The sequence below is a fragment of the Onychomys torridus genome, chromosome 7, assembly GCF_903995425.1.
Source record: "Onychomys torridus chromosome 7, mOncTor1.1, whole genome shotgun sequence".
In the NCBI taxonomy this organism is placed as follows: Eukaryota; Metazoa; Chordata; class Mammalia; order Rodentia; family Cricetidae; genus Onychomys; species Onychomys torridus.
The window spans coordinates 48,233,033-48,368,694 of NC_050449.1; the positions used below are offsets into that span (position 1 = coordinate 48,233,033).

The following is a 135,662-nucleotide window of genomic DNA, read 5'->3' on the forward strand; positions in this document are numbered from 1 at the left end:
AAGAATAAATTCACAAGTCTTATCGGTCAATGACATCCATTTTTCATATAATCTCTCTTATCTTAGCAACATAGCTGAGACAAATACAGGTTATTTTATTCCAGTTTTTCAAAAAATGTATTTATTTTGACTTTATGTGTATGAGTGTTTGCCTACATGTGTGTATGTGTACTACATATGCTCCTGGTGCACACAGGCCAGGAAAGGACATCAGATCTCCTGAAACTAAAAATACAGATGGTTGTGAGCTACCACATAGGTGCTGAGAACTGAACCCAGGTCCTCAGCAAGAGCTCTGAACCACGAAGCCATCTCTCCAGGGTTTTCTTTTTCCATTCAAAACTTAATTACTGCTACTTAGTCATACCACACAGCACACAGTAACTGTATCTGTATGCATGATACAGAACAAACAAAGAGGCTGCAGTGGAGTCCAAGAGGCTTGAGGAGCTGATAAGGCCCACTGCCTGGAGGGAGCTGCTGGGGTCAGGGTTTGAGAGCAAAGCTGTTCCAGCTGTGAGTCAAAGGCCCATTGTAGCAACGCCCGCGTTACTACCCATTCACCATGTCCAAGCGAGGGGCTGAGGATTAAAACAGAGACGAGACAGCGGGTCATTCGTCTCAGTAGAATGCCCTTTATTGAAGGAGGGAGGAGGCCTTAAATACAGGCTCACAGCACAGTGGAAGGTCCTGGGAGAGCAAAAGTTCGCTACAGATGTTTTACATTCTAGCTTTGCATCAATATGCAGGATACACAAACAAGGAACCTCTGGTAAGCTGTTAGGAGGAATGAAACCAGCAGGGAATTAGCATAGGGAGGACATCGGATCAAGGTCAGCAAGCAAGGCAACAGCTCCCCCAAAATGGGGGCCAGGGCCCAACAGCCCATCCTGGATGGATCCAGTGCCTGAGTGCAAGAAACAGATCCAGAGTGAGAGACAGGGGCTCAGATCCAGATGGGTGAACAGACGGATGGCAAACAGTCAAGGAGGCCACATCAACAGGGAGATCAAAGCTCCAAGGATGGGTGAGGGTATGGGCCTTGATCACACTCGACAGGTATCCGATGATTGGTTGGTATGGTGCTATGCCGGCACAGTGTTGGGTGTCCATCACTTTATGAGGCCCAAGTGGGTGAGTTTCATCTTTCTTTGGCTAGGCCTGGATCCCCTGAGATGATTCTCATGTACCCATGTGTCCCTATAGTTTCAACTCACCCCAATACATTTATAGGGTGGTCCCCTTTCTATTCCCAGTAAGAAGTCTATGTGCTCCTTGGATAGTGCGGTTTCTGAGTTCACACCAAGGCTACAAAATGGAGCCAGAAGATGACTGTAAAATGGAGTCTCCTAGAGCAAGGCATAGCCTGAAAACAGTCAGAGTAGCTTAGAGTAGGGTGGGGCCTGGTCTCAACAGCCCTGGAGGAGCTGCCGTGTACGAAGCAGCCCTTAGATTGCTTGAGAACAATAGCAGAAGGCGCTGTCTATGAACTAGAATGCAGGCCCCACCATTTTCCCTCTCCCCAGCACCTTTCAGTTGGGGCCAACACACCATACGTCATACCACATGTAAACACAAACCAGGTGACAGGGGACCCAGGACAGGAGACATCTTTGCTTACTGAGCCTTTCTTTCTCTCTTTCCTTCCTTTCCCTCCCTCCTCCCTTGTCTGGGCTCCAAATGCCTAGTACACTGAGTTCAGTAGATCCTGCCTTAGACTTCTGGATGTCCCTCATGTCCCTACCTGCTCCCAGCTCTGCAGGGTGTTCAGGCTCAGCTTCAACCTCCGCTGTTCTCCTCCTTTGATTCCAGCTTCTGGAACTTTCCCACCCCATATGGTATAGGGGGCGATGATTCAGACATTGCCTGTACTAGTCGTACAAATAACAACATCCTTTTTAAAGGTTTGGTGGAGTTTTTTGGTTTTTTGGTTTTGTTTTGGTTTTGGTTTTGGTTTGGTTTGGTTTTTCGAGACAGGGTTTCTCTGTGTAGCTTTACGCCTTTCCTGGATCTCACTCTGTAGCCCAGGCTGGCCTCGAACTCACAGAGATCTGCCTGGCTCTGCCTCCCGAGTGCTGGGATTAAAGGTGTGCGCCACCACCGCCCAGCTAAAGGTTTGTTTTGAAATAATAAGCTCACAAAAAGTAGCAAGATGTGGAGAGGTGCGGGTCGGGGTGTACCAGCATGTAGAGGAAAGCTAGGGACAGAGCAGGAGGCAGGACAGAGAGACTCCAGCAGGGTACCCCACCAGAGAAAGAGACTCCTTCATGTCTGTGTTCGAGCCTCTGCCATCCCTTATGAGACGCTTCCAACATCACCCCAGCCAGAAATGGTCCTATCTTCCTCTAGCCCACCCCTCTTTATAGTTCACAATACTCACCCAAGATAGGAGACCAAGAAATATGTGAATAAATAAATCCTGTATCTGGGAGTCATTTAACTTTTTAATCAAGTTATTTGACCTTCAAACATAACCACAATGGGGACAAAATTGCCTCATCTGATTGCATTTTAACTCTCCTTAACATGCGTGTCAAACCGGTCAGTAAGTGAATTGGGTGTTTGAAAACACTGACAAGCTTTTAAGAACGCCATGCACTTACAATAATAATCTCAGAAGGTTTTAATTGCCATGATATGAAGAAGTCACTTGACCTCTTTTTAAAAGTGGCATAATGAAACTGGCCACCTGCCCAGCTGTCTGAGTCCCTGTGCATTAATTATTAAGGGTGGTGGTGGGGTACTGGGAACCTTCCCATGAGGAGAGGAAAAAGCTCTTTAAAGGCAAACTCTTGTGATGGTTGTAACCAACAATGCCATTATATATAGACTGCCTCTGGTGACTAATTAAATACACTGTATGAAATACATTTTTAATTAATTGGCTTTTATAGCTTCTCAGTTGTCTGGGGATTGTACATTAGCTGTGGTTTTTGCCTTTGTCAAGGCTCCATCTCTCTCTCTCTCTCTCCCTCCCTCTCTCTTTTTCCAAGACAGGGTCTCACTTGTAGACCTCAGACTCACAGAGGTCTCTGTCTCTGCCTCCTGTGCTGGGATTAAAGGTTTGCATCACCACACATAGCCTAAAAGGTTTATTTTAGTTTTATGTGTGCATGAGTGCATGTACCCCTTGTGTGCAGATTCCCACAGAGGCCAGAAGAGGACATTGAATCCTTTGGAACTGGAGTTATAGGTGCTTGTGAGCCACCCAACTTAGGTGCTGGGAACTGAACTTAGGTCCTCAGCAAGAACAATATGTGTTCTTAACCATGAAGCTACATCTCCAGCCCCTTGTCTTCTTCTCTCAGTGAGAGACAGTGACCAGATGTTCCAATATCTCTTTAACCCTGGGCTCTCTGGCTCTCTCTCACTTGTGTGTGGTTGCTTGGCTGACTGTCCTTAGGGGCTTTTAATAGAAAGCTAAGGTTCTCAGGGCTGCTGAGCAGTTTTAGTAACATGTCGGACACCATTCTCTGATCTCTGAAGTGTGTTTAGATGAGAACAGCACTGGACTCTTTCAGTTTGGTTCCAGAAAGGTAAACTGGGCCAGGTGAGAGCCAGATGAACACAGCTTCAGGTCCAAGTGAAAGAACACTTCTCCATAAACGGCCATCCACTGGAATAGGTCCCATCTGGAGGTGGTGAGCATCTTGTCAGAAGAACCTGTGTTCGTCAGAGCTACGAGTTTGTACTCATCTGAATCTTCTCTAGTCAATTGTAAAAGACATGAATGTGTAATGCTGGTGTTACTGGAACTCTTAGAGCAAAAGCCAGGGCTCTGACAATCCCAGAAGGCTAGACTCGGCCACCAGTCCCTAACATGCTGATTAAAGGCATTGGTAATGTAGAAAAAGAAAATAGACAGAGACAGAGAGGGAGAGGGAGGGATGGAGAGAGGGACAGAGAGGTTGATTTGGTGTGCCTCCTTGGTAAGAGGAACAGATAGAGAGGTACAGTTACCCCAGGTCCACCTTCAGGGGACTGGAGTGAGTGATGATTTTTTTTAGTGGAGAAAGAATTGGGCCAACAGGAAGTTTTTACATCATCAGCCTTGGTCTAGGTGCACTGCTGATTGTTACCTCAGCTTTGAGCCTACACGGAGTCTACAGAGGTTCTCATTGATTAAAGGGACAACTCGGCTCTCAGGAGATGTTGTTTCTGCTCCAGTGTCTGGCTTCACCCCCGTGGATAACTGCTCTCCCCTGAGACTTCTTCCTGGAACCCGAAGTGAATGCAGATTTAGGTCAGTAACTTGTCTATGTGCCTTCAACCTGGAAGGGAGTTGAGTAGGTTTGGTAGACCAAGCAAACAGAGGTCTGAGCTAAATGTAAAGCAGACAGGTTCAGAATGAGGACAGATACCAGGCTTTCTTTTACCTTGTGAGGAGTCTATGCCTTGTAGCAAAAGCGGCATGATGGCTGTTCTTGGCTGTCAATTTGACTATATCTGGAATTAACTAAGATCCAAAAAGAAAAAAAGTGACTGGGAACATCTGTGAGGGATTTCTTGCTAAATTAAATCATCTGAAGTGGGAAGTCCCACTTTTAATCCAGATCTTTTGAGTGGGAAGACCCACCTTTGATCTAGACCATACCTTTGGCTGGCAGCCTGAATAAAAGACATGAGAGAAGGAGGTGCTCTCTCTGCCTGCTTGCTGCCACTCTCTCTGGCAGGTCACTTCTCTCACTGCCGTTAGAGCCTAGTTCTTGGGGATTCTGGCATGTACTGAAGACCAGCTGAGACATCCAGCATCGAGGGCTGAACAACTACTGGATTCTGGGCCTTCTGTTGATAGACAGCCGTCATGGGACTAGCTGGACCACAGCCTGTAAGCTATTCTAATAAAGCCCTTTAGATGATAGATAGATAGATAGACAGATAGATAGATAACTTGTTCTGTAAATTCTGTTCCTCTAAAGAACCCTAATACAAGCAGCTTCAAAGTTATCAACTTAACCATAGTGCCCAATCACTAGGTATCTGAAGAAGAGGAGGAGGAGGAGGAGGAGGAGGAGGAGGAGGAGGAGGAGGAAGAAGAAGAAGAAGAAGAAGAAGAAGAAGAAGAAGAAGAAGAAGAAGAAGAAGACGACCATGAAGCTTTAATTGCTCTAGACAGTAGCAGACTTGGGCTTAGGTTGTGCAATATATGAAAAATAGAAAATAGCCGGGCGGTGGTGGCACACGCCTTTAATCCCAGCACTCGGGAGGCAGAGGTTGGCAGATTTCTGAGTTCAAGGCCAACATGGTCTACAGAACAAGTTCTGGAACAGCCAGGACTACACAGAAATCCTGTCTCAAAAAAAAAAAAAAAAAAAAAAAAACAAGGAGGAGAAGGAAAAGATAATAGAAAAATTTCAGTGCACAGTCATACCCGGTGTTCCAAGCCAATGCTCACACTATGAAAAACTCTGCTAAAAGGGGAGGGGCCCAGAGGCAAAACTAAGGGGAGGGTGTCAACCAACCGTGACACCAAGGACAGATGGGATGAGTGGGCTGGAGCTCCAGCTGGTCAAAGGTGAGTGGGAAGGGGCTCCGAAACGGGGACTGGCGCGAAGCAGGGCTGCTGAAGGGTCCTTGGAGCCCAGGTGAGTCCTTCTAACCCAGCTTCCCCACTCGGGCTTCACTTGAGCCGCAAGGGCTGCGGACAGGAAGACTCCAAGAACGATGCCGTCTTCCCGCAGAGAGACAGTGCTGTGGAGGTGTGCGGAAGACTTGCGAGCTAGCAGGGTTCCGGGTGACGGAGGGGCAGGTTTGCAGAGCTGGTTGGAGTGGGAGTGGCCTCTGTCATCTACTCTGGGAGCTCAGGACCTGTTGGACGACTAAGTTAGATGACACAAAGGACCCGGGGGGGGGGGGGGGGGGGGGGGCTGAGAAGCCAAGGAGAATGGAAATCAGAAATCCAAAGTAGGGTGCCAGGAGGCTCAAATATCAGGCTAGAGAGTTTGGACTTTGGCCTTGTGTGCAGGAAAGTGACTGGAATTATGGTTGGTGTAGCCAGAAACTAGCTGACAGTGGAATGCAGAGGGAGTGCCAGTCAGGAGAAAAGGAGCAGTCTAGCCTGCTCTAAGCCTCGGGCTCGGGGAAGTAAACTTCAGTTCCTTCTACGAAACGTGGTGTGAAACCTCCCAGAGTTCTCTCTGCATGTCAGGATTGGCATCACATCTCAGAGATGATGCTTCCTGCTTTAACAGTGCGCAAAGACACTCCGAGTTGAGAAAGTAACGAGGTTATGTGGCATCTGGCCTCAGGATGAGATGTCATCCCTGGAGCCACAGAGCTCTCTGCTTTGGGCATTTGAAGACCTGCAGCTCTCTGGCTGCCACTCTTGCTCTGCCTAAACTGTTTCCGTCATCACTGCTGCCAGTGGCGCAGTCACGGCCGCACCCAGGGAAGACTTCCGCTGTGGACACTTTATGGACACCACTGCCAATGTGGCCAGAAGCAACAGCGATCTCCTTGCCCGTGATGCAAAGAGACAAGTTAAATCTCTTTTAGAGCATGTCTTTGAGGGACTTGACCCACACCAAACAACCACCATGTGCTAATTCTCAACACTGGAGATACAGCTGTGAACAATGCAACCAAGCCTTCACCCTTGCAGCCCCCATTGCAACAAGACATAGACATCTGACAGGCAAGGCAGCTGTGTGCTGCACTCGATCGTGGTTAAGTGGTGTCAGGAAGAAGGAAGCAGGAATGTGCAAGAGAGCTGGGCTGTGCCATGCATGCCAGCTATGTTGAAAAGGTATCCCTGGGCAGGGCAAATCGGAGCACAAATCTAGGCCGAGTGAAGGAGGAAGTCCTCGTATTGCTGGGATAAATGTTCCAGGCAGACTGCTGCATGTGCAAAGACCAAGAGAACAGACTGTGTTTATTGTTCAAGGAGCTGCAAAGGGCAGAGTGAGGCTGGTCCAGAGCAAGGAGGACCTGGAGAGGAGCATGGCTGTTAACTGAGTGTGGCTTTCTAAGCAGAGGACTGTGCTGGCTTGCACCCTAACAGGATCCCTCTGGTGGCTGTGTTGAGACTAGTGAGAGGCTGCTTTCATTCAAGACAAAATTGATGGTGGCTCCAGCCAGGATTTTTTTTGACCTGTCATTCTCACTGTGTTGCTCATGTTGAATGCTTTCAGACTCCAGGGATCTTTTTTCCTCCTCCCCAGACTTCTGGGACTAGAGGACAGTATCACTGTGCTAGCCTAGAATGGTATGTCTTGTTAGTTTTAGCAGATAAGCTCAGGGTACCAGGGAGAGTCAGATTCTAATCTCTTTGGCTTTCAATGAACAGACTCCCAAAGCTGGGGCTTCCACTAAGTGTGACCCCTCTAGTACATGAATTTATTACCTTAATTATTTGTGTGTGTATGTGTGTATGTTTATACACATGTGTGTGTACATGTGTACAAGCATGTGCAGGTGCCATGGTACACATGTGGAGGTCAGAGAACAACTTTCAGGAGTTGGGTCTCTCTTACCATGTGGGTCCTGGGAATTGAACTCAGGTCATCAGGCTTGGCAGTAGGCACTTTAACAAAGCCATCTGCTGTTTAACAGTTTCCTTCAGGATTGAACCATTCCTTCCTGAAGGGAAGCTCCTAAACAGAAAGATAAACAACTCAAAATGGCTTCAGGAAGTCCCTGAAACTGACCAGATTTACTAGGCCCCTCCTCTATTGAGTAAGCCATACAAGCTGAGAGTTCCTCTCAGATGAGCAGGGCTGCAAAGACCATTAAATAAGCCAGGCTGTAAAGAAAACTCTCAGAGAGCCAAGCTGAAAAGAAGACTCTGCAAGCAGACCAGCTGAGCTTCCTAGAAGAGGTTTAATTCCAACCAAGAGTGGGAAAGACACCCTCCAACCCTTTGAACTGCCTGCAGGCTGTGCGGTGTGCTCAGGTTCCCAGCTTCTGTGAGCTGTCACCCACACTGGGGTGGGCTTCGGTGATGCAGCTGTCTTTCAGTCGTTTCTGCTCCTGTAAGTGACCCCTCACCCATACTCCTATAAGTAACTCCAATAAAACTCATTGGCTCACCAAATTGGAAAATTTTTGTCACACAACACTGTCTCACTGACCCTCTTACAGTGTTTTGAGCAAGGGAAGCTCGTTTGTGATATGGCTGCTTTGCTTTTTTGTTGTTGTTTGTATTTTTATATTTGATGTTTTGAGACAAGGTCCTATTTCTCAGGCCTGCCTCCACCTCCCAAATTCTGGGATTACAGGCATGCATCACCATGCTGGGTCTGGGGAAATATCCTTGAAAGGACTATTAGAATTTCTTGCAATTCTAGAAGGTACAGCTGAGAATTTAATGCGAGTATTATTCCACGTTTCCTTTAAACACTGATGTCAAGGCTAGACACAACACCTACAGTCTGTAGCTCTCCAAAGACAAATGCTTCATGCTGCTGCCCCCTAGAGGCCATTGTGCCTAATAGCAGCCCACCCTGTAACGCCTGCAGAAACCATAGGGAAGCCAGGAGAGAATTGAGACAACTCAGTTTCTGCCTAATCTGGATACTGGACAATCCAGCCTTCCCCTTCCTGCTCTGCCATCATCCGTGGGGGTAACTGGGACTTCTGGGGTCGGGGAGCAGACCAATATACAGAGCATTCGGGGAGCTGTCTCTCTCCACTCTCTCTTCTTTTTCAGGCATGCTCTTACTCTGTAGTTAGAATTAGCTGGGTGTTGGCCGCGCGGTGGTGGTGCACACCTGTAATCCCAGCACTCGGGAGGCAGAGCCAGGTAGATCTCTGTGAGTTGGAGGCCAGCCTGGTCTACCAAGTGAGTTCCAGGAAAGGCACAAAGCTACACACGGAAACCCTGTCTCTGGGAAAAAAAAAAAAAAAAAGAATTAGCTGGGTGTTCCCTACATAAGTCAGGCTGGTTTCAAACTCACAGCTCACAGCAATCCTTTCTCCACCAGCTCTCTGGTGTGGGAATCACAGGCATGTCCCACCGTTCCTGACGTCACTGTCTCTTCACTCTGACATTTCAGTCTTTATGAAATCTGTAAATTAAATTGAGCACAGCTTCCATGTCACCCCAATCCCCTCCAGACATCTCTTGTTCTCACCAAACACCCTGCCTTGGTGCCTGGGCACCGTCTTCCGACCATTCTGAAAAACCGTAATTTGAGGCCTTTCCTGGGTGTCCTGCGCCTTCAGGGGCTGACTTGGGGGGGTTCTAGTCTTCTTCATATTTATGAAGGCTCACTCCTAGATGTAAAAACAAAAAAATAAATAAACACATTCATACAAAAAGAAAAAGACTTACTTCTAGTTCTACCATCTGATGAGTGCCAGTGGAGGCTAGCTGTATATCTTGGCTAATAATCACATTTGTCTTTAAGGTTATTTCAGGGACACAAATAGTTTGCCCGAACCATCTAGAAAGGTGGTTCTCAACCTGTGGGTCAACACCCCTAGACAAACCTCTATCTCCCCCCCAAAAAAATTACATTATAATTCATAGCAGTAGCAAAATTACAGTTATGAAGTAGCAACAAAAATAATTTTATGGATGAGGTAACCATAACATGGGGAACTGTATTAAATGGTCAAAGCATTAGGAAGGTTAAGAACCCCTGCTCTAGACAGTGTCTGAGCTACTTAATATTATTAAATTATTATTTAATTATTAAATTACTATTAAAAGTATCAGCATTAATGACTAAAAGTATCATTTACATTCTTTTAAATTTTTTTTATGTGTATAGGTGGTTTGCCTGCATATAAATCTGTGCATCACATGCATGTAGTGCCCACAGAGGCCAGAAGAGGGTGTTGGATCACCAGCGTCTGGAATTACAAATGGTTGTAAACCACCACATGTAGATGCTGGGAATTGAACCTGGGTCCTCTGTGAGAGCAGCCAGTGCTCTTAACCACTGAGCCATCCCTCCAGCCCTCATGAGTTAGTCTTTTGATGCAAATTACAACAAACAAACAAAACACTCACACTGAAAACACACACTCATGCATGCACACACACTCATACACACACTCTCATATACACACATGCATGCACACACACTCATATACACACATGCATGCACACACATTCATACACACACATTCATGCACACACACATACTTTCAAACTGAGCCCACACTGTGGCATAAGTCTGTAACCCCAGCATTTGAAAGGTGGAGGCAGGAGGACTACTGTAATTTCATGGCCAACATAAGCTATAAGAAAAGAAGGCCGGGGCTGGAGAGAAGGCTCAGTGGTTAAGAACACTGGCTGCTCTTCCAGAAGTCCTGAGTTCAATTCCCAGCAACCATGTGTGGCTCATGAACATCTATAATGAGATCTGGTGTCTTCTGGCCTTCAGGCAGACATGCAGGCAGAACACTGTATACATAATAGATAAATAAATGGTTTCTTAAAAAAGAAAGAAAAGAAGGAAGGGAGCTGGGTGTGGTGGCCCACACCTTTGATCCCAACACCTGGGAAGCAGAGGCAGGCAGATCTCTGTGAATTCGAGGCCAGACTGGTCTACAGAGCGAGTTACAGGACAGCCAGGGCCACACAGAGAAACCCTGACTTGGGAAAAAAAAAAAAAAAAAAAGCAGGCCACAAATTGGCTTACCGTTGTCAAAACATAATTGCAGCACTTTTAAAGCCCTAAATGACTTTCCTGTAATAACTTTGTTTGCAATCCTCGCATAAATTTGGCAATACCTCTTTCATTAAAAACAAAATGAGCCAGGTGTGGTAGTGAATGCCTCTAATCCCAGTACTCAGGAGGCAAGGCAGGTGAATTCCAGGCTAGCCTGGTCTACATAGTGAGTTTCAGGACAGCCAAGGCTATGTAGAGAGACCCTGTCTCAAAAACAAACAACAACAATAATAATATAATGATAATAGACAATAAAAAAAACAAATGAGTGTTTTGATGACTTAAACAGAGCCTGTGGCTTTATAGATAGAGCAACTAAAGAAAACAGAGAAAAAGTGGTTGTTTGTATCAAAATTGCTTTCCTTATAAACTTGAAGCTGAGGGGCCACTTCTCACCATGACAACCAAAACTGGCCTTTGGGTGTTTTCTCACCTCTCCCATAGCCTGGTTTCTTGGATGGTCAAACGCTTCAGTTTTGGTACAGTGGTCTGGAGCTTCAGTGTGTGTAACGCCGCTTTGGTTTGGTCTGTTAAGCATAGTCCAGAGCCTGAACCAGTGGCCTCATGTAGTTTATTATCATGTATTTATGTATGTGTGTGCGGACGCAAAAGCACACCACAGCCCACAGGTGGAGGTCAGAGAACAACTTACAGGAGTTGATTCTCCCCTTCCACCATGTGGGTCCTGGGGATCAACCTCAGGTCATTGGGCTTGGCAGCAAGTGCCTGTACCTGCTGAGCCATCTCAAGGTAGACTGACTGCTTTTATTAAACACTACAAAGAGAGGTCGTTGGCTCATATACCAAGAAGCAGCTCTTAGAGAGGACAGGCAAGGCTGGATTCAGAAGCCAAAAGCTGATACCTGAGAGCCAGTGTTTCTCTGGCTTATCTGCCTCCTATGGTCTCCACTGTTCCATGGGTATGGGGGCCCCCCACTGCTCCAGGCTCAGCACTGTGGTCTAACTCAAGGGCCTCAGGTTCCAGTTGCAGGTTGCAGAGAAAGGAGGCATGGATCCTTTTCCCAGCAGCCTCAGTGAGCTTTGTCACAACTTGTTGAGTTTGTTTAGGTTATACACCCAGTTCCTGAGCCAAAGCCTGTGTCCAGTAGTGGACCTGTGAGTGAGAACTGGGGAAAGGTTTTGAATTCGAAATACAAAGTAGTTTGGGCAGGAGACACAGGGAATTGGATATCAAACATTCATAAACATGCTGATATACAAATAATAATGATAAGAGAAAATGTAATTTCTAACACAAATGTAGTTTTTCCTCCAATAATTTCAGTCCCTAGGAATGGAGGCTGACTATACTTCAGTTAGCAGACCAATGGCTTGAATTAGGCTAGGCAAGTAAGTACTCTGTCACTCAGCCAGATCCCTAGCCCTGCTCTCTTTCACTTTTCCCCGCCTTGACTTTTTAAAGACAAGGTCTCACTAAGTTGCTTAGGCTGCTCTTGAACTTAGTCCTTGATAGAGGCGATCCTTGAACTTGCCTCAGCCTCCCAGGTCCCTGGAATTACAGTCCTGAGCCACCATGCCCAAGGTTGCATGTTTATTGGTGGTGGTGGTGGTGGTGGTTTTTCTGCATGTCCATACATTACATGCATGTCTGGGGCCTGCAGAGGACAGAAGCTGGATGGCTTTGGATTCCCCCGGAACCCGAGTTGCCGATAGCTGTGGATGCTGGGAACTGAACCAGCTGCAAGAACATCAAGTGCTCTTCCTCAGGAAGCCATCTCTCCAGTACCGTAATTGCATGTGTTTGCTGTTGTTTATTTGTTTTGTTTTTGTAGCTGACCACATCCTAACTGGGTATGATTCCTTATAAAAGCAAGACTTTAAGTGAGGCAATGTGTGTAAAGTACTTAATGAGCTTTAACAGGTATTTGCTATTATGTTGATTATCACATACACTAGCCTTGTCTACTTCGGAAGCCCCCCGAGGGCTTCAACGGTTCTCCCCACTGTTCTAGAATGTTGTTGAGATCATGCCGCCCTAAAGTGCTCCACACTGAGTAAAACGGTGAGTCTTCAGACTGTGCTGTGCCCTGAGAGAGGGCTTTTTACAGAAGCTTTTTCTTCCATTTTGAGAATGCCCCGCGGTGGATATGTAACAACCTCATTTACCTGTCACTACCCACAGGGCACAGACTATTAATGGATTCCTAAAAGTAGGATGGACACCGCCCAAGTAAACTGGGACTGTAGGAGCTCATGGAAGTACTAAAATCATCTCAGGACAACCAGGCCAAAAACCGATCTGACGCAGCAGACTGGGGGAAAAAGGACTGCTTCCCTTGGACCTCATAGAGAAGGGGACACCTAGCCCTGGGATGCTGAGGGCCCCTTCTGACACCTGGTGGATGTGTAAGGAGACTGACAGAGAACTCTTGACTGTCCCAGGGCCTGACTGGCTCAGTCTCCGCTGTTGACGCAGCCTATCAAAGTACCGTCCATCTAGCCACCTGTTGGTCCCTCTGGACCTGCTGTCCATCCATCAGCCCTTTTGTTTGCCTGGACCCAGTCCTGTTCTCTGCTGCTACAGACTTCACCTTGCTTCTGCAGCTGAACTCTGTGCCTGGACAATGGCCTGACCTACTACCTGGAGCTCCAGCAGACCTCCAGCTGAGGATTCTTTTTACATTTCTATCAGCTTCCCAGCTTCTAGAATTTGAAATGCCTTGACCTGTGCTGTGGCCTCTTTAACCCTTTGTGGCCATTTGATAACCTACACATGTACATATAGAGAGCCATATGGAGCTATTTACTATGTGGTGTGTAAGACAGCTCAGAGTTAATATTAGTAATCAAGATTGGAATAAAAAAAAATTGTGTGTTTGCTTCACTCACTGTCAAAGAAAGAGGTACTACCGGGCAAATTGCTGCCAGCAAAGCCTTTGTACTTTATGAATTTGTTATTATTCAATAAATTCTGACATTATGGGAGAGCACAATCTGTTTCTGACATGGGATGTTCATGACAGTTGTAGATAATAAATGGAATAAACCCCAAATGTGAAGATTATCACTTCACAAGAGTCAAGTATCCATCAGCTGAATTTAATTTTGTTTTATTTGAGACATGCTCTCTTGTCGCCAGAACTCACTTATGTAGCCAGGGTTGGCCTCCTGCCCCTGCCCTGCCAGCCTGTGCCCTCCCGAGCACTGAGACTACAAGCACACAGCGCCATGCTTGGCTTAGACCCGAGTTTATTAAAGCAGCTTCCCAAGTGTGGGGATTACACAAAGGACCTACCATGACAGCCCTGTCGGCTGAATTTTTAAAATTCAAGACAGTTTCAAATTCACAAGTGCCAGAAAGGAATAGTTCCTGTGTTGCACAAACATGTGAATAAAGCAAAAGTGACTTGGTGAGACAATGTACTCACTCCTGTGCAGGAGGGTGTGCCGCTGTCCAAAGTAATAAAGCACACTGGGGCAGAAAGTTCACTCAGTTTTTATTCGAACACGCTGGTGACTATGTCTCATCTCTTTGGTGGGGATGGGCCTCACAATCTGACACAATTGGTTAATTCATAATCTGTGCAAAGCATTAGGGTGTGATAGAGTCAAGCTTCAGGAATGTTCAGAGTTGCACAAGATTCATGGAATATTGATCAAAAGGGTGTGCTTGGCAAGAGGGACAGACCAAGACAGGAAGTGCCTTTGGCTTTGATTATCATTCAGGTGCTGGCTGTGTCTTTCCCTGCTGGCTGGGGTCTCACCTCATAATCTTATTCAGTTGGCTAGTCTGAAAATATTTGGTGCACAGGAAATAAAGGAGGAAGTGGGAGAGGTTACTGCTCCTAGAGGAAAAGGGTCACTGTTCCATCAAATTCCTAGAATAGAACACTAGGCCTTTGTGTACAAAAAGGTTTTACTGAGTGGGGAGATTCAAACATTTACATAAAAATCTCACAAGGTGAGGGAGATAAAATGATTCCAAGTCTTTGTCCTAAAACACAAGCTTTATAGTATTTGATAGAGAAGACTCATAGTTGATATTTTTGATACCTTCCCAAGTTCTCTCTGAGGTCCTCACATGAGGCTTAGGTTTAAATAGAGGGCAAAAAGTATGCACAACTAAACAGTGCTGGTTAAAGTGTGGTCCCACCCCTCACTGTGCTTAAGGGATCTATAAAACAAAAAACACCCCTAACCTGTAAACCCACTTGCCCAAGGACAGATAACTTCCTAGAATGCTGGGGGCTGCTGGTCATGTAAGATAACAAGCCACTTGTTTTTGCTTCTGTAAACAAGCTTGCTTGCCCCAGCTGCTCAGGCTGAACTTAATCACATGTAGACAAGAGGTTCCTAGGCAGGAAGTACATTAGGAGGTATGCGTGCCCCTGATTGGACAAAGGCAGGCAGGAAGTACATAGCATTGTGGAGTTTGCCCTGGCTAATGTAATCCAGTGCCATGAACTAGGAACCTGGTCAGTGCCAGTCATCTTGGCCTGTGTTCAATAAAGCTTCAAATTTGGCCCAAAACTTGTGGCAGTGGTCTTATTCTCACCCAGTAGGATTAACATTTTTCTGGAGGCCCCCAAGGAGATCAGACCACTCACCCAAATTCTAAAGCTGGACCTTCTCTCCGGGACTCTGGGCCTGCTTCAGGAGGTGCATACCTTAAGGGCTGCCTCAGGTTCTGGCTATTACAAATAGTGCTGCTATGAACATAGTTGAGCATGTACCTTTGTGGTATGATTGAGCATTCCTTGGGTATATGCCCAAGAGTGGTATGGCTGGGTCTTGAGGTAGTTGGATTGCCAATTTTCTGAGAAACTGCCATACTGATTTCCACAGTGGTTGTATAAGTTTCCACTCCCACCAACAGTGGAGGAGTGTTCCCTTTGCTCTGAATCCTCTCCAACATTGACTATAATTAGTGTTTTTGATCATAGCCATTCTGACAGGTATAAGATGGTATCTCAGAGTTGTTTTGATTTGCATTTCTCTGATGATTAAGGATGTTGAACATTAAATGTCAATTAAAAATCCCATTTTTAATTGGATTGTTCAGTGTTTTGATGTCTAGTTTCCTGAGTTCTTTATATACTTTGAAGATCAGTCGTCTGTCAGATATGGGTTGGTGAAGGTCTTTTCCCATTCTGTAGGCTGTCTTTTTGTCTTATTGACTGTTACTTTTGCCCTACAAAAGCTTCTCAGTTTCAAGAGGTCCCAATTATTAATTGTTGTGCTCAGTGTCTGTGCTGCTGGTGTTATATTTAGGAAGTGTTCTCCTGTGCCAATGTGTTCAAGAGTACTTCCTACTTTCTCTTCTATTAAGTTTAGTGTAACTGGATTTATGTTGAGGTCTTTGATTCACTTGGACTTGAGTTTTGTGTATAGTGACAGATATGGATCTATTTGTAATCTTTTACATATTGACATCCAGTTATGCCTGTCAACTGAAGAATGGATTAAGAAAATGTGGTACATACACACAATGGAGTACTTACTACTCAGCAGAGAAAAACAATGACAGCATGAAGTTTGCAGGCAAATGGATGGAACTAGAAAATATCATCCTGAGTGAGGTAACCCAAACCCAGAAGGACAAACATGGTATGTACTCACTCATAAGTGGATTCTAGATATAAAGCAAAGAACAATCAGACTGCAACCCATAGAACCAGAGAGGCTATATATATAGCAGGGGGGACCCTAGGACGGCTTATAATAAGTTTTGGTTTTACTCAATTACTGAACAAGCCTCAATGAAACATTTCATTTTTAAGATAAGAATTTATGCTAGGCAGTGGTGGCACATGCCTTTAATCCCAGCACTCTGGAGGCAGAGCCAGGCAGATCTCTGTGAGTTTGAGGCCAGCCTGGTGTGCTCTCAGTTTTGTGGACTATCAGAATGAATTGCCGGGCTGAAAAAAAAGCAACAAACATCTACAGAAGTCTCTCCTTGTAAATCATAGTAATTTTCCTTGACATCTGGTCCGTTGGGATCACAATCTGGGCCGATCTGGGACATGGAGGGGTTCAAAAATTCTTGCAAGCTTCAAGGAGTCACAACTTGAATTCATTCATCACAGGGCAAATGGACTCCAGATAAGTATTCCTATCCTGTTGTTAAACAGCCTAAGCTTCTCCAAACAAATGTTCCACGGAAGCTCTCCTAATACATTCTACAATAGCTCCATTTGTTCCCGATACATCTGCCAAAAGGCCTTTTAGATGCTGTAGAAAAGCTGGCTAAAGGGGCCTTCATCCCTTTTACCCCAGACCAGATACAATTTTTTAAAAAGATTTACTTACTTATTATGTATATAGTGTTCTGCCTGCAGGCCAGAAGAGGGCATCAGATCTCATTACAGGTGGTTGTGAGCAACCTTGTGGTTGCTGGGAATTGAACTCTAGACCTCTGGAAGAGCAGTCAGCGCTCTTAACCGCTGAGCCATCTCTCCAGCCCCAGATACAGTTTTTACATTAGCCCTGTTTTCCTCTGCCCCGTCCTGTGATGCTCTGATGCTCCCTGCTACTCTGCTAGCTCGACCAACTCTAGGCCCACTTCCTCTCACTGGCTCCTCACCTCTGCTGCTCTCCATCTCTCAACCCTCCTGAAGAGTCTCTCAGTTTTTACTCTGTAATCAAATCATCGGCTTACAGCCCTCTAGTGATTATTTTCCAAGTCTTCTTCTTCAGAAATACAGGAAGGCAATCACCTGATCCACTGCAGCCGATCAAGGTAAGACTCTCTCCCTGCTTTGTGACTAGAGGACCCCTCTTCAACGGACCCAGAATTACCCCATCTGACAAAGACTCTCCCCAGCAGAAGCAGCTATCACACCCCTGAGTTTAAAAAAAAGAAAAGAAAAGAAAAGAAAGAAAGAGAGAGAGACAGAGACAGAGACAGAGAGACAGAGACAGAGAGAGAGAGACAGAGACAGAGACAGAGAGAGACAGAGAGAGAGAGGGGGAGGGAGGGAGGGAGGGAGGGAGGGAGGGAGGGAGAGAGAGAGAGAGAGAGAGAGAGAGAGAGAGAGAGAGAGAGAGAGAGAATTCCTGCTAAAAGACTACACTTCCCAGCTTTCCTTGCGGCCAGGCAAGGCGGCTCCGGAAGGGAGGGACTACAGGAATGAACGTAATGTAGTGTATTAGTAATTTCCGTTTTTCTGTGGGCGTTTTGCTCATTCACACGGATGGATAACGACGTGTCCCCTTGCGGTGAATAAACATGGCCTTGCCTAAGATCAGACAAAGGGTTCTCTTTCTATCCTCCTCAGAACATCTGGTGTTCCTGCTTGTTGGAGTCATACTTCCTTCATCTTCATCAGGATAAGGTGGGGACTTCCCTCCTTTGGGTTTAGACCATGGAATGTCCTGTTCCTTTTCATGTACAACTTCCTTGACTATGGGATCTCCTTTATTTTCGGAATCATATGCTGAGGTCACTTCCTCTTGCTCCTCTTGTATACGCCCATCTCCTGCCACACCCATCCCTGCTAACCTAACCCGGGGGTGGGGAGGGGTGGGGGTGGGGTCTTTCTCAGAAGGAAGGTGCCTATGTTCATGTAATTTTTTTCATGTATCCCTCTTGCCCTGTGATAAAGTGTTTCTTGAGTTAGTTTAAAGGGGTTAACAGTACTACCCTTTAACCCACCTCAAGAGGTATGTTTGCAAGCAGTGGCAAGGACAGACACACAACTCCCCAGTGTCACCCACAGCAGCCTGGAGAGTTCCCGTTCTCCTTAAGGACTGCCATTAAGGCAAGACCGGGATTCTTGGCTTTCAGGGAACCCAGTGTGTAGCCGAGCCAGAGTTTATGAACAGCCACTTTAGCGTGCATCTTAAACAGAAGGGTTAATAGAAAGATGCTCAGGGAGAGAATAAGACAAACCCACACATAGGTATGGGCTTCCTAAGAGAAAACTGTGCCTTATTATCTTTATAATGGCAGTATGTGATTCTGTGGCACCTTCCTCAGAGGCTGTAACTTACAACAGGGCATAATGGTTAAAGACTTCTCCTTTGCAATGCTGTGGAGAGGGCTCCGTGGGTGACGGGCAAAGTACGCAGAACTGAGTGTGGATCCAGTGCAATGAGGGCTTGTCCTTTCAGTGTGGGGAGGGGAAAACAGGAGGACTCTTGGAGCTCTCTAGCTAGGCAGCCTGCCAAGCAGTGAGCATCAGGTGCCATGAGAGGCCCTTTCTTAGAACAGCAACCTTAATGTGAAAAGGAAACTTAACTCCTGGCCTCCACAGGTGCATTGTATAATGTGTGTGGGTCCCATCCCCTCACACCCACACCCACACAAATTTTACTTTACAATGTTATCAAGTGGATTTACAAAATGTGTGGTTTAGTTTGAAGAATAAGAGATGAGTACTAAAAACTCAAGGTTAAAGATCATTTTGGCCCTAAGCAAGCACAGTTCATTTATTGTCTTTAAAAAAATCTTTTGTTGAGCCGGGCGGTGGTGGTGCACGCCTGTAATCCCAGCACTCGGGAGGCAGAGCCAGGTGGATCTTTGTGAGTTAGAGGCCAGCCTGGTCTACAGAGCGAGATCCAGGAAAGGCTCAAAGCTATGCAGAGAAACCCTGTGTCAAATAACAAAAAACAACAACAAAATCTTTTGTTGAGATGCCTATAGGAAAACATGTATCATCTCAATAGGCAACTTTGGCCTCATCTGTGTGTCTGAGATCATTTTAATGATTTAAAGGGAGGTAATATACAAGTTACACATGATAGAGCCTGAGTAGCCCATAGCAGATTTCCCACGATAGGCTTATCACACCTAGTATCCCCAGTACCCAGAAATGCCTTCATTTCAATTTCTGTGAGCTTGAGGGACTGAAGTACAGCTTGTGAGCCATGCCAATCTGGGCCACTATTGACCAGGGGCCTAATAAACATCCTACTGCCTTTCCATAGCAACTAGAGGTCATACAAATGTCCACTCTTCCTGATTCCTTTATTTTAGAGGTACAGTTTTCTAGGACAAATGATCACTCAATTTGTTCCTGGCATCAGGAAGAAGTTGCAAAAACTGTCACTGGGACCTGAGACTCCCATCAATGACCTACAACATAGAGCAAAATCAGTTTCCTAACAGGAAGCTAGGGGTAGGGTGGGGGGTGGGGAGCCACCACATCTGGCTATGACCTCTACTCATAGTTGAGATGGGTGGATCCTATTAGTCTTTGAACTTTATGTACTCAGCTGAGTAGGAGGGTAGAAGGCAGCTTAACTCCATCTGTCTTGGTCCCTTTGATCATCATCTGAGGCCTGAAAATTAGCAAGAATGAAGACCCTAAATCCTTCTCCACCTCACTTCATCCAGAAACAATCAGATTGACTCAACACCTGTCTCCTATTAGGTAGGATGTGGGTTGGACATGCCTGAAAATTGATCAAAGAGTCTCGGTTCTTGAAGGGTGATTGTTAGGTAGCTATTTAGATATTAGCAGGGTTGAAGGTCCTGGGGATGGACCCCTCCCTCATTATCAACAGTTTATGAAGTCAGGAAGTCACACTACAGGACTCTGATGACTGGTCTGAATTAAGTATGTTTGGCTCTGCATGGAGACTTGGCATTCTAAACTGCTGAGAAGGCAGTGATAAGATTATTGTCCAGCCAGAGGCTTCCTAATGAAGAACAAAGACATACCATTGTCTTCCCCAAAGGTTGATCCCAGTGAACTAGTCAATCACCTGGACAGGAAAATGCTGCTCTGGTTCAGAGGCTTTGGAAATAATAACACGTATGTCACACAATGTTCTCTTCAGCCATTTGGTCTCACCTGGACTGGAAAGTGCTTCCATTCATTCTGTAATAAGCAATCTTCTACCCTGCTTTCTTACATGCCTCATCTCCAGTTCTTTCAATTGTGATCACCAAGACTGGGGAACCAAGCCAAGTCCAGATCAAGACCATGATGGCACAGTGACCCTAAGTTCATCTTTAAGACACTGACATGAGTTTTGGAGGATGAATTGGAGCATGGAGCAAGACCTATGGATAATTAAGCAGTTCTGGTCAAGGTGTGGTCACATGCCTCTTTGGTGGCCTCAGCTCTCACCCCAGAAGGTGGTCCTAAGAAGTTCTTTGTGCTTGAAGGACAAGGTGGCTCTCAAGAAGGGATTGCTTCTGCTCCAGAGGGCATCCTCCTTCTCCAGGATAATGACCCTCTTTGGGGAATGAGAGGTGGCCTGTTCTGATGGGCTTTGCTCTTCCTGGCACCCAAAGTGACTGTTGATTTAGGACAATTATTTATCTCCATGCCTTCAATCAAAATAAAGGAGGTACAGGTTGGGGATTTAGCACAGTGGTAGAGCGCTTGCCTAGCAAGCACAAGGCCCTGGGTTTGGTCCTCAGCTCTGGAAAAAAAACAAAAAACAAAGAAACAAAATAAAGGAGGTACAAATGAAGGCAGAAACATCACTTTCCCTTCAGCTGCTTTCTGGGTTCCAGCTAGGAGACAATGCCTTTTAGCTGAAGCAACTTTTAAAAGTACCTGTTTCAAAAGTGGCTGAAAGTCTGTTGCTTCTGCCTTCATTTTGTATCTGTCTTCTCTGGTCATCGAAAGACCCTAGATGCCCAAATAAACCAGTCTGGGCCACCCACCCATAAACAGGCAAATATGCAGACATGTAATGGTAAAAAAGTATGTGACCACATGGAGAAGAACAAATAAAGAGGTCCAGTGGTCCCCTTGTCTTAGTTACTTTACCTGCTGTTATGATAAAATACCCTGAGAAAAGCAGCTCAGAGGACAAAGGGTGTATTTCAGCTTGTTGTTGAGAGGACACACTCACAATGGCTGGGAAGTTGAGGCAGCAGGGCTTGAAGCAGCTGGAACACTGCATCCACAACTGGGAAGTGGAAGGCAGGGAATGTTTATGCTTAGCTCACTTTCTCCCTTTTACGAAGTCCGGGATCCCATCCCTGGGGATGGTGCCACTCACAGTGAATGAGTATTCCCGTCACAGTGAGCCTAATCAAGGTCGTCCCTACAGGCATGCTCTTACAGATGTGCCCAGAGGCTAGGTAATTCCAGCTCCTCTTTAGGTGATAATACTAATCACCACATTTCTCAGGTCTGTCTTTGGTCCTGATGAGAAGTTTAGGCTTTAAATAGAGGACGAGAGGGTCGAGTTATAGTCTCAGCCACCACTGACCCATCCCTGTAACTGTTTCAGTCTCTCCGGCAAGTGGTCTGACAGGAGAGAACTGTAAGCTCTCTTTCCTAGAGACCATGCCTCCCCTGGCTGGCATCAGACTTCGGCCTTTTCATTCTCTCAGCATGAGACTCCTGGGGAAATGTCCACTGTTTCCAAAGTCTGGTAATCCAAGGGAGCTATAGGAATCTCTTCAGCATCTCTATCCCTGCCTGGACATCACTGTCAGCCTTCACACTGCCTCTTCTAGACTTCCAAAAAGGAACCTAAATGTCCTAGACCTGCATTCACCTTAAATCCCAAGAACAGGGCCAATAGGCACCTCTGATAAGGGTTGGAACTACCACCCAAGCAGTGAATGGCTCCCAAGTGAGGGCATCAATCTATGATGGCAAGGCTCCAGCCTGGAGCAGGAGTGATGTTCGTTGTGAGAATTAACCTGCTTTCCCTCAAGCCAAGCAGAACCAGAACTTTGACAACCAGACCCCACACAGCTTGACCAAGCCTGTTTAATTAGCTATAGCTCTCCCCCTGCACAATTACTCCCGCTATCTAGACCTAAAGCTTGTATCAGTGCTCTAAATATGGAGGACCCAGGGCCACTGAATCTCTTTATCTTTCCTGCCCAGTGTGTCCACAGTGATTAATTAGATGTTCTTTCTCTGCTTTTATCAGTATTGAGGTATCAAACCAAAAACTCAGACCTTATCTCAAAAGGAATACTCAGCCAAATATGACAAAGTGACCATGGCCTGAGAGCACAGATCCAGGGTGTCCTGAATGATGTGTTCCCATGAGAAGTGGTTTCATGAACTTTTTTTTTTTTTTTTTTTTTTGGTTTTGGTTTTTTGAGACAGGGTTTCTCTGTGTAATTTTGGTGCCTGTCCTGGATCTCACTCTGTAGACCAGGCTGGCTTGAACTCACAGAGATCTGCCTAGCTCTGCCTCCCGAGTGCTGGGATTAAAGGCATATGCCACCACCATCTGGCTCATGAACTTTTTATAGAATGAAGGAGTTTTAAATAAGGCACTTACCAAATACAGTGACAGGGTGTCAGGTGGGTGGGTCCCTGCAGAGCAGGGAGACTCCTTACCTTTGGAAGCTGATAGTCTGTTGAGAATGTATTCCAGAGATTTCATCTGACAGTCAGAGGGACGTAGAGGAGGCAATGGGTAGTTATTAAAGGACTAAAACTAGCCCAGATAGTTAGGCTCTGGATCTACAACAGCATTCTAGCTTTGTATCATCAGGACGTTTGGCCCAGTCAATCGAATTGGCCTTGTAGACACTTTCACCTAGGTGTGGCTTTTTTTCTGGAAACTTCAGTTTACTGTTTAACAGGTCCATTGGGATATTGGCTAGAAGAGTCTTTTGGGACTCCTGAAGCCAGAGACTAGATCTGAAACTCTGTCACAGTACCAGGTAAGAATAGGCTTGTAGCTGATCGTAATTATGGCATGTGCCTATAGTCCCAGCACTCTGAAGGTTGAAGCAGGAGGATTATTATGAGTTAGAGAGCAGCCTGGGTTACAGACCTTGTCAACAACAGAAGAAAGAAGCTGAGGGGGTTGGGGGAGAGACAGAGGCAGAGGAAGGAAAAGAGGCTTCTGTCCACAGTAAGCCCGAAGAAATTGAGCATAGTGACACATGTCTGTAATCCCAACAACTAGGAGACAGAGGCAGAGGATCAGAAGTTCAAGGTTATCCTCAGCTACATAGCAGGTTGGAGGCCAGTTTGGGATATATGAAACCCTGTCTCAAACACACACACACACACACACACACACACACACACACACACACACACACAGATGCATGCTAAAAAAAAAAAAAAAAAAAAAAAAAAAAGACTCTTGGCCCAAGAGGACCTCAGACTTTGAGCTGGGAAGTCTGATCTAGTTAGGCACATGGAGAAACTGAAGGATTTTAAGCAAACATGATCAGATTTGTCTCTAAAGGTGGAGTTGGGAGAGTGTATGGAGCAATGGTGGATGAAGATGGGTGAAACAGGGAGACTTGTTAGAAAATTGGGGTTGGGGATTTAGCTCAGTGGTAGAGCGCTTGCCTAGCAAGCACAAGGACCAGGGTTCGATCCTCAGCTCAAAAAAAAAAAAAAAAAAAAATAGCCGGGCAGTGGTGGCACACGCCTTTAATCCCAGCACTTGGGAGGCAGAGACAGGCGGATCTTTGTGAGTTTGAGAAACCCTGTCTTGAAAAACAAAAAACAAAAAACAAGAAAATTAGTAAGCCGAATTATATAAAATCACCACTTTTAGGTTATAGATTTTGTGTGTGTGTATGTGTGTGTGATTGTGCATGTGCACACGATGTGTGAAAATACAAGTGCCACAGCATGTGTGCAGAGATCAGAGGATAAGTTTGTGGAGTTGGTTCTCTCCTTCCATCCTTCCATGGACTCCGGGGATCAAATTTAGGCCACTAGGCTTGCATGGCCAGTGTCTTTATCCACTGAGGCATGCAACGAGCCTGGAGTGGTCAATTTGATGTGGCTCAACAGAATGCCAGGTAAGAAATGACCAGAACCTAAACTACAGTACTGTGGATGAGGTCAAGCAACATTCGGGAATTCCAGTTTGACGCTGCCGTATCTTTGATGAAAGGGACAAACATCAGGTCCATGTCAGGAAGTGGAAACACAATTATAGGCCACAGGAAATCGTTCCTGAACCTAGACATTTTACTTCTGTTTAGATTGAGGAATTTCACAGCAGGAGGCCTGATAGATCCATTTGGATGTGATTATAGCCACATTCAGAGCTAAGCTGGCATTAACCCCAGGTCTCTTGACTATATTGTCTTTACTATACCCCAGGCAATCAAAGAAGGCATTGGTGTAAGTTTCCTGGGGCTTCTGTACTACAAAGTGGGTGGCCAAAACAACAGAAGTTCCCACAGTTCTGGAGTTGGCAGGGCTGGTTCCCTGTGAGGGCTGCGGGGAAGGATTTAGTCAGGCCTGCCCTTGCCTGTAGCCTGATCCCCTCCCATGCTCATGTCTCATTCTGGACCATGGTTTCTTCACAGGGCAACGTTCCCGCTGTGCTTCTCCTCCTCTTCTCCCCATCTTTGTTTTGATTTTGAGACGGGGATTGATACTAGACCAGTCTGGTCTTGAACTCAAAATCCTCCCTCCCCTGCCTCCACTTTTGAGTACAGGTATTACAACTGACATGGATCATTTCATTGCGTTATGATCAATCCTGTCCCAGTAGGTTCTCAACCTGCCACAACCTGAGGGGTTGGGATGGACTAGGGTGGGGCAATGATATCCATAAGGGTGGGGTTTGCTGCTTTTTTTCTTACAGAGCCCCATGTATTCCAGGTCTGTGGCAGCAGATGGCCCTGAATATTTTTTTAAAAGATTGGTATTATTTGAGCCGGGTAGTGGTGGCGCACGCCTTTAATCCCAGCACTCGGGAGGCAGAGCCAGGTAAATCTCTGTGAGTTCGAGGCCAGCCTGGGCTACAGAGTGAGTTCTAGGAAAGGCGCAAAGCTACACAGAGAAACCCTGTCTCGAAAAAAAACAAAAGAAAAAAAAGAAAGAAAGAAAGAAAGAGAGAAAGAAAGAAAAAAGAAAAGCATTATTTTCATCCCTGTGTTAATGGCTCGAAGTCACTTTTAACATCCCATAGCCTACCTTTAGGGGAGTGTTCTGCACTTTTCACTCATGCTCTTTGGGTAGGTATTGAAACTGCTTCAGATTTTAGTATAAGCAGGAATCTAGTGCTTTTCCTGCATATATCCTCATACACAGAGTCAGCAGTGACGATGCTGAGACACACTTCGTAGGTGTCGTTCCAGTGGCCTAACTGCTGGTGCCAGTTTACATCTTTTGCCATTAAAAGTCTTAAAGACTGTAAATAAATGAAGCGTGGTTTTTTTGTTGTTGTTGTTGTTGTTTTTTTTTTTTTTTTTTTCTAACTTGATTGCATAAACTTTCGTGAACTTTGTAATGACAACATCATGATGCAATGTCAAAAGGTTGGACTCACCTAAGAAACCTTATCAGGAAGAAACAACTGGGCAAGCAACCTCCAACTAATGAACGTTTTGCAAAAGAACTGACTGGTGTACTTTGAAAAATACCAATAGCTCCAAGGAAAATAAACACCTAAGAAACTAAGTTACAGACTAGATAGGATTGGATTTTGAGGTGAAAAAAAGTATATAGAAAAGCAGTATTAGTTAGGCGAGGTGGCACATGTCTGTAATCCCTGTATGTGGGAGGTTGAGGCAAACTGCCATGAGTTTGAAGCTGGCTTGGGCTAAGTGGTGAATACCAGATCAGCTTGTGCAATATAGCGAGATTGTATTTCAAAACAAATAAAATAAAAATGAGACAATTGAAACAATTGGCAAAATTTGAGTAATGGCTGAAAACTATGTCAGTGTTTGATTATAGAATATTAATAAGGCTTAATTATTCAAATATGTAAAATGTAAATATACATAGTACTGTGTCAATGCTAAATTTCTTGAATTTAATTGTTGTAGTATAATTGTATAAGAAAGAGACTGTCTTGGGCCTGGAGAGATGGTTCATCAGTTAAGAGCACTTTCTGCTCTTATAGAAGACCTCAGTTCAATCGTCAGGACCACAACAATTTTTCAAAAGCCCAAACTAAATAATAAAAACCATGAGATTTGAGAGATGGATGAGCATTTGCCTCACAGCTGTCTACAACTCCTGTTCCAGATGACCCGACATAGATAGATCAAGTGGACGCCTAATGGAAGAGGGAGCAGTCAAGGACAACGTACTGGGGGTGCTCGGGTAGTGCCATTTACTGGTACAGGCAGCGCGAAAGGAATCACTGGCTTGGGTGGTGGTGATTGTTTTGGAGAGGTTTTGTACACGAGGTGCTTGTGGTAACAAGTATTAGGATATTCTCCTCTAAGCTTAGTTGATTGTGTGTTCCATCAGCCTGGCCATCTTCTCTGGAGAACCCGCGAGTGGGCGCCCCATACATCACGGCTTAACACGAGGGTTTACCATGGGGTGGGCGACTGGTTCTGCTTAAGCTGTCTTTCCTAAGAGTTCCAATCTTGACTCTTTCCCCCAAAAGACACCCTGAAGACGTCGCTGGACCTCCAATCCTCACTGGACACTTCGGGCTGCCACAAAGTAACGGACCCTATAGCTCCCTGCAGCTAAACCCACTACCTCCCAAGGCTCCGCCCCCTCACCGCTCACTCCCGCTTAGGAGAACAACGGAGACTGCGCAGGGACCCGCCTACTGTCTGGCTCCGCCTTTCTCTTTCTTTGTTTCACCCGGTCCTAAGATCTCGCGAGAGTTAGCCGGCAAATCCCGCGAGCGCAGACCCCGGGCCAGCTCTGCGGCTCTCGCGGTGTTTGCGCGAGACTGCTTCCTTCCTCCTTCCCCTGCCAGTCCGCTTGCCTTCTTCCCTATCTTCCCGGCCTGGCCTCCCCCTCCTTCCCCCGCCGGCCCCCTCCCCGCAGGGATAATATGGTCTCCGGCGATGGACTCCCCAAGTGCAGGTCAGTTCCTGGCCGCCGCTGTAGCGCTGGCGGCCGGAGGCGTGCGCTGCCGTCCGCCGTGGCCCTTGCTTTGCTTTTCTTACGGTCACCCGGGGGGCTCCCCAGGTCCCCCTTCGGGGCCGAGGCCGCGAACGCCAGGCCTCCCCGCCCGCGTCTCGCTCTTGAACGGGGCGGTAATTCCGCCGCTGGCCAGGGTCCGCTGCTTGACGTCGGCAGCCTCCAGGCCCCCGGGAGTAACACCTGGGGCACGGACAAGCCCACGTCTTCCTCCACCCGCCCCCGTTTTGTGAGCGTGGAGGTGGGGAGACCTGGGTCCCCGCGTTTGGGTTTCACACTGCTGGGTTGTTCATTGCACTCAGCAGCCTGGAGTCCCTCTCTCTTTCTTTGCTTCTGGACGTGGAGTGAGGGGCTGTCGAGGCTGAACGTTAGTCAACCGGTTCCCAGATTATTGCCAGCGCGGAGTCTCCTCCCCCAGCCACCTCCCTCCACAAAAGAACAACACTATCCATTCCAAGTGGATTGTGCTTATCTTGTCTCCTTTTGGGAGAAGATATTAGCAGTGTTTAGGGGTCCCGCCCGTCCACGTAATAAGTCTGCACAATGAATCTTTTCAACCCCAAGGCTGCCTCACCCTTTCCCCACGACACTGAGAGTGGGGGCATATTCAATTAGTGCATAACCATAAGGACATATCTCCTAGGAGAATGTAATGTACCAATTTATCTAGATATTTCGATGGTCACTTTTTTTTAAAAAAAATCTTGTTTAGTGTTCTATTGTTGGATTGTTAATTGTCTTTTGATCCTTTTGAAAATCTAACATAATGGTTTTCTCAAAGCATTCTGCCTGTACTTAAGCAGTACTTCAGGGCATGTTTTCTGAATGCTTGCACACCATTTGAACCATCTTTATTGTCTCCTCCCGGACATTTAACATATTTTTTAAGATTGAGAAGCCACTAAGTGGGCATGGTGGCTCATGCCTGTAATTCCGGCATTCAGGAGACAGAGAAAGGATGATTACCTCTAGTTGGAGGCACTCATGGATTGCCCAGTGAGCTTAAGTCCAGCCTGGGCTACAGTGGTATACCCTGTCTCAGTGGACAAACTAGTCAATTATCTTACCAGTTTTCTGCTTGACAAGAGTCACAATTTAGAATTATACAACTCTGTGTGTTGGAGACCAGCCTTGTGTGTGTAATGTGCTCAGCACCACACCACCACCATCCACTGCAGTCATAGTTAAAGCCCCTTGTACCTCATACCTGCCTTACTGGGTAATGCACATATAACTACATTCCCATCACTGTGCAAAGTTCTCCTGAGCAAATTTTTTGGGTGTTTTCTATTTGAATAAGATACCTGCTTGCCGGGCAGAGGCAGGCAAATCTTTGTGAGTTCGAGGCCAGCCTGGTCTACAGAGTGAGTTCCAGGAAAGACGCAAAGCTACAGTGAAACCCTGTCTTGGGGGAAAAAAAGCCTGCTAACTGTATTTGATGAAAAGCTTGCTCTTTTTTTTCCTCTTCTTTCAGGATACACCTTTGAGTACCTTATTGAAACATTAAGTGGCAATTCACATAAGAAGTTCTTCAATGTACCTAAACTTGGAGGCACCAAGTATGGTAATGTTGCTTTACATTTTTCTTGGGCTTTAGTTTCTAGTAATTATAATGCATTCGTCAAGCAGAGCTGAAGACATTTTAAATTTATTTCCACCATGTGGTAACAGGTACACCTACCCATATTTCTTATTGACAAAAGTTCTCTTTGGACTTCTAGGTGAGGAAAATGGAAACCTATACCTTAATTTCTCCTTTAAAACTTTTTAAAAGAAAACAACAATATTTTATAGTGACTTAATGTGTATGTTAACTTTTTCAAGTGGTCAGTGCTTCGGGTTTTTCATTGGTTGGTTGGTTGGTTGGTTGGTTTTCCGAGACAGGGTTTCTCTGTAGAACTTAGCTGTTTTGAAACTTACTTTGTAGACAAGGCTGACCTTGAACCAGAGATCCACCTGCCTCTGCCTCTCAAGTGATGAGCACAAAGGCACATGCCACCATCACCTAGAGCTTCATTATTCTTTATGCCATCTTTCAATAGGGTTATCAATTAGTCCACTGGTTTGAATTGTCCACTACTAAGCGTGGTTCTCTGACTCTTTGGTAAACATTTGCACATTCCTAATCAGGGTCAAACCTTTCATCAGGTTCTCAGAAGAATGAATGTGATTAACCTCTTGGCCATTGCATAGATGGACTCTTGACTTTGATTTTTAGTTGTGTTTTGTTTTGAGACAGAGTCTCATAAGTGGCCCAAGTTAGCTTTGAACTGTCTGTCATTCCTGTCTTGGCCTCCCAAGTGCTGGAATTGAAAGAATGCTCTACCAAGCCCAGCTTTTGACTTAGTTGAAAGTTGAGTAACTTTTCAACCAGACCAAAGACCTGTTAGGAAGAATGGTTGCTGGTGAGCTTTTTTGTTAAAGCTTTATGTAAAAATACATGAGCAGCCTTACAGTTTGGAGAGAGATTTTCTTTAATCCTGTTTAGTCCTCCTTTATAAGTAATGTAGGTTTTTGTGACTATAAGTAGTCTAGATTTTCATGTACAGTGTTTTTAGGTGCATTGTGAGACAAGTCTTCTAAGATTTTTTTTTAATATCTTGGAAGATCCCTGTCTTAGAATTAGATTGCTCTTCAAAAATAGCTAACCCCCAGAATGACAGCAATAGCCTTTATACCTTCTGTTGCAGTAATTTGTAGAGAAGAGAGGCTGGTTATTTTCTTGTATTTTGTGTCTTTCATTTAGTTTATCTCTTAACTGATGATTTTGCATTGGTTTTAGAAAATTGTTTGCTAAAAAGGGAGAGGAGTCTTTGGCCATGGAGTGATGGCTCAGTGGATAAAGTGCTTGCCACCTAAGCCTGAAGACTTGAGTTCAGATCTCCAGAACCCATGTATGAAGCTCAGCATTGTCATGTGTATCTGTAGTTCCAGCTCTGGGGATGCAGACAGGCAGGTCCTTGGGGCTCACTTTCCCAGCCAAAATGGCCAGCTCTAGGTGAGAGAACCTATCTCTCTCTGAAAAAAAAGGTGGAAAGCAATAGTGAAAAACACCCAGCATTGTTGTATACACATGCATAGACAGGTGTATATCATCCGTACACATATCATACACATATACACAATAGGTTTTTTTTCCAATTTATTTATCTTTATTTTATGTGCATTGGTCTATGCATGTATGATCTTAGAGTTACAGACAGTTGTTAGCTGTCATGTGGGAATTGAACCCAGGTCCTCTGGTAGGGCAGTTGGTCCTCTTAATCACTGAGCCCCTTGTTTTTTCAAGACAGGGTTTCTCTCTGTAGCTTTGGAGACTGTCCTGGAACTTACTCTGTAGACCAGGGTGGCCTTGAACTCACAGAGATCTATCTGCCTCTACCTCTCAAGTGCTGGGATTGAAGGTGTGTGCCACCACCACCGGGCACAATAGGTTTCTTTATAAACTCTTTTCTCCAAAATACCTGATTCTGTCTGTCTAATTACTTTTCTGTTGCTCTGATAAGACATCATGACCAAGGCAACTTACAGAAAAAAAAAAAATGTATTTGGGGCTTACAGTTTCAGCAGTTTAGTCTTCATAAACATCATGGCAGGGAGCATGACAGCAGGCAGTCAAGCAGGCACAGTATTGGTCAGTAGCTGAGAAGCTCACACATCTTGAGACACAACCCCAACTCAGAAAGAGCACCGGGACTGGTTCTGCTCTCTTGAAACTGGGAAGCCTGCCCCCACTGACAGGCCACCCAACAAAGCCACAGCTCCTAATTCTTCCCAAACAGTTCACTGGCTGGGGATCAAGTACTAAAGTACAGAAGCCGATGGGGGCCATTCTCACCCAAGCCACCACACTGGCCTCAAAGGGTTTTTGGTTTTGTTGTGTTTTGTTTATAAGATAGAATCTTATGTAGCCCAGCATATTCTGGAACTCACTATGTAGCTCAGGCTGGCCTCAAAATTCTGATTCTCCTGCTTCATCTCCCAAGTACTGAGATTACAGGTATGTGTTACTACACATGGTTTGGGTAGTGCTGGGGTCAAGTCTAGGGCCTCTTGCAAACCAAGCAAGCACTTTACCAACCAACCAAACTGCATCTTCATCCATACAAAAGTTTTTTTAAAACCCATTTTGAGCAATTTATAAAAGAGCATTTATAGGCATAATTTTTGTACTTGAGAATAAATAATCTCTATGGATTATTTTTGGAAATGTGCCCACTTGAAGATGACCTATAAACATAGAGTCAGTAGGGAATCAAAAGCAATTATAATGAAAGGGATTATTAATAATATAAAAATTAATTTATCTGATGGAAGATAAGCTGTTATGGGCATCTATATGTACCATTTTCTCAGAATTACCAGGGTTATATTTATTACAATTGTAATAAATTAAATACCTTCAAAAACAGTTTTAAGATTTCTTGATAAAGAAAAAAGATAGAACTGGTTGAGAATGAAGGATAGCAAGGCAGCCTATACCATCTGTTTCACCAACCTAATGCCCTTTCTTACTCCTTAGATGGGGGCAACACAAATTTATTTATTTTTCATGTCATTTTCTCTTAGCATCTCTCTACATAGTTATAGCTGTCCTGTAACTCACTCTGTAGACCACGGAAGCCTCAGTTACCGAGATGAGCCTGCCTCTGGCCATTTTATCTTTTGCTTCTCATTTTTATTCAGGGTATGGAAGTGGACACTCATGAGATGTTGACTACATTTTGATCTGACACAATTTCCCTCCTGGAAAACTGTTTTTTTAAAGTTCTGAATTGCCTCTTTGGTACTTTTTAGTATACTGACTAGAAACTTAAGAGATCTTGGTGACTGTCTTCTCTGAATTTAAGAACATACGTATTCCTAAGGCAGAACAAAGGACATGTGGAGGGCAGTCAACCTCAGAATTAAAGTGAGCAGCATTATAGAAGCATGAATGAAGTTGCTAGTAATGGGGAAGGCAGTGAAGAGACTGGCTAGGGTGGAGTTTACAGTTTTAGCTTGTATGAAGCCTCAGACCCTTCATTTTAGGTCATTTTATCTTTTCTTTTTTCCTTCCTTCCCGACTACTTACTTTCTTAAACATAGTAAATAGAAATATAGCCTGCACTATGTTCATATCTTACCTTGTAGCCTGGCTGGTGGCACATGTTTGTCAATTCATCGTGTCGAGATCACGGGTTCAAGGCCAACCTGTACTACGTAGATTGTATCTCCAAATACCAAAGGTGAGGATGTAGCTCTGGTAGGGCATGCACAAAGCTCTGATTGGATCTCTAGCACTACAAAAAAACAAAACAAAAACCAACTCCTACATTGCAATCTCTGAAAGAAAATCAGTATTTAACATTTTAGGAGAGTCTTTGTGATTTATAAGTTGCAAGCATGATAAGGCCTTCACAGATAAAATAGAAAGTCACATTTTTATGTACATATATGAAACATGAATATTTTTACAATGAAAATACAATGTGTATTGTTTTGTGAGCTTTTCTTTACCTAATATATTATGCACATTTTTCCATGTCATTCAATACAAGATTTCCTGCTATATGAATCTGCTTGGTTTCTGAGTCAGGGAGCATGAGTTTCCAGTAGAAAGGGCTATCTGTACTTTGCTACAGCTTTTAATGGCTACACAGTAAAGTTGTTACTAGCTTTTCCCTGTATGGTTACTCTATCCCCACTTCCCTTGCAATGGAACTCAGGGTTTTAATACATGCTAGGCTAATGTGATAGCACTGGTCTACATCCCTGGCTTCTAACACACACACACACACACACACACACACACACACACACACACACACGTTTTTTAATTCAAGCTGTTGCTACATATTGTTAGGTTGCAAGTAAAGCTGTCCCTTCCACCTTCATCACACACTTCTATTTTTACATTCTTAGTATATGCTGCCTTCCCATTCTCTATCATGAGCTGTAAAGAACAAATATTTTCGTAGAAAATACAATACAGTTTCCAGACAGGCAAACATAGTGGAGGAAAAATAGTCTTTTCAAAACCAGGCAGAGGCTGTTTACTGTTTGAAGGCTGGCTGAGATCGCCATTTCTCTTTGTTTTTTCCTGTCTACCCGAGTCTTCTGTCTGTAAAACTCACTGTACTCACTTTGAATAATTTCCAGTTTTTGTGTGTTGTGAATGGCTTGCCATCCAGCTAAGGTGATATCTCTGGGTGATTTTTTTTTTCACCTATTGCTTTAACTGGACTTGTTGGTTTTCCTTTGCTGATCCAGTTACCCTGCTGAAAGGGTAAGCATGTCTTCTCTGATCTTGTATCTTCCTTGGACTCTGGAAAGGCCTGTGGGTTGGGTAAGCAGTGAAACAGTTTACTTATGGAATGTACACATTGTACATACATTTCTAAAGATCACTTAATGTGATTCTGTAGATACCAAGCACAATTGCACATTTAACCTGGAACATTATGTTCGAGTTTGACTTTAGCTTCGCTTTTTGTTTTCTGTTTCTGGTTAGACTCTTTGATTATAAGAAAGCGACTCTTACAGCTCAGCCAAAGTAGAATTTGTTGTGATGGTATATAACTCCCAGGCCAGTTCAGTCTAGCTGACTGTCAAGAAAATAGGCAGCGGGCCACTACTGTTAGCATTCTTTGTTTTTTCTCTTGGGTACTTCATATTTCTATCCTTTCTACTCAAATCACTTGATTGAAGACAAGCCTTCTGTGTGTGCTTGTCCCTAAATCCCAAATAAGAAATCTCAACCCTTAGCTTGGGTTTTTGTTGTTTTCCTTCCTAGGATGGATCTCGCTCAGTCCAAGATGGCCTTGAACTCTTTATTTAGCTGAAGATGACTTTGAACTTCTGATCCTCCTGCCTCCACTTCTGAGTGCTAGGATTATAGGCATGCTGTTGATGTGGCACTGGAGGTCAAGCCCAAGATGTATGCATGCCAGGCAAGCATTCTGTCAGCTACAGCTGAGCCACATCCTCAACCCTGTGTTGCCCAGTCTTGGAGCAGCCATTTAGCCTTGTCCTGGGAACCTGGGTTTGTCTTTCATCAACTTCCTCTCCTCTACAATCGTAGACTTTCAGAACTAGACCTGAAGTTACTGCTCGCAAGGATATTTATGGTTCCTGAGTTTATTTCAAAAGAATAAATTAACATACTTTCTCAGCTTAAATTACCAATATCTTTAAAAGTTTCTAGATTCATAAAATTTAGAAATTCCCACTGAGAAGCAGTCTGTCTCTTAAATACCCTGTTTCATTCATCTCGCTTACATTTATTGAGTACTCACGTTTTTCTGGCAAATGATAGCCAAGACAGCATCTTTGTGCTAAGGAAAGCACAGTTTTCCATGGAATATACATGGAAATTATGTGCAAAGGGTACTCTGAGGGCTTTAGTGTAACAGTCTGGGTCCAGTCAGGAGGTACAAAGCACCACCAGAGGTTTAGTTTTTAAAAGATTGTTGACTATGTAACTGTAATTTTAAGAAACCAGAAAACTGTATGGTAATCTAGGGTTAAGAGGAAATACCCAACTTGGAAGAGGCTCAGAATTCTTTAAAAAAAGATGTGGTTCTGTATATTTGATTGCCAAGAAGTTTGCTGGTTTGAACTAGCTGATGCATGTCTGGAGGTGCTATCCCAGTGGCTCTTAACTTGTGGGTCAAGACCCCTTTGGGAGTCAAATGACTTTCTTGCAGGGGTTACCTAAGACAATCGGAAAAGACAGATATTTACATTATAATTCATGATGTAGCAAAATTACAGTTATGAAGCAGCAAAGAATAATTTTATGGTGGGGTCCCCACAACCTGAGGGATTATATTCAAGGGTTCCAGCATTGGGAGGGCTGAGAACCATTTTGCTAGACTGTAGTCCACCCACTGAAGTGCATAGCCAAGCAGTCAGTAGTTAGTGATGTGGATGTGCTTTAGGAGGGCAGGTGCTGGTAGAGCAAGAGTCCTTTCAGAGCTCATGGGCCACATAGGGGTTTGGAGAACAATGGGACTTAACATGGAACATCTCCGGGCAGCCTCCAGGTGGAGTCTAGTCTCTAGCATAGGAACAAGAGCTTTCTTTATAAGGATGCCTTGGCCCAGGTGCTGGCACAACGTTGAGGCTCTTAAGTGGCACTGAGAGACACCAGTTCCCGTGTTGAGAAAGCCATGGTGAAATTGACAACTATGTTTGTTGTTGTTTAGTAAGTTGTGTAATACATTTGGAAGACCTTTGTCTCAGTCACTGTTCCACTGCTGTGAAGAGATACCACGACCAAGGCAACTCTTACAATTGTGGGCTGGCTTACAGCTTCAGAGTCCATTATCTTCCTAGTGGGGAGCATGGCAGCATACAGGCAGACATTGCTGGAGAAGTAGCTGTGAGTTCTATATCCTGGACCATAGGCAAAGACCAACAGAAACTGGGCCTGGCATGGGCCTTTGAAATTTAAATCTCTCTCTCAGTGATTTCCTTCAAGGCCAAACCTCTTAATTCTTCTCATTCTTTCAAATAGTGCCACTCCCTAGTGAATAAGTCTTCAAATACATGAACCTATGGGGCCATTCTTATTCACCCTCCACAATCTGCATAACTCATTACAACCTTACCATCTCAAAGATGAATAAATGCTATGACCAGACAGAGTAGCACTAGATAAGTAACAGTTACGTTTATTTTGTTTTTGAGATAGGGTCTTACTGTGTAGCTCTGGCTATCCTGAAACTCATGGTATAGACTAGGTTGTCCTTGAACTCACAGAGATCCACCTGCTTCTGCCTCCCAAGTGCTAGAACTAAAGGCGTAGCCACTATGTCTAGCACTTACTTTGCTTTTGAGAAATGTCCACTAAATACTCACATTTGAATAGCCATGGTTTATGAGTTGTTCTTCAAGTGAAAACTTCTTGGGAAAAAAAGTGGGTAATTATTTAACTTGAACACCCACCCCCACCACACCACCCCGGTTTTTTCGAGACAGGGTTTCTCTGTGTAGCTTTGCTCCTTTCCTGGAATTGTGTAGCTTTGGAGCCTGTCCTAGAACTCCCTCTGTAGCCCAGGCTGGCCTCGAACTCACAGAGATCTGCATGGCTCTGCCTCCCGAGTGCTGAGATTAAAGGCGTGTGCCACCACCGCCTGTCTCCTTACAGCTTTTTCATCTATCACAGTCATTGTACTTTGATGTTAAGCAGAAAAGCTCTGTATGTACTTCGTCACACAGAATTAAAAAGATTTTAGCAGCTAAATTTTAAGAAATCAACACTCAGCTTCAATGACATTCTTAAATGAAGTTGGTCTTTGTGTGATAAAGCACACAAACACTAGTACACTACACTAGCTGCCTTGGCTCATCAGGCACTCATTTTTGGCTTTTGTTCTGTTGCTGTTTTGAGAAGGGGTCTCACTCTAGTCCAGGCCAGCTTTGAACTCAAGGAAATCCTACTTCAATTTTCTGAGTGCTGGGATGATAGGCATGAGCTGTTAAGGAGGGCAGGCAAAATATCTGAGTGTTAAGGTACCTGCTGCCAAGCCTAATGACCTGGATTTGATCCCTGGGCCCTACATGGTAGAAAGAGAGAAACCGCTCCAGCAAGTTGTCCTCTGTTCTCCATGATCATACTGTGGCACATAAACCCCACCACTGCCACAAGAATTAAAAAAAATCACCGGAAAGGTCAGAATGTTAAGGAAAAAAGAAAACAAGGTCTCAGTTGACCTCATAGGTTGTTTGAAAGGATTTCAAAATCCTAGGAGCCCTGGACCATATTTTGAAAATACTAGTGTGGATTAGGCATGGAGGTTGACAGTTTATTTGTAATGGGAGTTTGGACTGAGTGGTGATAGTAGACAAAAAAGATGTGTCAGGAACATTGTTTCAAAGCCAGGTATGGTGGCGCACACCTTTGATCCCAGCACTCAGAAGGCAGGGGCAGGTGAATCTCTCGGAGTTTGAGGTCAGAGGTCTACAAAGTGAGTTCCTGGACAGCCAGGGCTGTTACACAGAGAAACCCTGTCTTGAAAAACCAAGAAGAAAAGAAAAGTACAATACTTTTTTTAAAAACTCCTTGTACTGAGAATTGAACGTAAGACCTTGAGCATGCTAGGTAAGCACTCACTGAACTCTTATCTTCAACCTTTCATTTTTCATTTTGAGATAGTGTCTCAATAAGTTGACCACACTGGCCTTGAACTTAACTCTAACCCAGGCAAGCCTTGAACTTCTGATCTTGCCTTGGCCTCCTGAGTAGCTGAGTTTACAGAACTGTGCCCAAGCCCACCTGTGATGCTTGTGTTGACATAGATGTCTGAATGGATGATAGTGACAGGAAGTAAAAGTGGAGTTATGAATCATAATGTAAATGTTTTTGGAAGTACAGGTTTGCCAAAGGGGTCTCAACCTTCATGTTGAAAACAAAGGCAATTTAGTGCCCTTTGGCACGTCATTTGCAAGACCTAGAACAGTCTTTAAATGACATGCTAGGGAGAAAACTGCAGAGAGCTGTTGTGTGAGTCTGTAGAAAAAAGAGTTGTTCAAAGAGGAAAACGTTAACTGTGGACTTGCTCAGAGACTATTAGAACTCTTAACTAGGTGTGGTGGGTGTGATGTCAGAGACAAATGAGTATTAGGGAAGATATGGAGAGAATGAATCCTCATTCATTGCTGGTGGGAATGTAAAAGGATACCACCACTTTGGAAGGTAGGTGGGCTGTTTCTTAAAAGTTACGGGTCTGGGAATGTAGCTCAGTGGTAGCATGCTTGCCTAGCACATACAATTTCTAGGTTTCAACCCTTCCTTCTTTTTTTTTAAATTTATTTATTTTTTAAATTTTATTTGCATTGGTGTTTTGCCTTCGTGAATGTTAGTGTGAGGGTGTCAGATCTTGGAGTTACAGACAGTTGTTAGCTGCCATGTGGGAATTGAACCCAGGTCCTCTGGAAGAGCAGTCAGTGCTCTTAACCACTGAGCCATCTCTGCAGCCCCTCAACCTTTCTCATTAGCACCAGTGAATGAATGAACAAATGGTTATTATATGACCTAGCTATTATATGCACACAATATTCTTTTTTAAAAGACTTATGTGTAGTTATGATTTTATTATTATTTTATGTATATAGGTATTTTTCTGCATGTATGTCTGCACCATGTATGTGCCTGGTGCCTGTGAAGACCAGAGGAGGGTGTTGAATCCCCTGGAGTTACAGTCACAATTGGTTGTGAGCCACAGTCTGTGAAGATTAACAGTAAATGAGCATAGGGAAAATGTTGAGCTTATGGAAATGTTCTAAAATGTACTCATGATGCTAATTACAAAACGTGTCATATTTAACTAAAACAATTTTAAGTTGCTCACTTGGAAAGGTTAAAATATAAGATATGCAAAATATGTCTCAATTTATTGTTATTATTATTATTTTTTATTTTTTTTATTTGTTTGTTTGTTTTCAAGACAGGGTTTCTCTGTAGCTTTGGAGCCTGTTCTGGAACTCGCTCTGTAGACCAGGCTGGCCTCGAACTCAGAGATCCACCTCCCGAGTGCTGGGATTACAGGCGTGCGCCACCACCGCCTGGCTCAATTTAATTGTTTTGTTTAAAAAACAGTTCTTGAATTAGGGGAGATATACAGACTAACTGAAAATGCAGAAAAGCTAAGTATTGTGTGACTTTTCTTGGGGAAATTTGAACAAATGCTTCTTCACTTCAGACAGGGCACTGATAATAGACCAAAGAGACTACTCCAGTCATATTTGGTGAACCAGGGAGGTTATTGAGTTACTTACGGGGACCCGGGATGTTCATAAATGCTGACATACTGAAGAGTTTCCTCTCTCCTAGCAATTGTTTACTGCTTATAGTGAGGTCTTGTGACTCTGGTAAGTTGGGTTCCCTGCCTGAGTCTTCTCAGCCTCCTTTCTCTTCACAGGAGAGAATGTTTCAGTATGAAAGATATAGCACATAACACCTCATCTCCTGCTGCTCTTGGATTTCTTCTACACCTCTGTAGCACTATTCCCTGAGCCTTGGATAGAAATGGAGGGTGTAATAGGGACATCTCATTTTCTCCCATTTATAGCTTAGCCTTGGGCCATTATACTCTAGGAATGGTCTCTTACTCTGGGTGTGTGACTGGTTGAGTCTCTACAGGAACTAGCACTCACTGCAGAAGTTAAAAGGACTCCCTCTACAGCTGACAGCAGTAGTCAGTACAGGAGTAAATATAAATGTCTAGAAGGCAGTTTGACAGGCTCATAACATCTTTCACAAAACAGTAGCAGCAGCCTCCCTCCAGGGCAGATGGCCTCCTCAGCCACAGGTCTTCACCCCGCCTCACAAACCAAACATAGATCCTCTCTTCTGGAGTGGGCTTTAAATCAAATCAGAAATGAGTGACAGTCAGTGCCACTGTTTACTAGTGACATGTTGGTTGTACAGTCACTCAAGCAGGTATGTCAGTGAGTTTCCACAGCATCCTGCACAGTGCCAGAGGCAGGGAAGGAACATTTGTTTCAGTTCCAGCTTTATTTCTTCATGTCCTGCAGTTAAGGCAGCCACAGGACTCACTGTCTATTTCTGGCATGTAACCAACAGTAGTGGTTATAGTTTTATGACTTAGGCCTGTCTGACTGGCAGCTTATAGGAGGTAATCTGCCCATGGCATTTTTTTTATTTTTTATTTTTTTCCTTTTCAAGACAGGGTTTCTCTGTGTAGTTTTGCGCCTTTCCTGGAACTCACTCTGTAGACCAGGCTTGCCTTGAATACAGAGATCTGCCTGCGTCTGCCTCCCGAGTGCTGGGATTAAAGGCGTGTGCCACCACCGCCCGGCTATTACTCCACTTCTTTGCTTGTGATACTTGGATTCCTAGCCACATCCATGTCCCACAGCTTCACAAGCCAGGCTGTGAGGAATTCTTTCATTGGCTTAAAAGGTCTTTCTTATTCACTGAAACATCTCTCCAGCTTCTAAAAAATCTGTCTTAATTCAAGCAGTTCAGAGGCGAAGTATTCCCTGATTACCATAGTTTCTTCTGCAGTGGCCATTATTAAGGCCATTGTCTGCACATTGAGTCATGGATTTTCCTTTTTCAACGTTGAAGTCAGACCTGAGGACTGACTTATATTAATTTCTGTCTGATTCTCTCCTTCCTCACTGACTGATTCTTCCCATGGCTTCCAGGTTTTGGGATCCCAGAAAGAGTCCTTTTTAGCACAGATCTTAATTGTATTATACTTTCCTTGTGCCACTTACTTGCCAGCTGTAAGAAATGGCATGCCAACACTCCCATCTCATCCTCCATTTTTTTTTTTTTTCATTTTCCTGTTAAATCTTGCTAGTGTGGAGAATAATATCTATATGTCTTTTTTCTACAAAAATTCCTCTTGTAAATGGTCAAGTTCTTTCATGGCAGATAGTTGAACTTGAGGTGCTAAGGCCTATTACTCCTGTAACAATCTGCTTATGATCCCATCTCAATGTGAGCTATTTTCAGGGACTGAATTGTGTTTAGTAGTTGGTCAGCCTTTTAAGTGTGTCCCTGTACTTTTTCAGATCATATTTATCAAGGAGGCATACTCTCCCACACCATGTAGAGAAAGCCAAAAATCTTGGAATTTTCTCCAAGTGTGCCTCTGGCTCAGCCTGCTTAGCTTTGGTTGCATGCCTCATCATTCGTAGTAGAGAACATGCAACTGCCAGTACAGTGGGGAGCATATTGTACCATGTAGAGAAAGAAAGAGCCATATTGGAATTGCAGATTCAGTTTAGAAAGCCAGAAATGCTAGTCTCTGTTGCCTTCCTTAACTTAAACTCAGGAGCCATGCAGCAGCTCCTTCCCAACTTATCTTTGGTTCTGTCAGTCCCAGGGCCCAGTATGACACCAATAGAATGTGTGATTTTTTTTTTTTTTTTCCTGAGGATACATGAAAAACATGTCTTTGCCCAGACAGGGCAGCCAACAGACTTGGTGTTTTTGATAGGATTAAAGAAAAAAGAGGTCTGGGAAGGTATTCTTCCTGGAATTAATGATTTCCTTTTTTAGTTTTTCTAAGTTTTCTGTGTCCTTACCCATGTAAGGTCTCCAAATGTCTGTCTATGCTCCTGATGGGATAATCAAGTGATCTGCTATAATCCCCGCTCTGCTTTTCTCAGCAGCACACATCTAGACATCATCTTCCTCCCCAGTTGAGTGATACTGGTTGTACTGTTTCTATCAACCATTGTCCTGTGTCTCTTTACCATCCTTCCTGTGTTGGAGACTATTTCCTAGATTTTATGGTTTTTTAATTTTTGTTTATATTTGTTTCATGGAACCTGTCTTCCACAAGCTACTTAAGAAAGGAAGATAACTCAGAAATAAAATGACTTTATTGATTGTTTACCTGTTTATAAATTTCAGGGCTGAAAATAACTTTGACTTGGAATTTTGAAGTATTGCTACGTAGTTGTCCAGCTTCTGCTGTGCCCACTGAGAAGCCCCGGGCAGTCCTGATTGCGGATGTATTTCAGGCGCTTGGTCTGCTTAGCCTGTGACCAGGCATTCGTATGCATGTCATACTGTTCAAAATTATGTTGATTTGGCTCCTTCCTCTTGGCTCTTGAGAATTATAAACATTGTAATTAAAAAAAGTGTGTCCATGTATTTATGTGTGTGGTGGCAGTTTGAATGAGAAATGTCTCCTATAGTCTCAGGTTATTTGGACACTTGGTTTTCAGTTTTATTACTGTTTAGGAAGGTGACTCAGTCTTGGTGGAGTCACTGGAGGTGTCAGTGGAGTAGACTTTGAGAGTATGTAGCCTCACTCTTCTCCCCATTCACTCTTTCTGCTTGGTGCCTGCATTGAAGGTGTAATTGTTCTAATTTTCTGTTGCTGCAACAAATGTCACGCCTGAGAGTATCTTAGGGAGGAAAGGGTTATTTCATCTACACTTCCAGCCCATATTTGAGGGAAGACAGAGTGGGAACCCAAGTAGGAGCTTGAATCACAAACCATGGAGGGAAGCTGCTTTCTGGCCTGTACTCTGGCTCACTTTCTTCTCCAAGCCAAGACTGCCTACCTGGACCTCGTACTGCCCACAGTGGTCTAGGCCCTCCTACATCAGTGGATAATCCAGACAGTCCCCTGCATGTATACCACCAGGCTAATTTGATCTAGGCAATTTCTGTTGATTACTCCAGGCAGGCTATGTCAAGTTCACAGTTAGGTCTAACTAGGACAACAAGGGTGTCTTCATGATTGTATTTAGTTGATACTCCGTCCTTTTCAATATTTATACTGGAGGTTTTGCTGTTGTAATTTTTGCAATGTATAGATATGGCTGTTCTCTTGGTTATAGTAATATTTTTGTCTTGAATCAGATATTCTGCCTTATTCAATACGGGTCCTGTTGGAAGCTGCTGTACGAAATTGTGATGGCTTTTTAATGAAAAAGGAAGATGTTATGAACATTTTGGACTGGAAAACTAAACAAAGCAATGTTGAAGTGCCCTTTTTCCCTGCCCGTGTTGTTCTTCAAGATTTTACGTAAGTGACAGCCTCATTTTTATATTACTTGTATCACAAGTACAGTTGTCTCTAACTTGATGGCCTTGCTCCCATATGTGGATCCTTGAAGGCTACATATATGGAGCAATGAATGATATGACTTAAGAATTTTAAGCCATCTCAGAATAAAATAGAGATTCTTTACAGTAGCCGGGAAGACTGACCCTTCCTGTTCTGACTGTTAATGGAATATACATTGGAAGTGTGAATATTGAACTAAATGTTGGATGACATCCAACATTTCCACTCACATAAGCCTAGTTTATGTGCCACTGATGTGCAGTATCTCCAATATGTTGTTGCTTAATGCGTATGTTACTGTTCTGTAATCATCAATGTGTTATGTTTGCCTTGTATCTTTGGTATGAAGAATAGTGTAGTCATTTGGTACGTGTTTGTTTTACACACACACACACACACATAAATGCAGATGGATGACTATAAAATGGTAAAGGCTATTATGAATAGCGTTGAGATAATGCGAGGGCTGTGGAGGAAGGCCTGGAGGAGACAGGTGCACAGCCAGTTCTGGTCTTCACTTACACCTCAGTCATCTCTTCTGTGTTTGGCAGTTGTACTCCTGAGCACCAAAGTTCACAGATACTATTAGTGTTAACTCTCATTAAACCAGGGAGTTCATCTAACTTTAGATCATAAGTACATTATCAAAAATAAACACAAACTGAAAAGAGATTTTTAAAAGTCAAAACAAGTGAGTATTAAGCAGTTAGACCTGTAATTTGATTGTTCTTTATTTTTTAGCGGAATACCGGCAATGGTGGATTTTGCTGCTATGAGGGAGGCAGTGAAGAGTCTTGGAGGTGATCCTAAGAAAGTCCACCCTGCCTGTCCAACAGATCTCACAGTTGACCATTCTTTACAGATCGACTTCAGTAAATGGTACTGCAATACAGACATGTGAAGACCAGTCACTAGTTAACTGGAAGTGGGTGGGGGGAGGTAGAAGAACAGCGGCTCTGGCACAGAGGAAAGCCTGCTGTGGTCAGGACTGACTAGTACATTAAAGGAAAAAAAAGTGGGGCTCACATTGGTATAATTTTTGTACTTATTCTGAGTTTAAAGCTATTTTCATATTTGTGTGCTTCTGTTACCATGTTTGAACTTGCTTTTTGGAATGGATATCTGAATTGTTTGTCTCCTTTTTTGTTTTTGAGTCAGGATCTTGCTCTCTAGCTCTGATGGGCCTTGAACCCTCTTTATAAACCAGGCTGGCCTCAGACTCCCGCCTCTTCTTCTCCCAGGCGGTAGGTCACAGGCATGCTCCACAGCCAGTCTAAGTTCCGTGTTGATTTTAGTGTACTTACCTTAGAGAGGCTAAAGGTTTGCCTGTAACTGGTGAGGGAAATTCTGAGTCCATTGAAGCTGTTTTCCCTCCATTGAAGAAGCATCGTGGATTTCTAAGGCAGCTTTGACCAAGAGAAGAAAGACTAGAGAAGCTTTCTGGTCTCTGCCTTCAGTCTTCCTTTACATTCCTTAGAGTAGTAGAACAATGCCAAAATTTGCTCTAACTCATGAGAGACTCAATACCGTGTATTAAAACTGTATGTTCTTGGAGTTGTTATATTGTACTAGCTCAGTTACTCTCATTAGTATAGAACATAAAAAAATGAGTATGCCAGATGTGCTTTAATCACAGCACTCTTGAGGCAGAGACAAGTGGATCTCTGAGTTCAAGGCCAACCTGGTCTTCATAGGGAGTTCCAGGACAGCCAAAGCTACATGTCAAATTAGAAGAAATTTCTGGCTACTCCTCCTCTCTTTCCCTTATCTAGGGCAGTGGGAGGTGTGTGGTTATATGAGGTATTTAAGAATTTTTTTTTTTTTTTTCAAGACACGGTTTCTCTGTGTAGCTTTGCGCCTTTCCTGGATCTCGCTCTGTAGACCAGGCTGGCCTCGAACTCACAAAGATCTACCTGCCTCTGAGAGCTTATTTTTACCTTCATGAATTTGGGGTGGTTGAGAGAGTTGAGCTACAGTATCTTACTGTGTAGCCAAGGTTAGCTTTGAACTCCTGTCAATCCCCTTATCTCAGATTACAGGTGTGCCACCTTAGGTTTTCTCTTTTATAACCTGAAATACTCTTTTTAATATCATGTTAAATGTAAGCCTGTCTAGTTAGGGTTGATACTGTGACCACGGCAACTCTTAGAAGTAAAACATTTATTTGGGGGTGGGTTGCTTACAGTCCATTTGCATCATGGCATAGAGCATGGCAGCATGTGGGCAGATATGGTGCTGGAATTGTAGCTGAGAGTCTTACATCTTGTGGGCACCAGGAAGTCGACTTAGACACCGGGTGTATAAGCATACGAAACCTCAAAGCCCACCCCCACAGCGACACACTTCCTCCAACAAGGCCACACCCACTCCAGTAAAGCCGCATCTCCTAATCGCATCTCCTAATCGTGTCACTCCTATAAGCTTATAGGGCCAGTTACATCCAAACTTTCACACAGCCTTTGGACACCATTCACTTGCAGATAGTGTTGCTGATGTGAGGTTTTTTTAAGCTAAAGTTTCTTCCAGTTGTAAATTACTATTTTGTTTCCTTTTTGAAATAATAGTGCAATACAGAATGCACCAAATCCTGGAGGTGGTGACCTGCAGAAAACAGGAAAGCTCTCCCCACTTAAAGTGCAGCCTAAGAAGCTTCCATGCCGAGGCCAGACTACCTGTCGAGGATCATGTGATTCTGGAGAACTAAGCCGGAACTCAGGAACATTTTCCTCACAGATTGAGAATACGCCCATCCTATGTCCTTTTCATTTGCAGCCAGTGCCTGAGTATGACATTGTTTCTGTTAATTTTTCAGATAAGAAAATCTTATTTCTCATGTCTGATTCCTGTTGCATTGCATTCACAACTCACGTTCTAATTTGCTTTCTATAGCCAGGCTGGCCTCGAACTCTAGGATCCTTCCTGCCCTAGCCTTCCAGGTGTTGTCATAAAAATGTGCACCACCATTCTTACCTGCTATAAAGTTGCTCTTTGTCAGTTAGTTATTAACTTTAAAAAAACATTAGTAGACATGCCTGGCAAGATGATGGTTTAATGGTTAAGAGCACTTGCTGCTCTTGCAGAGAACTGGGATTTAATTCCCAGAACACAGCGGTTCACATCCATTTGTGACTTCCAGTACAGGGCAACAGATACCTCTTCTGACCTCTGTGGGCTCCTCAGGTGTGTCATGCACAGACATATATTCACCCACATACACATAAAAATAAAATTAAACAAATACTTTTGCTTTAAGAAGTATTAAAACATTTAAGGTTTTAGGTAGCTAAAAAAAGTATTCACACATACGCATGATAAATGCCAAATGATGCAGTAATTTTGTCTCTTTGAATTGGGTCTTTCAAGTTCTGTCTAGTTCTAAAATCTTGGGTTCGTAGTTGTACAAAGCTTTAGGTTATAGTGATCTCCTGTATCCTTCCTAAGGATTAGATGTACTCTGACTCCTTTGCTATATGGTTCCAATAATTTTATGTAATAACTCCTTGTTCTTAATACCCATTTTCCCTGATTGTTCAAGTGTGTTAACTTGAAAGAGTAACACCTTTTATACACAAAGTAACATTCTGATAACACTTACTGATTTAAAATGACTGATATAAGAAAGTCTTTTATTTATTTTATTTCGTATGTAGTGTATATACTTGCATAAGTTTAAATGCTTCATGTTCATTCAGGAGCCCTTGGAAGCCAGAAGAGGGCATCAGATTGCCTACAACTGTAGTTACAGGTGGTTGTGAGATACAGGTGCTGGGGACAGAAACCTGGGTCCTCTGCAAGAGTAGTAAGCTGTCTTAAATGTAGAGCCAACCATCCTCACAAATTACTGATTTTTAAAAGTTGTCTCTGTATAGCTGCAGAATAAAGTGTTTACTATGATATTATTTCTACATATGTAACCCAGGATAACATTTAAACTCAAATTTTATTTTAAATTTCAAAATTCTGTAACTGCATTAATAAAGTATTAATTATAAATTTGAAGAAGAAAGAGGTGTGAGGTGGTTGAGATCCATTTGGCCCTTGAAAGTCGGTCTAATTTGAAATCCTGTTAGGATCTAACACACAAAAGACACTTTGTAGCGCCCAGAGCTGTGGAAAGTAAAATAACAGAAGTGACTTCAAAGTGCTCCTCCTAAGACTGGGTCAGACTCTGCAGTGTGCTGTGACTGCAGAGGTCACTTGGCTGGAGTTATTAAAATAAGCGTTGGACTTTAAAAAGTTCACAAGGAATTCTTTATAGAGCCCAGATGACATAGAAAAAGTTTATTTACATTGATACTCTGGTAAAGTCACTAGCTGCTACTTGAAGTAAACAGCTTAAGTAGTTTGAGATATTTTTTTAAATGCCCATTAGATTATTAAAATTAGTTTGCTAAAATTGGTATTGTTTACTATCTAGAGGTGAGTTGTTTTACTTTAAATAATTCATGTAATCTACTTAAACAGCTGTTTAAAGTGAGTTGAATACGACTTGTGAAAAGATCTTTTTTGACTATAAGACAATGTTCATGTCAATAGTGTTAATTTCCATCTGCCTGTTTTGACTGGCATAAGAGCCAAGGGGATAAGAATACATGCTTTTAACTGACCAAACTCCCTGTCCTGTGCCCTTCAGCACAGCTTAGTTTACTTTCATCCACAGCAGTCTGAGCAGTTTTGAGCACTGATGTGGAAGCTGCCTATTGTACGTAAAATAATAGTTATGTAGCTGTCTTGTGTGCTGTGTGAGGCAGAAAGAGCTTTCTTATTGAAAAAAAAATTCTGAAAATTCTTATGGAGATTTTTTTAAATGTAGAAGAATGAAGAGTTAGACATAAGGCAGATGATTGTTTACTAATACATGTATTTAATACCAGCTTTTCATCCTTTTAGACCTGAGACGGTGTTAAAAAATCAAGAAGTAGAATTCGGCAGAAATCGAGAGAGGCTTCAATTTTTTAAGGTAAAAATGATTTGGAGAATTCTTGATTAACATTTATAAAATACTGATACTGTATAGTTTTTAATATTTGTGATTAACAAAAGCTTTTTTGTCATGGAACTTTCTTGTACCATATTATTGGCATACCCTCATATTTGTTGTAGTTAAACAACAATAATGAAAACAGTGGCCGAATTTTAAGTGAGCCATCAACAATCTTGTTCATTGACTTTTCTGGAGCCTTAGAGCAAGCACAGTTCCTGGCCTAGAACTTGATACATAGTTCAGAATGGCCTTGAACTGATTTCTCCTTTCTCCATCTCCCAGGTGCTGGGATTATAGATCTACACACCCATATGCCCAGCTTCATTTGGTTTTAATTATCTTCATAGGCTCAATAGCTGTGTAGTTTTAGTATTTATTGTAAATTTGGAGTTGACCATTGAACAGAGGCTAACGTTTTAATGTCTGTTTATTTGTATCTTGATTGTGAATACACAGTTACACAATGCACTAACCCTGTGTCTTTTAAATCCAAACAAAATATAGTGGAGCTCAGGAGCTTTTAAGAATGTGGCAGTCATCCCTCCTGGAACTGGAATGGCTCATCAAGTGAACTTAGAATATTTATCAAGAGTAGTTTTTGAAGAAAAGGACCTGCTCTTCCCAGACAGTGTAGTTGGCACAGACTCCCATATAACCATGGTGAATGGATTAGGGATTCTTGGGTGGGGTAAGTAAATGCCTCAGTATAATTTGATTTCTTTTTAAGAAGGGATGCAAAGAATATTTTCAGAGGACATTATAACAACATTTTTATAGTTTTTCTCATTATAGCAACAAAGAAACAGAGTTCCAATTTATGAATTGTATAGTAAAGAGGATTTATGGAAAAAAGATTGCCCACAGCCAGCACAGCACCACTGTTAAGCAGTTACTGCAGTGGGTGATGGTGAGGTCTGTGGCAGTGTTGATGATGGCTGTGGTTGCACTCTAAGAACCCTTCCACATCTCCTTCTGCCTTTGTAGATCCAAAATCCGTCAGGTCATTTTATTCAGTCCTTCATGATCTCTTGTGTCTCACAGCCTTGCCTACCACCCCTGTTTGCAACTTTTCAAGATTAAGCACAGTTGCTTCTTGAAATCCCTAATCTTTCTCATCAATTTCAGAGTACCCCACTGAGGACTTAACCTTTTTTTTTAATAGAGTATTACAACTGTTGGGTTTTTTCTAGATTCCATTCATGAGACTAAGGTAGGCGTAGACTGGGTTGTAGTCACATTCAGGTGTTTGTTGGTCATTGAACAGTACATATCATACTCAGAAAATGCTAATTAAATTTAGTGTAAAGGAGAAAATACCAGTTCTCTCAAGTAAGTGGATGAGTCATCCTTTATAAAGGGTTCCGGTTCAAAGTCCACAGTGAAAGTAATGTGGCAGCTCCCTTGTGAAACATGGGAGATCTTAAAACGGAAAATAGCTCATTTAAATGTCCTTTGCTGATAAACTTGTCCTTCTCAACAGGAGTTGGAGGCATTGAAACAGAAGCAGTTATGCTGGGCCTGCCAGTTACTCTTCCTTTACCAGAGGTGGTTGGATGTGAGCTAACTGGGTCATCCAATGCTTTTGTTACGTCCATAGATATTGTCCTCGGCATTACAAAGGTGAGCTCAAATAATAGTTGTTCCATGACTTACTTATTGAACATCTTTATGTAAGTGGAGCAGCTCCACAGGAGCCCTTATTTGAATTTATGCCTCCATCCTTCGTTCTCACATTACTAGCTAGATCATAAAATTACCACAGTAATTATAACAAATGTAACATATAATATATACTTATAAGTACAAAAAGAGTCATTCTCTACTTGTCAACACATTTATTAAATAACCTTATTATAAGCTTATGAGTGAGTTACTATTGTAATTATTTTAATTGAGAAGAAAATGCATGCAGCCTGGTCATTTCTCAAAGGCGCACAAGGCTGAATACTAAGTAGACCAAGGCTTTAGACCCAGGAGGCTACGCCCTTAACAGTCCTGCATTACTGCCTCAATAAATAACTTGTTGATGACATGGATTTTTAATGTGTGTGGGTGCCTGTGGGTGCTGGGACGTACATGTGGAGGTCAGAAGACAACTTTCAGTAGTTAGTTTTCTTCTGCCCTGTGGATCTCAAGAACGGCAGGCATGATGGTAAGTACCTTAACACCCTGAGCCATCTAATCCTCCCCAATTTTTTCTTTACCAAAAAACAAAACATCAAAAACATACTAGGTAATGCTTTGAAACATTCAGTGGTAGAAATGTGATAGTGTCAGACTTCTCCATTGTCTGTTTGAACATTACTTTGGGGCAGTACTGGCTGCATATGTTTAATATAGTGGATAAGAAGTTGTAATATTGCAATCTAATTTGTCTAGTTTTCACTAACTTTCAGTTCCATTTAAAAAATGGTTGCACTTGAGAGCCGGGCGGTTGGCGGCGCACACCTTTAATCCCAGCACTTGGGAGGCAGAGGCAGGCGGATCTCTGTGAGTTCAAGGCCAGCCTGGTCAACAGAGTGAGTTCTAGGAAAGGAGCAAAGCTGCACAGAGAGGCGCTGTCTCAAAAAAACAAAAACAAACAAACAAAAAAAGGGTTGCACTTGAAACATGCATCATACATAAAGTGTGGGTCGCTTCTCCTTAGCAGTTTTGGTTAAATTATTGCTGTGATTGCTTTGGAGATACTCCACAAGGAATTTATTGAATATATTATTTCTCTGTTGAGGTCCTGTTCTTTTTATGGTCTAGAATTAACCATCTTATTTTCCCAAAAATATATTGTGGCACTCCGTTAATTTTGTGATGGCAGCACTTAACCTAATTTACTTTTCTTTTTCAAAGATTTTATTTTTTTGTATTTTAATTATGTATATGTCTGTATCCATGTGTACATTTATGCCCACACTGGCTAGGAAAGGGTGTCGGGTCCACTGGAGTTGTAGTTAAAAGGCCATTGTGAACCACCTAACATGGGTGCTGGGAGCTGAACTCAGATCTTCTGGAACAGGAAAGTGTATACTCTTATTAACCACTGAGCCATTTCTTCAGCTCCCCTATTTTTCTTTTTATCGTTAAAAACTAAGATCAGGGGCCTAGAGTCCAGTTACAGGAGATCAACACCCTCTTCTGGCTTCTATAGTCAGTGGGTATGAATATGGTTCATAAACATGCATGTAGGCAAAAACATCCATACATGTAAAATAAAGTAATAATAATAAAAACAAAGATTGGAAGTTGTTTTACTTGGTAGTAATGAAGAATAGTTTTTGGAGGAATTCAGTTTTAAACTACATATTAAATACAACGAAAATGAATTTATGTGTAATAATGTTGCTGTAAATATTTGAGCCAATACTAATAATTTGAAGAATTTTGTGTAGTAGCATGTAATTTAAGTTCGCTCGCTATATGGTGTCTCATGAGTATATTAGTATTTCATAAACTTACAGAATGCGGGCAGTGGTTAGAACACTATTGTTTCATGTGCTCCTAGGAAGAAAAAAAGTCTCTGATTTCAGAGACCTTAATACAAAGATTGTTTTCCTGAGCATTCAGGGATTTGTTTTGAAACAGTGTTTCACTATGTAGCTCTGGTTGTTGTAGCTATCCCCCTGCCTTTGCCTCTGCCTCCAAAGGTGTGGTTGTGCCACCACGCCTTTTTTTTTTTTTTTTATAAAACCCTAATTAACACAGACCACTCTTCTATTTACTGTTTATCCTGAAATACCAGTAAAATCAAAATGAGTGTTCCATACAATAAAAGACTTACCATTCACTGGTATTGGTTAGAAATCCATGCTGATTTTTATCATTGCTGATACTGTGTTGTTTCTCATATCTCTAAAAGCACCTCAGGCAGGTAGGAGTGGCTGGAAAGTTCGTTGAGTTTTTTGGAAGTGGAGTTTCACAATTATCTATTGTTGATCGAACTACCATAGCAAACATGTGTCCAGAATATGGTGCTATCCTCAGCTTTTTCCCTGTTGACAATGTGACACTACGACATTTAGAACATACAGGTAAGAGACTATAAAATGATTGTATTTCCATTGTAGCTACTTGATAGTATTTATATATAACAAACTACTATATCATGAATGCTAATGCATATTTATGAAACTAGTATTTTGAAGTAGTAACTCTGAACTCTTAATAGATGTCTCTAAAAGGTCCTCAAACCCTAGTCTCTTGTGATCCACTGATAACATGTTAAAGGAATTACTTAAACCACTGATACTCAATTCACTTTTTCCCCACTAAGAACAACCTTTCTACCTGTACTTGGTAGTATAGGGTTCCAGGTTCAAGATCTTTGTGTGGCTTGATTGACTAGGGTCTTTGATCACTCTGATCACTGTAGAAGCCACCTTCAAAATGATTCAGTGAGTAAATCAAACAGCAAATTAACAGTGGTTTATATAATGCTCTGGAAAGAGTGTTTTCTGTAAAGTGCAAAACCTTTTCATCAGGATTTGATGGGAGAGCATTCATGAGAAGAAACAGTACTTTTTGAGAAGATGGTCTCCTGCTCTCAGGTGTGTTCCTTGTGAACATTTCTCCATTAACCCTTGTCTGTGTGAAACTGTCTTTATTGGACCTAGCCTAAAATTTAGTGGCTTACAAAACAGTGGTAGGGCTGTTTGGCTCTGGTAGAGCACTTGTCTTACATTGCAAGGTCCTGGCCAATCAAAAGCAAACCTAGCAGTAGTCATTTATTGCCTCATGGTTTCAATGGGTCAAGGATTTCAGATGGCACAGCAGGAAGAACTTGTTGCTGCTTTGTGTCTAGGGCCTCAACTGCCCAATTCACAAGCTAGGGCCTGGAATCCTGAAGCCTTTACCTGCGTGAATGTCAGCTGTGGGCTCAGGGAGGGTTGCCAGCACATCCATTCATACATGTCAGTGTGGTATGCCCAGGTGGTTTCCTCATGGAGTCTGGACAAGGGAAGTGGTAGCTTGTCAAGGGTGAGTACAGCAGAAGACAAGCTTACATAAACATGTGAGGGATACTTAGCTCTTGCTCACCACTGCAGTCTCACGTCTCTTCTTCAGGATTTCAGAATTCTTGACTACATTTTATTTCGCTGGTCCTCTTTTAGGTTTTGACAAAACCAAACTTGAGTCAATGGAAAAATACCTTAAAGCTGTGAAATTGTTTCGGAATGATGAGAATTCTTCAGAACCTGAATATTCTCAGGTATATGCAAGTAGCTCACTTAGTAGAAATAAGAAAGATGATTGTAAAACGGTTCTACAAATGTGGTAGCTGCTAATAAGTGGTAACTGTTAATGAGAAGTGCCACCAGGTGGTGGTGGCACATGCCTTTAATCCCAGCACTTGGGAGGCAGAAGCAAGTGGATCTCTTGAGAGTTTGAGGTCAGCATGGTCTACTGAGTGAGTTCCAGGACAGCGAGAACTGTTTCATAGAAAAACCAAAAGGAAAAAAAAAAAAAAAGGCCATTTGTGACCCATTATTTTGATTTTATAATGACAATTACATAGATTCTGGTGGTAGTTAATTTTGCAACATTTTGTGAAATTACCATTTTGATTTATATTTAATTATGGGGGTAAAGTAGACACATGAGTGCAGGTACCCACAGGGGCCAGAAGAAGACATCAGATCCTCAGGAGCTGGAGTCACATGAGTGCTGGGAACAACTTGGGGCCTGTAAAAGAGCACTATATGTTCTTAACTACCAAGCTATCTCTCCAGCTCCCAGTCTAGCCTCTGAAGTATTTAAAATATCAACTCTTAATTCTAATGTTTTTCTGCTTGATAATGAGCATTGTAATATTGGCACTGCTCGACCAATTTCAATTTTTATGATGTCTGCATCTAGTTTATGACTATTTTGCACCATTCTACTGTTATATGGTCTTAAATATTAAAGATACTTAAAACTCTTACCATTGGATATTTTTGGTACCATAAGTAAAATTCACATTCAGGAAAGATAATTTTAATAAAATTATTTTCTAGGACAATCCACCTAGGATGTAGAACAATTTGGCATATGGTTTCACCCTCCCCGGATGGGGGTCTTTTTTACCCAGCTTTGTTTCTTCCTAGCATGTTCCTATCTCATATAATCTACTGCTTTGACTGCTCACAAAGCTATCTTTCCCCTAACTAGAACACATTAAGTCACTTGAAGGCAGGAACTTTGTTTTGATATATATTCCTAGTTTGTAGAACTTAAGAGAGACAGACGGACAGACAGATGGAGACATATGGGGTGGGAGACAGAATATGAGAATATGCATGGGAGAGTTATTTGTTTATAGTAGGTCTCCTCTGGACTGACCTAGAACTCACTAATTGCCCGGGCTGATCTCGAGTTTGAGACTGTCCTGCTACCTCCATCTCTTGAATGTTGGGATTATAGGTAGAAGCCACCACAGCTGGCTTTTTAGAACAGTCTTGAAAGCCAGATTAGAAGACTTAGACATCAATTTTCAAGATTCTGGAAAAATAACTCCTCTTACCATTTTTCCCCCTTGATTTTTATTGAATCTATTGCATTGTGTACGAATTTGAAAAATGACTGGTAGAATAAAATTGAATTGATTGCTTACTAAACACCCTAGCCAAAGGCAGGATGCAGCTTAGTTGCTGGAGTGTTTGCTTACCATGCATGAAGTCCTGGGTTCATCTCCAGTACATAGTCACCCACACCGACAGGAGAATCAGAAGTTCCAGTCCATCCTAAGCTTACAATGTAGAGCTAAAGTCAGCCAACACAACATGAGACCTCAAACAAATAAAAAAACCTGGCTGTACCAGGGATACTGGTTTACACTTGGAATCCCAGGACTATGGAAGCAGTAGCAGGGGGATTGTAAGTTCAAAGCCAGTTTGGGCTACATTATAGTTCAAGGTCAGCCTGGGCTACATGCTTTAAAGAATAAATAGATAAGCTCCACTATGTAAACTCTGACAGTAGTTGGGAATAAAGCTAAAATCCATCAAGATGTTGATTTCAAAAGAAACTTCTTGGGGCTAGAGAGATGACTTAGTGGATAAAAGCATTTGCTGCCCTCACAGAGGACCCAAGTGGGTTCCCAGCAGCCATATATTGTCTCATAACTGTAACTCCAGTTCCAGGGGATCTGACACTCCACTGGCCTCTGCAGGTACCAGACACACATGTTGTTCACATATATACAATGCAGGCAAATAGTCATACATATAAATTAAACCTAAATCTTTAAAAACGAATTCCTTCAATGTTTACTTAGATCAAAGACTAGGATCAGTTAAATCCATTAAATCAAATTAGGATCAGTCAGAATAAGCTTGATTATTAAACAGTGATTAGGCTGTAATGAAAGAGGAAGTTTCAAATATGCTGTACTTAACCACATAAAATAAAATGCATAAAAGAAATGAGATCTCTTTGGAGAAAGAAATTGCTAATTGGGAACTGATATTTTAATAAAAATAATACTTTTCAACTAAGGATAAAAACCTGCTCATAGGAACCTACCCAGCAAGATCATCTAGAACCAGAAAGAGAAAGAAAACCTTTCTCTGTTGTCCAGACATCACACGTGAGGTGCCCAGGATGAAATGTTTACTTACCATTAACTTTGTGATCCCAAAGAAAGGCATCGGTGGAATTACAACTCAGAAGCAATGAGTTGATGATTAGCAGAGCTTCTACTTCATTATTGTGTAGGCATCTATTGGGATAGTGGTTTTGTTTTTGTTTTAGGACAGTCTTATGTAGCCCAGGCTGGTTCACTATATAGTTGAGGATGACTTTGAACTTCGGATCCCTGTCTCTGCCTTTGGAGTGCTAGGATTACAGGCAGTGCACCATCAAGTCTGATCTTATGTGGTGCTCAGGGTGGAACCCAGGGCTCCATGTATGCTAGGCAAGCCCTCCAGCAACCGAGCTGCATCCCCAGCCCCTTTGACAGTATTTATATCTGTGGGGAAATACCAACCATTTGAGGAACTACGATTTTCATATGCTGTGTTAATAAATGTACTCATTCTTCTTTTTAAAAAATCTCTTTTGTATCTCTACTTAGAAATTCTGATTTCCTCTCCCTCCACTGTTTTCCTAGGTGATACAGATTAACCTGAATTCAATAGTTGCATCTGTCAGTGGTCCAAAAAGGCCTCAGGATAGAGTTGCTATAACAGATATGAAAAGTGATTTTCAGGCTTGCTTAAATGAAAAGGTAAATTACTTTACTGTTACTTTTATGCTGTGTGCTAAGTAGTAAAGTACCAACAGGGTTTGGGATTGTTCCATAAATTAAGTGTGCTCCCCCCAGTACATTATGGCATGCCCACAGCCTCCTTTTTCTTCTGTCAGTCATTTGCTGAGCTTAGTCCTCAGCTCTATTCTGAGGTCAGACTTTGGGTTCTGTCTGTTGAAAGTAATCAAAAGTTAATTTAAGTTTCTTAGTCCCAGTGGTCTCCTTCCAAGTGTTAATCAGCCACATGTGGCCTGCTCTCGGATCTGACAGCACAGATTAAGCATCTACATCAGTGAGGGACGTTCTATCAGGCAGCATCAGTACAAACTGTATAATTATTCTCATAAAATTGGACAAAACAACACCAACAACTGAATTGGCTTTGGGGGTTTCTATTTTTTGTTTTAAAGTTAATGGCTTTAGTCTTGTTACTTTCTCTGCTTTATTGGGAAAAGTCAGAGTTAGCCTTGTCTACCAAACCTTGTTTTATAGTTTCTTTACTTTTTATTTGGAAAATACTAAACTCGTCTAGAAGAAAGGTCTCTGATGAGTTGCTGTATACCTGTCGGGCACCTTCAGCACTCACTAACGTAGCAGATTTTGTTCATCTCTTCTGCACTCACACTGGAGCCGTTTGTACAGCTCTAGAATAGGAAGAGTTTCCACCGTGCTTTGAGAATTTTTGTCAATGAATAAGAAACATCTGAGGAGGATTCTGGGAGGTTGGCTGCAGTCACTTACTATATAAAAGTGTTGCTTCTGAACACCGGTAGACTCCTTTAGTAACTATTCAAATTATGTTGTAGATGGATTGCATTTCTGAATGGTGTAGACTTTCTGTCACAGCAGCACTTCAACTGTTAAATGATGTATCAGGAGTCCAAGCTGTGTTTTTCTATCGGTCTTTCCTCTACAAAGTCTGTAATATTTACATGCAAATTTATAGGTTGGATTTAAAGGTTTTCAAGTTGCAGCAGAAAGACAAAGTGATACTGTCTCTATTCATTACGATGGAAGTGAGTATAAGCTGTCCCATGGATCTGTGGTCATTGCTGCAGTTATCAGTTGTACCAATAATTGCAATCCATCTGTCATGCTTGCTGCAGGTAGGTTGGTATCTATGACCATATATTATATATTCTGTCATGTAAATTGCTGTTTGCTTTTCTGTTATATTCATTTCTCTTCCTTAGATGAACGTATCCATGTTTGTGGTCCGTATTGAGAGGCACTGAAATTTTTAATTAAGTTAGGACCTTGAGTTTCATTTATAGTATTTTTATTACACAGAAGGTAGCTTTTTTGGGGGGGGGCGACTGTAGTTTACATATCTCTTAATTTTAAATTGTATCTGTCTTCAGTAAGTTTAGAAGTACTGCTAATCAGCATGTATTGTGTGGACTTTTCCCCCACCAGTTTACATAATACCACACTATATTAGGTCCCACTTAAAGTTATGCAAGTGAGGGATCATTAACAAGTAATGTCTGGGGTTGGGGATTTAGCTCAGTGGTGGAGCGCTTGCCTAGCAAGCTCAAGGCCAAGGCCCTGGGTTCGATCCTCAGCTCAAAAAAAAAAGCCAAAAAACAAATAATGTCTGTTTGTATATACCGTGGCAATTCTTGATGTCTGTAAAACTATGTATAATTGATGTTAAATTGCTCTTGGTTTACTATGATTATGGCATTTATGATTTAGTCGTTAGCTGTATGTGAATATTCTTTCTTCTTTTTGTGCGATGCCATAGTGACAGCCTATCCCCTAATAGTTTGCAGTATGATGACTACTTTATCTACCCCAAATTTCAATGTGGCTTCAGTGAACTGCATCAGTAGAGTAAAATGCACAGTAGTGATGATGGAAAGTTTATGAGTTTGACCTTTTTACTATAAATTGTAGTCTGTGATCTTAAGCACACCCTTTTCTTGCTTTTTATTCTGTGAAGCAGGGAAATACCTTTGTCATAGTCATTGTTTGTTGATTTTACAGGTCTTTTGGCTAAGAAGGCTGTAGAAACTGGTTTGCGAGTTAAACCTTATATAAGAACAAGTTTGTCTCCAGGCAGTGGAATGGTTACACATTACCTCAGTTCAAGTGGAGTGTTACCCTATCTTAGCAAGCTAGGGTAAGTGACATTTACTGTTGGTATTTAGCAGGTATTAAATCTATTGTTGAACAAAGAGGCGATAAAGACAAATATTACTTGTTGTAAGAGAGAATGGCCCCCTTGAGTCAGCACAGGACACACCCAGACATGAAGTTCTCAGCAGAGGAGATTGTTTACCTGGAGGGGCAAATGGTGTGTGTGTTGGGACTGTTGGGACTGCGAAGGCAGACAGCAAGCAGCAGAAAGCGAGCGTTGTGCAAGAGTGGGGTTTTCAGGAGAAAGGGGGAAGTCACTGCTGAGGTGAGTTGGTAAATCTGATTAACTATGAGACAAATCATGAATTTTGATTGTTGGACTTTGGCGTGTAGGAATGAGTCAGTGGCCATATAAGAAAATAGACCTTGGGGGCAAGCTTTAGGAATGTAATCTAACAGTTTTTAGCAGGGGAGAGAAGGAAAGGTGAAAGGTAAAACCTCTCTTGGTGCCGTGTTTGCTGTACTTGAGCCCACTAGAGCCTAACTTGTCACTTTGCCACTGTCACACAGTCTCTTGCCCACCCCCAGATGCTCCAGGGGAGTTTGATGAGAAGGGCACTTGGAGTCAGGCACACGGCCTGTGGCGTCAGGACGGGAACCACCCACAGTGAGGAGCACTGTTAGAGGGGTGTGAAGGAGCACCTACTCCTCATGAGTCATGTGCAGTTCTGAAGAGTAGAATAATACAGATTGCATTGATTTAATTAAACAGATTGTCTCCAAGGCGGTGGTGGCACTCAGAAGGCAGAGGCAGGTGGTTCTCTGTGAGTTCAAGGCCAGCCTGGTCAATAGATCGAGTTCCAGGGCAGTCAGGGCCACACAGAGAAAACCCTGTTTCAAAAAAAAAAAAAAATTAAAAATTGAACAGATTGTCTTAATTCAGATTTTGCAAAGTTACTGAGTCTATGGTATATGGGTTAATTTGTCTGTGAACCTTAAGAGAAACTTGATTTTTATGTTTCTTCCATAGTTAAAGAAATTAACAGTAGTCTAATTTTGAAATACAATATTCTTACATAGATTGTCAGTCCTTTTTAAAGCCTCATAAATTTAGATTTTTTATTTTGCTTTTAGAACAGCAGCTAAAGTAACTTAGAGAATTGTGTTTGTAATCTTATTAGAATTACAGTCAAGTATACTTTTTAGGTATACTTGGTTGAGAGTTGAATAATTTACTTCTATTGGACTAAAGTTTGGGGCCTTTGATGAACCTGTTATAGTGAGGTCATCTTGATACTTTAGAGTTTTAAATATGCCTTTCGAGTGGAAACACAACATGATTTTTAAGTACTTATATTATAGTTGTAGTTACAGTGGAGGGGCTGTCTGGGATTGTGTGATAAGTACTTTTGATCTCATACAGATGCTGTAGATATATGGGCTCTTCTAAGATTTGCATTCAGTACAAAGAACATAGAACAGTGAGGCTTGAATAGTCAAAATGTTGTGAAATTAATGTGTTGAGGGTTAATTCTTGTGCTGCAAATAGTTTTTGAGTAATCTTACCATAGTTACAGAAAAGAAGAGATAAAATTTGTCCTTTACAAATATGATGTGCTCTCCAGTCATGTTTACTTTTTTAAATGCAGATTTGAAATAGTTGGCTATGGATGTTCAACATGTGTGGGAAATACAGCACCTTTATCAGAAGCCGTTTTAAATGCAGTAAAACAGGTAAAGTGTGGGCTAGCATATGTAGGTGCTTTTGTAAATTGTTGTTTGTTTTTTTAATAAAGATACTTTAATGCCTGCTTAAGCACCCAGCTTAAGAAAGAGGTGTTGCTTAAAGAAAAACAAAAAGACACGTTTAAGAGCAGGGATGGTAGCTTCTTTGAGACTTGCCCCAACTTTTTTTAACTATATCTTGTTAGTAAATTACAAAAAGTGTACATCAGTCTGTGTGTTGATTGATAATTTATACTTGCAACTCTTGTGATAAGTAACTTGTGGATCTTAAAATTATACAAAGAATTACTTCTGCATTTAAAAAATACTTTAGTAATATAAGGAACCATTCACGTTCATAAGATTTGTGGTTGTGAACTTAAAACTTAGTGATACAATTTGGTTGTTTGGCTCTCAGAACTGTACAACAGACAGACTTTATAATTGTGAGTATATATAAGCTCTTGAATCAAGTATATTTGTTTTTCCCCTCAGGGTGACTTGGTTACCTGTGGAGTTTTATCTGGAAACAAAAATTTTGAAGGTCGTCTTTGTGATTGTGTCCGTGCCAATTACCTTGCCTCTCCACCCTTAGTGGTGGCTTATGCCATAGCAGGCACCGTGAATATAGATTTCCAGACAGAGCCTTTAGGTGTGTATTCCTATGGATTATCTGTGTGTTCATATGTATACTGTGCGTACTTCCTCCCAGAAGTTATTAAAAGCAGTTTCTTGGTATGAAAGAAAACATTCAGTACTTGTTACTTTTTTACACCATCCATTCTTCTGTTATCAGTGCGTGTGTTAATGTGAAGAACATAGCGTTAGTTACATGTATATTAGTACATGTCATTAGTTCTTGATACTTAACCCTGAAGCACACCCTGTTGTTAAATCAGTTACTTGGGCCGGGTGGTGGTGATGCACACCTTTAATCACAACCCTCGGGAGGCAGAGCTAGGCAGATCTCTGTGAGTTCCAGGCCAGCCTGGGCTACAGAGCGAGAGACCCTGTCTCGATTAAAAAAAAAAAAAGTCAATTACTTGATTTCTGTGACTTGTCTTTAAAAAATAGGAATACTTGGAGCTGTTGGTTTTGTGTTGTTTTAATATGTGTACTGAACACCATGTTAAAATCTTGAGCAGGTACCGACCCTACGGGCAAGGAAATTTACCTGCATGACATATGGCCTAGTCGAGAAGAAGTTCATCAGATAGAAGAAGAACACGTTGTATTGTCCATGTTTAAAGCTCTGAAAGAAAAGGTAGAGGTAAGAGTCTTGTGGGCTTTGTTTGTTTTTAGTTTTGTTCTTTAATTTGAAGTAAGGTCCCACAAACTCATACTGGCTGGGAACTCACTCCTTATAGCCCATGCTGCCCTGTGAACTAAGTAGTCCTCAGCCTTCTCAGTGCTGGGATTATAGGCACGAGCCCCATGTCTTTGCTTTCTAAACAGAATCAAAAATGCTAAATGCTCTGTAGACCAGGATGGCCTTGAACTCACAGAGCTCCTCCTACCTCTGCCTCCTTAGTGCTTGGATTAAAGGTGGCTGCAGCCGCCGCCGCCACTGCCACCACCACCACCACCACCCAGCAAAAATGATAATTTTGAATATACATTTTTTTATGGCTGAGTTTTTTTAAAAAGTCTGTTTGTCTGTGTATGTCTGTGTAAAACCATTAAAAACGATGACAATGGCACAGGCCTTTAATCCCAGCACTCAGGAGACAAAGGCAGAGGAGCTCCCAATTCCTGGCCAACCTGAGCTGCACAGTGAGACTGCTTCATAAGGGGCGACGTTCTTTATGACAGTTTCACGTTTGTGTCATTGCACTTTACTCGTTTCTCACTCCTCTCTTGTGCCCACTCTCGCCTGCTGGTCTCCTTCCCCTTCCTAGACAGTACTCTTTCTACTCTGATACGTATGTGTGTTCACGCAGAGAGCTTAACATCTTTGCATGGGAGTGGTGATTAGTTCATGGGTATGAACGTGGGCCTGTGCATGCCATGGCGTGTGTGGAGCTCAGAGAACAACCCTGGATGTTGGTCCTCACCTTCTACCGTGGTGGAGAACAGCCCTTGGTTTGCCACTGCTTCCCTCTGCCAGCCTAGCTGACCCACAAGCTCAGGATTCTCTTGTCTCCATCTCCCATCTTACCTGTAAGACTGACGGGACTGCAGCCTGTGTCCTGCTTTACATGGCTTCTGAGGATCCAAACCAGGAACAGTGTCAAGTGATTTACCTACTAATCCATTTCCCTATTTATATTTCTGAATCTGGCTTATTTTTCTTAAAATAATGGTCTTTAGTTCCATTTTCTTAAAATGTCAATCTCTCTCCCTCTCTCTCTCTCTCTCTTCCACACACACACACACACACACACACACACACACACACACACACACAAATCTCTTCCATGTATGTGATATTTATCTTTACTTTTACTCTCATATTACCATCTCTTATTCACTCCCTCCACCTAGTCCTCTTTCTACTATTATATTTGAATCTAGATTCTACATGTGAGAGAGAACTCTGATAGTTATGTTTCGGAACCTGGCTTATTTCATGTAAAATAATCACCAGTCCATCCATTTTCCCCACAATTAACAATTTTTTTTTTTAGTGCCGGGATAAAGAAAAACCAGTGTTACATAAAACATATTTTCTTCATCTAGGCTGGTTCTGTAAACAGGCTACTGTTGTTTCAGTAAGCATAGATGTGCAAATATCTCTGGTTGATTCATGGTTTTGAATGCTGTTTTATATCTGGAATTGCTAATTATGAAAAGAAAGACCTAGAATATTCTAATGGATTTTGAGTTACTAAAATGTTTATCATTCCCATTCAAATAGTTCAAAAGTAAAAATAAGTAAGAGCAAATAATGGACACTTGCTGTCACTAAAATCCTGGTCATTGCATTACCTCCATAGAACAGGGAGCAGTATCTTTTCAAAAAAAATTTCTTTTTTGAGACTTGCCTTTGTGCACAAATAAGCAAATATATTTTATACATACTTTTATGTTCACAGTACTGTATAAACTTGAACATTCAGAAAATGCCTTACTGTGTGACAACTATACTTCTGGGTACATCATTGAACAAAGGAAAGAAGTCTCCCACCGAGAGGCAGTGAATTGTACAAAAAATAATTAGGAGTCACCTATGCAGATTCCTGTAATCCTAACACTTAGGAAGCTGAGGCAGGAGGATAAGCACAAGTGAAAGGCTGGCTTCGCCTACATTATGAGTTCTAGGACAATCTGGGCTGTACTATAAAACTGTTTTACAAAGAAAGCTGGGTGTAGTGATCCTTTGTTTTTAAGACAGGATTTCTTTGTGTAGTCCTATCTGTCCTAGAACTAACTCTGTAGACCAGGCTGGCCTCTAACACAGATCTGCCTGCATCTGCCTCCTAAGCGCAGCTTTAATCACAGCATTGGACCGGGGACAGGTGGATCACTATGTGTATGAGGCCATCCTGCTCTATATAGGGAGTTAGTTACAGGTCATCCAAGACTACACAGCAAGACCCTGCCTCCAAAGAAAGAAAAGAATTATGTGAATGCATATTCTCTACATATCTGTAGAGAAAAGGGAATTAGGATAAGAAGAGTTAGCTGTGCAAATTTGAGGAGGGAGCATGTTGGAGGGGATTTTGTTTCGTTTTTTGAAGACAGTCTTTTTGTGCACCAGACCAGCATTAAATTCAGTAATTTGTCTTAGCTTCCTTAGTGCTGGAATATGCTGTGTCCGGCTCACACTGCTATTTTACACAAGAAAGTTGAAAAGATGTTTTACTTCTTTATATGTATGAGTATTTGCCTGCATATATGTTTGCGCACCATGTGTATGCCTGGTGCTTGCAAAGGCCAGAAGATGGGCTCAAAACTCTGGGAATTTGAATTACAGATGGTTGTGAGCTGCCATGTAGGTGCTGGGAATTGAACCTGGGTCCTCTGGAAGAGCAGCCAGTGCCCTTAACCTCTGAGTCATCTCTCCAACCCACTCAGCCTACTATTTTGAAAGAGAGTTGGATAAGGAAGGTAGAATCAGGAAGTTCATGTTTAATAGTCAAAGCTGTTGGTCGAGTGGACCATTGAGGTGGGTAGCAGTGGAAACTGGTGAGAAATGATACACTGGAACAGATGTTTGTGATTGATGACATACCTTACGTACTAAATTTTTTGCAGTGTGTGTGTACATACACATATATGTCTTTGAGTTCTTTAGTTTGGGAATGGGGTGGCTCTACAAAGTCTTTATATTTCTTTACATTGAAACTTAACTCTGAAAATTTGGTAAGTTGAAAGTTTTAAAGCAAGTCTATTCTGTTCAAAAATGTCATAATTTTTCAATGGATAAGGCTTTTCTTTTCAATACTTGTTTAACTATTATTTATTACTGTGGATGTTTTTAAAGTCTCTTCTTCTGATTCTTTATTTTGGTCCATTCATCCAAACTTCATTTGCAGATTGGAAATAAACGATGGAATTCCTTAGAAGCCCCAGAGTCAGTGCTCTTTCCCTGGGACATGAAATCTACTTACATCAGATGCCCTTCATTTTTTGATAAGTTTGTAAGTACTAGTGAACTGCTCAAGCTTTTGAAGTTTGTTACAATTGAAAAGAAAAACATTCAGTGTTATGAATTTTCATTTCCTCTTAGACCAAAGAGCCAGCTGTCCTCCAGCCTATCATCAATGCCCATGTCTTACTGTATTTGGGAGACTCTGTCACTACAGATCACATATCACCTGCTGGAAGTATTGCTAGGAGCAGTGCTGCCGCTAAGTATCTGACAAACAGAGGGTATGTGAGTTTGAGTGTGTGTGTGTGTACACGTGTGTCCATGCTCCCAGGGGCTTGCTTTACCTTGTTCTTTGGTTACTAAGAGGCTTTTTTCCAAGGTCTTAGTCCTATGTCCTGTAACTACAGATTATCTTAGGGATCTCATTGTTAGCACATTTGTCTTCAGCAAGAACTGAGTGGCACCCGATGACCCTCTTTCCTTATAGTGTTAGAAATTGAAGTCACTTTTTTTCTTTTTTCTTTTTTCTTTTTTTTTGGTTTTTCAAGTCAGGGTTTCTCTGTGTAGCTTTGTGCCTTTCCTGGAACTTGCTTTGGAGACCAGGCTGGCCTTGAACTCACAGAGATCTGCCTGCCTCTGCCTCCTGAGTGCTGGGATTAAAGGCGTGCCCCACCACCGCTGGCTGAAGTCACTAGTTTTAATTAAGCCCTTACTTATTCAAACAAACAAAGCTTTTATAGTCTAAAGAAATAACTGATTAGAAGCAATAATCAAGCTTAGTTTGACACACCAGATGGATCCTGACCATTTGGTTCTAAACCGCTTCCCATCAAAAGAGTGTAGCAAATGTGTGCTTCATGGGACTATAAAATACGTATCAGTGAGGCTAGGGTTGATATGTATCACTATCAAAGATGACTGACAGGATCAAATTTAAATAGCCTAATTATATAGCAGATACCTTTTTTTAAAGATGTAGTTGTGTGTGTGTGTGTGTGTGTGTGTGTGTGTGTGTGTAAACATTCAAGTCAGTTCTCTTCCGTATACCCCGGGAGTCAGGCTTGGCAGCAAGTGTTTTTACCTGTTAGGCTGTCTTGCCCCCCTATTCTAATAATTTTCTGAAAATATGAATCCCAGAATCTACACCAGCACGTCTCAACCTGTGGGGTCAAGACTACTTGGGGGTCAGATGACCCTTTCACAGGGGTCACCTAAGACCATCAGAAAACACAAATATTTACATTATGATTCATCTAACAGTAGCAAAAGTATAGTTATAAAGTAGCAATGAAATAATTTTATGGTTGGGGTTACCACACATGAGGAACCTCTATTAAAGGGTCGCAGCTTTAGGAAGGTTCAGAACCACTGGTCTACACCGTTCTATCCTGAAGTGTGTGGTGGTGCACGCCTTTAATTCCAGCACTCGGGAGGCAGAGGCAGGCAGGTCTCTGAGTTCAAGGCCATACTGGTCTACAGAGTAAGTTCCAGGACAGTCAGGCTACACAGTGAAAACCTGCCTGTGGGTTGGGGGCGGGGGGGGTTTTGTTTTGTTTTGTTTTAAATGTACAAATTCAGAGTATTGATACTTCTGTATAAAAGATCAAACCAGAGGCTGATAACAACCAGTTTCTGACCTCTAAAACTGCTGGATGTGGTCGCTGCTTGCTGAGCTGGAGTATTCCAAGTTTGAGACCAGCCTGAGCTACATACCTTTTAAAAAGAAAGTGAGATCTGAGATTTGCTTCAGATTAATGGGGGCAATTAACTAAGAAACTATGTGAGTTTATAGATGAGTGATAAATTCATGAGATCTTTTAAAGTTGGGGGAGGTGGACAACAGCCTTTAATAGTTTTCTTACAACCCCGTGATGTGATTTTTCTGTCTGGTGTGAACACTCTCTTTCATAACTTTTTTGTAGCCTTACTCCTCGGGAGTTCAACTCTTACGGAGCCCGAAGAGGTAACGATGCTGTGATGACAAGAGGCACATTTGCAAACATCAAGCTTTTTAATAAGTTTATTGGGAAGCCAGCTCCCAAAACAGTTCACTTTCCATCAGGACAGACGGTAAGGATGGACACCAAGTGCCGCAACCATTGCTCACTGGATCAGCTTCTGTAGTAAATACTTTTCTCTCTGTTTTCATCTACAGCTCGATGTATTTGAAGCTGCAGAACTGTACCAGAAAGAAGGTATCCCACTGATAATTTTAGCAGGGAAAAAATATGGTTCAGGAAATTCAAGAGACTGGGCTGCCAAAGGACCCTATTTGCTGGTACTGATTTTTAAATTTTATATTCTTAAATTTAAAGAATTTTAATACTCCTTTTCTCAGTAACATCTTTTTAACATTTATTTGGTTTATTTAAATTTTTTGTATGCTTATTTGGATCTTACATTTTTTTTCCCAATGGTCTTAGGTGATATATTTCTATTTTTATTTTGCTATTATGTGATATGAGACTCCTATAAAAGGGTCATTCAACCCCACTGCTCTAGCGCATTTTCTCTAGAAAATAGACATTTGCTCATAGTAGGACTAGAGCGAGAGGTCTTACTGCTTATTTTAGTTCTCCAGTGTTCCCAGGACCTCACACTTCAAAATCTCAAAACTCCCGAGTTCAGTTTGCAGATTGACTCCGACCTTAATGCTGATAGGACTGTCTTAATTTCAGTTCATCTGCCAAATCAGTTACCTTTCCTTTTTATTGTTACTGTTCTTAAGACAGAGTCTTTCTGTGTAGCTCTGGCTGGCCTAGAACTCAGAGATTACCTCCCTCTACTTCTCCGAATTACCCCAGAGCTCTACTTTGAGTCAGGGTATTAACCCTGGAGCTCTGTTGGTGGTCAAAACAACGAAAGAAGTTTTGTTTTGTGTTTTGATTTTTGTTTGTTTTTTGAGACAAGGTTTCTCTCTGTGGCCTTGGCTGTACTGGAGCTCTCTCTCTGTAGACCATGCTAGTCTTAAACTCAGAGATCTACCTTCATGCTTCTAGGATTGAAGGATTGTGCCATCACAATCCACAAAGGGTCCTCCTCCTCTTTTTTTTTTTTAAAGAACAATTTATAAAAGGTTTCTATAGATACCTTATACAACTCCAATCTCAGTAATGGTATAGTCCATCAAAAACAACTATACAAAGCCCAAAGATATTTTTTCCTTTAAAATAGTCACTATAAAGCAGATATGATGGTACACCTTGCAAACTCAGCACCCCAGGGCAGAAAGCAGGAAGATTGCCATGAATTTGAAGCCAGTGTAGGCTGCAAAGCCAGTTTAGGCTACAAACCAAGATCTGTCTCAAAAATTATAATTATAATGATGACAAATAAAATGCATATTTGTTACAGGGTGTAAAGGCTGTTTTGGCTGAAAGTTATGAAAAAATACACAAAGATCATTTGATTGGAATTGGCATAGCTCCGCTTGAGTTCCTCCCAGGAGAAAATGCAGACTCCTTGGGCCTCTCTGGTAGAGAAGCATTTTCTTTATCATTTCCTGAAGAACTCTCTCCTGGAATTACATTAAATATGAAGGTATCTCCAAGATTCCAGAATACATAATTGTGTACTCTGTACTCAAGTGGTGTTTGTAAGTTAAGTAAGGATTGTGTCTAATTGTGTGCTGCTGTCAGTGCGTGTAAGCTGTGGCTCTTTCCTGTTCCTGTGTTATTAATGGAGCTCACCTTGTGTGAGGAAAAGTGGAAGGAACTGGTGGAGAATTGAGGCTCAGTTTAATCAGCTCTTTCTGTTTTGATCTACATTGGACCCAGGCAGTAATCCATTCCAAAGAGAACGAAAGCTCAGCCTTTAGGTTAGGTAAGACTCTGAGGAGGAAAGGAAAGAACAGTGACACTGTGTGTAATGGACGCTTACCGTGTAGTAAGTATAATGGTGAGTGAGGACTTCTATAAGAGAAGCAAAATCTAAGTCAGTAGATGTGCAGAGTCTGATAGTTGTCATTTAGAATTAGAAATCAAAATACCCGTTTTTCTACTTAGCTCATTGGGAGGAGTCTTATGTTTTTAAATAGTGGAAGGGTTTTAGGCAATCAAAATGTAGGAAATTAGAACTAGGAAAATAAGGCAACAAATCAGGTAGTTAGTGGATGTGAATACAAATGTTCTTAATCAAGTAACACTTTGAAGCTCTGACACTCATACATCTTTTTGTTTGTTTAAAGACAAGCACTGGAAAAGAATTCAGCGTGGTTGCATCATTTGAAAATGATGTGGAGATAACTTTGTTCAAACATGGAGGCTTATTAAACTTTGTGGCTCGAAAATTCTCATAGTATCTACTCACCATGGTATCTTTCATGACTGGTAACGGCAAAGCCTTTTGTGCTGGACCCAGGAACCTTTGCCATGGAGCTGCAGATAATTCCAGTACACTTGTTTATCTCATCCATGGATGTAAATGATTATGAATCAATGTTGTGACTGAAATGAAGTCTTGATTTTAAATAATATACGAATGGTGCTATTAACATTGCTAAAATCAACGTGTGAAGTGTGTTGTTGAAGAGACCTGTAAGTATAGGGGTTATATTTTATCAGAACATTTTGTAAATAAAGACAGAATTTGAACTTGTGTTGAAGATTCATATGAGTAGCCTTTCTGAAGCTTGTTTGTTTTGTTTTGCCCTATAAAATTGGACTACTGTTTGTTGGTTTAAGAATAGCAAGTTGAAATACAAGAATCCAGATTAAACCATAAAATTGTGGAAATGGCTACCCGATTTATAAATGAATTTTTAAGTGTCTTCCTTTCCAGAGTTGAGTTGGACACAGTTGCCATTCCCAATTTGTAGTGTCAGTTAGGTTTCCCCTTAGTCTCGGGATATCTGAGGAATTGAACCTGCCCCAGATTACAGTCCCTCTGACCAGTCTAGCCAAAGTTTACTCCATTTCTGAAGATAAATAACTGCAAAATACAGATGATTGTATGGTACCATGAATTAGTAAAGGTATATTTCCTATGATACAGCCCTGTAAAATTTTTCAATGATTTGCCACTGTGACACTCTGGCAAGCTCAAATGCTGGTGTATTAATTGGGACTAGATTTTGTAACTTCAACTAGGTATCACCAGCTGACGTTCCACATTCCTTTTATGAGTGCTGAAAACAACTTGAGTCAAATTCTAGGTTTCCTCTAGACTTCTAAATTATCTACCCAAAATTACATGGATATGCACCCCTAAGTGTTACTTTTAATGTTACTTTTTTATAGTCCTTTAAGTTGACTTACTGCTATTTGAGTCTTTATTTTACTTGGGATACATCACTCTGTTCATTTCGTTATGGTTTGTTTGTTTTTAATCAAAACTGATCATAAAGATAAGACCCTTGGCAGCCACTGCAGTCTGCATGTCATGTGTTCCTAGTTGCATTTATATCTTACACCACATCACATGCTTTGTGTATGTTTTAAATCCTTTTTAAAAGGGTTGGAAATTAGTTTTAGAAGGTCCTATACCTCTTTTCAATTAAGAAATTAAACAGCAAAATGTTAGGTGTAATGATTTTTTTAAAATGTTATCTTCATCTGATCTGTTTTTGTGCATAGCACAAAACAAAACGTACTTGTTTTATGCTAAAATTCAGGAACTCCTAAACCAGTGGGTGAAGAGCACTGAGGACTTTGCATATAATTAGTCATACAGTCTGTTGAAATATTTTTCAAATATATACTTAGTTGGACTAGAGTTTAACAAAACAAAGTCTCTTTATAAGTGTTTTCTTTGTTACGTTGAAATCATATTGTGTTCTGGTAGAAGCCATGTGTTTGTCTGTGCATGTGTGTTAATCTGTGTGGAAACCTGAGTTAGGAATGAAGAACTTAAAAGTTGAGTATTAAAATATTGGTACATGCTTTGAAAAAATGGTAATTCAGGATGTATATATGGGGAGAAATGTCTTACTTTGAAGGTATACTCTTGTCAGTAGTCTGAGTTAAAGGTGTGGACATAAAATGTCTGAGATGATAAACATAGCTATGAATCAAACATTTACATTTCCAGTCCACCGAGTGTGGTATAAAAATTGTATTTCAGGAATGAAATCAAGGTTCTCTTAATCTCTTGCTTAGAAACAGTGAACTTGATAAGCACGATCTTAATTGGGGAGGGTAATTAAGCGCATGTCTTAATGCGTATATTTTGTAATTCTGCCTCCAGCCAAATGATGCAAAAATGTGATGCCTGTTTTTAATGTGTTACTTCCTTTATTGACTATTTTTAGTATTTTTGTGTTACTTTCTAAAAATTACTAATATTTGGGAGAAGAACACAAAAAAAGCAAATCAGTATTGTGAACGTCGCGCAGTTCCCAACAGCAGCATTGTAGTCTCAAGACCATCGTGTTCCATGCTGTTGTGTGCCTTAGTTGTGCTGCTCACACAAATGAAGGGAAGGAAAGGCTTCCAGCAGGTGCCTCTGTCTCTGTATTAGCATTTGGGTGAGAGGCAGCAGCACCTCTTCACCAGACTGTTTGGATTTTCGCTGGTGTTGAACTAAAAGCTGTAAAGCCAAGAGCTCACTCAGCCAGAGTCAGTTATTTGCGTGTGATAACAATGTAATGTGCATTCCCCTTCTTGGTGGTAAGTGAAAGGATGAAAAAATTTACAATACTTTCAGGGGTTGAAAACCACCTTCCCTTTTGCCTTTGAGTCTAGGGAGAAGATACTAAGATACTGGATAATGATACTATATTTGATTTGGGGGACAAAACAGGGAAAGGAATTGGACTTTGACTTTTTTCAATAGGATTTTTTTCCCCTTCAAGAGGGACTGTGACTGTGCTGATGTGGTCTGTTTTGTTTTGTTTTGTTTTGTTGTTTTTATCAATTTTATGCAAAATATGTGGCTATAAAACCATATATATCTCCTCAGTAACTACAAATCATTGTTATTTAAAGCCAACAAAATAGCATAACAGTTTTAAGTTCAATAATGTTAAGTATTGTATAGAAATATATTGGAGGTAAAGTTCAGTTAATGAAATTGTGTATATGTTATTGATGCTGTAAATTATTTTTAATAAAGAAAATTGTATTATCACATTTGACTCATGTTGTATTTTGTAGTGACTCAGAATAAAACACCATGACTTAAGAAATGAAATGCTATCCAGAAATTTTTCATTAAAATATTGTAAAATGTTCAGACTTAATTCCCAACATAACATCCAACATGTGAACCAGTTAATCTCACCGCTATATCACGGAGTTCCTTTCTATGCTAAGACTTAGGAGAATGAGAGTCCGAAGTCCTGTTAGGGCCCACTGAAACAGTAAATGAATTTAATTCAGGGAGTGTTCCACCTGTAGTCAAGTTATAGAATCAGTTTGCCACGAAAGACTAATCTGTCCTAAACCATGGTCTTTTGTACAAGTCAGGCAACTTAACAGTCAAGTGATGGAGACGTATCTATTCTTCCAGGCAGTTCTGACATTAAAAGTTTAGATGTTTAAAAACTATTTCACCAAGCTTGGTGTTGCATGCTTGTAATTTCGGTGCTTAGGAGGCTGAAGCAGGAGCGTTGGTTGAGTTGAAGGCCGACCTGGGCTGAAGCTAAGGCTACTGTGGTAAACACCTGGTCTCAAAAATTTTGTCTAGTTGAAGTCTCCTATTCATAGCTGACATTCACTGATTCTCTTCCTCCCTAATCTGTCTGTTCCTCATTGTAACTAATTTAAGTACATATTTACTGTGTAAATTGAACCTACTAGAAATGGCATTGCATGTTTCCTCATACCACAGATCTTTGTTACGGTAATTGATAACATTTAGGACAGAATTGGACAGCTCATTGATAAGAATTGTGTATGACAGAAGATGGCCTTGCTGTAGGACAGTGGTGGTGTATGGTCTGGAACCTTCACACTGTAGGTCCTGCTAATGGTGTCACTCACTCTGTCTTATGCAATTTTATTGATGTTTTTGCAAAGCAAGTCATGCACAGCTGGGAACTAGGGCCACAGCCCTCTCCCCTAAAACAAGGTTTTGGAAATATGATCAGCTTCCCCTGATTTGGAAAGGATATTCTGGGGACTATGGTTTAGGGCAGTGGTAGGTCACTTGCCTAGCAGGATCAAAGCCTTGGATTCAAATCCCTATGTTGCCCACTCCAAAAGCCCCTCCTACTACTGTTAGTAGCAACCTAAGTGATTAAAGCTTATTAAAATTTGACATCCAGGGCTGGAGAGATGGCTTATAGGTGGCAAGCACTGACTGCTCTTCCAGAGGTCCTGAGTTCAGTTCCCAGCAACCACATGCTGGCTCACAACCATCTATAATAAGATCTGGTGCCCTCTTCTGGCCTGCAGGGATACATGTAGACAGAACACTATACATAGTCTTCAAAACAAAAATTTGACATCCAAAGACTAAAGTCACAATTTCAGATTCTAGGGTAGTATCACAAAAGCAAGTACCAGTACCAACATAAACACACCCTGATAGTTTGATATCCAGACTTCATGGAAACAGCAGCCTTGGTGCATTTATCGCTTGATACCAGTTTTGCCTCCTAATTACAAATTACTGCTAGTCTTGCTAGGGCTTTTTTGTTTTTGTTTTGTTTTTGTTCGTTTTCTTGTTTTTTGTTTTTCAAGATAGGTTTTCTCTATAGCTTTGCGCTTTTCCTGGAACTCACTTGGTAGCCCAGGCTGGCCTCGAACTCACAGAGATCCACCTGGTTCTGCCTCCCGAGTGCTGGGATTAAAGGTGTGTGCCACCACCGCCTGGCTTAGTCTTGCTGTTTTGGTGAGAATTATTTGGATAAGTCTTACAACTGCTAGACTAGACACTTGTGTTTAGGATATGTTTGGGCCACATAACCTTTCTGTTAATGATAGGCCACTTGTAGCTAGTTCCTAAGATGGCACCCAGTAGCCATTTTAGTTTGTGTGATTGCATTGACATTTGCACAATGAGATTGCCTAAGGTTGCATTTCTCAGAACATGTCCCATCAGTAGCATATTAGTACCTGAAAAATGAATCCTCTATTGCAAAAGCAGATGTATATGTAATCCTCAGTCTGTTCATATGACCATTGAATTTTATGTATCTATGTATTGGCACTAAACTTTGAACATCCAGTATGTAAAGGAAATATGAGACTGCAAGATCGAGCCATTGAGATGGCTCAGTGGGTAAAAGGTGCTTGCTGGACAATCCTGGTCACACAAGTTCTATCTCCAGAGCCATGTAAAGGTGAAGGAAGGAACTGACTCCACAAAGTTACACACATTGGTTTTTCTAGACAGAGTTTCTCTGTGTAACAGCACTCGTCCTGGAACTTGCTTTGTAGACCAGAATGGCCTCAGCCCCCACCCCCCAAGTGCTGGGATTAAAATTTAATATATTTTTTAAATTACAAGATTATGTTTTCTAGAACACATTTTCTGTTGAGGTTGAACCCAAAGCATATATTCTAAACACTGAACCCTGACACTGAGTCATACAATACGAAGTCGTATAATCTCTGCAAATTGTTTTTGTTTTTCATTGGAGGGGTGTGTGTATGTGTGTTTGAGAAATACACACGCACACACACACGCACACACACACACACACATTTATTTATAAAATCTCCAATGTTGGGAAAAATGGTTTGGCATCAAACATTAGGAATCGTAAAAGACTGAACAGTCCATCCTAAGGACAATTTGAAGTACACAAAAGCTGGGCAAGGTGGTGCAAACCTATTATCTCAGCACTTGGAGGTGGCAACAGGAATCCAGCCTGGGCTACAAGAGATTGTCTCAACCAAAATCTTAAGATGTACAAAATGTTTGTGTATAAAGATACCCTGAAAATGGGGAAATATCTACTTAAAGTAAACATAGCAAGTTACAGAAAGCCTTTTTTTCTCTTTGACAACAGTTTCCTTATGTAGCCCACCCTGGCCGCCTTGAACCAGAATCCTGCCTCTACCGCTCAAGTGCTAGGATTACACACCCATTACTATAACAGGGTTCCATTTCTGAAGAATGTCCCAGGAGGTCCGAGGAAATGGCTCAGTGGGTAGGAGTGCTTGCTGCCCAAGCATGAAGACCTGAGTTCGGATCCCCAGAACCCATATAAAAAGCCAGCCATTACTGTGCATTCTGCACCGCTAGTGGGTCAGGGAGTGGCGAAACGACCACCGGAGTGTTCTGACTGCCAGCCTAACAAAAAAGAATGACTCCGAGTGAAAGACCCTCCCTCAAAGGAATAAAGCAAAGACCAGTTACCAGAAAGGATAATTAAGGTCGTTAAACTAACTTCTTGTCCCCAAATCCCTAGCAAGCTCTTGAGCACTTTGCTGTTGCCTGAACTGCCTACCCTACCTAAACAGGGATTCTAGCCCAATTGCCAGCTCTGTACCTCGGTGTAAAAGAGTCGTTCGTCACCCCTGATCTGAGCTGTGGTGCTGACAGCCCGGTTCGTGCTGCCTTCTCTCTCCCTCTGCTGGACGGTTACCTCGCTTGAAAACGGGTGCTGTGGCCGAGGTCCTCAACTGGGAGTTGGTAACTGCGGTCTGATTGCTCCGTGCACTTAGACTTCAGTTTTCCCGCCAGCACAGACAGTGTAGGCCTCTTTATACAGTCGTTTCGGGTTGGAATATGCCAGTACCCAGACAGCGAGCCTCGTCCCTCACAGAGGGGGACCGACCCTTGCAGTTTCGGGTCGAGGATTCCCTTCTGGGGAGAATGCAGCTCTGGCCACGCCCTATGAAAGATGGCCTCCAGGATACGCGCTTCCAGAAAGATCGGGAAGGAGTGAAGGAAGAAAGCCAAGATACGAGCTCTCAGGAGGCAGCTTCCTGACAGACACGCTCCATTCAAGTCGCTGCCTGGATTAAGCCGACCTAGACAGAATTGACAGTTGCCGCTCAGGGGCCCAAAACCTTCTAAGTGGTTACTCCAGGGCCAATCAGAAACAAGAGCTCTGAACCCTGACTGGAGAGCCGAGCCTGACAGCCAATCAGAAGCCGGGGCTCTGAATTCTGTTGGGGGCGGAGGAAGGGTTGGGCAGGGGCGGTCAGTGGTGTGCGCTGATTGGGCGGCGGGATGTGGGCGGTGCCAATGGGAAGGCGGGGCTCGCGGCCGCGGGTCGGGCCCCACCTCCCGCACCGTGGCTTCTGGCTTGCTGAGCGAGGACAGCGGGTCTGCCTGGGGACGTCCGGCCGCGGCGGGTGAGCGGAGGTGGGGGAGGCTGAGACGAGCCCGGGGTCTCCGTGAGGGGACGTCCTTGAGAGCGGGCGGCGGGCTCCTGCTGCCCTCGCGCTCCTCACATTCGCTGCGTGTTAACCAGGCAGCTCACTGTCCAGCCCCAGCTGGGCTGAGATCTCAGAGCGCAATCGGGAGGGTCCCACCCTCCGCAGGCCTGCACGGTGCGGTGCGGGATGGAAGCCATCCCAGAGGCTCCCCTGGACCTAACTGACACAAGGCCAGGAACCCAGCTATGGGCCACCTCCCTCCCATCGTTGTCCTTTCTCCGCAGCTAGACCCACTGGAGCAGCGGGTAATGCTGCTTCCAGGCGCCCTTGGAAAACGACTGTGTAGAGTCCCCGCAGCCTGTGAACTGTGAGTGAGGGCAACCATTGGCTCACTAAGTAGATGCAGGCAATACAATTGCCTGCTTCCCCGCCTTGGAAGCTCATAGCAGAAAGGGTCGCTGAAGACCGACTTGGAAGAAGTGCTAAGGCAGAGTTCACGGGACTTTATAACACTCTAGGAGAGGACAAGAGGATAGAGTGGTTTCTGTTTTGTTGTGGCGGGTTTTTTCTGGTGTACCTTGCACAAGTGCAGAGTGTAAAGTCCACTCTCTTCATTCCCCTTTGATTTAACAAAGATTATGGAGTATGGCGCCAACCTCCTGGTTAGAAAAAGCCCTTACTGTTTGAGGGGTTTTTCGGGAGCTAAATATTGCTGACAAGAAGTACATTAATACCTATATAGGATTTGGATTCGCCCTCCATCCTCTCCACACACACACAGGGCACATTTGGTTAAAATGGAAATCTCTGATAAAAAAAAACAAAAACAAAACCAAAAACATTTCTATGTGTGTATTTGCCTTCAGGAGCAGGTTTCAATGTGTGCCTTTCTTTCATGATGTGGAGTTCTTCGTGTATACAACTAAAAAGCAAATATAAGAGAACTCTGAACAGCTTAGATATTGGTGCTAGCAGGGACTTTTAGAGATGACGTTCCTGAACTCTTTTAGAGGCCATATGGCTGAAGTTTGAGAGGTTGGTAGCCCAGCTGGTGCCAGAACAACTTTTTGTAGCTCAGCACCTGTTTAATGTACCAGGTTGTCTTGTGAGCGGACCTGCCAATAATACCTCGTCCTGCTTTAGCAAACAAGGCTCTGCAAAAAGATGCTTAACAAATTCCATTCAAGGTCATGGGAACATTTTTTGCAGATGGGCCTTCATTAATTGCCTTTAACAGTCTTTTCAACTTTAAGGACTTTTTCTTTTGAGACAAGCCTTCCACTGTAGCCAGGGCTAGACTAGAACTCCATAGGTAGTCCGGACTGCCTTCAACAGCAGCAGTCTTTCTGTCCCTGTCTCTGGATTGGTGGGACAACAGATGTGAGCCACCACCACACCCAGCTCCCTCTCAAATTCCTATCGAGTGCTTTTAATACCCTTAAACACTCTCAGAGTTGAGAGGATTTCATCTTGGAGTTAATGCTTCAGTTCACATTACATTATGCACACTGGCCTTGTTTTATATATATATTCAGAAGGAATGTTTAAAATTCCTTGTTAAATTTTAAGGCCAAAAGCAATGTGAGACAGGATGTATTAGTTTCCAGAAGTTTCAGGTGCAAAGATTGTTTCGAAACCCTGTTTAGTCTTTGTGACAATATGTTTAGTGAACAACACCCGAAGAGCTTAATTTGCTTCTGAAAGCAAATACTTTGGTCAGAAGGTAAACATGAGAAGTGATTGTCAAGAATACAACTTGAGCCGGGCAGTGGTGGTGCACGCCTGTAATCCCAGCACTCGGGAGGCAGAGGCAGGTGGTTCTCTTGTGAGTTCGAGGCCAGCCTGGTCTACAGAGCTAGTCCAGGACAGGCTCCAAAGCTACAGAGAAACCCATGTCTGGAAAAAACAAAAAAAAACAAAAATACAACTTGGCTGGGGACATGGTTTTGCTTGTTAGAGTGCTTACCTAGCATTTGATCCCCAGCACCAAATAAGCCAAGTGTAGTGGTACATACCTGTAATCTCAGCATTTGGGAGGTAAAGGCAGGAAAATCAGAAGGTCAAGGCTATATGGCGAGTTCAAGGTTAACCTATACTCCACGAAACCTTGTCTCAAAAAACATAAACAAACAGAAAAAGAATGCAACAACTTATAATTACAAACACATACCATCAAGCCTGGCTTTTTATGGTTGCTGTGGATGCAAACGTCATGCGTACATATTGGTCACCTTACCCTGTGAGCCATCTTCCCAGCCCCCAGAGCTGAGTTCTCAGTGGAATTTAGTACTAGTTTTAGACACATCTCTTGATTTCTTTGAACCTATATTCCCTGTACACTTGGTAGACAAGAGGAAGGATTGAATTGGATGATAACCAAAATGCCTCTGTTTGTTCTTAGAACTGTACCTTCAATTTGGGAGGGAACTTTAAAAATGGTTTATGACACAAGGATTCACTTGCCAACATATCTACTTCTGTTTTGTTTGTATTATTTGAGACAAGCTCTCCCTATATAGCCTGGCCAGCCTAGAACTTGCTAGGTAGACAAAGCTGGCCTGGACTTGAAACAGTACTCCAAGCCTCTGCCTTCCAAGCGCTGGGTTATACACATGGGCCATTATGCCCTGATAGAACATCAATTTGTTTTTCTTTTGAAGATTGTTTTAATTTTTAAATGTCTGTGTGTGGCTGTGGTGTATGTATAACTGCAGATGCCTACAGAGTCCAGAAAAGGATGTCAGATGCCCCTGGAGCTGGACTTACAGGTGAATATGAGCCACTCACTGTGAGTGCTGGAGACCAAACTCAGATCTCCTGAATGAGCAACAAGTGCTCTTAACTGTGGAGCCGCCTCGCCAGCCCAAGGACATCTTCTTGACCTTAGTCACTAATTTAAGTTTTTAAACGTTATAAATAAAAATCAAGAAGCATAGACTCAAATAGAGAAACAGTGGTCTGTCTTGAGAATAGTAATTCAAATAAATAACTGTCATTGTAATATGTCTGTCTTCTGGCTGTTATTTTTCCCCTAGACATAATGTCAAGTGGAGATGGCCAGCAGTCACGGGCTTTTACCAAACCCACTTTTACTGAGGTACAAGCCTCTGCACTGGTAGAATCAGTATTTGGGTTCAAAGTCTCTAAGATCCAGCCACTCCCTAGCTATGATGACCAAAACTTTCATGTTCACATTTCAAGAACCAAAGACACTACAGATGACCCCGTTGACTATGTCCTCAAAATAAGCAACACGGAGTCTAGTCAGATTCCAGACCTGATTGAGATGCAGAACCATATCATCATGTTTCTGAGAGAAGCTGGATTTCCAACAGCATCTGTGTGTCGAACTAAAGGGGACAACACCATCTCACTCGTGTCCATTGGTAAGAGATCCCCTATATATCATATTACTGCATCTGGGCTACAGGTAGAAGTGTGGTATCAAAAATAAGTTCACGCTGGGTGGTGGTGGTGCACACCTTTAATCCCAGCACTCGGGAGGCAGAACAGGTGGATCTCCGTGAGTTTGAGGCCAGCCTTGTCTACAGAGTGAGTTCCAGGAAAGGCACCAAAACTGCATGGAGAAACCCTGTCTCGAAACCTCCTCCCCCCAAAAAAACCCCAAAAACAAAAACCAAAACAAAACAAAAAGTTCACAATTCCAAGTGGAGATATAGTTTGGAAATGGTTTGAGTTGAAATCTAGTATAAAATTAAATTTTCTGTTTATAAGTGTCCTGATAAATAGTAACTAAGGGACCTGTGAAAATCAGGAGAACATGTTCTGTTCTTACTTAACACAAAAAGATTATATATGTTGCTAGGGATCGAACCCAGGCCCTGTACGTGCTGTGCAAGCACTCACTTGGCAAAGTCCCTTCTCCAGCCTCGAGGGCATCTTTTTATTTATGAGACTGCTTGCATAGGCTGGTGCTGAGGTGCTGTGGAAAGAACCCGAAACAAGCAATCAGGCACTGAAAACCCCGGTTCGTCGTTGCTATGTATGTGAACTCAGACACAACATTTGAGTGCAAGGCTGCACGTTCTCATCTGTGGGACTCAAACCGTTCCCTTTAAGGAGTGTTGAGATATGCCTAATTTAGCAAGCGGCCGCTTGAGATCAGTTCCTTGGAATATTTTGAAGTGTGAGGTTCTCCACCATCTTCTTTCTTGTTTATCTATAACTTTTTCATTTGTATTGCTCCTAACAACTGAGACCCTCTCCAGCCCCCCCCCAGGAAGAGATAGCAGAGTTGAATTACAGATACAAGATGCACTTCAGTTTGCCACAAAGAAACCTGTGATTTGTTTGTTTGTTTGTTTTGTTTTGTTTTGTTTTTCGAGACAGAGTTTCTCTGTGTAGCTTTACGCCTTTCCTGGAACTCACTTGGTAGCCCAGGCTGGCCTCAAACTCACAGAGATCCACCTGCCTCTGCCTCCCGAGTGCTGGGATTACAGGTGTGTGCCACCACCGCCCGGCAAAGAAACCCGTGATTTATGGAACGTCCCTTTTTTATGCCTGTGGTTCCTCATTGCAAGTGTATATGAAAGTGTGGGTTTAAGGCATTCATTTACCTAATAAGTAAATGCCTCCTTGGAGCTAAGGCCTGCATAGTTGGAGCTGTCTGAACGTGTAAATGGTTTGTCTTCCTGTTTGCCTTGACCCCCTCCGCCCTGTCTCACGGAACATTGCAGAGTAGTTTTGGCTTTTGTGCCTTTCCCCTCCTACCCCCAAATTCCTTTTCCTTTCAATGGCAATTCTAAAGAAAAAATAGCTTCTATTGTTTTTACAAGAGTGATTGACAGAATGTGTCACTCCTTCCATCTAGATAGTGGATCTGAAACCAAGAGCTACTTGGTGAGAATGCTCACCTACCTGCCAGGAAGACCCATAGCTGAGGTCGCCATCAGCCACCAGCAGCTCTATGAGATAGGAAGGTTAGCTGCCCAGTTGGATAAAGCGTTGGAGGTAAGATTTGGGGTCTTTTTTTGTTTGTAAGGGGTTTTTGTTTGTTTATCTTATTTCTGTTGTTGTTGTTGTTGTTTGTTTGCTTTGAGATAGAATTTCCCTGGGTAGCCCTGGCTGGCCTGGAACTCACTATGTAGACCAAGCTGACCACAGAGATCCTCCTGCCTCTGCCTTGAAAGTGCTGGGATTAAAGGATTAAAGATATGCACCACCATATCTGACTAGTGATGAGATTCTTAAGAACAATATGCTTTATTTATTCATTTTCTTTGAGATAGGTCTGTACAGAACAGGGTGGCCTCAAACTCACTGTGTCGCCGAAGACTACCTTGAACTCCTGACCCTTCTGACTCTATCTCCTGAGTACTGGAACTATAGGCATGTACCACTGCATCTAGCTTATATGGTCCTGAGAACTGAGCTTCAGGCATGCTGCACTGCCTCCCCAGCAGATTTATTCATCTTTTATTCTTGGTGTCTGTCCCTGTACATTTGACACACTGGAAGACTTAGTTGTTCAAGAGTAACTCCAAGCTTGTTCTAAAGTTAGGAGTGCATTGGTCAGAGAGAAGAGGAGGAAGAAGGACATTCCGGGTGGAGGAATTAGCACATGAAGTGCAAGGAAGGACCGTATTCTGGAACCGCTGGGCAATTCATTGTGGCTGCAATATATAAGGGTTATAGATGAGGCAGACAAGAGATAAAATTGAAAATATAAGGTGGAGTCAGATTCAAAGATACACATTCTGTGTCAGTAACGAGTCAGTCAGTTTGTCCCTAACAGTTGGGAGGCTGATGTAGAAATCTCTTCAGTTTGTGCCACCTAACAACTACATTGTAAGACTGGGCCTTCCCACTCTCAAAAAGTAAGGAGTCTCAGCTGTATCTTACAGGCAGTAGAGATCCTTAGGAGGGTTTTTTTCTTCACATGCAAAACCTAATTATAGCACTCTGAGAGCCAGAAAGGTGGGGAACATCTAGGAAGCTAATTCAACAGTCAGATAATCAATAAGTAGTTTTAATTAAAAACTAATGAAGGGCTTGAGTGAGGGAAAGGTTGGATGTAGTGGTGCACACCTTCAGTGATTGTTTTAGAGTTAAGCTCATGACTGGGGAAGGCTTGAGCAAGGCATGGATTCTAACCTAGGCTTATTGGGATACAGTTCAATTCAGAAGCAAGAAGCAATTGTAAGTAAGAGAGGAAAGGGACCGAGTTAATTGTTTATATTTCAGAAACATATTTGTAGTCTGCTAGAAATTAGCAAATAGAAAACAGAATGCTGCTTTATGTGGCAGTCATTATACTTAAAATGTTTCTCATAGGAAGAATTTTTAGGGCCTTACTTTTGTTTTGTTTTGTTTTGTTTTGTTTGTTTTTTATGCAATCTGACAGCGTTTACCAGGCATGGTGGTGTATACCTGTAGTCCCAGCACTTAGGAGGCTAAGGCAGGAGGATTGCTGAAATTAATTCAAGCTTAGCTTTGGCTATGTTCTGACACCCTGACTAAAAGCAAACAAACAAAGATACTGAGAGTCTTTGCCATTTAGTTGACATATTTAGGCCACTTTACTTTTTTCCCAGTTGGGTATGTGTGACCATGTCCAGCTCCCACGTGTTCCTTGTGCTTGTTTCCCACAGAACTTCCTGGAGGAGACGCAGGAAGTTGATTGGAAGCCAGTTGACTCTTGCATGTCTTGATTGTAACCTTTGACAGGTGGGACCAGGCCTGGGTTTACTCTAAGAATTGTGTAATGTAAACCCCTTCTGAGTTCTCTGCCAACATCCTATAAACTGGATGTTTCCTAGAGTGGTCAGTAGCCATAGACACTGCTCCAGTCTTGCATATGTGCCCAATCCCATCCTTTCTAGACCTTTCATTCCTCAGACTTAACATGTGGGTCACAGACCCAAATTCTCAATGAGGACCTGGTGTTCTCTCTGCAGCTCTGACCTTAGGAGTCTGTCCTACACACTCTAGACACCTTGGTCTTCCTGGACTCTCAGCTCTATGTCTTCAGCTCACTGAGCATTCTGGGCTCTTCCTGGGTCTTCCCCTCTGCACTGAGTCCTCTGTCAAGGTAACAAGTGGGGACAAACTCATTTTACTTGTCTGTTTTCATTCTTAATGCCAGTGATTTAAAGTTTATTCGGTGTTTTAACTTTTATAACAAGACAAACCAAATTTGTTCCTCCTCTTGGCCAGATTATCAAGGCCATGTGACCAATCTACACAGTATTAATTTACCATGCTATCCCAAAATAGAAACAACTCATCTCATTTATTTTCTGGTTAAACAAAAACCTTTTAGTGACTCATTACTTAAGAAAAACCAGTAAAAATACAAAGAAAGATCAAAAGTTGTCAGTAACCCCATTCTCTGGAATTGACTTCAATAAATATTTATAAACTTTTTCTACTGCACTCTGTTTACTTATTCAACAAAAATTGTACTGCATATAGCTTTGGGTAGTAACCATGTTAAACATTTCAGTCAGAACACTTTCTGTTAAGTTGGAGCAAATCCATTTGTGGACGTTCATTAAAATGTCCATTCATGGGGCTTCAAAGATGATGCCATTGGCACAAACATCAAGATGGGAATTAGGATTCTAATACCCACATAAAAGAATGGCAGCTTATCTCCTAGCACTGGGGAGGCAGAGACAGGAGACTCCCTGGGGCTCTCTGGCCAGCCAGTCTAGCCAAATTGACAGGTCCCGGGGTCAGTTGGAGATCTTGTCTCAAAAAACAAGATGGAGGGTCTGGCAAAATGGCCAAGCAGTGAAGATTCTTGCCACCAAGCTTGAGCCCCACGTGGTGGAAGGAAAAAATGGACTCACACAAGTTGTTCTCTGACCACCACACTCATGCCATGGCGCGCACACACACACACACACACACACACACACACACACACACACATGTTTTCTTATGTGTCTATGTATGTATGCAACATATATAACCCATGCACACACATACACATGTAAATAAATAATTTAAAAAGTAAAATAAAATGAAGAGCAACTGAGGAAGATGCCTAGTGTTGACCTCTGGCCCCCAGGTATATACATGCACACATGAACATGTACACACACACACACACACAGTATCCACTTACGAATGTCAATATACTTGGGATTTAAGTAGCTATTTTGCTTTCATTTGCTCATGACAGTGTCTTTCTAAAAAAGATTTCTTTATTTTATGTGTGTGATTGTTTTACCTGCATCTGTGTAAGTGTACTGCATGAGCCAGTTGCCTAAGGAGGCCAGAAGAAGGTGTTAGATCCCCTGGCACTAGAGTTATGGATGGCTGTGGATGCTGGGTGCTGGGAACAGAACTCCAGTCTTCTGCAGGAGCAGCAAGTGCTCTTACTCACTGAGCCATCTCTCCAGCTCCTGTGGCAGGGTCTCACTATATATCCCTGACCTGGAACTCATGTAGACTGGATCGGCCTTAAACTTGCAGCAATCCTCCTGCCTCTGCCTCCTGAGGGCTGGGATTATACATGTAGGCCATCATACCTGGCTTAAGTGTATTTTTAGAAGATTTTTCTTCATATGTTAACCTTATTCAGAAAAACCTTTGTAGTAGTTACAATGTTCTGTATTATATCTATATTGTCTCTCTGGTGTCCTCAAAGTGTCTCCCAAATATGCTGTTTCAATAAGTGTCTCTTACATCTTTCTCCTTTATCATTTAAAAATAAATGTGTTGTGATATAACTAAGGTATACAGCATGTTATGATACATATACATATACATGTACACATACATATACATGTACATATACATGTACATACACTAGAAGAGCTGCTATAGTGCCTATCATCAGATCACCACACTGACTGAGCCGTTTCCAGGGATTGTTGAGTTTTTCCTGTGCTGAAGCTTTTAGATTGATATAATCCCATCTGTTTATTCTTGCTGTAGGCATGATAGGCAAGAAATCATTGACAAAGCCATTGTCAAGGAGTTTTATGATTTCAATCTTGGCATTTGGGTCTTTTGTCTAGTTGGGGTTGATTTTTGTATATAATATAAGATACATGTCCAGTATCGGTGCTTTCCTCGTTGAAATCCAGTTTTCCCAGAACTGTGTTACAGACCCTTATCCTCTCCCTCTTCCGGTGGTACTCAGTGAACTCCTGTATTTCATTCCTTCTCTCCCATGGACTCGCTTAGCGAAAATGCTGACCATGGACACTTACCAGCCTTGGTATTCACGTTGTTAGATCATTCAGCTTGTTAGTCTTAAACATTTACTACTTTGCTGCTCCCATTTCTCTCCAGAGGCTGTAAATAATTTGCCTTTTACTAAATATTTGCTACAGTGTAAACTTTGGCCAACACACACCCTTCTCCTTCTCCTTCTTCCTTCTTCTTCTTCTTCTTCCTTCTCCTTCTCCTTCTCCTTCTCCTCCTCCTCCTCCTCCTCCTCCTCCTCCTCCTCCTCCTCCTCCTTCTTCTTCTTCTTCTTCTCCTTTTTTTTTTTTAACCTGGCTGCAATGACTATAATGAACATAATAGTACAGATTTTCTTTTTTTGGGTTTTCTGTGTAGTCCTAGCTGTCTTGAAACTCACTCGGTAGACCAGGCTGGCCTCAAACTCACAGAGATCCACCTGCCTCTGCCTCCCAAGTGCTGGGATTAAAGGCTGCGCCACTGCTGCCGCCAGCCTAGTACAGATATTTTTATGAGGCTGTAACTTCATTTCCCTTAGGTATGTGCCCCAAAAAGATTGAGCTGAAGGGTCACATGAGAGTTCTGTTTTTAATTTCTTTAGTACTTTTCCATGCTGTGTTCTATAGTGACTGTACATTCCTGTCAACAGTATATACAGGTTCTCTTTCTTTGTACTCTCCAAAAACTGGTTATCACTCATATTTCTGATAGTGTCTGTCTTCACAAGTGTGAAGTGATATCTCATGGTGCTCCCAGTTTGTATATCCTTGATGGTTGTTGATGGTGACCACCTTTTCATGTGCTCATTGAACATTTTTGTATTCTCTTTGGGAAAAAAAATGTCTCTTCTAGTCTTTTGCTTATTTTTAAATTGAGTTATATTGTTTTTCTTGTTATTGAGTTTACTAGTTCTTTACAAATCTTGGATACTAGCACTTTCTCTACATCTTTTCCTGAACTGTTGATTGAGATTAAAATTGTTGACTTCGTGTGTGAATATGTTCACGTATGTACATGTTGTATTGGTGCGTACTTACATGTGTGCAAGTGTTTGTCAAGGCCAGGGTTGACGTCGATGTCTTCCTTGATTGTTCTCCATGTTTTTTTGCTATTATTTAAATTTTTCACGTTTATTTCATGTGTGTGTGTGTGTGTGTGTGTGTGTGTGTGTTTGTCCGTGTCCATTCATACCATTGTGCATGTGTAGAAATCTGAGGCGAGGACAACTTACAGGAGTCAGTTCTCTCCTTCCACTGCACTGGCTCCGGGAATGAAGCTCAAGTCATCAGTTTGGCAAATGCCTTTTCCTGGGAAGCCATCTTCCTAGCCCTCTACCTTATCCTTTGAGACGCGTCTCTCACTAAGCCTGGAACTGTCCAAATGGCCACACTGGCTGGCCAGCAAGCCTCAGGGATCCTCCTGCATTTCTCAGTGTTGGTGTTTCAGGCCTGTGCTGTCATCAGATCAGTGCACTGACGGAGCCGTTTCCCCAGCCCAGGGATGTTGAGTTGTTCCTGTGCCGAACGAAGCTTTTAGATTGATATAATCTCAATTATATCATATTTGCTCTCGGTATGGTAGGAAAGAAACCACTGACAAAGCCATTGTCAAGGAGTTTTATGATCTTGGCATTTGGGTCTTTTGTCTTTTGGGGGTTGATTTTTGTATATGGTGTAAGATACATGTCCAATAGCATTGTTTTTCATGTTGAAATCCAGTTTTCCCAGAACTGTATTAAAGAACCCTATCCTTTCCTGTGGTGTCTTTGTGGTGCCCTTGTTAAGCACTACTTGGTACTGGGTTTTTAGGGTTATTCATGGATTCTCTGCACTGTTCCCTAAGTCCTTTTGTCTGCTTTTATACCAGCAAAATGTTATTTTTCTTTCTGTTTGTTTTCTGATGCTGGGTATCAAACCCAGGGCAACCTCCATTCTAAGTATATGCTCTACCGCTGATGTATACACTCAACACTCATACTGTTTGGGTTATGATAACTTTGTAATATAATCTTAAGTCAGATTAAATTCCTCTAACTTTGCTTTTCTCCTCAGAATCACTCTGGATATTTGGAGTCTTTCATGGTTTTATACAGATCTTAAGATGTTTTTTCTACTTTTGCAAAGAATGTTACTGGGATTTTGACAGGACTTTTGTCAACTCGTTTGTCACTGCTATCTCCTGCCAGCCTGTTTACGGCTCCACTCACAGGCCTCTTCCTCCTGAAGCTTCAGCTCCTCTTTCTCTGCTTGAGGTGGCCAGTGCAGTTTCAGAGGTGACACCTCCACATGACGAGAACTTGGCTTTTCAATGGTCACCTGCAGCCGTGCTGTGCCCCCTTCTTAAGTCGTCAGGTGGGAAACAGGAGAGCTCTAGGGACACAGAGACGGCTCTCGGCTTGGTATTACAGTGCCTTCTGACATATTTTATCCCCACTGCCTGTGCCCTCCCTGACCCCCGCCATGCTGTGACAGGCGGAGTCCCTTAACCTTCCTGTAAGTACTAAGAGCTCCGGTGTCTATGACACTGCAGACGTGTGCTCTTTCGGTCCTGTCCACGTGGCAGGGGCCGTGATCACTCTGTGGAGGATATAGTTGGGCCGCTGAAGATTCCAGCAGCTTCCAGGCCTAGGGGATCCAGAGTAGACAGGAGCCCTGACTTCATAGGGACCAGAACTGAGACATTCATGAGTCATAGGACCAAATAATACTGGAATTTGATTGCAGTTTGATTGACAGATGGGTTGGAGGTCAGTCTCAGGAGATTCAAGTATGGGGAAGAAGAAAACAGAGCAACCCAGTGAATAGGATTGTGATCTGAGCAGTGTACTAGAGGAAGCAAAGTGCTTAGGAAATGGGAGCTCTGGTGAGAGAGAGTGGGGATGATGACTGGGGTCGGCTGACATGAATTCATAGAGCACCGGTTAAACTGCCAGCAATCCAGACTGCTGTGCAAGAAGCCAAAAGGAAAGAAAGGCCAGGGAAGTCAGGACGACTAGGTGCAAAATTCATGGTTTTGAATATTCAACCCTTTGGACTGCGGACATAACTCAGAGATAGAGTGCTTGTCTAGCGTGCGGAAGGCCCTGGGTTATCCCCCAAACAAGCAGACTGAACACAAGGCACTTGTGGAGCACCAGCAGGTGTGAGGGTTGTGTTCCTGGTCTCGGTCAATCCATGGCTGACTGGGGAAACTAAGATCTGAGATCTCCTGTGGTCTGTTTGTAAGCGGAGGAGGAGCTGGAACCATGATGTGTGTAACTCAGTCCAGTGCTCTTTCCTCTACCGCCGTGAGAGCTGAGACAGCGTCATGTGGGTGTGAGGGACAACAGTGCCAGCATTGTAGGGGCTAACCCTAACCCTACCTAAGCAGACTGCAGTGGAAACCCAAAAAGACTGTTGTATTTAACAGTGCTCTGTCCGTGTGTACACCTGCAGGCCAGAAGAGGGCACCAGATCCTATTATACATGGTTGTGAGCCACCATGTGGTTGCTGGGAATTGAACTCAAGACCTCTGGAAGAACAGTCCATGCTCTTAGCCGCTGAGCCATCTCACCAGCTCTAAGGACTTTTTTTTTTTTTTTTTTTGACAAGGTCTCACTATGTAGCTCTGACTATCCTAGAACTCACTCTGTAGACCAGGCTGGCCTGGAACACACAGAGATCCTCCTGCCTATGCCTCCCAAGTGCTAGGATTAAAAGCGTTTACCATACCTGGCTTTGTTATATTTACTTTAAATAAAAAAAAAAAAAAAAAAAAAAAAAAGATGGGCCAGGCGATGGTGGTGCACACCTTTAATCCCAGCACTCGGGAGACTTGGGAGGCAGAGCTTGAGGCCAGCCTGTCCTACAGAGCGAGATCTAGGACAGGCACCAACACTACACAGAGAAACCCTGGCGGTAGGATCAGAATCCATCCCTGGTACATGAGCAGGCTTTGTGGAGCCCACTACCTATGATGGGACACCTCATGCAGCCTTGGGGCAGGGGGAAGGGCTTAGACTTGTCTCTAATGGATGTGCCTCCCCATGGGAGGCCTTCCCTTCTTGTGGGAGGGAGTGGGGGATGGGTTGGGAGGGGAGGCTGGGGGGACGGGAGGAGGGAAGAGGGGGATCTTTGATTGGTGTGTAAAATGAATGAAAAAATTTTATTAATAAAAAAGGAAAAACAAGTACACACACACACACACACACACACACACACACACACAAAGATGGAGAGATGGCTTAGTGCTTAAGGGCATATACTGTTCTTCTAGAGAACCCAAGTTCAGCTTCCAATACCCACATGTGGTTCACAACTGCCTGTGGACTCTGTGAGTACCTGCATTTACATGCACATACCACACAAGACATACACATATACACTCAGACATAGACATACAGACAATTAAAAATAATAAAGGGAGGCTGGAAAGAGTTCAGGAAGGGAAGTGATGCTCCATGCTTCGTGCAGAAGTATGAAGACTTGAGTTGTCTCCCCAGAACTCGCATAAAAATACCAGGCAAGGTGGCAGGCTTATAATCCCAGTGCCGTGGAGGGAGAGGCAGGCGGATTTCTGGAGCTTTGGCTTAGCCTCATTGGCAAGTTCCAGACCAACGAGAGACTTTGTCTCACAAAACAAAGCGGATGGCTCCTGAGGAATGACACGTGAGGTTGACCTCTGGCCTCTACGGACCAGTGCACACATGCACATGTACCCATAAACACATGCACTCACACAAACATGCACCCACCCACCCCCATACACACCAAATAAAAATAAAAGTAACGTGTGAGATTTGTAAAAAGGACTTTGAGTGGCACTGGACAACCTGAAAGGAGAATTCCCCTCTGCCATTGTCTCTATTCTGAGTCAGTCCATCTCAAAAGCACTGCTCCTGGTATTTCAGTGCTTACCCTGTTTTTGTGATCACTTGTGGCATTTAACTCACCAGGAGGTGAGGAGATTGAAAAGTGGCTTCATGAGGCAGAGTTGAAGGAACTAGAGAGGTTTTGTCTCCCAAAGAGAAGATGCTGAGGGCGCAGGTGTGCTGTCCTGAGAGCAGCTTCCAGACCTGGGGGACCCAGAGCAGAAATGTCCCCTGTGAAACATGGACCCACAGCATGGACACCAACGGAGAAGCAGGGGTTAGCTCAGTGAGAGGAAGAAGAGCCGTCTTAAGGGGACAGTACCTCCCATGAATACATTCCCATAGAGAGCTGTGATGTACTGGAGAAGGGGAGTGGTCAGGAAGTCTGTGCAGAGGTGCTTTTTTTTAGTGGAAATAAGACTCTAACATCTCGGTGGAAAAGGGCATTCTGGAAGAGAGAGACGGCATATACCAAGGCCTTGAGGCTCCCTGGACTCCAGGGACGCCAGAGTGATGGAACCAAGTGAGTAAAAGATACAGTGGAAATGACAGGGGGCCGGCCAGCTGTGCCTAGTTTTATCACTGGGATCAAGGGTAGGACATTGCTCATGCTAAGCACTCTACCATCTAAGCTACATCCTATCCTCTTTCTTGCTTTTCATCTAGAAATTTCATCATCCAAAGTTAAATCTTCTCCATCGGGAGAACTTCATCTGGAATCTGAAAAACGTCCCACTTCTAGAGAAATACATGGATGCCCTGAGCCAGAATCAAAACCGGGAAATTGTTGAACAGGTCATTCAGCTGTTCAAAGAAGAAGTAATGACCAAATTAAGTCATTTTCGAGAATGTGAGTATTTTCCCGATCAAAGTATGTACTTTTCTCAACCTTTAAATTGGCAAATTTTATACTGTCAGGAAAACATGGAGGTACAAATTCAGTTTATCACATTATAAGATGGTCTCATTTGTTCCTATTATTTTTACAAGAATAGTATATTTATTACTCTTAAAATTGCCGTCTTCGAAGTTTGCTTTTGTATAGTTTGGCCTGTGTTGTCTGGGCTGGTCTTGAATTCACAGAAACCCTCCTGCATCAGTCTCCTTATATAAACTTGACCAAATAATGCCAGTTTCCAAAAGAGGTTGTATGAATTCACATTGCTCTTACCAGGGTGTAGACATCCCCACTGCACGACCATCTTCACTTTGTGACATATTTGTTTTCCATCTTATTTTCATATTCTAGTTTCTCATTATAGATTTAAAATACATTTCTCTATTAGTTGGCCATTTACATATATATCTTCTTGGGAAGTGCTATTAGAGTCTTTTGCCTACTTTTCTGTTAGTATTTTTTGTCTTATTGATTGATTGATTGATGAAAGTTCTAAACATACTCCAGATGAATCCTTTGTAGTTTTTTTTTTTTTTTTTTAAGATTTATTTATTTATTATGTATACAGTATTCTGTCTGCATATATCCCTGAGGACCAGAAGAGGGCACCAGACCTCATTTCAAGTGGTTATCAGCCACCATGTGGTTGCTGGGAATTGAACTTAGGACCTTTGGAAGAGCAGCCAGGGCTCTTAACCACTGAGCCATCTCTCCAGCCCGAATCCTTTGTAGTTATAATCTTAGTGGAATATAAGGTTAGAAGTTCTTCCCCAACATATTGTCAATAACATTTCATCATCCTACACTTTATGTTTTTTGCATTTTATATTATGTCTATAATCCATCTGGGTTTTTATATACAACATGAATTTGACTTATAGATAATAATTTGTCCCACCATTGTAAATTGCAGACACCTTTTCTTCTTCTCTGTTTTGTAATACCATCTGTGTTATGATCAAATGTGATTTGGATTATTTTATCCTTCTGGTCTAGTTATTTATCTCTACACCCATACACCAAGTATCAGTTTAGTTTATGTCTCTGTTCCATTGTTCCTGATCCCCTTCCTCCCTCCAAACAGTCCACCTTCTGGTGGATTTGCCCTCTCCAGACTGCCTGCTCCCAAACTGATAATGAGACTTAATCTTACTTACAAATGCTTGGGCTATAGCTCAGGCTTGTTACTAGCTAACTCTTACATTTAAATTAACCCATATTTCTTATCTATGCTTTGCCATGTGGCTCATTTTCTACACATCCTGATTTTTCAGCAGCTGGCTGGCTTCTCCTCTGACTCCATTCTTCTTCTTCCCATCATTCTCATAGTTTGGTTGTCCCACCTATAATTCCTGAATGACTACAGGCCAATCAACTTTTTATTAAGCCAATCCAGTGACAAATCTTCACAGTGTACAAAAGGATTATTCCACAGCAACCTTCTGCCTCCATGAAACATGTATCCCATTACCCTCTCCTTCCTTTTGTACTCTCTTCCTTAAGATCCCTTCTTCCCTCTCTTGGGCTTTCTTCTAGATTCATGTCCTATAAAACACACACACACACACACACACACACACACACACACGCACACACACACACACACACACACACACACAGATTAAATCTAGAGTGTACATATGAGATGAGAGAAAACATACAGTACTGAGTCTGGTTTACTTCACTTTAATACAATAATCTCCAATGCATCCATTTCCTAGCAAATATCATGATTACACTTTTTATTTATGGACAAATAAAATCCCATTATGCACGTGTACCATGTTTTCTTTATCCATTTATCTGTTTTTTGTTTTGTGGGTTTTTTTTTGTATGTGGAGCTGAGGATCAAACCCAGGGCCTTGTGCTTGCTAGGCAAGCCCTCTACCACTGAGCTAAATCCCCAACCCCCATTTATCTGTTTTTTTAAAGATATATTTATTATTTATGTGAGTGTTCTATCTGCATACATGCCTGTGCACCAGAAGAGGACATTAGATCCCACTATAGATGGTTGTAAGCCACCATGTGGTTGCAGGGAATTGAACTCAGGACCTCTGGAAGAACAGGCAGTGCTCCTAACTGCTGAGCCATCTCTCCAGCCCCTCCATTTATCTGTTAATGGATATCTAGGGTGGTCCCATTCCCTAGCTATTGTGAAGAGTTGAGCAAAAAACATGGAGAGTGTACCTTTGTGTACACTGGTTTTGAAGATTCTGCTTTAAAGTAACAATCATTTATATTCACAGGTCAATAATAAATAAATAAATAAATAAATAAATAAATAAATAAATAAATAAGAAAGATCACACTCCACACCACCTCTTTAAAAAAACAAAGAATATAGTCCAGCATATTCCTAGATAGGAGAACTTGTAAGTGCCCTAAATATTACTACACAGTTTTAATTTCTTGAACTTTAGTTTTTGAATAGAATAGAACATATCTTCCCATCTTGTTCTTTTATATGAGTCTTAACTGCCCAAGTGTGGAGGCAGAGGCAGGTAGATCTCTCTGAGTTCAAAGCCAGCATGGTCTACAGAGCTAGTTTCAGGACTGCCAGGGCTACACAGAGAAACCCTATCTCAAAAAACAAAACCAAACAAAATAAGAGCATTAACTACTTTTTTCCTTTGTATTTCCATATCAGTTTTATGATCAGCAAGCCATATGTTTAAAAAAAAAAAGGTCTATTGATACTTTGGATTTTGATTGCTTTGTAGTTAAATTTGAAGGAAATGGTGATTACAGTACATTTATATTTATAAAACTAGTCTAATCTATGGACAAAGTCAGGGTCTCAATTTACATATACCCATAGGAAATCTTTATTCCTAAGATGTAGATAGACAAGTAAACGTGTAGACATTGAGTTTTATAAATGTCCCAATAAGGCATTATACAATAAACATTTTAAATTTTTATTATTTCTTTGGGGATGCACATGCTGTAGTACATATGTGGAGGTCAGAGGATAGCTTGAAGGGGTTTGTTTTCTCCTTCTACTTTGTGGGTCTCTGGGTTGACCTCAGCTTGTCAGGCATGGCACTGAGTGTCTTTACCCATTGAGCCTGCTGTAGGTCAATTACAGGACTTGGCACATGCTGGACAAGCACTCCACCACTCCTGTATCTCAAGCCTATGCTACTATACTCTCCTTCATTTAATATGTTTGATTTAAAAAATACTAATATTTTATTTCATGTTCCACGCTTTGTTTGTTGCTGATATTTCAGAGTGATACTTTGGTGCATCCATGAGAGGGTCTCCACAGGTGTCAGCCAGGGCAATGAGCCATGAAGAGTTGAGAATGAAAACTTGATTCAGACTGACCTTGTCAACCTGGATCAGACCTAAGAGAGTCTGATGCCAGGCAGTTGATTGTCAGTACATTTCAACACAGTATAATGGGGGGGGAAAGTTTCCTGGTGTAATACAATCCCCAGTGTAAAAGGAAGCATAATTACATCAAAACTCAACTCAGGGTACATTTCATTTTTTCCAAGAAGATGGGTTCAGAATAGGCTGCCTGTACCAGTTTAAGGGCCTAAGGAAAGATCTGATCTGGTCTCAGTCGTATAGATATGATAGATGTCATGTGAGCTATTAGCCACCTCTGGTACTGGTTGTGGGAGCTTGGGAAGCCTCTGGATATACAGATAAAACAAGGGTCATTTAGACTATCAGGTATCTCTGGTCCAGGGAGCTCTGTGGGGATGGGGTAGAGGGTGGGGGCTGGCTGTAAGGCTCATTTAGATTAATAGCCTCCTCCAGGCCTGGTTGTAGGAGGTTAATATGGCCTGGCCCAACAGATAACACAGATCACCAGGCATTCCCAGATTTCCGGATGAAAGAACAGGTTTTATATCTTTCCCATTGGAAAAAAAAATCCTGCATGCTTAACATTCCTGGTTTCTCTGGAGATCTATGGACACAAGACACAAGATCTTCGTGCTGTGCTTCTAACACATCCATACATTTTATTTTTCATTTATATTTGTGTGTGTGTGTGTGTGTGTGTGTGTGTGTGTGTGTGTGTGTGTGTGTAAACCACATTCAGGTAGCCATGGAGGGTATTAGATCCCCTGTAGCTGGAGTGGAGTACCCACCCCATGTGGGTGCTGGGAACCAAACTCAGGTCCTGTGGAAGAACAGGAAGTGCTTTTAACTGCTGAGCTATCTCTCAATCACTCAACATCAAACACATCATTTAAGTAATTTATCTCAAGATGCTTCAGAACTTATATGTATACACATATACAAAATCATCTGAAATGTTCTATAAAGGAAGAATTTTTCTTCTCTCAAATACAGGCTTTCCATATAGGCCAGCCTGACCTCAAACCTACATTCCTTTTGGTTCATCCTACCACACCTGGGTTACAAGTGTGTAAAGCCATGCCAAGTGAGAGAGCCCTTGTATTTGTTTTTATCCCACTAAGAATTCTTGCTTATCTACCCATGGAACTTTCACGGTATTAAATTACTTTATTTATTTATTGTGCATGTGTGTTTCTGGACACGCATGTGCTGGAGTATGTTGAGTGGAATTCATAGGACAACTTTTGAGAGTGGTCTGTTCCTCCACTTGTGAGTCCTGGGGATGGAGCTCAGGATATCAGGATTGCACAGCACAAGCACTTTTACCTAGCCAGCCTTCTTGCCAATCCTCAGTATTTAACTGTTGACTGTGATAGCCAGGCATGGGTGCACACCTTTAATCCCAGTACTGGGAGGTGGGGGAGAAGTAGGAGGACCTCTGTGAGTTTGAGGCCAGCCTGGTCTATATAATGAGTTTCAGGACAGCCAAGGCTACACAGAGAAACCCTGTCTCAGAACCCTGTTAACTGTGATGTTTTAGTTTGTTGTTATTGTTAACATCTTTTATATGGTTAAGGGAGCTTCCCTGTATTCCGGGTTCACTAAGAATTTGTATAAAGATGCATGCTTATTTCTCCTTGCATCTGTACGTCTTGGTTATATCAAACATTAAATCAACATTGCATTCCTAACTTAAACCCAATGTGGTCATTGTATTGTTTTCATTTCTCTCTGTATTATGTATCATCCTTTTCAATTTGCTGATGTTTTATTAGGGCTTACATCTACGTACCTAAGAAACATTTCCTTACAGTTTTCCCTTTATAGTATCCTTATATGGGCTTAGACTCATAGAATTATTTCGGGAACTTTTCTATCTTAGTGATTATAAGAGTAGAGTGGGGCTGGCAAGATGGCTCAGCTATTAAGCGCACTTGCTGCTCTGCCAGAGGACTGGAGTCAGTCCTTTGCACCCATGTTTGGTGGCTCACAACTCCTTGTGTGTCCTCTTCTGGCCTGTGAATGCAGCTACACATGTGGCATACACACATTCAAATATAAATTTACAAAATAAATACTTACATTTTTAGAACTATGACAACCTTTTCTTTTTGTACTGTTTGAGGCTGTTTTCTACTGAGTCAGTTTAGTACTGTATTTTTCTTTAGGGAAGTTTCAAATTTAGCAAACTGAGCACAGTGGCATCCACCTGTAACCCCAGCACTTGGGAGAAGACAGAAGGATAAGGAGTTTGGTCTTATCTTCAGCTACATAGCAAGTTTAATACCAGCTTAGCTACATGAGTCCCTGTCTCAGACAAAAAGCCCTAGAAATGAGCAGTTTTATTCCTTTAATATATATAGCACTATTTAGATTTTTGCCATATTTAACAAGTTGTATTTTTATAGAAATTTATTTAAATTTTGTATTTATAACTACAAGTTTTTAACATACCTTTTAAATTTTCATTTATCATTTATTATTACCTACTTTTTTGAGATTTCATTTTACTTTATATGTATGAGTATTTTGTTTACATGTATGTCTATGTACTACATGCATGCAGTACCCAAGGGAACCAGAAGAGGATAGTGGATCCTCTGGAACTGGAGTTATAGCCAGTTGTGAGCCATCTTGTGGGTGCTGAGAATGGTCCACTGGAAGAGCAGCCGGTGCCCTTAACCCCCAGAGCCATCTTTCTAGCCCTATTTACTTATTTTCTAACCTGCTCAGGTCTTTAGTAGTATCTGTCCTTCTGTTCTGAATGCAGATCGCTGGCACCTCTTCTTTTTCTGAGACAGGGCTGCTCTGTGTATCCCTGGCTGTTCTGAAACTCACTCTTCAGTCCAGGCTGGCCTCGAACTTACAGAGATCTGCCTGGCTCTGCCTCCCAAGTGCTGGGATCAAAGGCGTGCACCACCACCACCACCACCACCACCACCACCACCACCACCGCCCAACTGGGGAAGGGAATTTTCAAGGCCCTCTTTATTGCATCTTAAATTACTCATATTATTATCTGTTTTTTTTTCTAAATGTTTCCTGTTTGCCTTTAAAAAAAACAACAAACAACAACAAAAAAAAAACTTCTTGAAATAGGTGCTTAACTCATGATATTTTTGTGTTCTTTTTCTTTGCCTTTATTTGGACTACAAACACAAAATTAATTAGAGCATAAGTCTTGGTTTGTGAGGGCCTGTACCCATTTTTATTCCAAACACGAATGCTGTTTTCCTTAGCTTCTCTTCCTCCTCCTTTCACCTCCTTGTGTGTGTGTGTGTGTGTGTGTGTGTGTGTGTGTGTGTGTGTGTTGAGAAAGAGTCTTGCTATATAACCTTGGCTGGAACTCATTGTGTAGACCAGGCTGGCATCAAGTTCATAGAGACCCATTTGCCTCTGCCTCCCAGAGCTGGGGTTAAAGGCATGCTCCACTATGCCCTGTTCTTTTTTGCTGATATTCAGATTTAAAGTTTGTTTGTTTGGGAAAAGGTGCTGTTTGGCTTAAGACTATAAAAACCTATTCCAACTAGGGATAGTGGGGCACAGCTACAAGCCCAGCCCTTGGAAGACTGAGACAGGAAGATAGAGAGGGAATTTGTGGCCAGCCTGGAATACATGGCAAGAGCATGTTTCAAAATTTATTCTACTTTGAGATATTTATTATTCATCAAAGAATATGTTGTTAATCTTTTTTAAATTGAAGATAATATATCCCATTATTTTTATAGCATTATTGGGATATAATTCACAGAAGACACATTGTATCCATTTATTTGTACAATTCCATGATTTGATATATCCTCAGAGTTCTGCAGACATTGAATATCTAATTGTAGAACATTTCATTTCCACAACGCGAACCTTGTACCCTGTAGCAGTCAGTTCTATTGCTTTTAAACTAGGAAACATGGGGTCAGTTTTTGTTTGGCTCTTTTTCTGTCCAAGCGGGGAGGTGATATTAGATTATTCCTCCTGCTTTGTCTCTTACTGTTTCTGTTTGCTTTATGCTGCCACTGTTATGTGGTCTTCATTATTGCTCATCTTCATTATTGCTGAAGCCTTTTTTCATCAGCTGCCTGGATGTCTTGGTCAGCTACCATTGGAAGCACTGCTTTTGGAAATACAGCTATCTCCAGCTATAAGAGAAACTGTGCACACCAAGTCCTAATACATAATTTTCATTTAGTTTTAGATATTTTGCAACTCATTTAAGAGTATCTTCTTTTCATCATATTTAGAGATATAAATTATTTCCTCCATAATATGATGAACTTTTTCATTATCTTTTCATTGCTGATTTCTGCTGTAATTGCATTTTGGTTAAGAAACATATGCTAGCCAGGCATGGTGGTGTACACCTTTAATCTGAGCACTTGGGAGGAAAAGGCAGGAGGATCTTTGTGAGTTTGAGGCCAGCCTGGTCAGCATATGGAGTTTTAGGACAGCAAGGACTACATAGACTCTGTTCCAAACAAACAAACAAAAATAAAACATATTATATATCACTGTTGTCCAATAGGATTCCAAAAAGTAAATGTCTATCTCTATTGTCCAGTGAAACAGTCATCGTGCGGCTAGTGAATACTTGAAATATGGCTTGTGCAACAAAGGAACTGAGCCATCCCATGTTATTTAATCTTTTAAAAAATGATTTGTCTTTTTTAAAACTTATTTATTATGTATGCAGAAGCGGGTGCCAGATCTCATTACAGATGGTTGTGAGCCCCCATGTGGGTGCTGGGAATTGAACTCAGGACCTCTGGAAGAGCTGTCGGTGCTCTTACCCTCTGAGCCATTTCTCCAGCCCTTATTTGTCTTTTTATTTCATATGCACTGGTATTTTGTCTGCATATATGTCTGTATGAATGTGTTAGATCTCCTGATACTGGAGTTACAGTTATGAGCTGCCATGTGGGTTCATGGGAATAGAACCCAGGTCCTCTGGAAAAGCAGTCAATACTCTTAGCTGCTGGGCCATCTCTCCAGCCTCAAATCTTGATGAATTGAAGTGGCTATCTGCGGTTAGTGGCTGTGAGTTTGAACAGGACAAGTCTATATGACTTTAGTTGTTGACATTTATTTTATAATACTTAAATCTTTATGATGTATGTCTGTTACATTTTGGTAAAAACTCCATGTTTGATTAAAGAGAAAATGTATCTGTAATTTTTGGGGTGTGTGCCCTTTAAGTCAGGTTTGTCAACCATGTTGTTAAAATTTTCCATATATTTACTGATCACTTTTGTCTGTTTGTTCCAACAACAACTGAGTAAAACATACTTTAATCTCCTGTGGTGTGGATTTTCTGTTTTTTCCTTATATTTCTATCTAATTTTGCTATATATATTTTGAATTAATTCTATGCTACATTTGTGTTTCAGAAATGTATAATTTTAAATTGTATGGTTTATAATAATGTTCATTGGTATTACTCAATGTGATACATGTTAACTAAGCATAATTTAGACAAACCTAATCATATAGAAGTTAAGCTGAGCATGGTGGCTCCCACCTCTACTCTCCACACATGGGAGACTGAGGCAGAGAGATTGTCATGAAATACAGGCCAGTTTGAAACAGTTGTCTGTTTCAAGAAAAAACTTATTAAGTTAAAAAGATACGTTCCATATCACCTAATTATTATAAAGTATGTGACTCTCAGTGGTTTGTTGCTTGTCAACAAACTAATAACATCTAAATTCTAGACAGTAGCTTAAATCAGTGTTTTTCAAATTGCCCACGATAAAGACAAGTTTGGGGTTTTGTTTTCTCCCAACATATTGCAATTTGATGCATGGTTCTACTGGGCATGTCTGGGTCATACCTTGTACCACATGCAGCTAACTACTCTAAACATAACTCCAAGTGGACCATGTTCTGATCAACCAGCAGGGTCATGCATCTTGCTCTTGGATGTCAAATTGCTAAAACATTTTTTTTTCCTTGACATTTATTTATTTATTTATTATGTATACAGCGTTCTGCCTGCATGCCAGAAGAGGGCACCATATCTCATTATTAATGGTTGTGAGTCGCCCTGTGGTTGCTAGGAATTGAACTCAAGAGTCTCTGGAAGCGCAGCCTGTACCCTCTGAGCTATCTCTTCAGCCTCACTATAACAACACTCTCAGCTGGTCTTGAACTCACAGAGATTTGTCTGCCTCTGCCTCCTGAGTCTGGGATTAAAGGTGTGCATCATCACAGCAGGCCTATCAGAACTTGTTAAAACCTAGATATAAATAAAGGTCCATATGCTCCTGTAAGACCTATAATGATACAAATGTGCTTCTGCTCCTTCTCAACATCTCTGGCTTTGAGCAGTCCTCCAGTTTGGGAGTTTGCAAGGACCACAGTCTCCCCCTTACCCTCTGCACTGGTGAGAAGCAGAAAGCAAAAGAGCCAAGCTCTGCCTGTGTTCTTTCCAGGAGAAATGGCTTCAAGAAAACAGAGTTTGTTCTTTTATCTCTTAGTTTTGCTCATCAAATTCTTTAGATAGCTTTGCTTTAAAAAGAAAGAAAATGAGTTGGTATTTTCAATAACTTTTTGCATGATTTTTCTAATTTCAGGTATCAATCACGGTGATCTTAACGACCATAACATCTTAGTAGACTCCAGCAAGTCAGCCTCTGGAGATGCTGTGTATCAAGTCTCTGGGATTTTAGACTTTGGTGACATGAGCTATGGCTACTATGTATTTGAAGTGGCCATCACCATCATGTACATGATGATTGAAAGCTTGAATCCTATCCAGGTCGGAGGTCACGTCCTTGCAGGGTTCGAAAGTGTGATCCCTCTGACCGCTGTAGAGAGGAGTGCTCTGTTTTTACTTGTGTGCGGACGGTTTAGTCAGTCACTAGTCATGGCCGAGCACTCCTGCCGGCTGTACCCAGAGAACAAAGACTACCTCATGATTACAGCGAAAACGGGATGGAAGCATTTACAGCAGATGTTCGACATGGGCCAGAAGGCCGTAGAGCAAATCTGGTTTGAAACCGCCAAGTCTTATGAATCTGGGATCTCCATGTGACCAGAGAAAAGTTTGTGTTTCCTTGGCAATCAAAACTCAGTTAGGCCCAGATCAAATTCATGAAGGATTTTCCTGCAGAATTAAAAAGGGAATGGTAAGTCAGAGCCGTTCTAAATATGAAGAGGCAAAGAAAGGTCTACTTTTTCCAGCAGTCTTAGGACCGCCTTTTACACCTAAGAAAGCACTACATTAGGAACACTTTCCTAGTGTGCCAGGCCCTGGGCTCAACCTCAGCACCACAGAAAAGAAAAACACATGCACAACTAAACATGTCTTTCTGCAGGTCTTCTTTGCCTATTACATGAACCATACATGATGATATGTGATTTGTAATCAGTCTCTCAAAGTCTATCCCAGTCCTTAAATCAATAACTTTTAAACTGTGAAAAGAATATATATGTATAGCTATATTCACATATGTTAACTAAAATCCACATATTTTAAACACCTAGCCTACACAGTACTAGTTCTGTGAACTCTGACCTCACCTCTCTAGAATCCCATGGCATTCTGTCTTTTTTGTGGCATTTCACTGGCTTCCCTGCTTCTGGTTGTGGAGTCATCTAGCCTGTATGTGCATTTGACCATGGCAGAGACCACCAGAGACTTGCGTCTGTGTATCTCTTCTTGCACCTGTGATAGTGCCTTCCCCACAGAAAAGTCTTTGGACACATTTACAAAGTGAACACATTCGACAGGAAAGATGTGGTGGTGCCCTAGGGGAAAACACAGGTGGGAGTCATGAGAAAAACATTTAAGAACATTGAGAGAGTGGCTGCAACCAGCACTCCAGAGACAGACATCAGACAACAGCAGAACTGCATGGAAGCAGATGCAGACATCGGGCAAGGCTGTCAGCCCTGATTCCAGCAAGGTTCCTCTGCACATAGGGGCTCACTATACTGCTGGTCTGAAACGACGCGGTTCCCAAGGTCCTCCTGGTCAGCCTCCCAGTGCAGGGCTATAGCCACACACCAGATGTTCTGACTCTCTAGAACTGATTCTTTTTATAGGGATCTGTAAAATTAGTGAAATGAAGCTCATTGCACATCTGTCTTAAGTTTTACCTCCGTATTTCCTTTACTGATTTCTTTTCGTGTCTCTCTAAGCAGATATTTACTTATTCTTGTAGGGTGGGCTTTTTTTTTTTTCCTGTATTGAGACCAGATTCCACCATGTTATCCATACTGGAATCAAGCTGTCAGACTCCTGGGCTCAAGTGATAATCCTGCAGGCATGTTTATCACACTTGGTTCATTCTGTTTGGTTTAACACACTTTCTACAGATACTTTCCCCATATCAGTCAGTGAGCCCTGCTGCTTTAACAAATCAGGATTTGGGGTCAACAACCTGGAGTACCCTGTCTTTCCTGCTTCGTAAGTTTTTCAGTAATACATACTCTAACCCAATGTGTATTGAACATTATTTACTACAGAACAGAATCATATAGATATTCTGAAAACAGAGCCTTTAAAAGCTGAATTGACTCAAAAGAGCCTAGGCTTAGATCTTAAATTAGGGCTGTGACCCCTGCTCCTAATCACTACAGAATCCCAAACTATTTCTGCCTCCCCTCTCCTGGTCTTACACACACACACACACACACACACACACACACACACCAATTGAGATCAGTCACATGTGAAACACTTAGGATTCTCACATTTAAGGTTCTTATTTAACTTGGCTAATCAGGAAACTAGGGACCAGAAAAAATGGACCAAAACTTCGGTTTCTCTCTAGACCAATGTTCATCCTGTTATACAGTGGAACCCTGCAGGTTTCTCTCTGGATTGTTCTTGCTAACAGAGATTCCCGTCACTAAATTCCTAATGCAAATATTGCTGATTTCTGTTACGATATTAAATATATACTACATTGTATGGATAGTTTACTGTTTTGTTTTTCTCTCGTTTTTGAGACAGTCTCCCTATGGTAGCCCTGGCTGGCTTGGAATTCACAGGGCAAACCAGATTGGCCCTAAACTTTCAAAAACACTCCCTCTTCTGCCTCCCGAGTACTGGCCAGGCTCAGGCTACATGCCACTGATTTCTAAGCTTCCCCCTTTTAAAAACCCAGATCCAAATCATTTTGCACCCTACACAGAAGACAAAGGCCCTGTCCAGTGGGCTGAGATGACAATATTAAACCAGGCACAGTCAACCCACTAGCTCTTCAAACCCCAGCATCGACACAGAAACCAGGTAAGATAAGAAGAGATGGATGAAGAGGAATTCTCCCAATTAAAGATCTGAGAAGGGGGAAAAATAAGGCTACAGGGAGGGACGAAGGAAAAACTGTTAGGGGCAAGGCTGGAAGAGTAAGCGATTTGGTTCTGTCTACAGTTCTGCTCTGGCCTTCGTTAGAAGAGAAAGTAAAAGCGGAACGCGAAGTCTAACAGGAATCTAGTTCCACTTTCCAGACTAGGCTCTTCCCTCCTTCCTCCAATCCGTCCTCTAACACCGACCCCAGCCTAAACCGACTTCTCCAATGTCCACGTGGGCAGATGGTCCCCGCCCCGCCACCAGGAGGACTTCCGCGTCCTCGCCGCCCCGCCCCCTGGCAGTTCTGCGCACGCTCGGGAGCCATATTCGCCGCGGATGCTTGGCTCTCCGGCTTGGTGCTTCTCCAGCTGAGTAAAGCGGCGGCGATCTGCACCCCTCACCGTCTCCCTCCGGTGAGGCTCAGTCCCCTAGGGCCCGCGGAAGCGAGGTCGCTGTCTCCTGGGCCGGGGCCGTCTGCGCGGAGATCCCGGCGCGGGCCCGCGGCCGCCGCCGAGGAGCCGTGGGCACGATGACTTTGCACCCGCCTCCTCGGTGACCGGCCTGCCAGAGACTGGCCCCCGCCGGCCGCCGTCGGGCATCCCCGCGCGGCCTGGACGGCGGGCCCGGGCTCTGGGACCCACCGGGTCGGTGCGAGGGGTGGGGGCGGCTTGCGGCCCTGCGAGCCCATTCGGGAAAGTGGAGCTGCAGGGAAAGTCCAAGTCTTGTGGCGCCGGCGCCGGGCGTGGAGGTGGCTGTGTGCACAGTCTGATCCGAAACCCGCCGTGGCCTGACTGCTGTGCTCAGGGCCACCTTTCTGTTTCTCCTGCGTGTTGGAGTCGACACCCGGCAGGTTAGCTTGCCCTCCGCCTCTCGTCGGCCTGAGGGCTTTTCTAAAACGTCCATGAGTTCTTGAGCCCAGTCATTCGACAGAGCCGTCATGAGGAAGAGAGAAATTCAGTTTTCACCTGAGCACGCAGACCCTTCAGATACCTCTTTAGCTTTCCAGCCTCGATTCCTGATACCTCATTTTATTTGGCAATGTAGGAATTGGACTCTGAGGTGCCATTTTCCCACAAAGGCAGTCTTGCTGTCTTTTGAAGAAACGAGGCTCAGGTTTACCACCTCCTCCCACACCCCCAAATTTAGGGCCAAATCGGGCTTAAGCAGTTTGTCTCTTATCCGTTGAATTATCCACTTTATTAACCTTCCTCAGCCTGCTCTACTTGGAATGCCCTTCCCTAAACCCTTGCCCAATTTTTCCCTCTCGACCTGAGGCTTTTCAACTTATTTTTGCCTGATTTACTCTCATTTTCGTTGCTTCTCAAAAACGTCCTTGCTGTCCATCCCCTTCTCCCACCCTCGGTGCCGCTTCCGTGTTACTTTATAATCTGTGTCCCTCTCCTCTGGCTGCTAGATTCTGAGTTCTTCAGACAGACTTGGCTTTCACCTTTATTGTAGTGGTCCAGCATCTAGCATAGTTTCCTACGGTTGTCTGGTGAATAGTTAGTGTTAGTTGAATGATGGTGTGGATCAAACTGTTTTGGATCAAACTGTTTAAAAAGTAGACAATGCTTATTAAGTTATGATTTTTTTTTTAAATTTTAATGGTCCTATTTTCTTTTCACAGGAATTACATAAAGTTCAGAAGCCATGGTGAGTTCATGACACATTTCATTTCATTTTTGCCTGTTGAACGCTGTGGCTTGTTCGTAGCTAGCAAACTGACACGGACAAGGGAAGCAGAAGCAGGTGTGTGTGGGGGGAGATGGTTTCTTCCTTCCTCTGCAGAACCAAAATACAGTTGTAGGGGTTTGGGCTTCCAGATGTTGGCTGCTTCAGTGATAGGCATCATCTCTCTGTTTTTCCTTTGTAGTCTCGAAGGTATGACTCCAGGACCACCATATTTTCTCCAGAAGGTAAATTAGAAAAATTAACCTGCTCCAAAGGAAGTTTGTTTTTGTTTTGTTTAAGTATTTTGCTTTTAGTGTGGCGGAGCTACACGTGTAGTTTGGTGTTAAGTTCATTCTTTTCGTACTTTGAGAAGATAACTTGTTGATTACGGTGTACATGGTTGAACAGTGGAAGTCGGGCTGTGGACTGTCCCCTGCTAGTGTCTGCTGCTCTCTTGGATCGGCGGAGTAAGGCCACAGAGGACCGTTGGTGTCTCGCTGTTTTGTAGGTCGATTGTACCAAGTGGAGTATGCCATGGAAGCTATTGGACACGCGGGCACCTGTTTGGGAATTTTAGCCAATGACGGAGTACTCCTTGCCGCAGAGAGGCGCAACATCCACAAGCTTCTTGATGAAGTCTTTTTCTCTGAAAAAATTTATAAACTTAATGAGTAAGTGAGGTCTTGGGGAGAGTTTGAACCACTTTTAACATAAATGGGATTTGCGTATCTGGAAAGGAGTCTTATGTGAGATGGTAGAACTAAAGTGAGTAGCGTTTTTTTCTTGGGAAAATCTGTGTATCTGCTTTATTTTGCTTGAAACCTCCATGAAGCCCATTTATTGAAGTATGTCTCAGTATGTTCGGTGTGTGTAATTCACTTCGAGGACAAAGTAGCATTGTTCGGTAATAAAAGTATGTACTTTCTGGTCCCACACATTTGGTTTCAAATCCAAGGTCGATCAATACAAGGTATGAATGATGTTGTGCCAGTTACTTAACTTGTTGGCGGCTGGGATCCACTTTTGTCTAAGAGTAGAGGTATAGGTATTCAGAAGGCAGTTGAGTTCTCTGTCGGGTTAATTAGCCATCAGAAATACATTCCCTGCATGGGCTTAGTACCTCTCACGGGGCCTTTTGGCACACCAATTGACATAGTATCTTTCTTCCACAGAGTCACTTTAGACTACTCAGCAACTTGTGGGCTTGTCTAGGCATATCACAGAGGATATCTAGACTGTAGAGAGCCAGAGAAAGCTTTGGGGAGCAGGCAGAAAAGGGAGTGCGTGCCTAGGCAACCTGTGAACTCCCCCACCCTTGTGTCCCCTCACCTGCACACCTGTCAGGTCAGGCATTGAGAGGTATACCAAAGTGTGGGAGTGGTCTGACTACCCACAAAGCCTTTTTCTTTGGCTCCTTTGCTTTAGCTATTTACTGTGCCTTTTCTTGCCATGTTTCCAGAGGGCAGAATAAACATATCTATTGAAGAATTGAGGCAGCATTTGTTTATCATTTATGCTGAATGACATTAGGTAAACTTCTAAGAAGACGATACTTTCAAAGACCTTTCCCTGAGGGGAGCCCTGTGAAGCAAATTTGGTGAATTCCTAATAGATCTAGGTACTTCTTAATACTTAGAAATGTCCTAGCAAGCATCTTTCCCTCTTACATTGTCTTTTTTTTTTTTTTTTTCCTTTAAGGGACATGGCATGCAGTGTGGCGGGCATCACATCTGATGCTAACGTTCTGACTAATGAACTAAGGCTCATTGCTCAAAGGTATGAATGGAAGTAGTGTAACACACAGCACATGAGTCAGCTGTCTCCAAGGAAAACTTGCTTTGCAGAGTTTGAAGTTGTTTTAAAAGTCCATTAATTGAAAAGTATATTCTTCCTAATCAAACTCATAAAACACTGTGTATACCAGAATACTAGGATGTTAGTGTTTTTGCCCTCTCCTTCTTGAAATTACAAGTGACCGCTGCATTTACCCTCATTATTTACGTTTATATTTAGAGGGCATTTCCTTGCTTTGTATATATTTTTGAGAAGCCTGTTAATATGTCAATCTTTTTACCTTAGGTATTTATTACAGTACCAGGAGCCAATTCCATGTGAGCAGTTGGTTACAGCACTGTGCGATATCAAACAGGCTTATACACAGTTTGGAGGTACTGAGTTTCTTTGAAAACACTCTGAAAACTTAAAGCATTTTATGAGGAATAAACTTTGCTTTGTTTTGTTCTGCTTTGAGGTTGTTATTTTGCTTTTGTTTTTTTGGGGTTTTTTTTTTGTTTAGTATTTATTTATTTATTATGTATACAGTGTTCTGTCTGCAGGCCATAAGAGGGCACCAGATCTCATTACAAATGGTTGTGAGCCACCATGTGGTTGCTGGGACTTGAACTCAAGACCTCAGGAAGAGCAGCCCGTTATTTTGTTTTTGTTGGTATTCTTTTGGTTTGGGGGTTTTAATATTCTCTGAGAATTTTTTACAATGAATTTTGATAAGATTCACCATTTCCTTCAGAGTCTGTCCCCCAACTTTGAACCCAGCCAACTTCATGTTCTTTTCTTCCCTCCCCACTTCCCTTTTTAAACCTGCAGTCCAGTTTGTGCTGAACAGATGCTCTTGGATGTGGGCTGCACTGTAACACTGTCTCTCTACTGAGGGTTGTGCTCTTGGATGTGGGCTGCACTGTAACACTGTCTCTCTACTGAGGGTCACACCCATAAAGAAAGGGACTCATCAGCTGGAGGTGGGACGTCATGCCCACCTCCCCTCTGTGCTGGAGTTTTGTCTGCTGTGGGTCTCCAAACATACCTAATATGACTACCAGTTCAGTTGTAATGTCTAACTAATAACTTTCATTTCTTTATATCCTAATAGCTGGTAATAGTAACATTCAAGGATTAGCAAATTGCATTACATTGTTAAATAAACTGTATAAGTACAATATCTTGAACAAGATTAGAAATATATGTATAGCATTTTTTAACAATATCAGTTTCAATATATATAATTTGTATACAATATATAGAAATCCAATGTAAAGTATTTAAAACTAGTAATTGCCGTTTAAAGTAGATTTAATAGTCTATCTTTTCATCTATATCGTATCTATCTCTTTTTTACCTTTAGAGTAGCTTCAATAATCTCTATTTGGGAAGGTATCACAGCTGCTGCAAGCTCATATTTGTGGCTGCCCTGTTGTATCTGGAAAACACTCCTGTCACCCACTACCTCTGGCTCTTACAGTATCTCTGTCGCTTCTTCCATGGTCCCTGGGCATTGGAGGAGTGATATAGGTGTCCCACCTAGGGCTTAGCACTGTGAAGTCTCTTATTGTCCACACTTTGTTTGTTTGTGAGATGTTCACACAGTGTAGCCTAGACTGCCACCTTTGTACCACAGCCTCCTGAACACTCAGGAACAAATCCGCTTCCACACATCAACTGGCAGCTTCATCAACAGGATGCTACCCCACCAAAGTGACATTTTCAAGTCTAGAAACAGATTCTGTGCACAGAATAATGAATTCAGCACTGGCCTTCCGTGTCCTCATTTCCTCCCCAGCTGGGAGTTCCGCTCCTAGGGACAGAGGTGGCATTTGTGACTGAGCTTATCTGTGTGGCCAGAACACAAAGCAATTTATGCATGCTTAACTTCACAGACAGGCTCGGGCCACATCCACTGGCAGCTCTAAATTGAGATTGTTGGTTTTTAAATTGAGATTATTGATTTTTTTTTTTTCTTTGTTAAAGGAAAGCGTCCCTTTGGTGTTTCTTTGCTGTACATTGGCTGGGATAAGCACTACGGCTTTCAACTCTATCAGAGTGACCCAAGTGGAAATTACGGGGGATGGAAAGCCACGTGTATTGGAAACAACAGTGCTGTGAGTATCTTTGTGACACTGTAAAGTGCAGGGAAAGGCTAAGAAGACCTGTAATGTTGAAATAGCGATGAGTGTAAGAGTGTTTAACATAGCATTTAATAATAACAATTTCATGACAGCCTCAACGTGAAGGAAAATACCTGTGATTTCTGGTGCTATATGCTGGAGCTCATTGATGATATTGTACCTAAGCACAAGTTTTCAATTATAAGTTAAAACATACTTTTTTTTTCCACGTGTTAATCCACACTTGAGCTCTTTTTTTTTAAGATTTATTTATTATACATTTATTATACATATTATTTATTATACAGTGTTCTGTCTGCATGTGTCCTTGCAGGCCAGAAGAGGGCACCAGATCTCATTACAGGCTCATTATGAGCCACCATGTGGTTGCTGGGAGTTGAACTCAGGACTTCTAGGAAGAACAGTCAGTGCTCTTAACTACTGAGCCATCTCTCCAGCCCCACACTTGAGCTCTTAAGGATGATTCTCTTGAGACTGAGGCCCCAGGTTAAGGATCCTTCAGAACACTGGTCTCCCTCTTCCCCTTCCCATCTCACGTCAACCTTCCCTCCTGTCAAAAGTTGTTCACACTGGTTGCAAGGTCAATATGAATTCAGGCCATTGGTCTTCTAAACCAATCTATATTCTCCCCGAATGCACAGATCTGAGGGACCCTGTTGATTGTTTGTGTGTTTAGGCAGCCGTGTCAATGTTGAAACAAGACTACAAAGAAGGAGAAATGACCCTGAAGTCGGCACTTGCTCTTGCCATCAAGGTGCTGAATAAGACGATGGACGTCAGTAAACTATCAGCTGAGAAAGGTAACCCATGCCCTCCTGGTTTGTCCACCTGAGGGAGGGGATTCATTGAGCAGCTACAGCCGGAGGTCTTGGATGTGTCTTAGTTCATTGAAGCGGCCACCTTAGGTCCGGGATGCTGGGGACTCCATGCTGTTAAATGACTAAGATCAGCCTTGAATTGTGCCACAGTCCTACACCACAGGGCAGACCTAGGAATTTGAGCCGGAATGTTACTGGATCCTGTAATTCTGGCTGGCCTCGGTCTCACTTTTAGACCAAAGCTGGCATTGAACTAGCAGTGATCCCCTGCCTGTGCCTCCAGAGTGCTGAGATCATGGGTGTGCGTCCCCTGCCTGATGGGAGCTGCTTTTCAGGTCATTGTTTTGAAAGAAACTCTAAGAGTCCTTTAAAGAGTGTTGCTTTGTTTGGCTGTTCTGGCTTGTGGGTCAGAACAACTGCCTGCCCAGCTTCACTGAGGGACACAAATGGTCCCTGAGAAAGTTACTGGGTGAAGAAAAGATGTTTAGGTAAAAACGGTAAGCAGTGTATCACAAGATCAAAGGTATCCTGCTCCCATAAAATTTTGGGTGTACCATTAAGAATAAAACATGGTAGGGGTTGGTATGAAAAAAAATTAATAAATAAATATATAAACAAAACAAAACAAAAACCCCAAAAACATGGGAGAGCAAGAAAAAGGCCAAGACTCGGGGAAAGAGAGAGAGAAAGCCATGGTGACCTCTGTTTGCTTTGTACTTCTGCTGCTGACACAAATGTGTGTTTGTGTTTTAGTGGAAATCGCCACACTAACAAGGGAGAATGGGAAGACCATGATCAGAGTCCTCAAGCAGAAGGAAGTGGAACAGTTGATCAAAAAACACGAGGAGGAAGAGGCCAAAGCTGAGCGGGAGAAGAAGGAAAAAGAGCAGAAAGAAAAGGATAAGTAGACAAAGTCACGGATTCTGCGTTCCTTGGAGGCACAATTCAGTGAGGAGCTGTCCTGGCCTTCCACCCCGGAAAGGGTCTTTGCTGGTTTTTCTTCTTTAACTTGCCCATCGAGGAAAGAGGACATACTGAATTGGGTCCTTGTCCTGTCTGTCCAGTTGGATGCTTTATTGTAATGATGGACATCTTTATAGACATCTTAATCTCAACACATAATTTTTTGGAATAAAACTTGGAAAGATTGGTTATGGTGAAGGAGAGATTTCTCTGTAGCAATAAGTGTTGGAGATACCATGGTTGGGGCTGGACAGTTAGTTCAGCAATTAAGAGAGCACACACTACTCTTGCAGACGACCTGAACTGAGCTCCCAGCACCCATATTGGGTGAGTCACAGCCACAACTTCATCAGCTGGAGGATACAGTGCCCCTGGTGTCTGCACTTAGGCACATATTCACACACAGATGCACATAATTAAACATGAGTAAACAAAGGGACCCGGGTTGCTAGGGTGATTATTGCCTTCTTTCTGTGAGGTATGTATACCGTAGCTTCCCTGGATATCACAAAGTGGGCAAGTTACCTGCTGTCTCCAGGGGTTGGTTAGAGACTGGACAGTCAGACTGAGCATGGCCAAATAGGGTGTGTCTGTGTCTGTGAGGGTGCTGAGCGTCCTGACAGTGGGGCTGAGACTGCTCAGTTAGCAGCCGCCGCGTCATAGAAGATAGTGTGGGAGGAATTCCAGCCTGAGAAGGGAGGCCAACAAGGAAGAGCAGCCCCAGTGAGGCTGAAGGGAGCTCCATTCCTAGACCTGGCTCAACCTGTCCACCTGCGGTTCTGTGACTTGGCAGACGTAATGGAGTGCAGTTGTTAAAATGTGGTTCATGGACTGCCAGCAGGAATAGAGTTACAGGAATAGAAATTGGGGCATCACACCCCAGACATGAATTCAGACCTCTGGAGTTGAAGCCCAGTCCCACCCTGGTGTCCACGTACTGGCATCCACCTCCACCCAGGGCACTGAACCTAGACTCTTGGGCACGGTGAGCTGACAGTTGGGCACAAAGATGCATCCCATCCTGATTTAGCAAGCTGTAGATGGGATTATTGTGCTTGCTAAAGTTGAAGAGGTAAGTTTGGCACTCTAGAATCTCCTGGTTGGCTTTTCAAACGGGCACGAGCTGGGCTCCATACACAGTAGCTCAACATTTGGCAGGGGACCCAGACATAAGCATGGCTTTAAAAACCCGGGTTATTTCACAGCAGAGGGATGAGAGCCAGTTTCCTTACAGGGGCCCAGTGGTGTTTTTGTTTTTGTTTTTGAGGCAGGCTTTCTCTGTGTAGCCCTGACTGTCCTATAACTCTATAGACCAGGCTGCCCTTAAACTCAAGAGATCCACCTGCCACTGCCTCCTGAGTGCTGGGATTAAAGGCATGCACCTCCCAGTAGGATCCCAGTTTTGTTTGTGGTTTTATTTTGCAACTCAGGCTTTCTCTATGTAGCCGAAAATGTGTCCCCAGCGTCCCAGACCTAAGGTAGCTGCTTTCTCTGTGTAGCCCTGGCTGTCCTGGAACTCACTTTGTAGACCAAACTGGCTCTGCCTCCTCAGTGCTGGGATTAAAGGTGTGTGCCACCACTGCCCGGCGTGTTACTTTATTTTTAATGATCTATGAGGGGTTGGGGATTTAGCTCAGTGGTAGAGCGCTTGCCTACAAGCGCAAGGCCCTGGGTTCAATCCTCAGCTCCACATAGAAAAAAACAAAAAAACAAAATGATCTATGTATATGTATGTGTGTGAGCTCACAGAGGTCAGGCATCTAGATTCCCCTGAGACGAGGCTATAGGTGGTTGCAAGCTGTTCAACATGAATGCTTGGAACTGAACTCTGTTCCTCTGCAGGTCTGCTTTCTTCACAGCTGAACCATCTGTCCAGCCCCCAAGTGGTCTTAATGACTTCTGAAACATTACTGTGTTGTTCATACAGCTAATTATCACTTTGGGCCCTGTTAGCTAAAATCAAGTATATATAGTGTTTTCATCTGTTTATACCTATTTTATGCATGTTTTTACTTAAAAGACACCTCTTTGGGGTGTGTGTGTGTGTGTGTGTGTGTGTGTGTGTGTGTGTGTGTGTGTATGTATGCACATTAGGGGTAAATGTTTTTTTCTCAAGGCACATCATAGCCTTCTTGTGCTTAGGAGTGGTGATAAGCAAGCACTATGCCCGAAGATCATTTTCAACCAAAAATCACTTGTGCATGAAAACATATTATGCAAGATAGGTAGTAAGCTCAGTATGAGAGCTGATGTGAGGTCAAGGGTCACCTTGTTAGACCTCACCTAGGAACATATGCCTTAAACTACTCAAAACAATCTACACCAACAGTGGTGAAAGCATTGTGTCTTAGGTTTCTATTTGATGATAAAGCACCGTGACCAAAAGCAATGTGGCTAAGAAAGGGTTTGTTTCATCATACACTTTCAGGTAACAGTCCATCACTGAAGGAAGTCAGGGTAGGAAGCCCAGCACGAGCTGATGCAGAGGCCATGGAGGGGTACTGCTTATTGGCTTGTTCCCCCATGGTTTTCTCAGCCTGATTTTCTATAGAACACAGGACCAGCAGTCCAGGTACCACCACCCATAATAGGCTGGGCCCTCCCACATCAGTCACTAAGAAAATGCCCAATAGGCTTGCTTACAGCCTGATATGGTAGCTTTTTTTTTTTTCTATTTGAAAGGTTTCCCCTTTTCAAATGACTCTAGTTTATGTCAAGTTGATACAAAACTAGCCAGCATACTGGGGTCATAAGTATATATCTGTGAGTAGACAATCCCCCAAATCTTGATAGGATTGGCTATACATCCTTAAACGATTATGTTTCAGTCTTGTAACACTTCAAAGTAGAGTTGGTAGAGAAGAGAACCCATAGATTCTCATACATCTTGGCTGTATCTCCAGCTTATGCCCAGAATCCAACCAGTTATCATTCTAGGGATCAAGAATGGTCTGCACTGAGACACCATGATCTCTCACTTGGATTGCAGCACCCCAGGACTGGTTTCCTTCCCCCTTAGTCAACTGCTTCTGTAAAAGTCCAGTTCTTCCCGCTGGCCTATGAAAGCCCCCTGTACGCTGGCCCCTCTGCTGCCTTTTCCCGCCTGTGTCCCTCTCCACATTCATCCGAATGGTCTCCTGGCAGTCCTTGGGCCCATCAAGCCCTCATCTCATGGTTCGTATATTTGCCAGTTCCCTCATCTCTGTTTTGATGACATGTCATCTCATTTGGTGCCTACAGAAGAGCAGCGATTGAGCCTGTATGATAATGAGTATTCAGAGACGGGTAATGCCTGGGGGGCACTCACCAACCTAAGACAACTGTGTAGTCTGGGCAGGTGTCTCCATGTTGGGTAAGGTGACCTGCTGACCTCCCACACAACCTAAGTCTGAAGCTCATTTTTTCGAAAAAGAGGGGGACCTGTAGGTCCCTGGCCCCTGTTTTGGGTAACTGTTGCCTTGCTTGCTGACCTTGACCTTGATGTCCTCCCTATGCTATTTCCCTGCTGGGTTCCACCCTCCTGAATGCTTAAGGGAAGTTCCTTGTTTGTGTATCCTGCATATAGGGCGTTAACTGCTTAGATGCAAGATTGTAAAACATTGGTAGTGAACTTCTGCCTTCTGGGGTTCTTCCATTGTGCTGTAAGCCTGTATTTAAGACCTCCTGACATTCGGCATTTAAAAAAAAAAAATCATTGCTGAATGGATAAATAGCGCCCCTTTTTGATAGGCTGTGCAAAATTCAGAAAAACCCTTTTCCATTTAGGGGAGTGGAACCGGTGGGTTTCCCATGTCCTGACCACCCCTGTCACTCCGTAGAAGTTAGGGCACCTCAGAGACTAGCATATAAGAGCCCAGGGTACACCGCTGCCACCTTAGGAACCTCTCTTCAGTTTGGGGAAGACAACAGCGGTTTTCAGCACTCTCTTGAAGTTCTCTGGGAAGTTAAAGGTGGTGGGGGCAGCCGAGGCTGCTGTAACTGAGTTGTTTTTCCCCTGCTTTGGGATTAGCTAGCCTAGAATCTCACCCAACCTCCTTTTCAGCTGCTCTATGGCATATTTTTATCCCAGTTGCAGGGCTTTCTGGGTCTAGGGTGTTGCCTGATGCATCCCAATTGTAGCCTTAGCTGCCCTCATCCTAACAGGCGCCCCACACCAATAGCAGCCATTGAATTCTCTCCTCTGGGCAGAACTGGATGGTCCTCACAGGGCACCTCCACCTCAGCAGCCCTCTGACAGAAACAATTATAAACCCAAAGAAAGCGCAGGTTTAAACTCTGAGTCAAACTTTAAAATCAAAAATCTTGACTTCACTTTAGAGAGTTTCAGATCATGCTTTTAAAAATAGCGATGTGGTGGCAAATTGTGTGCTCCTGTGTATAATTTCACTTCTGGTGTTTTTCTTAATCAGAAATAAGTCTCTGGAATTTCTACAGTCTAGCACTTTGAAAGTTCCATGAAAGCATTTGTGTTAGCAGGAAAAACAAGAAAAAGAAAGAGAGAAAAAAAATCCCCTTGGTCTGGAGGGGTGATGATGTGGTGTTTAAGAGCACTTGTTGCTCTTGCAGAGAACACAGGTTCAATTCCCAGCACCCACATGGGTAGTTTATAGCTGTCCGTAAGATCTGTCATGAGATCTGACTCCTGGTTTCCGTGGTCACAGCACACACATGGTTCACATACATACACTCCAGCATATATCCACATAAAATAAATAAATCTTTTTTAAAAATTTCACACCAGGGGAAACTAAATTATTGAACAAGTACATTTCTGGTTAATTTTTGGTAATGGGATGTATGTGGATGGGTAACAAATGGGTCCCCAGCTCTAGGTTTGCTGTCTTGGGAATGGCACACATGTACCTAAATCTAGTTCTCCATATGAGCGAAAAATACTGACTGTGTTCTTCTGACTCGGGTTTAATTTGCTTAACCTGATACTCTCCAGTTCCATCCCATCCATTTGTCATGATTTCATTTTCCTTTATAGCTGAAAAAAAAATCCATTGTGAATATGGAGCACATTTCCCTTATGGAAGTATGTAAGGCTTGATGGATTTGCGTGGCATCCTTGTGCAGGGCCATGCTAATCTTCTTTCTAGCATGCCAGCTGTAGAATGCCTGCTACTCCAGTGAGCACTGTTTGCAGGTTCTTTTAAGGATGCCCCTTTGTCATCTGTGTTACAAATGTTTCCCTATTTTAGTTTATGCATTTTAATTTTATATGCTGATATACTGAAGTAGTTTTTGTTTGCTCATATAGACAACACTGTCAATCATTTGAAATTTTTTTTTTATTATTTTTGACAGTTTCACACATGTTGTCTTAGTAGGGTTTCTATTGCTATGATGAAACACCAGGACCAAAAAGTAAGTTGGGAATGAAAGGGTTTATTTGGCTTACACTTACACATCACTGTTCATCATTCAAGGAAATCAGGACAGGAACTCAGACAGGGCAGGAACCTGGAGGCAGGAGTTGATGTAGAGGCCATGGAGGGGTGCTGCTTACTGACTATTCTTCATGTCTTGCCCAGGCTCTCTTATAGAACCTGGGACCACCAGCCCAGGGATGGAACCATCCACAATAGACTGGGTCCTCCCCATCAATAACTAATTAGGAAAATGTCCTACAGGTTTGCCTACAGCCCAATCTTATGAAGGATTTTCTTAATTGAGGTTCCCTCCTCTTAAATGACTTTAGCTTGTGTCAAGTTGACACAAAACCAGGCAACACACACACACACACACACACACACACACACACACACACACTGAATTTTAGGCGTTTGTACTCTCACTGCCTCTGATTTTTCCTGAGAAGTCCCCTTCCTACTTTCATGTCTTCTTTGTGAGTGTGACCCACTCATTTGTGGTGGTTGGATGAGAATGGCCCCCATTGGCTCATATGCTTGAATACTTGGTCCTCAGTTGGTGGAACTGTTTGGGAAGGATTAGGAAGTGTGAACTTGGAGGAGGTGTGTTACTGGAAGTAGGCTTTGAAGTTTCAAAGACTTGCCCTGTTCCTAGTGTGCTCTCTCTGCCTCATGATTGCAGATCAAGATGTAAGCTCTCAGCCATTCCTATCGCCATGGGATGCTCTGTCATCATGGGCTCTAACCCTCTGAATCTATAAGACCCAAATTAAACACTTCCTTTTGTAAGTTGCCTTGGTCATAGTGTCTTCACAGCAACAGTATAGTAACCACAACAGAAGCTGGTACCAGAAACTGAACTATTGCTGTGACAGGCTTGCCCATGTGGTTTTTTGTTTTTGGTTGGGTTTTTTTTTTTCTTGTTTGTTTGTTTGTTTTTTAAAGTGTAGAATTTTGGGACTTTGGACTAGGAAAGCTGTTGAATGTTATAAACAGAGATCATTGGGCCATTCTAGTAGGAACTTGGAAGACAGTGCTGCTGAGAGCTAGGTGGACTGTGGAGACCAAGTTCAAGAAGTTTCAGAGGAAGCCGGGTGGTGGCGCACGCCTGTAATCCCAGCACTCGAGAGGCAGAGCCAGGCAGATCTCTGTGAGTTCGAGGCCAGCCAGGTCTATCAAGTGAGTTCCAGGAAAGGTGCAAAGCTACACAGAGAAACCCTGTCTCAAAAAAAAAAAAAAAAGTTTCAGAGGGGAAAATTATTAGCAACTGGGCTATAGTTCATTCTCATGATATTTTGGCAAAGAATGTGACTAGTTTCTGCCCTTGTCCTAAGAATCTACCTGCGGCAGATAGAAAAGTAGTAGACTATTTTCTTTGACAGAGGAGTTTCTAAGACAGCTTAATATTGACTCTGTTGAGTGGTTATTAGTAATCACTCTTACGCAGGTCTACAGTGAAAAAAGAGCAAGTGGGGCAGAAAGAAACACACAATACGCAGTGGAGATAAAGAGCATCAGGAAGATGTTCTGTTGGAGCCACGGCTTGTGCTGAAAGAGGTAAGATTAAAGTGAGGCCTGATCCACAGTGGACTAAGAGAGGGTATCCACAGGGCAAGACCCTACCCAGCTAAGCTTCCAACCTGTGAAAGGCAGAAAGACTTCCTAGCTCCTAAGAAGTAAAGGCAATTCAAAGCTGCTACAAATACAATTCAAGGGGTGTCAGGATGCACCACGTTGGCAGTCAGACTTACTGTCAGCCCTGTGGCTTTAGAGTCATGAAGGACACATGATGAAGGAGTTGTGGGGTCTTCTTTCACAATTAAAAAGAGCTGCTGAGGCCACCAGGCAATATGTGGCAGGGCAGGTCCTGTGAGGTCCAGAGGCTCTGAGAGACCCTGGGTGGAGCAGATTGCATTGAAGACCCCAGGATGTTGGGGTTTCCAGAGCTATGGGACGTTAACAAAAGAGAGCTGTACACCAGAGTTGAACCAGCCCCAAAGAGAGACGTACATGGCTAAGTAAAGCCAGAAGGGAAGAGCTACCCAAGCTCTTGGACATCAGGCATGGAGCTGCAGGATTAGGGTTTGCCTTGTGGGAGTTTGCCCTTGTTTTTGTCCAGTGCTTCCTCACGAAGCCCCAATTCTTCCCTTTTGGGATGATAATATATGTTCTGTCCCATTGTAGGTTGGCAGCATGTAATTTGCTTTTGATTTTATAGGGAGTTACAGTTAAGAGGTTGCCTTGAGTCTCGGAAGAGACTTTGGACTTTAAAAATGTTGGGACTGGCCAGCAGTGGTGGCTCACATCTTTAATACCCACACTTGGGAAGCGGAGGCAGACAGATCTCTGAGTTCAAGGCCAGCCTGGTCTACAGGGTGAGTTCCAGGACAGCCAGGGCCACATAGAGAAACCCTATCTTGAAGAAACAAAACTAAAAAGTTGAGACTGTGAAAGAATATGAGGACTGCTGAAGTTGAACTAAATGCATTTTGCATTATGATATGCCCATGAGCCCGTTGGAACCAGGGAGTGTAATATGGCAGTTTGAATGAAAAGGGATCATGTTTGGATATTTGGTTCCCAGTTGATGGAGCTGCTTGGGAAGAGCAGGAGGTGTGCCCTTGTACAAAGTGTGTCACTAGGGGTGGGCTTTGAGGTTTCCCATTCCCAGTGTGCTCTCTGACTCCTGGTTGCGGGTCCAGATGTGATCTCTCAGCTGTTCCTGCCCTCATGATTTTGCTCTGCCGTCGTGGACCCTAAGCCTGTGAGAACGTAAGCCCAGTTAAATGCTCTCTTCTAGAAGTTGCTTTGGTCATGGCATTTTAACCCAGCAATAGAAAAGTAACCAATGCATGGTTTAATTAGAGTTACTTGCATAAGCATGTGTGACAATCATATTTTTATTTGTTTAAGATATATTTTATTTTATTGATAGTTTGTCTGCTTGTATGTATGTTGACCATGTGTGTACCTGGTACCCTAGGAGGTCATAAGAGGATATTAGATCCCTTTGAAATGGAGTTACAACTGGTTGTGAGTCACTATGGGGATGCTGGGAACTGAATTCAGGTCCTCTGAAAGAGAAGCAAGTGTCCTTAACCTCTGAGCCACCTCTGGCTGTCCTGGAACTCACTCTGTAGAGCAAGCTGGCCTCCAACTCACAGAGATCTGCCTGCCTCTGCTTCTCAGGTGCTAGGATTAAAGGCGTGTGCCACCGTGCCCGGCTACAGTCATATTTTTTTTAAAATTCTGTGCTATGAACTGGTGAAATGAACCCATGTGTAAAGGAATTTGCCGCCCAGCCTGACCACCTGCCCGATCCCTGGATCTCACTCAGTGGAAGCCGAGAACTGCCTCTCACAAATTCTCCTTTGACCTCCATATTCATGGTGTGCACATGCACACAGATAAATGTAAGACATCTCTAATTGTAGATTTGGGCTGGAGATAGAGCTCAGATGGTTTGCTAAACATGGACAAAACCCTGGGTTCGATCCCAACACTGAATAACACTGAGAGTAGTGCACACAACTACAATTCCAGCATTTGGGAGGCTGAGATAGGGGGGACCAGAAGCTCATGGTTTTCCTATACTACATACAGAGTTCAAGGCCACTGGATATATGAAACCCGGACTTTTAACAGTGTGCACTTCAATCACTTCCGGTCTATTCACAGAATTGAATAATTATTACCATAGCCAACTTCAGAATGTTTTCCTCACAGGAGAAAGAAACCTTGTGCCCGCCATCCCAAGTCCCTGCCCGCCCTGAGCAAATACAAATCTACTGTTGGTCTCTACAGACGTGTCCGTTCTAGATATTTCATAGAAATGGAATCATGGACAAGTTTTTATGTGGACATATCTTTAATTTATTTAGGAGAACATTCCTAGATGGAGTTTTGGGTCATATCTTGGTATTAATAATACGTTGATTACATTTTAATTTATGGTGTGTGTGTGTGTGTGTGTGTGTGTGTGTGTGTGTGTGTGTGTCACATGTGCCACAGTGGCCCTCAGAGCTCAGAGAACAATTTGTGGGAGTCCCTCTCTCTTCCTGCCATTGAGTCCCAGAGATTTAAGTCAGGTCATCAGGCCTGGTGACAGCATCTTCACATGCTGAGTCATCTTGCAGGCCCATCTTGGTTTATTGTCTTATTTTCATTTACTTTTTGTTTGTTCGTTTGTTTGTTTGTTTCTTCCAGACAGAGTCTCTCTACATAGCCCTAGCTGTCCTGGAACTCACTCTGTAGACCAGGCTGATCTTGAACTCACAGAGATCCACCTGCCTCTGTCACCCAAGTGCTGGGATTAAAGGCGTGTGCCACCATGTCTAGCTTGTCTGGGTTTATTTTTAATCCACCCTATACTCATAGTAGGATTACAGTTTATAAAAGGAGTGTGTGTTCCTCTGTTGTTTTTAAAATAGCCAATACAAATGGGAATGGCCTGGTTCTTTGGGTGTCTCTATGTTTTGTCAGTTATTGAAGTAGTTCTCAGCTCTGGAGAGGATTCTCGCTTCCTTTCATGCTGGCAGGAGGATCCTTTCTCCAGGTTCCTGCATACCTGGCACTAGAGGAAGCCAAGCCTTTGATTCTGCACTGAAGAACCTAATGTACCTGGGGGTGTCGTTCAGTGGCAGAACCTTATGTAATGACAGTCTGAAAATTTCAGCATCACACAGCAGGGAGAATCCAAGGCACTGTGACTCCTAAGTTGTGAAGAATAGAATAATTAACTTTTTTCCAACACAATATTTTTATTGATTATTTGGGAATTTCACATAATGTACTCACACTCACTTTCCTGTCCTCCCAGGCTCACCCTTGTGACCTCTCCCCAAAAAGAAGGAGGAAGTGGAAGAGAAGGAGGAGGATGAGGAGGAGGATTAGAAGGAGGAGGAGGAGGAAGGTCCAATTGTGTTGTCCATATTCTCACTGGAGCATGTCAAACGCTGAGCGGCCAGCCCCTTCAGGGAAAATGAGTCCTTCCTCACCCCCACCAGAAGCTGTCAACTATGGAGAGCTACACCTCAGCATCCCTATCACAGTTTTTAACAGTTCTCTCCAATGACTTCCTGTCTAGACTGTTTTTTTTTTTGTGTTGGGGGTGGGGGTAGGGTTGTCACAGAAGCCTTCTATGTCTCTCTCAACTCCGAGTCTGCAGTCTCTGATACCACTGCAAAAGTAGCTTTCTTGTCCTTTACAGTCAGTGGCAGTGTGGAGCATAGACTTCCACATGGTTTCTGGTGACAGCACACATCACAGACATCAACGTGGCCTCCAGCAGCAGCCTGGCCCCGTGGACATCAACATGGCTTCAGGTGGCAGCACAGACCACAGGCATTCATACTGCCCTCGGCTGCAGCAGGATCATGGACACCAACATGGTCCTGGGCCGCAGCTTGGATCATGGACACCAACATGGTCTCTGGTGGTAGCACAGACCCTGTACATCAACATGCCTCCCTGTGGCAACACAAACCACAGACGCTAATACGGCTGGAGAAGGCAGCACAAGCTATGGGCATTGATGTGGCCTCTGGGGGCAGCACAAACCACAGACATCCACATAGACCTCTGGCATGTGGCCTGTGGGGGGGCAGCATGTCCTCCTACTGTAGCACAGACCATGGATGTCAACATGGCCTCTGGGGGCAGCGTGGGCCATGGAGGTCTTTTGAGGAGGTCCAATCTAGAAAATGAACCTTCAGCATCTCAGCCATCCTGTCACTGATCAGAGCCAGGGTGATCGTGTGGCTGGGTAGTATGTTTCCGCACAGAGCCTGAGTGGGCTCCAGGTCTCTGAACACTACCCTACTGGCCCTATCTGGCAACAGCGTGCTCTCCCATCCACCACAGCCTTCTCCCACTCCCACACCTGTCCCACCATTGCCTCTCTAACTCTGCCTCTCTCCACCTCACACTTACCACTCTGTCCCTCCATCTTTCCCACCTCTCCTTCTCATACTTGTTTGTCAGAGTGGCGTTGCAAACTGTAGTGTGTCATACAGTATAATTTTTGCCCAAACAGCTTTACATGCAAATACTCATTGCCATGAGTCATTGGTCAGGTTCAAGGTTTCTGTTTCTGAAGCACCGTAAATACTGGGCCATCACCAAGACTCATCTCAGATATCCTGTTACTGCTCAGAGTCAGGGTGATCTCACAGCTATGCAGAGCTGGGGGCAAAGAACCTGGGGCAGGTTCCTTGAGAGCTCTAGGCGGCTGCACACCTCCCTGCCCTTGATGCCAGACACCCCATGGCTCACTGGCATGACCTTTGTGATTGTAGACTGTGGACTGCCCAGAGCTCTTTTCCTCCCAGCAGGGCAAGCATTTGTGACACTTCCATGCTTGGGTTGGCCGGAATAATTAACTTTTTTTCTGATTACAATGAGAAGACATGATCATTTTGGAAAATACACAATGAATAAAATTTAAATCGCCCATCACATCTTGCCTAGGGATGCCCACTGTTAACTCATCTTACTGATCCAGTTTCTTTCCATGCTAAGTAATGATACTGGCAACCTTCAGCTAACTGTAGGCAAGCTATTTAAAATATAGTATTTTTTGGAGACAGACAGTGACTTATTATGTAGCCCTGGCTGGCCTGCAACTCTTTATGTAGACCAAGCTAAATTGAACTCTATCTCCAGAGCGCCAGGGTTAAAGGTGTGTGTGTGCTACCGTACTTGGCCTTAAAGATAGTCTGGAAGGAGAATTTAAAGAACATTTTCTTTCTTACTGCTCTTTCCTTATTCCTCCTTAGAAAGCCCTGTTTCTCTACACAACAGTACAGAAACTGCCATTTGCAGAGTAAACAACATGTATCAGTCATTCTCACGTAGCCTTGTAATCTAGGAATTAAAACTACAGTGTCCAGTTACTGACAGCCTTCTGAATGCTCAGCGTGTACATATAGTTCTCTGCAACTGAGAAAACCAAAGTTCAAAAAGGTTGAGTGACTTCTGACAAGCCGTGCAATTCCTGGGACGCCATTTCCGGGCAAGCCATCACTATTAGCCATGGCGTCATACTCACTCTCTACCCCATTCTTTAACCGCTAGAATAATGGCCTCAATACATAAGCCAGTGCATCTAAACACATCTTAAACACTGCACTGGCCTTCCACTAGGAAACTGAACACATTTACTGTGATAATTGTGGGTAACCCACTCCCACTTTTCCCCCAGGGTACACTCTTGAGGAGGGAGAAGTGAGAAATATTTAGATAGAAGGAGAGGGAAGAGAGACAGAAACACAGGATGGCTCAGGAGGGCCTGGATCTTTATCCGCCGGCCCCTTCTGTCTCGTCTAAAGGGATGCCAAGGGACAGGTCAAAAGACCTCCCCTTGCTAGATCAAAGCATGCTGCACGTCCACGTGCAGACCCTTTCCAATCCCCTGGTAACCGTGCACCTGGTCAAGCAATCCTCTAATGCAGCTCTGCTAGGTAAAGCAAGCTCAGCCCTCACTAGGAAACCTTTGTGGGCCTCCACAGATAATGAAGCTGAACCTTCAAACTCCTTGCTCAGCCCCTTCTATAGCCTGGGAAGAGCACTGAAATGTATTCTTACGCCCATCGACTTTTCATGAATTTTACAGAAGTAAAATCCCCTGAGCCTAGTGTGGTGGTGTGCACCAGTCCAAACTATTGAATCTGGAGGTTCTCTTGAAGCCAGGAGTTCAAGACCAACCTGTACAATATAGTGAGACATTACCACTTAAAAAAAAATAAAACAAAACCTTTTTACATTTATTTTTATTTTTAATTATATAAATGGGGGTGTGTGAGGGTATGTGAATGCGAGAGTTCAGGTGCCTGTGGAGTCCTGAAGAGGGGATCAGATCCCTTAGAACTTGACTTAGAAGCAACTGTGAGCCACCCAACAAGGATGCTGGGAACTGAACTTGGGTCCTCTGCAGTATGAAGCAAACCAGTGAGCCGTCATTTCTTCAGGCCCTAAAATAAAACTTGTAAGTACAATTAATAAGTGCACGATTTCTGTTCAAACTTTTCCTCCTTTTGGAAGATACGGGAGTGGTCACAGTGAAATGGGATAGATTTATTTATCGTTGTTTTCATTTAATGAGGTTGTTGTTACCCATCTCCATGTAAAGTTGGCTCTGAGGATGCCAACCTCCCTCACACCCTTGGTGACCATGACAAGAAGAGACAAGGACTGATGTTGTGTCATGGAGGGCAGCCAAATGGCTCAATGGATAAAAAGCAATTGGCAGACATGCCTGGTGACCTGAGCCCATCCATGGCACCTACATAAAGGCAAAGGAGAGAACTGACTCTACAAAGTTGTTCTCTGATTGCCCTGCCTCGCATACAAATATCAAAAGGAAATAAATTTACCCACCGTCCTAGTCAGGGTTTCTACTGCTGTGAAGAGACACCAAGACCACAGCAACTCTTATAAAGGAAAACATTTCATTGGAGTGGCTCATTTACAGTTCAGAGGTTTAGTCCCTTATCATCATGGTGGGAAGCAAGGCAGCATGCGGGCAGACATGGTGCTGGAGTGAGAGTCCTTCCATCTTGATCCAAATGCAACAGGAAGTGAACTGACTCATTGGGCATGGCTTGAGCATATATGAGACCTCAAAACCCACTTCCACAGAGACACACTTCCTCCAACAAGACCACATTTCCTAATAGTGCCATTCCCTTTGAGGGCCATTTTCCTTTAAACCACCACACACATATACCACACACACTAACGAGTACATATTAAAAGAAAGTTGTATCACTGCATGGACACCATCTCTGGGCCCCATCATTGGACATTTACAAATGGCGGAAAGCTAGAAATGGATGGAGTTGGAATCCAGTCTGTGGCAGGTGGGTAAAATTATAGGCCAAGAATTCAGTTCTCATCAATGCCAAGAAAAGTATGGGGACAGGTGAGGAAGGACTTTATGGTGTGTCAGGCCGTTAGTCAAACTTTAATTTCCTAGATATTATGATGTTTGTCAGTATTTTTTAAATTTCTAATTTTTTTTGCCTGGGCATGGTGATACATGCCTTTAATCTTAGCACTTGGGAGGTAGAGTCTGGCAGATCTCTGAGTTGAAGGCCAGCATAGTCTATGTAGTGAGTTCCAGAACAGCCAGGGCTAAATAGTGAGACCCTGTCTTTATTTTATTTATGTTTTTATTGTTTTGAGACCCTGTCTTTACAAAAACAAAATAAGAGCAACAAAACAAGATTTTCTAATTTGTTGAGTTCTTTCTATTCTATGTAAGTATCCAATTTCACAAGGAATTTCCTATTTGTATTGTTGTATTTCACTTAAAGAGGACATGATGGTTTATCTTATCATCTCGACGGGATTTAGAGTCACTATGGAAACAAGTCTGGAGAATGTCCACAGGAGAGTACTGGGTACTGGGGCTGAAAGACCCACTGTAAATGTGTGGTAACATTACATGGGCTTGGGCTGTGGACCGAATCAAAAGGGAAAAGCCAGCACTCATTCCTCTCTGTTTCAGGACTGTGGGCACAGTGACCTCACGCTCCTGCTGCCCCGCAACCCCCTCACGGTCTTCCCTCCCTGCACTGAGTCAGTCAAATTGTTACAGGAACAAGGCAGACACCGAGGACCACCCCCCAAATAACACTCTGCCATGTTAACTGGAACCGTTACCTACTCCCAACTGTCCTCAGACCAGAGTTCATTCCCTTCATTCTGACCTGACCCTGCAACCATAGGTCACCAATTCCCCTCTCTGCCTCCTCCTGTCAAGTGTCTTCTTTCCCTCTGTCTGGATGCCGTGTGGCCAGCACTTCCTGCCTATGGTTCTAGCTCAGGTCACCTTGTCAGAAAGGCATTCTTTATTGCAATCTCTAGTGGACCCCCCTGCCCACCCCACACGTGCACCTCTGTCCCCTCAGTCCTTCCCATGCATTTCCTCAGTACTTGTCACATTGGGACACTATCATGTTCGTTTTCCCCTAGGCAATAAGTCCTGTGAAGACATAATCATTTTCTGTTTTGCTTTTGTGTCCTCCACGGAATTTGTCAGGTAGAGTTGATCCTCAAATGTTTATTGAATGAATGAAATGAATGAATGAATGAATGGCTAGAAAGTGAGAGAGTGAAGATTCAAACTCAGAAGTATCTGACATCAGAGTAAAGGCTGCACAGTTCCTAATACTCCAAGAAAGTTCTGTATTTCCCGCTATATTATCTCACAGAGTATTGGAAAGAAAGATGGTTGGATAGATAGAAAGACAGGCAGACAAACAGATAGATAAACAGAAGGTAGGTGACAGATGATAGGTAGATAGATAGATAGACAGATAGATAGATATTGTGTGTGTGTGTGTGTGTGTGTGTGTGTGTGTGTGTGTGCATGTGTGTGTGAAGTGTTTTTACTCTGCTTCACAAACAACTGAGAAGACCAAAGAAAAGCAGAGATTAAAATAGCCTTCTGGGGGGGGGAGGGCTAGGAGGAGGGAGGACAGGGGAATCCATGGCTGATATGTAAAATTAAATTAAATTATAAAATTAAAAAATAATAATAAAAAATAGCCTTCTCCCCACAGGTGACTTCAAGAAATTTTTAGTTTTCAATAAATAATGAAAAAAAAAAAACCACCTCAAATTAATGGGCCGTGTTATCAGAAGACCAAGAAAAGAGCCTGTCTTTTATGAGGCAGCTGTGGGGCTTGGAATTACCAAATGATTTCCAATTTTAAGATCGTTGGATCAGGTGGCTGCATTAGATTAAAGATAATCAATTCACAGGAACGATTAATGCCATCCATTACCCTAACCTTCCAAGGGAGCTTTTGCTTTTTGATGTTAATTACTATTCCACAGGAAATGAAGCTGGAGAGGAAGGGCCTCTGGCTAAACCGATTAGAAGAGTGGAGAGAAAGAGGTTCAGAGCAGGTTAGGGAGGCAGAACATTTGGGTTTTGCTCTATCTTGACTTCCCTGTGAGTGTTATAGTATGAGGTGATGGTAACTCTTCATCATCAGCCTGGCCAGGTTAATAACCACCCAGGAGCATCTGTGCGAGCATTTCCAGAGAAGTTTAACTGAGGAGGAAGACTCATCCTAAACATGGCTGGCACCATTCCAGGGACTGGAAGCCAGGGAGAAAAGGAGAAAGCCAGATGAGAGCTAGCATTCAGCTCTCTCTGTTTCCTGACCTGCTGAAATGTGGGTGAGTTTGGAGTCCCAGCGGTGGGTTCTTGCTGCGTGGGGCTACCTGCAACCGTGCTTTCTCCGCCATTCAGGACTGTACGTCATGGACCTAACTGAGTCTTTCCTGAAGTTGCTTCTTGTCTGTATCCAGTAAGAGCAACAGGGAGAGTAACTGATACAGATACTTTACAAATTACACATGTAAATGAAATCGTTTCAATTCTAACTTTTGTGGCCTTTTGAAGATCAGATTTAGGGCCAGGGAGATAGCTTAGCAAGTTAAAGGGCCAACCACCAACCCTGGCAACCTGAGTTCAATCCCTCAAACCCACGTGAAAAGCCAGACTCAGGGGTATGGATTGGAAGTCCAGCAACTCGTATGCAAGATGGGAGACGGAAACAGTAGATTCAGGCATCGCTGCAAAAATAAGGAGACCCAGCCTCAAAACAAGGAAGAAGGTGAGAAATGCTCCTTCAAATTTGCCCTCTGGTCTCCACGCATGTTCTGTGGTGTCACATGTGTGCCCACAATCACACAAACGCAGACAAACATAGATAAATACTAAAACAGTAAGTAAATAAATAAATCAATATCATGGGAATACCCTGGGAACAACTAAATTGGCAATCAATTAGATTCATTTAAAACTTTTATTTGTTATTGTTTGGGGAAGTCGGAGGAGAGCTGTGTGGAGGTAGTTCTCTCCTTGCTTTTCCACATGGGTGTGGCTCCAGGGGTCAAACTCAGATTCCCAGGCTTATGCCCTTACACACTGAGCCATCTTGCAGGCAGCCTTTCATTTTGGACAGGGTCTTCTGTAGCCCAGGCTACCTAGTGATAACCTTGAGCTCCTAATCCTCTTGCTTACCACATATTAGGATTACAGGCACGCACTACCATGCCTGGTTCAAGGAGTTACACCCTGAGATGGCAGTTCTGATGAGTAACTGCAAACACCTGGAACATCTGTGGTTACACCTGCAATATAATAGTTACTTTGGCTTCACTTTTCACATATGTAGTTGCAGCTATAGATGAATGTCCTATCTAGAACAGCAAGACAGAAAGAGATAGGGTATACACTTGGTAAGAATATTTAAACTCTATCCATTGCACAGACCTGATATTTACAATTGCATCTTGTACAGATTCAAATAATGGCCTGATACCTTTGTTTAAATTTACAACAGTATTATTGATGGAAGAACATCACTTAACATAAAATATTTGTAATAAATTATCTTTGTTGATCATAAATACTGAACACATTCCCACCCTGAGTAAAGCAATATCCTGGTTAACAAGGGACTCCACATGTGACATATTAATCCCTGAAGATGACATCAGTTAATGGTGTCCTGACTGCCCTTGTTTGTGAAAGCACACTCGATAATGGTCACACAATAAGGAAATCACCTAACAGCACATTTCTGGGAATGGTTTTCTGTCATTAAGCAGTGTATGACTGTGACTGCAGATCTGCTGAGAGACTTCAGCTACAGAAATCCAGACTGGTCTTAAAAGAAAAAAATTCTTTCATAATGTGATTCATCACTGCCAATTTAAAGGATTTTAGCTTTTAAGGATATTGGAATACTGTACCCTTCTAATGTGGGAATACTATCTTTATTTGTGTGTGTGTGTGTGTGTGTGTGTGTGTGTGTGTGTGTGTCCATCTATGTGCAAGTGTGCTCACTATACAGTGCAGGCCAGAAGTTCATGTAAGGTGTCTTCTTTCTCTCTCTCTCTCTCTCTCTCTCTCTCTCTCTCTCTCTCTCTCCAACTTCTTTTTTGACATATGGTCTCTCACTGTCTCAAGCTCGACATTTTAGCTAGACTGCCTGGCCAGCCATCTGGGGTCTGCCCCCAGGGATCTGCCTGTCTCTACCTGCCCAGCACAGGCTGACAGATGTGTGCTACCATGTGCAGTTTCTTGTGTGGGTGCAGAAAATCTAACCCAGCTCTTCATTCTCACACCATGGACGCTTTACCCACCTAGCCACCCCCCCAGTCCCAGTGTCTTCACTGTAGATAAGAGCTGACTTGTGTTCAAGACACATTATAACTTACTGTTTTGAAGGTGAATTCCCACTTGCTTGTTAACACTCGTTTTTTCTAATGGCAATCAAATCTATAACTTATGCTACATTATGTGATTATTCTGAGTTTTATGAATGGCATATATATAAAATGTATATTTTAATGTATTTATTTAATTTATATCTATTATACAAATAGGTAATATATTTATGTATCATTTAATTAATCTCAATTAAATATAGTTATCTCAGGCTATTAAAATATAAGTTTGATCCCTAAGACCCACATACTGGAAAGAGAACTGACAATTTGTCCTCTGACTTTCACGTGTGCTGTGTGAACACACATACACCAAGGATAAGTAAATAAAACCAAGATCTCTACATGAACCTGTTTTTGGAATTTAACATTTTGATTGCGATATTGAAATAACCCTGGCCTTTGCCTCCTTACAGCAGTTGTTTTGAGGGTTGAATTTTAATATCCTATCGACTCTTGCTTTTCTTTCCTCTAATCTGTGACAACTCATTTACTTTCAGCAATAAAATTGACAGAATCCATTTTTATCTTTAATTAACTTCTCAGCTTGGCTTTCATTTTAGAGGCTCACAGCAAAATTTATCACCAAGCTGTAATGAAAGCGATGAATGGGAGATTTGAGGACACTGCTTCTCTCTGAATTTAGCTCAGCTGACCCCGTTAGAGAGAGGAAAAGCCAACGATATCAACATAAAAGACAACTCATTAGGTCATACCAGTTGCAGATGACAATGTTGACTTTTGACTCCTTATATTTTTAATTTTTTTGACCTCCTAATTCCCCTTTCATTCACTGTGCTTTAATTCCAAAGCACCAAATTCCCTTTGCTTAGTGTTTTGGTAAGTGTAAAAGCACATCTGAAAATAATTGTCACATAAATTACTATAGCTACTATCTATTGAGCCCTTGGGTGCTGTGCTAAACACTCTACAGACTTTATTTCCCATCCAGCATGTTTTAAGGGACTATGTTAAAGATTGCTAACGGGGCTTAAGGGGAGAGATCAAGTTCATTTCAGCAAACCGTGAAGTCTTTGAAGTCAGGTCACCTGGATGGGAATCGCAATTCAGCCTTCTAGTTCACCAGCTCTGAAATAGTGGATGAACCAATTAGCATTCATTTATTCATCCAATGAACATTTGGAACATCTAGCATGTGCTCAATATGCTGGGCATAAGCGGGCGGGCGACTAAGCCAGGCACAGCTGCTCCCTATCAGGAGAAATCAGGGGAAATCAGACACTCAAGAGCTTAGAGAATTACAAATGGCAGCAAGTGTGGGTGTTGCGGTTTGGGTCCTACATGTCCCCCAAAGACTCTTGAAAGCTTGGCCCCTACGTGGTGATGCTCTTGGGAGGTGTGGGCCTTTTCAGAGAGGGGGTCTAAGGAAAGGAGTCTCAGTCACTGAGGACATTCTGTGGAGGAGGGTGCAGGGATCCTGGCTCCTTCCTCTTTCTGTTCCTCTGCAGCCACCAAGAACTCAGCAGCTTTCTTCTGCCACCTGCTCCCACTGTGGTGTGCTGCCGCAGACCCAAGGCTGCAGCTTAGCACAGGGGAAAGGTGGTGATGCACAGTTGTGGAAGGCAGCAGGACTTTCCCAAAAGTCACAGCTAGAATTTAGGATTTAGGGGGTTGGGGATTTAGCTCAGTGGTAGAGCACTTGCCAAGCAAGCACAAGGCCCTGGGTTCGATCCTCAGTTCCACAAAAAAAAAAAAAAAAAAGAATTTAGGATTTAGTTTCTCAGATGTCTCTGGTGCTGCTGTTTGCACTTCTGGCTGAGAGTAACTCAGTGAGTGAAGCAGGGGACAGGGAGGGCTGGTTTTCAGAGTTTGTGTGAGCAATTAGTTGGATAGTTATGGGAAGTCTAACAGGAAAGAACAGTTTGGGACATAACAAGTAATGTCTAACATTAATGATTTCAAGTATATCATCAGGGTCACTGGAGCCTAGAGGTAAGACCAACATCTGAGTATGCATCTAGGCATTGTCTTTATAAGAATGGTATTTGGGCCAGACAGTGGTGGCAAATGCCTTTAATCCCAGCACTTGGAGGCAGAGGCAGGTGGATCTCTGTGAGTTTGAGGCCAGCCTGTTCTACAGAGCAAGATCAAGGACAGGCTCCAAAGCTACAGAGAAACCCTGTCTTTAGGGAAAACAAACAAACAAACAAACAAATAAATAAAAGAAAAAGAATGGTGTTTATTGACTTAGTTTCTCTTGATGTGTGTGTGTGTGTGTGACAGTCTCCCTCTGCAACCTAAGCTAGTATGAAACTCATGATGTCTCTGCCTCAGCCTCTCCTGAGCGCTAAGGTTACAATCACACACCACTCTACTCTGCCCAGCATGTAGGTGGTATTTACCTAGGAAAATGGAAAGGACTTTTGAAGCCAATGTATTGCTGCTGTGAGGACCAGCCTTCAGCAGCGCAGGGTTTGAGGGGGAGCCACGGAGTTGGTGAACTAATCACTCAACTTGACTGTTCTATCTGAAGGAGTAAACCGTAACTCTCTGGGACTGGTGGGTGGGGGGGACAACTTTCTGGGGCTGGTGAAAAAGGGAGCACACACACACACACACACACACACACACACCATTAGGGCCTCTCTATCATCTTCTCCTTTCTTTTTCTCACTTTTATCCAGATGTATCCCTTCTGTCTCTCTTGATGTCTTCTAACTAACTTTATTTTTTTCCTTACAGCTTTTATACCCCAGCAAAATCTTTCAAGCAGTATAAAAATTACAATGTGGTTGCAATCTATTTTCTAAGTGAATGATTACAATGAATACAAGTGAAAAACAGCATGCTTTCCATATCCCTTACATGATTAAACATTTTATGTACTACAGGTGAAAACCAAATTATCTCCCAAAACCCACATACATCATGTCCTAGCAACTTTTTCAGATTAACAGAGTGTGAGCAAGCAAGGCATTTTTTTCTCAGCCAGGTCTTTTACTGGCTGGCTGCATTTTGTGGTTACAAAGAAAGGACCAATCACTTTATTATTTATCTCAAAATTATAAAAAATCACAAATCTAAGCTTTTATATATGAAAAAAACCAGTCAGCTCTATTTTAATCCTCAGGGTACACATCTGCTCACCAACAGTTTTTCGTTGTTGTTGTTTGTTTGTTTGTTATATCAGGAAGCTGAAGGCAGAAATGGATACAAGAAATTAATCATCACCCTTGGTCACCAACCCATCTTAGCAAGAAAGGTACATCAGCCAGCAATAACCAGGCTACCATTGTTCCTGGTCCCTGACCTCAACAAATCCCTTGTTCAACTATTAAAAGTGTGTCTTTCTAAATTTTAGGTTGTTCCTCAAGATTTTCTACAAAAACACCCTAACCTAACCTTACTAACAATTCTACGTGTCTAAATTCTTTCTAAGGGTGGTGGTTGAGTCATTAATCTGCTCTGCAGCAATGCTTGGAAAAAGTCAATCACTATTATTATAAGTACCATTAACACTGCCCAGTGAGGGGCCAGAAACCCCTGAGAGTTTCATACAACTCATAGATTATGAGACCGCGGTAACCATGAAGGCAACAATACTATACTCAACAGAGCTATACTCAATAACAGCATGAGGTCTTTAGGACATACAGTCCTTGGAGCTTTGCCTCTCCGTCTCACTCAGGTATGGCTTTGCCAACCACCCAGCCGTGTTCCATGAGTTCCAATGCTGCCTGTTGGTCCCTTGAATGGCCCCCAACACCAATGAGCCTCTGAAAGGGAAGAGCATGCAAAGGGATGAAGAACATGCCAAGATAAAATGGGGTAATAAAAGTACCTGCCTAGTATTATTGCTTGAGAGTGAATTAACTTGTATTTTTTAAAAAGATTTATTTATTTATTTATTATGTAAACAGTGTTCTTTCTGCAAGTTTTAGCTGTATGTCAGAAGAGGGCATCAGGTCTCACTATAAATGATTGTGAGCCAGCATGTGGTTGCTGGGAATTGAACTTGGGACCTCTGGAAGAGCAGACAGTGCTCTTAACCTCTGAGCCATCTCTCCAGCCCAACTTGTATTTTTAAAAATACTAATTACATCTCCATTCTTAGCTGGATAATTATTAAATTCTTCTTTATGTCTTTTCTGGGGTGTGGGTATATGCACGTGAATAAGTGTGTGAATGCTTGAAAGTTCAGAAGCCAGAGAAGAACACATCAGGTGTCCTCCTTTATCACCTCAGAAGCCAGAGAAGAACACATCAGGTGTCCTCCTGTATCACCTCAGAAGCCAGAGAAGAACACATCAGGTGTCCTCCTGTATCACCTCAGAAGCCAGAGAAGAACACATTAGGTGTCCTCCTGTATCACTCTTTCCTTTTTCCTTTGAGACAGTCTTTCACTGAACCTAGAGTTAGGGCTAGAGTCCAGAAAGCCTCAGCGGTTCTCCTGTCTCCATCCCACATAGTACAGGAGTTCTAGGAGTGTTCATGCAGCCACATCCAGCTTTTTATGATGGTTCTGGGATCCAAGCTCAGGTCTTAAGTGAAGTATGATTCTAATTAGTCTTATCAGGTAATAACCTGAAAGATCAGAGAAGCAGAGCAGCAGCCACTAGAGACTTCTTACCTCTATAAATCCTCAGACCAAATGGGCCCAAGATCCTGTCTCCACCTGCCTTACATTCCTGTCTCCATCTCCTGATTGTGCTGGGATTAAAGGTGTGAGCCTCACAAATGCTGGGATCAAAAATGTGAGTCACCACCACCACCACCACCATCACTGCCTGGCCTCTATGGTTAACCAGTGATCTCTGATCTCCAGGCAGCTTTATTTGTCAGAACACAAACAAAATATCACACAACATGTAAGAGCACTTGCTATTCTTCCAGAGAACTAGAGTACCAGCATCCAAACCCATTCCCAGCATACCACTTCCTGTAACTCCAGCTCCAAGGGACCCAACACCCTTTTGGCCTCCTTGGGCACCCATATTCGCAATATTTGCATTATTCAAATACTCCCACACAGATGTAAACATAAATAAAAGCAAAAGCAATACAAAACAAAAAATGAATTGTATGATAGTTCCTTTAGCTAAATCTTAGAAATTCAGTGGGGAGATGCCATGTCAGAACTTTGGTGGTGGCTGTGGCAACAACAGCAGCATTGGATCAGCCAGTGTCTCCTAGCAACGTGGAGATGCCTGTCAACAATTAAGTGCAGCCACACACCTGGTGAGTGTGAAGAATCAGCACACCATCCTAGAGGGGAAACCATCCAAGACGAATGCGCTATGTTCTGTGATTATTCGCCTGGGTCTTAAAGTGACCAAGACATTACATGCTACACTTTTACTCAACTGACAATGATGGTTTGCAGAGATGATGTAGATAACTGTCTTCTTCTCATGATTGTGGATGTAACACTTTGGTGTGGTCCAGAAGTTCCAATTATGCTCACTGTGGCTGAGCTAACAACCGTTGTTGTTTTTTTGTTCGTTTGTTTTTGTTTGTTTGTTTTTTCGAGACAGGGTTTCTCTGTGTAGCTTTAGAGCCTTTCCTGGATCTCACTCTGTAGACCAGGTTGGCCTCGAACTCACAGAGATCCACCTGATTCTGCCTCCTGAGTGCTGGGATCAACTGTGTGTGCCACCACCGCCCAGTCAGCTAACAACCATTCAATCTGTTTTACCACTGACAGGTATTGTGACTGTCAGCAGTTATTCAGCTCCTGTCTCAAATCCCTTAGCTGTAAAAGTAGAACCAACACTTTAGAGTCATCCAAACACAGGCTAGGATAAATGACATAAGTGGCCGTAAGTCCCATAAATTCTCCAAAGCATAAATGTGCAGCATGGGGTGGGGATGTTAAACACCGTCTCATTCCTGGGTAGAGGTGTAATTAGCGACTGGCCTTGTTAGCACCGTACGCATCTTTTATTTTCTGGCTTCTTCACTGACCTGTTTAAACAGACTAGCTCCTTTGGATATTGTTTCTATTTCCCTGGTTATACTTGGATCCAGGGGGGAAAAGTCTTAAATGGATTTTGCCTTTGAGATTCTTTGCAACTAGATCTCACTTTTAACAGACTTATGCAGGCTGAAGCTTGGAGTGAGATTTCTGCCTATAATGAATTGTAGAGGTGCCAACTCCATAATTTTCTGTGAGAACACTGGCACACTCTGCCACTGAAGTTTAAAGATAATTTGTCTGAATCTCTTCAACCAAATGAAGCTTTGTAATCAATTATGAACAGAAGCAATGAGATACAGTCTAAGGGTCTGGAGGGATTTGAGACACAGTCAGCACCAATCTCCATCAAAGTTGCTAGGAGGCTGTGGCAGTCGATGGCACTAATATTTACAATGGTAAGTGACGGCAGCATGGCCTACTCTGGAAGCAACTGTCTATCATTTCGCTGGATGGCTTGAATGAATGTCAGAGCTGTCAGTCACAGCTGTCCTTCAGAGCACTTTAGTTGTCCATCTCATTTAAAAAGAGGAGAAAATAGACCCACAAGGAAGGATGATTTGACCAGGGTGGCCTT

The 135,662-nt window shown here is 42.7% G+C and overlaps 3 protein-coding genes and 1 non-coding gene across 7 annotated transcripts; 3 read left to right on the forward strand and 1 right to left on the reverse strand.

Annotated features, from left to right (window-relative positions):
- Nucleotides 1-27,107: 27,107 nt before the first annotated feature.
- On the forward strand, nucleotides 27,108-71,484 carry Ireb2 (iron responsive element binding protein 2). 2 transcript variants are annotated; one of them, XM_036191857.1, is made up of 22 exons: nucleotides 27,108-27,274; nucleotides 28,806-28,895; nucleotides 42,669-42,834; nucleotides 43,618-43,755; nucleotides 45,441-45,659; nucleotides 47,767-47,836; nucleotides 48,365-48,548; nucleotides 49,341-49,480; nucleotides 51,711-51,882; nucleotides 52,963-53,060; nucleotides 55,941-56,057; nucleotides 57,025-57,184; nucleotides 58,068-58,203; nucleotides 59,810-59,894; nucleotides 60,381-60,537; nucleotides 61,031-61,155; nucleotides 64,364-64,468; nucleotides 64,558-64,700; nucleotides 66,342-66,489; nucleotides 66,575-66,697; nucleotides 67,774-67,959; nucleotides 68,606-71,484. In XM_036191857.1, the coding sequence occupies exons 1-22, from the start codon at nucleotides 27,256-27,258 to the stop codon at nucleotides 68,714-68,716; spliced, it is 2,892 nt and encodes a 963-aa protein (XP_036047750.1). In that variant the 5' UTR covers nucleotides 27,108-27,255; the 3' UTR covers nucleotides 68,717-71,484. The 2 variants fall into 2 exon arrangements, with proteins under 2 accessions (XP_036047750.1, XP_036047751.1); XM_036191858.1 differs by lacking the exons at nucleotides 27,108-27,274; nucleotides 28,806-28,895; nucleotides 42,669-42,834; nucleotides 43,618-43,755 and adding an exon at nucleotides 44,097-44,120.
- Nucleotides 71,485-75,513: 4,029 nt separating this feature from the next.
- Hykk (hydroxylysine kinase) lies at nucleotides 75,514-102,760 on the forward strand. Of its 2 annotated transcripts, XM_036191873.1 has the most exons (6): nucleotides 75,514-75,608; nucleotides 78,668-78,729; nucleotides 78,834-79,018; nucleotides 80,464-80,603; nucleotides 90,308-90,491; nucleotides 100,427-102,760. In XM_036191873.1, the coding sequence occupies exons 2-6, from the start codon at nucleotides 78,686-78,688 to the stop codon at nucleotides 100,885-100,887; spliced, it is 1,014 nt and encodes a 337-aa protein (XP_036047766.1). In that variant the 5' UTR covers nucleotides 75,514-75,608; nucleotides 78,668-78,685; the 3' UTR covers nucleotides 100,888-102,760. The 2 variants fall into 2 exon arrangements, with proteins under 2 accessions (XP_036047766.1, XP_036047765.1); XM_036191872.1 differs by having other exon boundaries at nucleotides 78,668-79,018.
- A 699-nt stretch (nucleotides 102,761-103,459) lies between these two features.
- Nucleotides 103,460-110,722, forward strand: Psma4 (proteasome 20S subunit alpha 4). Of its 2 annotated transcripts, none has more exons than XM_036191879.1 (9): nucleotides 103,460-103,565; nucleotides 104,780-104,805; nucleotides 105,026-105,068; nucleotides 105,332-105,494; nucleotides 106,522-106,599; nucleotides 106,903-106,991; nucleotides 108,586-108,716; nucleotides 109,420-109,543; nucleotides 110,315-110,722. In XM_036191879.1, exons 2-9 carry the CDS (start codon nucleotides 104,803-104,805, stop codon nucleotides 110,467-110,469), a joined length of 786 nt encoding a protein of 261 aa, XP_036047772.1. In that variant the 5' UTR covers nucleotides 103,460-103,565; nucleotides 104,780-104,802; the 3' UTR covers nucleotides 110,470-110,722. The 2 variants fall into 2 exon arrangements, with proteins under 2 accessions (XP_036047772.1, XP_036047774.1); XM_036191881.1 differs by lacking the exon at nucleotides 103,460-103,565 and adding an exon at nucleotides 103,610-104,002.
- A 4,836-nt stretch (nucleotides 110,723-115,558) lies between these two features.
- LOC118588114 lies at nucleotides 115,559-115,664 on the reverse strand. Its single transcript, XR_004945516.1, has one exon. It is a non-coding gene; the product is annotated as a U6 spliceosomal RNA (small nuclear RNA).
- Nucleotides 115,665-135,662: the final 19,998 nt, after the last annotated feature.

Excerpts from the sequence above, each read along its gene's own strand:
- Psma4 (XM_036191879.1), top strand. Across the intron at positions 106,992-108,585 it reads GGCTTATACACAGTTTGGAG|GAAAGCGTCCCTTTGGTGTT; the intron begins GTACTGAGTTTC and ends TCTTTGTTAAAG. Across the intron at positions 109,544-110,314 it reads TAAACTATCAGCTGAGAAAG|TGGAAATCGCCACACTAACA; the intron begins GTAACCCATGCC and ends TTTGTGTTTTAG.
- Hykk (XM_036191872.1), top strand. The coding sequence starts at position 78,673 with ATGTCAAGTGGAGATGGCCAGCAGTCACGGGCTTTTACCAAACCCACT. Across the intron at positions 79,019-80,463 it reads CATCTCACTCGTGTCCATTG|ATAGTGGATCTGAAACCAAG; the intron begins GTAAGAGATCCC and ends CCTTCCATCTAG. Across the intron at positions 90,492-100,426 it reads ATTAAGTCATTTTCGAGAAT|GTATCAATCACGGTGATCTT; the intron begins GTGAGTATTTTC and ends TTCTAATTTCAG.
- Ireb2 (XM_036191857.1), top strand. Across the intron at positions 48,549-49,340 it reads ATTAGGGATTCTTGGGTGGG|GAGTTGGAGGCATTGAAACA; the intron begins GTAAGTAAATGC and ends CCTTCTCAACAG. Across the intron at positions 64,469-64,557 it reads CTTCATTTTTTGATAAGTTT|ACCAAAGAGCCAGCTGTCCT; the intron begins GTAAGTACTAGT and ends ATTTCCTCTTAG.